Here is a 121,896-nt window from a genome sequence, read left to right as displayed (position 1 = left end):
AGTGTACAGATCTTTCACCTCCTTGGTTAAATTTATTCATAAGTATTTTATTCTTTTCGATGCTATTATAATTGGGATTGCTTTCTTAATTTCCTTTTCAGATAGGTTATTGTCAGTGTTTAGCAATGCAACTGATTTTTGTATGTTAATTTTGTATCCTGCAACTTTACTGAATTCATTCTTATTTCTAACAGTTTTTTGGTGCAGTCTTTTACTATATATAATATCATGTCATATGCAGATAGAGTATTCTTCCTTTCTGATTTTGGATGCTTTTTTTCATTTTCTTGCCTAATTGCTCTGGCTAGGACTTCCAGTACAATGTTGGATAGAAGTGGTGAGTGTGGCACCATTGTCGTACTCCTGATCGAAAAGCTTTTAGCTTTTCGCTGTTGAGTGTGATGTTGGCTGTGGGCTTGCCGTATATGGCCTTCATTACATTGAGGTACCTTCCCTCTGTTTCCACTTCGTTATTCTAATTTTGGGGATATGTTATTTTATTAAACCATAATTATCTTGACTCTCCTTTCTTTAGAAATGATATAAATAGTGCTTTAAATTTTTATTACCAGTTATTTGTTGGAACTTGTCATTTTGAATTATGTCTATTTCAACCAAAGATAATTCATTTTCTCTGAACTTACGTTCAAGTCCTTTTTGATTGCTTTTCAAATTATGACATATTTATGTTAACTTTATATTTTGAAATAGTTTGCTCTTAGAGTATCTGTTTTATTTTAGTCTTGAAATCTATATAAAGAAATCTTAAATTCTCACTTAACTATCCAGTTGATATTTTAATAAAGTTATACTTATTAGTATAATAGGAAATATTATCAAAGAATCCACTAAGATCAAAAGAGAATTTAATTTCCTTATTTTGGCAAAAGGAGTCAGGTAACTACCTAGGTCTGGAAATCTTGGATCTGTTAATTTAATGACCCCTTGGATTACAAGGTGCCAAAATAGTCTCTTCATTTTGTTAATTTAGTGGAAAACATGATCAAGTCAGCTAATAATATGTTCACAAAACTGCAACTTGATCAACTAGTATTTTAAAAATTTTCTCCATTTGTTGGATCCAGAAACATAGCTAAAATGATGTTTATAAAGGACCAAGATTATATATATTCCAGTCACTTGAAAATCACTAACAATGTATCGTCCCAGGTAAGTCAAGTTCTTAGGTTCCAGAAATAATTACAATTACAAGGTAGTGACTAATCTAATTTTAGAGTTACCTTGACTGTCTCTTGCCAGTAGGTAGGCTAACCATATACCGACTGTATAATTTTTCTCATTAAAAGTTAGAATAGAATAAAATTACATAGATTATATAGTGCATTTACATTTTCAATGTGTCTTCACACACACATAAAAACACTCTGGGTTAGACATCAATTCATATACCTACATGATCATTCTGTTGCTTTATGATTCAATAGAATTGGTGATAGACACACACACACACACACTAAAACATACCAAGGACAGTTAACACAATTCAAGGAATACAGCAAGAATACGAGTACATGGAGAGTATGGAACTTTAAAATTTAATATCTTTACATTTGAAAAACTTGGTTGAAAAACAGTATTACTGCCTAATAAGAGTCTAGTTGTAGTATTTAAGAGTGGCAGGCTGGAGGTCGTATAGTATAGGGGTCCTATCATCTGGGTCCAAATCCTGCTCAACCGCTTACTAGTTTTATGACCTTGGACAAGAGTCTTAACCTTTCTGTGCCTCAGTTTTCTCATATGTGAAATGGGGAGGGTATGTGCTGCCGGGTTGCTGTGAGAGTTAAATGAAATACTCTCTTGTGAAGTGAAGTGGTTAAAGTAGTGCTTGGCACACAGTAAATATTCAGTACATGCTAGTCATGTTTCTTAGCTAATTTATCCAGGGTTTTCTCAGAAAATTTCACTTAAGTGAATATTTCTTGATTGACTCAAGTCCATTCTTTTAAACACAAAGTTTTCTATCTTTTGTGAAAATATTTCTAAAATGTGTTAAATGTTCCATTGACATATTACACAGATACTTTGAAGATAATGTATTTTCCTGTTGATTCAGGGTCATTACAAATATTTGTCATTGCCGTGTATTTCAAGCTTCTTACAGGGGTGTGTAAGGCTGTTTGAAGGTCGTCCACAAATGGCTTAAGATTATTTCAGGGCCAGCCCGGTGGTGCAGCGGTTAAGTGCATGTGCTCTGCTGCAGGCCCAGGGTTCGCCGGTTTGGATCCTGGGCGCACACCGATGCAGCGCTTGTCACGCCATGCTGTGGTGGCATCCCATATAAAGTAGAGGAAGAAGGGCATGGATGTTAGCCCAGGGCCAATCTTCCTCAGCAAAAAGAGGAGGATTGGCAGATGTTAGCTCAGGGCCGATCTTCCTCACCAAAAAAAAAAAAAAAAATTGGCTTTTTTCACTCAACATTATTTGAGACTCATCCATAATAATAAATGTAGGTTTAGTTAGTTCACTTTGATCACTGTATAGTATTCCACTGTGGATATGCCACAGTAAATTCATTCTGTTATTGATGGACATTAGCTTGCTGCTGATTTTTCATTACGAATAATGTGGAAATAAGCATCCTAGTGTTTCTTTGTCACGTAAGCAATAGTTCTCTAGAGCTGTAGTTTTCAGACTGGGGTACGTCCCCTTGGAGTATGCAAAGAATTTCCAAGCCAGTATGCAGGTATGTTTTTAGGAAAATTCACAGAATTTCACCTTCCACGTGTATTCTTTCCCAAAGCTGTTCTGCCCAAGGATGAACTTAGTAAGAAGATATAGGTTCTCCTTTCCTACCCTCCCTTTTGCAATTTTTTTTCCCCCATGTTGCAAAAGGAACACATCCCTTTCACTCAGTTCTAATCTTACCAGGATGCATCATGCTAAGGTGTACAACTCTGGAGCTCCAAAGAGAAGTCTGAAATATTGGTGTTAGTGCTGAGGAAGTGAGTAATTCTGATTGCTTTTGACCAATTAACTTATCTAGAATAATTTTTGATGGTAGGTGAGTGTGTTTTTTTGGTCCTATAAGCTCAGGAGTTCAAAGAACGAGTGGCATTGCTATAATAAAGCTCTTTCTCTTCCTATCTACTTATTTATGTGAAAAAGATTTTTTAGCACATGTGTTTATCAAAATGAAAAATAGGAATAGAATTGATGCTGGATCTGACTCATTCCAGGAACAAGTAATATTCACCCATGGAGAGGGAACTAACCGGGGAAAAAAAGACTCAGTTTCATCCATTTCATTAAGAAATACGGTTCTGGGCCGGCCCCGTGGCTTAGTGGTTAAGTGCGTGCTCTCCGCTGCCGGCGGCCCGGGTTCGGATCCCGGGTGCGCACCGAGGCACCACTCCTCCAGCCATGCTGAGGCCGCATCCCACATACAGCAACTAGAAGGATGTGCAGCTATGACAGACAACTATGTACTGGGGCTTTGGGGGAAAAATAAATAAATAAAATCTTTAAAAAAAAAAAAAAAGAAATACGGTTCTAATAAGTTTATTCTTTATACTAATTTAAATTTATAATATTTATTTTTGATCAATCAACATGTATAAAAACTAAATCTAAGAGAAAGGATTTTAACATAGTCTTATAAGAAAAAAATTATGCTTTTTAAATTCTATATATTTTTGTTGCAGAAAATATATGAGTAATCAATGAAAGACTCTAACAAAAGTATGTTACATTTGGATAAAAAGCTGTGGGATAGTGGGAAAGAGTATATTGAGCAGCCTGGGTCAGATGAAGAGACAAACCACACAGTAGTTTCAACAGGGAAAGTTTAATAGAAAGAATTATTAACTATGATAAAGAGTAATTAGAAGAGGTGAAGAAACTCTACATGGCCCCTTGGGGCTGAGGAAGGGCACTCGGTAGGACAAGCTGGAAGGGGTTTGGCCCTCCTTGTGAAGGTGTGATTCAGCCCCCAGGAGAGCAGACCTGAGCTGGTCTGGAGATGCTGAGGCACCATCCAGAGTGCAGGTGGGGAGTGGGCGAACAGCAGTGAGTGGTGTGGGTATGCAGTGGGGGTCCGGGTGCCAGAGATGGGGGAGGCTTCAGAGCCAGGGGGTGGGCTGGACAGCGGCAGCCCCATGTGTGACCCTCGGGATCACAGGGCAGCACTCAGGCTGCTCAGGGCAGGCAGGGGGAGTCCAGGTGCCAGTGCAGGAGGCACCTGGGCCTTCAAAGGCCTTCAAAGCAAGTGGGTCGTGCCGCAGCTCTGGTTTCTGTGTCAACAGAGCTGAAGGAAGGTTAGACCGACGCTGCAAGGTCGCAGAGGGACCTAGTCTAGGCCCTTGGCTGGGGCAGGCTCCATCCCTGGTCTTCACACCAGGCTGCCTGCCATGGCCTGCCAGGAACTACAGGAAAGCCTCCTCCTTCTGCCTTGTCCCCATGGCCCTTACTGAGAAAACTGTGCATCGTCTGACTTTAAAGGTGCACTACTTAAAGGAGTTTGTTTATTGGAGAGCAGATATTGAAGGTGCATTCAGAGCGGGGGCAATACATTGATAACTGATACAATATATAAGTTTAAGGAGAAAGATGAATGATGTAAAATTTCCAAATGTTCAAGAGCTTATTGCATTTTTTAAATGGATGGATGGTAGTAGGTATTGAATTACTATGGCATTTAGATCCTGTTATATACATTTTTTAAAAAGATGTTTGCAGTTCACTTTAAATTGTTAATGTTTATATCTGGTAAGATTATGACCAATTTTATACGTTTAACTTAAAAATGTGCAAAGGAGTACATGGTTTTTCAAAATTCCTTCAGGATTTTTAGGGACTGTGAAAACAAAAAAGATCAAAGACATGATGTTAGAGAACACATCTAGAAGTGAAATCGCTGGCTCATAGGGCATGGGCAACTTCAACTTCACAAGATACTGCAAATTTGCTCTTTAAAGTGGATTCAAGTTCCAGCTGTCAGGTTTCTCTCTTCCTTGTCAACACTTGGTATTATCTTGCCCTCATTTCTTTAATGTTTTTTCATCTTTCAGAAAGGAAGGATGATTCAAGTCAAAATTTATTCACAATACACCTTCCATTTTTTCCCAGAACCACCAACCCATGTTAGCTGGTAGATTGTACTGGAGAGGTGCCCTTCCAGGCTCCTCGAGTTCTAGAGTGGCCGGAGCCCCGGCTGGTTGCCTCTGATGCTTTCAGTTTCTTCTTGGAGAGCAGCTAGGGTGGAGCTGGGTCTGAGACAGAGCTCCTGGACAGAGAGCAAACTCAGGCACTCACTACTCCCCTGCCAGATGCAGAGAGCTCCACTGTCCATCATGGACAATGGAGTCTATGACGCTATGAGAGAAGTATGTTCCAGGTATAGAAAGAGCAGGTGGGAAGCCCAGGTGTGAAGCCCCAGATGTAGCTGGTTAGGTGTGAGGGGGCTGGGCACTGGAGGTGGGGAGGAGGGCCCCCTGCAGGCCTCTAATTTACTTCATAGCAATCAGATACTTCTCTGTTGGTGGCTGATGTGTGCGCTCAGTGGTGGCTAAACTTGTGCAGCAGATTACAAATTAGAGATTTATCATTATTTTAAAATACTTGTAATGAAATAATCACTCGAATTTGAAATTAATTCACATTACAAGAAATCTCACCATCACATTTACCATTAGATTTAGAGCTATTGGATTTCTTAAGTATAATTTCAGCTGCATAAGTTTTTGAATGGTTGTGAAAAAATGGTTTAAAAATTATCACCTATTTGTGGGGTGTTTCTCATTGGTGACAATATTAAAATTTTTAAGAGGTTATCAGTTAAAATATTTGACAAGCTTTTATTTAAAAGTTCTATATGCAGTATTTTCCCCAATCCTTTGCTTTTTATTTTCTCGTTAATTATATAATAAAGAACACAATGATTTTTTTTTGCTCCAATTCCTTCCAGTCAGCTGTACAATATTTTCTATATGTGTCAGGACATGAAGAAGGTTGGGAGGCAGTGATACAGACAATGTGGTGTGCTCATTGGATATGATTCACCCCTGCTTGTGTTACTCCATAAGACCCATTTTATGTTACTGGCTTCATAAGGATCCAGTCTGATTCATCTATAAGCCCCAAGCAAGTTGGTTTCTGAATCTACGTGTTCAGCCATAAGCACACTGCCCTTCCCAAGCCCCACCCTACTGACTCCCTAACTCACTCTATATTCCTGGGGTGGCGGGGGAAATGGGAAAGTAATTTTAGATAGGTAAATTTCATAGAGTTTAGCAAGCTACGTTTTAAAAATATTTTATTTAATACGTTTGTTCAAAGATGATCTTGTATATGTGTATAGGCTGTTAGGCTAACAACAGTTGAACTCTCAGTGAAGAATCAGTGTTTTAGATGACCACACCCAACCCCACATTCACAGAGGAAACTGAAGCTCAAGGGAGCGTCAGAGCTCAGAGCAGAAAACAGATGTCGAGCCTCCTGGTGTAGTGCTTTCTGACACCAACCTCCACTTGTGTGCTTTTCACTATATATCAATACACTTTCTTTTTTTCATACATTTTGGGTGCTATTTTGGTATTTCAAACACATAAACACTTTGATTCACTCAAGTGAGTTAGATGTGTCCAGGAAATAAGGAAGCAGTAGGTGTGATGACAGTTCTTTGTGAACACCAGATTATTCCAGGATGAGGTGCTGCTGGAATGATTAAGGAAGGAAAGATGGAAGACAGAAACCATTTTCTTTCTCATAAATGACAGCCGTTTGTCTTGACAACCAAGAATGGAGATTACAAAGCCAAACTAAAGAAATACATAGGGGTTTATGAACTATTTAATACTGGCATATGGAAGTATTTTTGCATCCAGTATAGGAATTTTTAAAAATAAGCAATTCCTATAGTCTATAACAAATTTTACCATATCAATAATGTATTCTAAATGCACAATACACTTGGATTTTGTGCTAATCAGTCTATTGTTTGCTTTTACGCTTTTATTTTTGCCAAAGTGAGTTCCAAAGAAAACTTAAAACCCTCCAAACTATTCAGCCTGATTTTTTATGATATATTCCCAAATTTAAGCTTTGCTGCACCAGGTTACAATATGAGCTAACCTGATTATACACAATAAAAGGATTACTGCAGTTTATTTAACACTAAAAGTCTTCATGCTTCATATATAAAAAAATATATTACAATGATCACTTTTTAATGCTTTATTCATTGATTAAAAGAATATACATTTAACATAAACCATACAACATCAGTCATCAGGTCAAACATTCAGCTGGTTTCCTTACAGTTTCTGTCAGGAGTTATTTTATCTGATCACATTTATAAGATAAAATCTCACCACATCTGGCATTTACACACACTGTGCCAGTGGATTCACACTACTGATGTACATATAAAATCCGCATGGTATGTGCTCACTGGAGACAAAACAGTGCACACCTGTCAAAAGGTCATTTTAATATAAGATGGTAAAACCATTTGTAAAATACATATAAACTTTTTCCATAAATAGAATCATATCTGGACATCTGTTGCATAAATTGTGTTTCCAAAGCTTACGATAGAGCAGCCAGGTCTCAGCACTGCTGGGCACCCACGTTGGCTACTTACTTTATTATTGCAGACTGTCCTTTAACATTAAATGCACAACATTCGTACCACTTAAAACTGGGGTCAGGTGGAAGTCTCACAGAGACCACGTCTGTACCGCGGTTGCCCTGAAACAGTTAAATCGGCTTTTAAAGCCTCTCAGATATAACAAGGTTTAAAACATACTTCATGGAATGTTCTTCATGCATCATAGCAGCTCATACCTGTGATAGAACAAGCTTTCAGTTTCTCCTCTCTTTCCTTTACATTCACTATTCACAGTGAAACAGGTGCATGGTTTTTTTTTCTTTTTTTTGTTTTGTTTTTTCAGAGTTCTGAGGTTGCTGACTGAGCCACAGCACAGCTGTGTACCACAGGTCGAAATTCGACCTTAAATATTACAATCCAGCAGTATCTGGCTGGCCAGAGTGGGCTGGCCCCTGCCAGCATGTGGGCACTTCTTCAGTTAAGTCTATTCTTTGGCAGCTGACACGCGCGCTGACAGAGAAAAATCCAGTGACTTGTTGCTAGGGATTTCACGACTAATGTTTGCAAGCATGTGTGTTTACAACTCTGTTTTATGATTTTCTTTTATAAAGGAGGTTTTACCCTGGAATATAGTTTCTTTTTTCCTCCACTATTTGAAATCTGGGCTAAAAAGCTAACTTGAATGTGTAATGTAGTTGATGAAAAAAATTATGTCAGATATAGTTTAAAAAAATCCAACAATTTGAGTATTCATATTTATGTAAATGCATTTGAAAAAAAAGGATTAAGCAATGTTCTAACCTAGTACTATACAAAATTCAGAATGGTAATTGGTGATATCAACTATTATATGTGTAATAAAAGTTGAAGTCTTGGCTTTTCTGTTAAAGGCAATTCATTTGGGATCATATTATCTTCCCTTCTTCCATTTCAAATAAAAATTATTGAAATGCTATCAGAATGCATGAATGCAGTGCATTGCATACAAATTCACCAGGCTACGGATATATATCTATATATGTATAAAAATATTTTGGCTCCTGAGTTCTGAACTCTGACGCATAAAGAATAAAAACATCAAAAAGGCAGAGTAACTCAGTGAAAAATAAAGTTAGCCAGCAACCTCAGACAACCTTCGGTTGTATATCCTTAAGGTTTGGTAACAAGTCCATTAACCGTGAAAGCCCTATACATTGTCACTTTGAACTTCTAAACCAATACCCGACTACGTTCTTTGATCAAGAAGTAGAATATACATATATAATCCTATAAAGCTAATACTGATTAAACACAGCACAAAGGGATTAATTCACACTACTGAAAAAAAAACATAATAGGACCCTACTTGCATATGTAACCACAGGAATTGTACATTTAAAAAAAGCTAAATGTCTTCGCTGAAGCTTTGCATCTCTCTGTAAAAATGACGATTTGGTTCAGTGAAGACACTGAGTGATTCGATGTCCATGACTGCGTGCCAAGGCTGACCCAGGCCCAGGGATACCTGCTCAATAAGGTTATGCACTGGATCCACATCCTGGTCGGCCAGTTCACCTTGGTCAAAATCAATGCTTTCTTCGGTGACTTCAAGTACTTTTAGATCAGAGCCACGAAGACGAGCAATGGCAATGAGGTTGTGCGCCCACACTGTGTAACCTTAAACACAAGCACAAGACAGACACTGTCATTTCCCTGCATTTTATTTTGCCTATTTGATAAGTTAGTCTTTTCCACAAATTTGCATCTTACTTACCACTTTGGTCCTTTAACTTTAAAAATATATTCAGATTGGAAAAGGAAGTATGATTGTTTAGCCCAGGAAGAAAAAAAGATTAGAAGTTTGATATTGACTCTAAGAACATCACTGTGGGTGGTGAATTGGTAGGCACTGTAAGCCTATTCTGATATCACTGCATTTAGTAAAACTGAAGACATTTACAGTTTAAAGTATAATTTTATAGCTTTGGACAGTGATGTATCAGAGAACAAATTTTTATTTCATACACATTAAACTGGTATTTTTCATTAGTAAAAAATTATCTCCTATGATGCTTCACAGTCCAAAGTTATGAACTGACACTTTAGACTTTAAATATAAATTGTTAATTGTCAGTAGCAAATATGTAAAGTACAAAATAGTCATGGGAATGATACGTACTAACTTCAGAATATTGGTTACCTCTGGGAAGGAATAAAGGGGAATGGATGGAGAGGCTTTAGCTGTATCTAACATCTTATTACTTAAAAGAAGAAAAAAGCTTTAAAAAGACTGGCTTAAATTAACTTTTAAATAACCTGACATTTCTTTATCCTATAAAAAGTCTCCATTTTACTTATTACCTTCAGTATTGACCTATTCTTTGCTACTACCTCTGATGTCTGGTCAAATTATAAAGCAAAACTTGTAAAGCACACACACTTTCCCACACTCAAATACAGGCTAAAAAATTAATTTCAAAAATAATGAAACAGAGCTAATAAAGAGAGTTGAAGATGTTAATACAGACTTTCTATTTTGTATTCTGTAAATGTCCCATAAATTCCAGAAAAGCAAGTAAAATGTTCTTCTAACTTGTCAGACTAGCAACTGCCTCTCCAAATGAGGAGAGGTCACATTAAGATGAAAGATGCCAATAAGAAAAAAACATATACCCAATCAATGGAACCATCATTTAAAAAATGTCATACAAAATTAATATGTTGATACCTAGAATCTAGAAGATGAGGCAGCAAGAATGAAAGAAAGCATACTTTCTCTTCCTTCTGTATTATGTTTTTAAGAGATCTTGTGATCAGAGGAAGAAATATATCTATTGCAGGTAGATATGCATGTTTGTTAGACAGATAAATTGTTTTCAAATATAATTTTGTGAAATACCCTCAATCACATGATGGAAGAAAAAGGTAATACAGAACCCAGAGTAGAACACTTGGGGCAGAAATATAACTCTCCACTTGTAAGTGGTATATCTTATAAATGTTGAAAGGTATAAAAATCTGAATATCAACTTGTTAAAAGATTTGTTGATACTATAAATGTCAATGCTATCTTTTTTTGGTAGAAAATGTTTTAGGTGTAATGTCAGTATCAAATTATAGTGGGCAAAAATCACCTACCATGAATTGCCAGAAGAGAGAGCTTTGTGCACCTCCATGCTAACAAAACCAATGGATCTTCATTTCGGTTGTCACTAAGATCTGGAAAACCAGACGTGTCAATCACATCATTCATTAATATAAAATGAGTGAGGAACCTGTCATACTGCCTGGATATAAGATCAACAACAGCCCCTGAAACACAAGTGATGTAGCTGTCAAAATGAATCCTCTCTAGTGGTATACTAGGTTTCAGAATCTTTAACATATCTTCACTCTTGATATCAAAAGCCATTATATAGACCCGAAGGCTGGTGCTCTTTCGTGACAAGGCTTTCCAATGCTCATCATTCGGCATGTTGTCCAGAGACTTGTGCATCACGGAAACATTGTGGACTAGGAGAGACAGTCGCTGTAAAGGCACATGGTTGCTATCGGTTAAGACTCTTGCCATCTCAGCTGTAAAGTCACAGAAATCCAGGGCAAGTGAGCGCAAGTTCACAAATCGCTCCAGTTCGACTGCGGTGATAAGGGTGCTGTTACCAGGAATATTGTTGTCCAGTAAACTCAGGTGCTCCATGGTGTTGGCAATAGAGTTTGGGAGAGATGACAGTGATGTTGGGGTTACTATTTCCAGCATAAACCCACAGGACAGCCATTTCAGTTGCCTACTATTACTCAGTATTTCTTCAAACAGCTGCTGAATTCTGTAAGGAAAACGCATGCCACAACAATCCTGTTAACATTTTGCTCTAATCTTAATACTGACTTTTGAAAAAAGGCAAGGAAATGGAATGCAATGTTGAGATACATTTTCTCTCAGTTAATTTCTAGCCAACTCACAAGTATTATCATAAACACCACTAAAATTCACATTAAAATATAATGATGAAGATGTATTAAATATATAGATATATTAAACATATAAAAATATGTTCTTTATCCAAGGAAAGCAGCATTTTATACCAGTAGGGTAGAAAAGACTGATGATATACAATTTATGTTATAGCAAAGGAAAGCAGGGAAATAACAGTTTTAAATAGCAATAATTAACCCAGCAAATTCTTCGATTTGTCTTAAGGATTTATTAGCTAGAATGGCATATATTGATCACTGTATTTCACAGTTAAGATATTTCCTGGACATACGTTCTTTATAGAAAAAAACATCATTACTCTTCTGATTGTATCTTACAATTTCTCAGAAAAAAACACAATTATTATTAACATAAACTCCTTTTCTCTAACTATATAACTTACTGTTTAATTTTTTTGCCATCAGGGTCCACCTTGCTGAGGTATGTATTTGACAAACTTCCTTGCTGTTGTAGAACACTTATGTCTCCAAAAAGACTAAACTTCTGGAGGTTCCTATAAGAAAAGTAATTTAAAATGATTAAGTAATTAATATATAAAAATATAAATATTAAATAAAAATACGCAGACAGGATATTCTAGAAAAGTTTCTACCTTATTACTCACTTAGAATCCAATTAAGTACTTTCAGATTGCTTTTCACATACAATGAAAAGCAACGTGATACAGGAGAAACAGCATAAGCCTTAAAGCATGAGGATTGGGGTTTAATGATTAGTTCAAGAACTCAATATTTTAATGACCACAGAAAAGTCTTCTTAATGCCCCTGGGATTCAATTATTTATCAGTAATAATAATACCTACCTTAAAGGGTTTAAGGATGAATAAGTAACAAAATGACATATGAAAGACGTGTATAAGTTCTAAGTTTTATAAAGACGTTATTATAATATAAAAATTTCCCAAACCAGTTAACTTAGTCAATAAGTTAAATGCTCGAGGGGGCGGGGGCAGCACTGCCCTAAAGATAGCTTCTCAGTAAGAAATATCCTTTGACTAAAATCTAGAGAACCTTCCTCAGTTTATGATCAAATGTATAGTTTATGATCAAGAGAGGTAAAAAACTATGTAAAAATCTTTCAGTTTTAGATAATTTTAGTTACAAAATATACTTTTCTAATAGTAAAATTCTAAATAGAGAAAACTAATAACTGGATAAAGATAAAAAACCCCTAAATGCCAATAATAACCAACTAGAGATTCCATTTATAATACAAAACTTAGGGGTAACTTTAATAAGAAATGTATAATCCACAAGAGTGATAAAAGAAGATTTAAGTGAATGAAAAATAATATTTCTTGATAGTATGTCACATTTTCCCAAATTAATAACCTTAGTTTCACTAAAAAGCCTGATGATTCTAAAATTTAGCTTGAAGAATAATCATTAATTCATTTATTTATTCAACCAAATATTCCGAGAGCTTACTATGTGCAAGGCACTGTGCACGCTATCGAAGACATGCCAGTGATCACGTGCTGTGAAGTTCAAGCATATGGTGCCACATATAATGGAGATATCTGACCCTGTGTAAGTCAGAGAAGGCTTCGCTAAATAAATCAATTAAAACGTGATCTTAGGGGCCGGCCCCGTGGCTTGGCGGTTGGGTGCGTGCGCTCCGCTGCCGGCGGCCCGGGTTCGGATCCCGGGTGCGCACCGAGGCACCACTCCTCCGGCCGTGCTGAGGCCGCGTCCCACGTACAGCGACTAGAAGGATGTGCAGCTATGACAGACAGCTATGTACTGGGGCTTTGGGGGAAAAATAAATAAATAAAATCTTTAAAAAAAAAAAAACAAAAAAAAACGTGATCTTAAGGATACATGGGAGTTAACCAGGAGGAGGGTGAGCAGAGGGTTTTACAGGAAAAGGAAAAGCATGTGCAGATCCCCTGAAGTTCAAGAAAGCAAAGTGAGCTTGAGACACTGAAAGGCATCCAGAGTACAGAGACAGTGAACATAAAATGAAATGAGGCTGTAGAGGCAGACAGAGTTCTATGTTAAATACAAATTTCTTGTTTTTGCCTTCAAAACAATGAGATGCCAGAAAATGCTTTTAAGCAGGAAATAACATGATTAAATTTGTGTCTGGAAAATATCGCTGTAGCATTAGAACAGCCTGGAAGAAGGCAGAGTCCAAGTGGGGAGACCAGTTAAGAGAGTATTTTAGTAATAGAGAAGACAGATAATGGTAGCTTGAACTGGGTTTTTGGTGACAGAGGTGAAGAAAATGGACAGTCTCAAAGCTATATTTAGCAGCTGAAATGGACAGGAAGGGGTGCTGGACTCTGTAAGGGGTGGGAAAGAGTAGTCAAGAATAACTCCTAAATTATCTGGGTTGTGGAACTGAACAGATGGTAAAGCTTTTCACTGAGACACGGATTCTTAGAAATGAATCAGAAATTAATCAGGGTTTTCTCTTGTGCTGTCCTGGAGGTGAGGTGGTAGAATAGTTAGATTATGAGCTCTATTTTGCACAGGTTGAGCTTGAGGTGCCTTTAAGATAGTCAAGTTAAGATGTCAAGTAGGCTATTCCAGGTCTGGAGCTGAGCAGTTATCTGGATGATAAACGAAGTCATGGATGGCGGCAATGGGGCTTAAGGAAAGAGCATAAATGAGAAGAAAAGCAGGCAAAAAGTTAAGTTGTGAGGAACTCCAATAAGAGAGGGATGAGGCTGCAAAGGAAAGGTCAGAGGTTGGAGAAAAGCCAGGGGTGTGAAAATCACAGAAACCAAAGGATGAGTGTTTTACAAAGAATAAAATTATCAACAGCAGGATCAACTACTGCAATGAGGTCTTATAAGATGAGGACTAAACATGTCCATTTGGCTTAGCAACATGGTGATCAGAATGAAAGTCGTTTTGTGTGGTGTGATGAGAAGAGGTCAGATTGGATTTCAGGAAATAGAGATAGTGGATACAGCCAAACCTTTAAAAAAAAAATGCTCTGAAGAGGAGAGATGGAAAGGACTTGAGAATACATGAAAACCTTCAGTTAGAGGCAGAGAGATGGGAGAATGGATATGGCTCCTGACTAGGAGGACAGGGAAGGATGAAGGACCTTCCATACAGATAGCAGAGCATATTATGCAGCCACAGTATCAAAATCAGTAATGGTATGAGTATAAAAACAGGAAGACAAGGCAATGGAATAGAACAGATAGCAAGAAATAGGCCCTCTTATGTGAAAGAGTTTAATAAATGATAAAGAAGGTATTACAAATCAACAGAGAAGGGAAAGCCATATTTAATGAATGGCATTGGGACAAGTGATTAGCAGTTTCAGGGAAAAATCAAATTAGAGCCAATTCTGACTCAACAAACCAAAATAATCTTCAGAGTTATTATTACATACTAAAAAGTCAAATCGAGGTAAAACCGGTATGGAAGTACAATGAGTTTTTATCTAAATTCTGAGGGATAACACTTTCTAAGCTTGGAAATAACAGAATAAATCAGAAAGGAAGAGATAAATTTTTGACTACATAAAAATGAAAAACTTGATATTCAATAGCACATCTCACTAAAAAGGGCAAACCAACATAGTGAGAAAAACATTTGTGATCATCCTGGTGGTGTGAGAGGATTCCTTTGTTTCTTCCCTTCAATCTACAACCAGTAGAAGATCCATAACCCAACAAAGGCTACATTGCCCAACACACCAGGATGCTGTACATACGAACAGCATCTGTACATATGAAGAGGGGTGGATTGGAGCAGGGGGCACAGGTGGCAACGATGAAAGTACTGGTGACATCCCTAATAGAGGTGGTGGAGGGTGGAACATGCCCATCTTCAAATATAGCCAAAGTCAGCTCAGGTAAAAGAAACCAAAAATTAGCACTACAGCGCCAGCTATTGAGAAACAAAAGAAAGGCCTCTAGTCTCCAAATGGTTGAAGTTAGAATCAAAACAAAGCTATACTTAAATCAGAAAAGTGTCCACCAGGATAAACGCACTGGCAGAGGAATAACAGCAAGTACCACGAAAAGCCACAGTAACACAGCATCACAAAAAGAAGAAATAACAATTCTCCAGAAACCAAACATCAAGTCTGGGAGAGTATATTCTAACTGATAAAGAACTCAAAATAGCTGTCATGAAGAAACTCAATGAGCTACAAGAAAATTCAGAAAGCCAGTTAAATGAGCTCAGGAATAAAACCAATGAACAGAAGAAATACTTGACCAAAGAGGTTAAAACTCTAAAAAGAACCAAAGAGAAATTCTGGAGCTGAAGAACTCAATCAACGAGATGAAGAATGCATTAGAAAGGACTGGAAATAGAACAGACCATAAGAAGAGAGAATTAGTGAGCTGAAATCTAGAAACCTAGAAATGATGGAAGTAGAAGAGGAGAGAGAACTAAGATTTTAAAAAAATGCAAAAATTCTATGAGAATTATCCGACTCTATTAGAAAGGGCAACATAAGGGTAATGGGTATCCCAGAAGGAGAAGAGAGAAAGAAGGGAGCAGAGAGTTTATTTAACGAAATAATAGCTGAGAACTTCCCAAACTTGGGGAAGGAACTGGATATACAAATCCATGAAGCTAATAGAACAACCCATTATCTCAACACAAAAAGACCTTCTCCAAGACACATGATAAGAAAATAGTCAAAAGTCAATGACAAAGAAAGGAATATTAAAAGTAACCAGAGGAAAAAACCCAATAACCTAAAAGGGAACTCCCATTAGGCTATCAGTAGATTTCTCAGCAGAAACTCTACAGGCCAGAAGAGTGGAATGATATATTCAACATACTGAAAGATAAAAACTGTCAGCCAAGAATACTCTATCCAGCAAAGGAGAAATAAAGGCTTTCCCAGAAAAACAAAAACGAAGGGAGTTCATTGCCACTAGAACTCTCTTACAAAAAATGTTGAAAGGAGCACTCCTACATGAAACAAAAAGACAAAGGTACACAAACCTTTCAGCAAGATGATAAAAAGACAGACAGAATCAGAAAATTGCAACTCTCTATCAGATTAGGTTAGTCAACAGTTATAACATAAAGGTTAAAGAGAAAGGAAGCATTAAAAATTACCATAGCCACTTCAATTCAGTAAAGAACACACAATATAAAAAGAGATAATTTGTGACAACAATAACATAGAAGGGGAAGAGGAAAAGGATGGAACTTGCATAGGTAAATAAAGAAAAGATGCTATCAGCAGAAAAAGGACTATCTTATCTATGAAAACTTTTATACAAACCTCATGGTAACCACAAAACAAAAATTCAGAGCAGAGACACAAAACATAAAAAGAGATAAAACTGAGAAAAACATCACAGACCACCAAACTGAAATGGCAGACAGAAACACAAGGAAAAAGAAATAATGGAAATACAGAGCAAACGGAAAACAAAAGATAAAATGGCAGTATTTAGTCCTCACATATGAATGATCACCCTAAATGTAAGTAGATTGAATTCACCAATCAAAAGACAGAGTGGCTGGATGGATTAAAAATCAAGACCCAAAAATATGCTGCTTCCTGGAGACCCATCTCAGCTCTAAAGACAAACACAGACTCAAAGTGAAGGAATGGAAGATGATACTCCTAGCAAATGGCAACTAAAAGAAAGTGGGTGTAGTCATACTTAGACAAAATAGACTTCAAGCTAAAAAAGATAATAGGAGACAAAGATGGACATTCTATAATGATAAAGGAGAAGATCAATCAAAAAGATATAACATTTATTAATATATATGCACTCAGCATAGGAGCAGCAAAATATATAAAGCAATTATTAATAGACCTAAAGGGAGAAACTGACAGCAACACAATAATAGTAGGGGACTTTAATACCCCACTTACATCAATGAATAGATCATCCAGACAGAAAGTCAACAAGAAAACATCAGTCTTAAATAAAACATTAGATCAGAAGGACTTAATAGATATATATAGAACATTCTGTCCAAAACCAGCAGAATATACATTCTTCTCAAGTGCACATGAAACATTCTCAAGGACAGACCATATGCTGGGAAGCAAAACAAGTCGCAATAAATTTAAGAAAATTGAAATCATACTAAGCATCTTTTCTGAAGACAACAGTATGAAACTAGGACTGAACTATATGGAGAAAGCTGGAAAGTGACAAATATGTGAAGAGTAAACAATGTGCTACAGAACAACTACTGGATCACAAAAAAAATCAAAGGAGATATCCAAAAATACTTGGAGACAAACAAAAATGAAAACATGACATACCAAAAGCTATGGGATGCAGCAAATGCAGTACTAAGAGGGAAGTTTATAGCAATACAGGCCTAACTCAAGAAATAAGAAAAATCTCGAATAATCTAACATTATACCTAAATGAACTAGAAAAAGAAAAACAAACAAAGCTCAAAGTCAGTAGAAGGTAGAAAAGAATAAAAATCAGAGCAGAAATAAACTAAATAGAGACTAAATGGACAATAGAAAAGATCAATGAAACTAAGAGCTGGTTCTTTGAAAAGATAAACAAAATTGACAAACCTTCAGCTAAACTCACTAAGAGAAAAGGAGAGAAGGCCCAAATAAATAAAATCAGAAGTAAAAGAGGAGAAATTACAACAGATACCACAGAAATACAAAGGATTATAAGAGAATACTATGAAAAGCTATAAACCAACAAATTGGATAACCTAGAAGAAATGGATAACTTCTTAGAATCATACCACCTTCCAAAACTGAATCAAGAAGTAACAGAGAATGAGAATAGATAGATCACTAGTAAGGAGACTGAAACAGTAACCAAAAACCTCCCCAAAACCAAAAGTCCAGGACTAGACAGTTTCTCTGGTGAATTCTACCAAACATTCAAAGAAGATTTAATATCTATCCTTCTCAAACTCTTACAAAAAATTGAAGAGGAGAGAACATTTCCTAACTCATTTTATGAGGCCAACATCACCCTTATACAAAAACCAGACAAGGACAAAACAAAAAAGGAAAATTACAGGCCAATATTGCTGATAACATAGACGCAAAAATCCTCAACAAAATAATAGCAAACTGAATAGAATAATATATTAAAAAGATCATACACCACGATTAAGCGAGATTTATTCCAGGGATGCAAGGATGGTTCAAGATCTGCAACTCAATCAACGTGATACATCATATTAACAAAATGAAGAATATGACAAACCCACAGCTAACGTCATCTTTAGTGGTGAAAAAGTGAAAGCTATCCCTCTAAGAACAGGAACAAGACAGGGATGCTCACTCTCTCCACTCTCACTCAATATAGCATTGGAATTCTAAGCCAGAGCAATTAGGCAAAAAAAAAAAAAGAAAGAAAAAGTATCCAAATTGGAAAAGAAGAAGTAAAACTGTCACTATTTGCAGATAACATAATTTTATATAGAGAACCCTAAAGAATTCACCAAAAAACTATGAGAAATAATAAATCAACATACAAAAATCAGTTAAGTTTCTATACACTAACAACAAACTAGCGGAAAGAGAAATCAAGAAAGCAATCCTGTTTACAATCGCAACAAAAAGAATAAAAATACCTAGGGATAAATTAACCAGGGAGGTAGGAAACTGGTACACTGAAAACGGTAAGATATTGTTGAAAGAAATCTAAGACGACACAAAGAAATGGAAGAATATTCTGTGCTCATGGATTGGAATAATTAAAATAGTTACAATGTCCATATTACCTAAAACAATCTACAGATTTAATACAATCCCTATCAAAATTCCAATGAAATTTTTCACAGAAATAGAAGAAAGAATCCTAAAATTTTTATAGAACAATAAAAGACCCTGAACAGCGAAAGCAATTCTGAGAAAGAACAAAGCTGGAGGTATCACACTCCCTCATTTCAAAGTATACTACAAAGCTATAGTGGTAATGGCAGAAAATAGACACACAGATCAATGGAACAGAATCAAGAGCCCAGAAATAAACCTACACATATATAGACATTTAATTTTTGGCAAAGGAGCCAAGAACATACAACAGAGAAAGGAAAGTCTCTTCAATAAGTAGTATTGGGAGAACTGGACAGCCACATGCCAAAGAATGAAAGTAGACCACTATCTTTCACCATATACAAAAATTAACTCAAAATGGATTAAAGACTTGAATGTAAGACCTGAAACCATAAAACTTCTAGAGGAAAACACAGGCAGTATGCTTTTTGACATCAGTCTTAGCAGCATCTTTTTGGATATGTCTCCTCAGGCAAGAGAACTAAAAGCAAAAATAAACAAATGGGATTACATCAAACTAAAAAGCTTCTGCACAGCAAAGGAAACCATCAACAAAATGAAAAGACAACCTAGCAATTGGGAGAAGATTTTCGCAAATCACACATCTTCTAAGAGATTAATATCCAAATATATAAAGAACTCATACAACTCAACAACAAAAAGAACAACCCTATTAAAAAACGGGCAGAACATATGAACAGACATTTTTCCAAAGAAGATATACGGATGGTCAGCAGGCACATGAAAAGATGTTCAACATCACTAATTATTAGGAAAATGCAAATCAAAACCACAATGAGATATCACCTCATGCCCGTCAGAACGGCTATCATTAGAAAGAAAAGAAATAGTGTTGGAGAGGATGTGAAGAAAAGGGAACCCTCGTACACTGCTGGTGAGAATGTAAATTGGTGCACCCACTACGGAAAACAGTATGGAGATTCCCCCCCAAATTAAGAATAGAACTACCATATGATCCAGCTATTCCACTTCTCGGTATTTATACAAAAACACTCATTCAAAAAGATATATGCATCCTTATGTTCACTGCAGCATTATTTACAATAGGCAAGACATGGAAACAACCTAAGTGCCCATCAACAGATGAAGGGATATAGATGTGGTATATATACACAATAGAATACTACTCAGCCATAAAAAATGATGAAATCTTGCCATCTGTGACAACACGGATGGATCTTGAGAGTATTATGCTAAGCGAAATAAATCAGACAGAGAAAGGCAAATATTGTATGATATCACTCATGTGGAAGACAGAAACAACAACAAACACATAGATACAGAGAACAGATTGGTGGTTACCAGAGGTGAAGGGGAGTGGGGGGGGGCAAAAGGGGGACCATCTGTACAGTGATGTATGGAAACTTGACTTCTGATTGGTGAATATGATGTAGTGTATACAGAAGTCAAAATATAACAGCATACACCTGAAATTTATATAATGCTATAAACCAACATTACCTCAATAAAAAAAAGAAAAAGAAAAAACTTTTGTAACAAATACCACAGTTCTTTACATATAAAAAGAACTCCACATAAATCAAGAACAAAAACATTAAGAATCCAATGGTAAATGGGAAAAGCTTATAAAACAGTCAATGTAGAACATGTCAAGGAATATATCAGAAGGATTACTAATTGAAATAAACTAATCCCTTTTATTGACTTCCAAAAAGATTTTAGTCATTCTAGTAAATCTAAGCAACTTCCCATGTGACTGCCAGAAAAACTGATTCTTAAAAACATTTCAAAGGAAGACATCAACTAAGAAAACAAATGTTTTTCCCATTTAAAATAAAAGATATAAAACTGTTCTTGAGAGGATGGCTATCATAGCTGACTCCAAAGACCACATTATTATATTACTACGACTGCTTTTAAAGTATTTTCCCTTTTACTCTTTCTTTATTCTAAAGTTGCCACCACATCCATGAATTATAAAGAGGTTAATTTGCTTCTCATAACTTCTTCTAGAAAGAAAAATAAATTTAAAGACCACTGAAAGAATGAATATTTATTTTTAGAGAATGAGTTTTTACATAAAGTAGAAAAAAGATACCACATTCAACTGCTAATAATATTCAGAGAGGCGAGTCCTATATAAGTCATATAATCTCAATATTTTTCTCCCTTCAACACAGCTTCCATTAATTACTATTGTATATCCATAACACTGTCCTTGTGGTATCAAAACACATATGTAAAAAACTTTTACTTCTTCTACAAAGGATTCAACAACCACGAAAACTACCCTCCTACTGTAAACAACTAGAAAACTGGACAAAACATTATGCAACAACTGTCTTCAGACACTGGACACTAAACAATATAGGACTCTGATCCCCGAAAAATGGAAAAAAATGAGATGAGCACTATGATTGCCTCAGATAATGACCTGGAGAGAGTTTCCAGGCTACAACACAGAGTGGGGGAACCAAAACAGAGCCCAGTGGTCTCCCTGAGTTGAGGAGAGAGAGATTTTGGGGAGCCCAAACTGGCTAGAGTTTGCAGGGCAGAGGACCAGAGGCAAGGGAGCTGCACAGAGAGAGTGCCACCGATTTGCAGAGGGGTGTGCAAAGACATTACCCAGGTCTTTCTCTCAGCACTGATCTGCACATGTGTGGGGTGCAACTGCACAAGGATGGAGAAAGTACCACTGGAAAGCAGTAGAGCACACACAGTGGTGGGAAGGGTTTATGTTCCCATCAGCTAGAGTGAAGTGAACCTGTAAATACAGGGGCACTGGGTAGAGTTTTCAGAAAAGCCATGCCTTAGTAGGAGAGATCAATTAGCCCTAGACAAAGAGTGTGTGGGATCTGCCCTAACAAAGCTTAAAAGCAAAGTTCACAAGAATCAAACTAATTTCACATAAATTAACTATGTGTCAGATCAAAGTCCAACACTCTTTAAAGGAATAAAAAACCAAACAAAACGTGGACTCAACAAAGTAAAAATAACAATGTCTGGCATCCAATCAAAATTATCAGACACGAAGAAAAAGGAAAAATGACTCACAACTAGGAGAAAAATAAATCAACAGAAATACCTGGAAATGACAGAGGAACGAATTAGCAGACAAGGAACTTAAACCAACTATTAAAAATATACTCCAGGGGCCAGCCCGGTGGCATAGTAGTTAAGTTCGCACCCTCTGCTTAGGCGGCCCAGGGTTGGTAGGGTCGGATCCTGGGTGCGGACCTATGCAGTGCTTATCAAGCCATGCTGTGGTGGTGTCCCATATAAAGTAAAGGAAGATGGGCACGGATGTTAGCCCAAGGCCAATCGTCCTCAGCAAAAAGAGGAGAGTGGCAACAGATGTTAGCTCAGGGCTAATCTTTCTCACTAAAAATAAATAAATAAATAAAATAAAATAAAATACACTCCATAACATAATCCATCAATAAAAAGACACGGATTGGAAAGGAAAAAGTAAAACTCTTTATTTGCCAATTATATGATCATTTACACAAATAATACTAAGAAATCTTTAAAAAAGCTACTAGAACTAATAAGTGAGTTTATTAGTAAGGTCACAGGATGTAAGGTCAATATATAAAAATCAATTATATTTCTATACACTAGCAGTGACCATTCGGAAACTGAAATTAAAAAAAGTACTATTTACAATAGCACCAACAACAAGAAATACTCAGGAATAGATCTAACAGAAGTACAGACCTTATACACTGAAAACTACAAAATACTGTTGAGAGAAATCAAAGAAGACCTAAATAAACGAAGAAATATACTATGTTTGTTTATTGGAAGACTGAATATTGTTAACATGTCAGTTCTCCCCAAATTGATCAACAGATTCAACACAATCCCACTCAAAACCCAGCAGGCTGTTTCTAAAATTTATAAGAAAAAGCAAATGAATTAGAATAGCCGAAACAATTCTGGAAAGAACAAAGGTGAATTACTTACAGTATCGGACTTCAAGACTTACTATTAAGCCATAGATTATAGACAGGGTGGTATTGGCTTAAGCACAGACACAGAGATCAATGGAACAGAACACAGAATTCAGACTAGACCATGCATGTATGGTCACTGTATCCACATAATGTTTAATTTTGTATAAGATAATAATAAATGAAATGAAAATCAGAATTTTTAACAAAGTTGGACACTCAATTTCATGGAAAAAGGATAGTGTTTATAAAAACGGTGCTAGGACAAGTGGATACTTAGCTCATACCATACAGAAAAATTAACTTGAAATGGATCATACACCTTAACCTAACAGCTAAAACTGTAATACTGCTTAATAAAATACAAGAGAAAAATCTTTGTGACTTTGGGTTAGGCCAATATTTTTTAGATAGTACACAAAAAGCACGAACTGTTAAAGAAAATTGATAAACTGGTTTTCATCAAAATTAAAACCTTTTGCTTTTCAAAAGATAGTTAAAAAGATGAAAAGGCAAGCAACGGACTAGAGAAAATATTTGTAGGACAAATACTTATTTAAAAAAATTGTATTCAAAATAAATAATAGATTCCTACAACTTAATAAAACAAAGCAGCCTGTGAAAACACGGACAAAAGATCTGGACAGACAATGACTGTACTGAGGAAGAGATACGAAAGGCAAATCACACATGAAAAGATGCTCATGCTGATTATTTATTAGGGAAATGCAAATTAAAACCTCAATGAGACCTCATTCACACACACCAGAATGTCTAAAATTAAAAAGTCTGATAATACTTAGTGCTGTAAAGGATGTGGAGCAATTAGAACTCTCATACACATCGCTGGGAATGTAAAATAGTCAAGACACTTTGAAATCAGTTTGGCAATTTTTAAAAACAGTTAAAGATACATTTACAATATGATCCAGTGATCTCAATCCTAGATATTTACTAAGAGAAATGAAAGCATATATCCACATAAACACTTCTATGCAAAAGTTTTATTTATAAAAGAAAAAAACTGGAAACAATCCAAATATTCATCAACTGGTAAACAGATAAACAAATCATAGTATATCTGTACAATGAAATACTATTCAGCAATAAAAAAGAATGGACGACATATATGGTGTAATATGGATCGACAGTAAAAGCATTATGCCAATCATACATTGTAAAAGTTTTTACTATTTCTACTTACCTTTTCAATTGTGACTAAAATTTTCTTGCAATGTCATTTTCCTAAGCACTTAAATTTTACTGACAAGCAGCACTAAATTTCCTCACTCAGCAATCTAAATTCCTTGTCATTCAGCCCATGACTCCGTGCTTCTGTATGTACTCAAATAATCTAGATAGTATGACCCAAAAAGGAACTTCGCAATTCCTAGTACTACAAAATTGTAGATGAAAGATTTTGCCCATTCATTTTAATTCCCATATCAAACGTATTTATCCCTCCTCAATCCAACAGCTTGCACTAGCTGGAATCTATTTACCGAGTAATGCTCATCACTAGGCTCAAAGTATAACAGGCTAATTGTTGTTGGCAAAATCAGTAACAATGTTGAAAAATACTGAACATTACATTTACTTGGCACAAATCATTTAAGTATTTATAATTATTTTCTTTTTCATATACTGACCACACTGGCCTTAAGGAAGTACTTAGTGTCACTTATTGAGACAACCAACATAAACCACGTTATAATCAGCAATAATAATGCTACCCACACTTTTAAAAGGTTGCCCAGGAGAAATAAAGGTAGTGTTGAAAGAGCACTGAATGGGAAATCAAGTGTCCAAAAAGCAAAAATTCTCTAAATTGCAGTTTTCTTATTTGTAAAATAAAATAATTTCTAAGTTACAGGCATACCTCAGAGATATCGCGGGTTCAGTTCCAGACCACCACAATAAAGCGAATATCGTAATAAAGCGAGTCACATGAATTTTCTGGTTTCTCAGTGCATATAAAAAGTTAAGTTTATACTTTACTGTAGTTTATTAAGCGTATAATAGCATTATGTCTAAAAAAGCAATGTGTATACCTTAATTTAAAAATACTTTATTGCTAAAAAATGCTAGCCATCATCTAAGCCTTCAGTGATTCGTAATCTTTTTGCTGGTGGAGGGTCTTGGCTCGATGTTGATGGCTGCTGACTGATCAGGGTGGTGGTTGCTGAAGGCTGGGGTGGCTGTGGCAATTTCTTAAAATAAGACAACAATGAAGTTTGCCGCACTGATTGACTCTTCCTTTCATGAGTGATTTCTCTGTAGCATGCAATGCTGTTTGATAGCATTTTACCCACAGAAGAACTTTTTTCATAATTGGGAGTCAGTCCTCTCGAACCCTGCTGCGGCTTTATCAACTAAGTTTACATAATATTCTACATCTTTTGTTGTCATTCAACAATCTTCATAGCATCTTCATCAGGAGGAGTTTCCATCTCAAGAAACCACTTTCTTTGCTCATCCATAAGAAGCAACTCCTCATCTGTTAAAGTTTTATCACGAGATTGCAGCAATTCAGTCACATCTTTGGGATCTACTTCTAATTCTCTTGCTATTTCCACCACATCTACAGTTACTTCCTCCACTGAAGTCTTGAACCCCTCAAAGTCATCCATGAGGGTTAGAGTCAACTTCTTCCCAACTCCTGTTAATGTTGATATTTTGACCTCTTCTCACGAATCATGAATGTTCTTACTGACATCTAGAATGGTGAATCCTTTCCCGGTTTTCAATTTACTTTGCCCAGATCCATCAGAGGAATCACTATCTATGGCAGCTATAGCCTCATGAAATGTGTTTACTAAATAACAAGACTTGAAAGTTTAAATTACTCCTTGATCCATGGGCTGCAGAATGGATGTTGTTTTGGCAGGCATGAAAACAATATTAATCTTGTTGTACATCTCCATCAGAGCTCTTGGGTGACCAGGTACATTGTCAATGAGCAGTAATATTTTGAAAGGAATCTTTTTTTTCTGAGCAGTAGGTCTCAACAGTGGGCTTAAATATTCAGTAAACCATGTCATAAACAGATGTGCTATAATCCAAGCTTTGTTCTTCCATTTACAGAGCATAGGACAGCAGATCTGGCATAATTCTTAAGGGCCTTAGGATTTTCAAAATGGTAAAGGAGCATTGGCTTCAACATAAAGTCACCAGCTGCATTAGCCCCTAACAAGAGAGTCAGCCTGTCCTTTGAAACTGCGAAGCCAGGCACTGACTTCTCCTCTCTAGCTTTGAAAGTCCTAGATGGCATCTTCTTCCAATATAAGGCTGTTTCGTCTACACTGAAAATGTGTTGTTTAGTGTGGCCACCTTCATTAATGATCTTAGCTAGATCTTCTGGATAACTTGCTGCTTCACCCTGCACTTTTGTTATGGAGACAGCCTCCTTCTTTAAACCTCCTGAACCAAGCTTTGCTAGCTTTAAACTCTTCTTCTGCAGCTTCCTCATCTCTCTTGGCATTGACAGAATTGAAGAGAGTTAAGGACCTCGCTCTGGATTAGGGGAGTGTTGCTGGTGTATGGTTAGTTTGATCTTCTATCCAGACCACTAAAACTTTCTTCATATCAGCAATAAGGAGCATTATCCTTATTCTTCACTGGATAACAATTCACTGGAGTGTTATCATTCATGTGTTCACTGGAGTAGCACTTTTAATTTCCTTCAAGAACCTTTTCTTTGCATTCACAACTTGACTGACTGCTCGGCACAAGAGGCCTAGCTTTTGGCCTATCTTGGATTTTGACAAGCCTTCCTCACTAAGCTTAATCATTTCTAGCTTTTGATTTAAAGTGAGAGACGTATGACTCTTCCTTTCACTTGAATACTTAGAGGCCTATGTAGGGTTATTAATTGGCCTAATTTCAATACTGTTGTGTTTTAGGGAATAGCGAGGCCGAGAAGAGGGAGAGAGATGGGGGAACGGCTGGTCAGTGGAGCAGTCAGAACACAAACAACATTTATCAAGTTCGCCGTCTTACATGTGCGTGGTTCATGGCACCCCAAAACAATTAGTAATAGTAACATCAAAGATCACTGATCACAGATCACCATAACAAATATAATAATAATGAAAAAATCTGAAATGTTGCGAGAATTACCAAAATGTGACACAGAGACACAAAGTGAGCAAATGCTATTGGAAAAATAGTGCCGATAGACTTGCTCAACCCAGGGTTGTCACAAACCTTCTATCTGTAAAAAATGCAACATCCGCAAAGTGCAATAAAGCAAAGTGCAATAAAATGAGGTATGTCTGTATTTAAAAAGACAAAAAACCTACCACATTAGCAACATCTAATTTCTTCTTATAAACATGACAATACTTAGTCATCTTATTTGAAATCTTGCTCTAAGTTAAGGTCTGATGTCATTAAACTTCTTGTCTATGTCATCTTAAACTTTAAAACTCTCTGATTCCATACATTCATGGTCATTGAACTTTGATTTAAAGGCACTGAGTGTTCAGTCAGAAATAAAAACAGGGAGTAAGAGTAGTGACCATCCTCTCCCATAAATTTTAAAAATTTTTGTCATTTTGGCTCAAACTATCATCCATCTCTTTTGGGCTATTCTTGAAATTCAACATCTACAGCATATGCCTGCAGTATTAGGCTCATCCTATTCTCAGAGTTTCTAAGACTTTTAGCATTACTACTGTTAATGAGAATAACATTTTCAATTATAAGACTACTTTAATTAATTGTTCTTAGAATGATGAATATGAGTTCCTCACTGATAGATTTTAAAAACGTTATTCATTTATATAAATTTAAACTGAATTATTTTATCCATTGATTCTGATTTAAAGTTGGGGTTAGGATAGAAAAGGAATGAATGAGAAGGAGCTTAGATGCTGGGGGTAATATATACCCTGATGGTGTCTATTTTTTGACAAACATTATCTACGTACCAATTTTTAAAATTTTGGGGTGTACAAGACATTATGTATTGTTACAAATTGGTAAAATGAAAAAATAAGATCTAAGTTACAAGGAGTTTCCCAGTCTCTGGTGAAAATAAAAAAATAAAAGTGCTTTACTTTGGAAATTCTTAAAGAACTTTGTCACATATACAGCGTTTAATTATCCTCAAAAAATTCTAACGCAACCTTTTCTCCACAAAAGTGCTGGACTGTCTACTGTCTTCTCAGTTAACCCCTCAAAGGAAATAAAGCCTCTTAAGTTTGGCATTTTAGGTGTTTTTTTTTTTTTTTTTGTAGCTCCCAGAGTCACTCAGTTTAGAGCTTTTATTTATTTATTTGTTTGTTTATTTAATTTATTTTTGTGAGGAAGATCAGACCTGTGTTCATCTGCCAATCCTCCTCTTTTTTTGCTGAGGAAGATTGGCCCTGGGCTAACATCTGTGCCTATCTTCCTCCACTTTATATGGGACACTGCCACAGCATGGCTTGCCAAGCAGTGCGTCAGTGCGCACCCGGGATCTGAACCACTGAACCCCGGGCCGCCGCAGCGGAGCACGTGCATTTAACTGCTTGTGCCACTGGCCGGCCCCCAGTTTAGGGTTTTTAAAAGACAATTTACTTGTATATTTATAGGCTGTATTTTTCTGTAAAACTTACATAAATACCTAGTAAAAATCTAATCAAATGGACAAATTTCATTTACTATGTTGGGTTCTTTCATAGATAATTTGGTATGTAAATATTAATTTAATAATGGAAGTTTTAAGTATTTCCTAATTTTAATCAAGAGTCTTCTTGGCTTCTATGTTAGCAGCCTTTCGTATATGAAAATATTTGTAAATGCAAAGCACAGCTGAAGTTTAGAGTCATTTGTTTCAGATTCAAGTCAGGAAATGGGTGAAGAGCATGTGGAATTCACCGATTTTTTTTTTTTGTCCATTAAGAACACAGGCTTGGGGCTGGCCCAGTGGCGTAGTGGTTAAGTTCACGTGCTCTGCTTCAGTGGCCCAGGGTTCGCAGATTCAGATCCTGGGTGCGGACCTATGCACTGCTCATTAAGCCACACAGTGGGAGCGTCCCACATATGAAGTAGAGGAAGATGGGCACGGATGTTAGCCCAGGGCCAATCTTCCTCAGCAAAAAGAGGAGGATTGGCAACAGATGTTAGCTTAGCACTAATCTTCCTCACACATACACACAAAAGAATCCAGGCTTATTTAAATCCTGGCATTTTAAAGTCTGATTTTTTCTTTGAATAAAAGCAAGATAACTAATTCTCAGGTCATGGACTAAGGCACAAAATTGACTACAATATAAACAATTTCGGGGCTAATCATCTTTTGGGTAATGTAGTTTATTTCTGTGAAAACAAATTCTCGGAAGATGCTTTATTGATTTAACCATTTTTAGAGCAGAATTTTTTTTTTTTTTGGTGAGATCAGCCCTGTGCTAACATCTGCCAATCCTCTTCTTTTTTTTGCCGAGGAAGACTGGCCCTGGGCTAACATCCATGCCCATCTTCCTCCACCTTATATGGGACGCCACCACAGCATGGCTTTCCAAGCAATGCGTCGGTGTGCGCCTGGGATCCAAACCGGCAAACCCCGAGCCGCTGCAGCGGAGCGCGCACACTTAACCACTTGTGCCACTGGGCCAGCCCCTAGAGCAGAATTTTTAACATACATAAACTCTTTTTTAATTTTCAGAGCAATTTTAGATTCACAGCAAAATTGAAAGAAGAAAGTACAGATTTCTCATATACCCCCTACTCCCAAGATGCATAACCTCCCCCATTATTAATATCCTCCACCAGAGTGGTATGTTGATTACAACTGATGAACTTACACTGACACATCAATATCATTCAAATAGTTTATGCTAGGGTTCACTCTTTGTGCTATACATTCTATGGGTTTGGACAAATGCATGACATGTATCCACCATTACAGAATGGATCTGTAATCCTACAGAATTGTTTCACTACCCTAAAAAATCCTCTGTCATCGCCTATTCATCCCTCCCTCCCCTCTAACCCTTGGCAACCACTGATGTTTTTACTGTTTCCATAGTTTTGCCTTTTCCAGAATGTCATATAGTTGGAATCATTCTGTATATAGCTTTTTCAGACTGGCTTCTTTCACTTAGTAATATGCATTTAAGTTTTCACTATGTCTTTTCATGACTTGATAGCTCATTTGTTTTCTGGTGCTGAATAATATTCCACTGTCTGGACGTACCACAGATTATTTATCCGTTCACCTACTGAAAAACATCTTGGTTGTTTCAAAGTTTTGGCAATTACGAATAAAGCTACTATAAACATCTGTGTGCAGGGTTTTGTGCAGACAAAAAACGTTTTCAACTCCTTTGCATAAATACCAAGGAGAATGATTTTTAGATCATACAGTAGTAGTAGGTTTAGTTATGTAAAAAACTGCCAAACTGTCTTTCAACGTGGCTGGACCATTTTGCATTCCCACAAGCAATGAATGAGAGTTCTTATTCCTCCACATCCTCATCAGCATTTGGTGTGGCTAGTGTTCTGGATTTTGGCCATTCTAATAGGTGTGTAGTGGTGTCTCATTGTTGTTTTAACTTGCATTTCCCTGATGACATATGATGTACAGCATCTTTTCATATGCGTATTTCCCATCTATATATCTTCTCTGAGATATATCTGTTAAGGTCTTTGGCCTACTTTTAACATGGCTGTTTGCTTTCTTATTGTTGAATTTTAAGAGTTCTTTATATATTCTGGATAACAGTCTTTTAGCATATATATCTTTTTTTTTCTTTTTGTGAGGAAGATCAGCCCTGAGCTAACATCTGTTGCCAATCCTCCTCTCTTTTTTCCTGAGGAAGACTGGCCCTGGGCTAACACCCATGCCTATCTTCCTCTACTTTATACGGGACGCTGCCACAGCATGGCCTGACAAGTGGTGCGTTGGTGCGCGCCCGGGATCCGAACCCAGGCTGCCAGCAGTGGAGCACGCGCACTTAACCACTATGCCACGGGGACAGCCCCCCATCATATATATCTTTTGCAAATATTTTCTCCCAGTGTGTGGCTTCTCTTTTTATTGACAGTGTCTTTCATAGAGCTGAAATTTTTAATTTTAATGAAGTCCAGCTTACCAATTCTTCTTTTCATCGATTACGTCTTTCGTGTTATATCTAAAAAGTCATCAACTAACCCTAGATCATCTAAATTTTCTCCTATGGTATCTTCTAGGAGTTTTATAGTTTTGTGTTTTACATTCAGGTCTGTGATCCAATTCGGGTTAATTTTTGTGATGGGTGTTAAGGTCTGCATCTAATTCATTATTTTTTCTGAGTGGATGTCTAGTTGTTTCGACACCGTTTGTTGAAAAGACTATCATTTCTCCATTGTATTGCCTTTGCTCCTTTGTTAAAGATCAGTAGACAGTATTTACGTGGGTCTATTTCTGGGCTGTCTATTCTGTTCCACATATTTGTCTATTCTTGCACCAATATCACACTGTCTTGATTACTGTAGCTTTATAGTAAGTCTTGAAGTCAGGCAGTATCAGTCCTCTGACTTTGTTTCTCTCCTTCAATATTGTGTTGGATTTTCTGGGTCTTTTTGTTTCTCCTTATAAACTTTAGAATCAATTGTGATATATACACATATATCTGTGTATACAACACAGGTACACATAACCTTTAAAAAATTTTTCTCTGTCTGCCTTATTTCACTTAACATCATACCCTCAAGGTAAATCCATGTTGTTGCAAATGGGACGATTTTGTCTTTTTTTTATGGCTGAGTAGTATTCCATTGTATATATATATATCACATCTTCTTTATTCAATCATCAGTTGATGGGTACTTGGGTTGCTTCCACATCTTGGCTATTCTGAATAATGCTGCAATGAACATAGGGGTGCACAGATCTCTTTGGATCATTTATTTCAAGTTCTTTGGATAAATGCCCAGTAGTGGGAAGCTGGATCGTATGGTATTTCTATTTTTAATTTTTTGAGAAATCTCCATAGTGTTTTCCATAGTGACTGCATTTTGCATAGTGGAATGCATAGTTTGCATTCCCACCAGCAGTGCATGAGGGTTCCCTTTTCTCCACATCCTCTTCAACATTTGTTGTTTTTTGTCTTGGTAATTATAGCCATTCTGATTGGTTAAAGGTGATATCTCATTGTTGTTTTGATTTGCATTTCCCTAATAATTAGTGATGTTGAACATCTTTTCACGTGCCTGTTGGTCATCTGTACACCTTCTTTGGAAAAGTGTCTGTTCATATCCTCCTCCTATTTTTTGATTGGGGTGTTTGTGTTTTTTGTTGTTGAGTTGAATGAGTTCTTCATATATTTTGGAGATCAACCCCTTGCTGGATAGGTGATTTGAGGATATTTTTTCCCAGTTGGTGGGTTGTCTTTTCGTTTTGTTCATGGTTTCCTTTGCTTTGCAGAAGGTTTTTAGTCACTCATATGTGGAATATAACAAATATACAGATAAAGAGAACAGATTAGTGGTTACCAGAGGGGAAGAGGGTGAGTGAAAGGTAAGGGACACAGATATGCAGTGACAGACAATAATTAGACTACTTGGGATGACCACAATGAAGTCTACTTAGAAAACGATAAACAATAATGTACACCCGAATTTTCACAATGTTATAAACAATTATTATCTCAATAAAGTTACTGGGAAAAAAAATCTTCTTTACTGTCTTTACATGCACAACCTATTTCTATCAGTAACATTTCTCTTCACAAATGATTTTCAGCATAAGTGCTTCCCAATTGAGATTTATTGCCTTATAGGGACCATAGAAACGAAACACTAATGCCTATTATACCTCAATAAAAACACACACACACACTCGAAAACAACAAAAACAAAATAAACTAAAAAAAGATGGCCAATTGACAGATTATTTATGCAAATTCCATGTTTAGTTACCCTTGATAGCAAGGCTATTTTAAAAACTGAGTAAATTACGTATAATTTGATTGGGTTTAAAATGTTCAATATATCTGAATGTCTAAGAAAGTGTGTAAAAAAAATCAACATTTACTTTAAATATTGTATAGCCTATATATGTTATCATGACAGCATTTTTTTTTTTGGTGAGGAACATTGGCCCTGAGGAACATCTGTGCCCATCTTCCTCCATTTTGCTTATGGGATGCCACCACAGCATGGCTTGATGAGCAATGTGTAGGGCCATGCCCGGGATCCGAACCTGCGAACCCTGGGTCACCGAGGCGGAGTGCACGAACCCAACCACTATGCCACCGGGCCGGCCCCATGAAAGGATTTTTAAAAAGACATTTTTTAGAGCAGTTTTAGGTTTACAACAAAATTGAAAGGAAGGCACAGACATTTCCCATATAAGCACTACTCCCACACATGCACAACCTGCCCCATTATCAACATCACTCACCAGAACGATACATTTTTTACCAAGGATGATCCTACATTGACACATCATAATCACCTAAGTCCAGAGTTTACCTTAGGGTTCACTCTTAGAGTTGCACATTCTATGAGTTTGGACGGATGTATAATGACATATATCCATCATTATAATATCATATGTAGTTTTTCACTGCCCTAAAAATCCTCTGTGCTCTGCCTATTCATCTCTCTCCCCTCCCCACAGCTGGCAATCACTGATCTTTTTATTGTCTCCATAGCTTTTCTTTTCCAGAATGTCATATAGTTGGAATCATACAGTATGTAGCCTTTTCAGGTTGCCTTCTTTCACTTAGTAATATGCATTTAAGGGTCCTCTATGTCTTTTCATGGCTTGATACCTCATTTCTTTGTAGTGCTGAATAATAATTCCACTACCTGGTTGTACCAAAGTTTATTTATCCATTCACCCACTGAAGGACATCCTGGTTGATTCCAAGTTTTGGCAATTATGAATAAAGCTGCTATAAATGTCCGTGTGCAGGTTTTTGTGTGAATACATGTTTGCAACTCCTTTGGGTAAATACCAAGGAGCATGATTGCTGGATTGTACGGTAAAAGTATGTTTAGTTTTGTAAGAAACTGCCAAATTATCTTCCATAGTGGCTGCATCATTTTGCATTCCCTCCAGCAATGACTGAGAGTTCTTGTTGCTTCACATCTTTGTCACCACTTAGTGTTGTTAGTGTTCTGGATTTTGACCTTTCTAATAGGTGTGTGGTGCATAACAGGATTTTTGATGATGTGAAAAAATGCACAAAATATAATATTAATGGAAAAAGGTATAAAACCACACATAGATTATTATTGCAATTTTGCAAAAGGATGCACCACATTTTAACAGCAATCATCTCTGGTGAAATTTTTATTTTTTCTGTATTTTTCAAATATTCTATTTTTACAAACTCATATTACTAGGGAATTCAGAAAAGAAATTTAAATTAGCTTTACATAGCTTTCACCTTTATAAAAAACTTGATATTAAAATCATTGAAAAAAACTAACAACCTGCATATTGGTAAAATTTAACAAGTTAATATAAGGAGATTCATGGGAAGATTTTTGTTTTAGTTCTTGCTATAAAATATTTTTAAATGCTCCAGCCATGTTAGAAACATGCCACTCAGGCAATTTAACAAAAATTCTTTCTATTTGTAGCAATGAAATGGCAACCATCTTGTTACAGTAGAACCAATAATACAAGCACAAACTTTCCTTTCAGATGTAATCACTGACATTCTTTGAAGCTGGAATGATTTGTGGGCTCATCCAATTCAATCATCTCTCTTTACAGAGGAGGAAACTGAAGTGACTTATCTAAGACAGCAATACTAGTTAGGGCACAGTGAGGTAGAGAACCCAGGTTCTGACTCCTACTTGGTTCATGCTGTTTCTTACAATTAAACTGTGTCCTTGAATACAGTGGTCTTATTGAAAGTTACTGAAAAAATTATAAGTGACATATTTTAGAGTAGTATATGACGGACATTTGTGGAAAAAAGTTTTTAGGTACTTATTTTTTTCATTCAAAACGAAAATTTATTTAATAAGTGATACAGAATACAATAATTCACTTTAAAACTTAGAAAATCAGAAAAAACCACTGGCAACTCAAGGGCAGCTTTCAAATATATCATGTTGAAATTATAGATCATACGGTGAAGCCAAGGAAACTGTGTATAGCCTCCAGGTGGCTCAATATTGTTTCAGATGGTAAAAAAGGGACTGAAAAGAACGTCTGGGCAACAACATTAGAATAAAACCTACTGAACCATGGCCATAAATAGATGCCTCATTTTCAGGCCAGGAGACTACACCAGGCACAAGGGAATTGTGCCACATAATCCTTCTACTTAAAAATGAAATCTGTGACCTCAGTTTTATTTACTTAGTTTATTCATTCATTTATTTATTGTTAAATCAGCAAGTGAACTATGGAAGCAAACAGGGTTCTTTCCCACACAATGTTTACAACATGCAAGTGCTTAGAAGGCATGTAACAAAAACATATTGGGAAAACACTACAGTTGGTTAGAAGGTTTTCCTTTCATCTTAATCAAATTAACTTAGCTGTGTTCCCATGGTAATATTAATAGGATACACCCTACTTACTAGTCCCTTTGCAAATCCTAAGATGCATTGTGAAAGAGCACAAAATCATCAACAGTGTGATAATCAATCTTTCTAAAACATGCAAAAAGGCAATAATGTTGCCAAAAGAGAATGAATTTCTTCAACTTAATTGCATTCTTCTTTAATCCTATTTTAAAAGTCATCAGTTCCAGATCCAAAGCTAAATCAGATCGTTAGGTACTTACAACTTAGAAACTTAGCCTACAGACTGCTCTCATACTTTTGCTCATTCAATTATTAAAATATATACTGCCTGCCAAGGATGTGAAAAGTTATGGCAGTTATGTTCCAAGTGTCCATGAGTTTATTTAGATTCTTAAATGAAAATAAAGGTTTTAAAAAGACTAATTAAAAAAAAATCAAATGAGACTAAGGAATTACTGATAACTTTGTCAAGTGTATTAATGGCACTGTGGTTCTATATAAAAATGTCCATAATTTTCAGAGCTTTACAGCGAAGTGTGTAGTGTAAAATGACATTGATATCTTGGATTTGCTTTAAAATACTTCAATAAAGATAAAAGAAAACAAATGTGGCAAAATCCTTAACTTACTGATTCTGAGTGATAGGTTCATTGTATCTAGTTTTTGTGTGTGTTTGAAAATTTCACTAAAACAATTAGAAAACAAGGCAGTTATTTCTCTTATTGTGTAACTGGAAGTTCACTTAACTACTCTGTGCCTCCGTTTCAGCAACTGTGAAACAGGGATAATAATGGTGCCTACCTCATATGGTTGTTGAATACTGCTGTTTCTCTCGGAAAACTAGTTCAGGATTTTAAGGGCTGTTAAGAACACACCTATACTCAGCTCTCTGCAGTACTGGCACTACGACTGGGCCTTACCCAGCCCCGCTACCCGGGTGGTGACTCTAACGGAACTTTTATATCGAGAGGATGTGCGGCTTGAGAAGCTAGGTCTAAGCTACACAAGATCAAAGTCTCTTGCCTCAGGTGACTACTTTTCTTCTTTGCCTTGAATCAAAATTGTCCTTTTGAGGTTTCTAAGAGTGAGATTCTTTTTTGAAGTTACTAGCAACCTCTGAATAACAACCCAGGTTAAAAGTCAGCTCAACTCTGGCCCCTGTTTCCTCCCTTTTCCCTGTCCACTTAAGAGATGTAATAGAAGAAGAGCACACACGATGAGTGTGTCTGGGGAGAAAAACAGATTTGGGTGAAAGGGATAATTCGGTACACGTGTGTGGTGATGGGTTGTAATTAGTATTTTGGTGGTGAACATGATGTAATCTATGCAGAAATAGAAGTACAATGATGTACACCTGAAATTTTTACAATGTCATAAACCAATGTTACTGCAATAAACAAAAAATTAAAAAAAAAAAACAAAAAACAGATTTACCTGGGCCTAGTGATTACTAGGGGATGAGACCAGTGATTTGGGGGGCAAAGGGAAGGAAGAATACTTATGCAGAGTACCACCCCCTTCTTCCTTTCCACTTAGTCCTACCATCTTGAACCTATAGCTCATGAGGGCCAGGCTTAGGTAAATTCCAAGGAGTAATGGGTTTACACAAAGCAGAGGGGTGAGGGAGGAGAAAAGAGGGAAAGGAAAATTCCAAGGGACTGCAGTAAGGAAGACTAGGAAGTTCCTGGGGCAATTCAACACACTGACTGAAATTTACATAAGGCCTATATGAACAGGGCACTGCTTGAAAGTACCTGGTGGTAAAGGAGCTAAATATCAAAGATAAGCGATATTATAAGAAAATAAACTGTGTCCAAACCCTAGCTATTTTTTTTAAAGAGAGCGCAAATCATTAACACAAAAGGAAAACAAAATGAATAAAAACAAAGGAAAAATATTTTTAGATATATTTAGGGAGTAGCAATTAAAAGGGCATTGTAAGGTTAGCTGAACAATTCTATCTAATTTTTTATACTTACATTGCACTTCTAGAAGGCCTCTAGATAAAAATAAATAGACTCAGACTACTCATCACTTCCACTGCTCCCACCTTGGTCCACCACCACCATCTACTAGTAGCCTGGATTACTGTAACAGCGTCCTAACCCAGCTTGTTGCTTCTACCTTTGCCCCGCTACAAACTATTCCCAACACAGCAGCTAGAATGTTCCTTTTGAAATATTAGATCATGTCACTCCTCAGCTCAAAATCCTTTCATGGCTCCTCATCTCACTCACAGTAAAAGTCAAGGTCCTTATAAGAGCCTAATAAGGGCTTACTGATTTCCACATCACCTTCCCCCTTACCTGGCTGACCTCTTCCACATCTCATTGCTTTCCAGTGCTGTCTTACTTAAGCAGGCCAGTCATAGGCCCACTGCAGAGCCACTCCTCCACTGACGGCTACTTCCCCCAGGAATCACTTCCTGGAGGGAAACGCAGGGCTTGCTCCCTCCCTTCCTTCAAATATTACTTCAGCAGTTGAGACCTTCCTTAAATTCCCTGTTTTACACAGCAATACTCCTTCCCACCTCCACCATTCCCATCTCTCTTCACTGCTTCATTTTGCTTCATGCATCTATTACTATATATTTTACTTATTGTTTTTGCTTTCTTTTCCCACTAGAATAAGTCTAAAATGGCAGGGCTTTTTTTTGTTTTTTAATTATTTTATTAAGGTTATATCGGCTTATACCATTGCGTAAATTTCAGGCATACATTATTATATCTCAGTTTCTGTGTAGACTGCACCATGTTGACCACCAATAGTCTAAGTTTTTATCTGTCAACATACATATGCGCCCCGTTACCCCTTCTGCCCTCCCCCCACCCCCTTCCTGTCTGGTAACCACCAATCTGTTCTCCTTATCCATGTGTTTGTTTATTTATCTTCCTCATATGAGTGAAATCAGACTGACTTCTTTCGCTTAACATAATACCCTCAAAATCCTGCCATTTGCGACAACACAGCAGGGCTTTTTGATTACTGCTATATCCCCAGTCGCCAGAACAGTGCCTGGCATTCAATAAATATTTGTTAACAGTCTATTTACCTTAGTTCATGACAAAACCTGTAGGGTCTATTTAGCTACACTTCACACATCACAAATTTAAGATGTAGACCAGTTTTCTGGTACATTATATACTGGGAATCCCTCTAAAATAACATTTTTGCCCAGAAAAGTGAAAACTCTTTTCTCAAAACCTATGACTTGTACTTATCTTTTCAACCATAGTTTTAATATACGTATTTACACTGTATAAAAAACATATATCTTAAATATGTATATTAAAAGTGCACCGGAAAAGGATATCTTGTTTTCTTTTTAGCATAAAAATTTCCCTATGAATTAAACATCAGCATTTTTGATAGTCTTTTTTAAATACCTACACACACTGATTCAGTGCGTTACTTTGGGGAATTCTTTGAAAACAATATTAACCACCTATGAGCCTAAGGAATATTCCTCAAGGTCTAACTGTAGAAGGCTGAAAACCCTTCACCTTTTTCTGGGATTTCTGTTGGACTGTGCAGTACAACTGAGACCCAAAGGCTTCTGATACCTTGGTCATGATGACCTTGTTTTCTCTTCTGTGGTTCAGAATCGGGGAACTTTGTGGCACTAACTTTAGTATGTTTCTCTTCATTTCAGAGGATCCAAATTTCTTTCTTTAATATAATAAGTAGTATCAGTGGAAAAATGCAAAACGCAGCCACCTTAGAGTTAACACAGTTAAGTTTAACTATGGAAAAAGGGAATACATAAGAACCTGGTACTTTAAAAAGATGCTCTTAAAAAGGTTAAAACCTTTCCTAATGCTGTAAAGGAGCTCACAAAATGCAATTTTTTCCTTTTCTAAACTGATAAAAGCTAAAATAATCTACGTCATTGCATGAAATTCTTTCAGGTCAATTCTATTCTTCTTAGTCCATATTCAGTATCAAGTGTGTTTACATCCACATAACACTTTTTGATAACATATTTCCTACTCTCACAAATGTTAATGAACGACCACAGCAAATCAAACAGACAAAAAGAAACACTTTAGAGAAATGTTGTGCAACAGAACTTTCTGCCATGATGGAAATGCTCTATTCTATGCTGTCCAATCCGGTAGCCCCAGCCATACATGGCTATGGAACACTTGAAATGTGGCTAGCGTGACTAACTGGATCTTTAATTTTATTTTGTTAATTAAAATTTATAGGGCCAGCCCCGGTGGCCTGGTGGTTAAGTTCAGCACGCTCCACTTCGGCGGCCCAGGTTCTGTTCCGTTCCCAGGTGCAGACCTATGCCACTCATCAGTGGTCATGCTGTGGTGTTGGCTCACACACAAAAAGAGGGCGACTGGCAACCGATGTTAGCTCAGGGTGAATCTTTCTCAGCAAAAAAAAAAAAAAAAAAAAAAGAGAGAACAGAAAAAAATTTCACACAGCTGTATGTGGCTAGTGGCTACCATACTGAACTGCACAGCTTTAGAGACCAGAAATATGTCACAGGCCTATAATAGTATTCCTTATTAGCTTGATTAGGATCCTTTAACTAAAAGCAATTTCCTAGAATTTGCTTTACAAATGCACTTAATTACCATCTAAGAATTACTATCATCCCCAGATTCCAGAGGTTACACAAAAAAGGTTTATTTAAATAAGATTGATACTGAAAATTGCTATTTAACATGCTATTAAAAGATAATTTTAACAGTACAAGGACAAGAAAACTGAGTGAGTCTTACAGAGAAATGATGAAAAATATTTGATCATTCCTTTTCCCTCTCTACATTCAAGCAGCAAGTCCTCTTGGCTCTATTTCCAAAATATATTCCAAATCCATCCATTTTTCTTCATCTTTGCTGTCTCCATCATGCTCCAAGATACCATCATCTCTTGCCTAGATTATTGCAACAGCTTTCCAACTAGTCTCCCTGCTTCCTCTCTTCCTCCCTCTTATAATTCATTCATTACAGAGAAACCAGAACAACTGTCTTAAAATTTTCCAATGACTTCCTCTATTCCTAGAATATAGTCCAAACTTCATGCCACACGCCCACATAACCAACCTCTTCCTTCCTCCCTCTATATCTCCGAGTTCATCATGATGCCACTCTCACTCTCTATCGCATGATCCTGCCATACTTTCTTTCTTACTGCTCCAACAGGCTCAAAATCTGTCTGCCTAAGGCCCTGGTGCTTACTGTTTTTTCTGCTTCGAATACTATTTGCTCAGATCTTCAGATGGGCCACTCTTGTCATTCATGTTGCATCCATGTCCTTTTCAGAAGAGGTTTTCCCTCACCATTCTACCTAATGTGGTCACGTAGTCACTATTACACAGTCCCCTTTTATTTTCACAACCGAAATAATCTTTCTTTCATTTGTCTACTTGTTTCTGTCGGCTTTTCCCCTCTAGAATGTTGACTCCATGGGAATGGGGAGCTCATCTTCATTGCTTAGCACACAGTAGGCTCTCAATATTTGGAGGGAAAAAACCAGATTTTTATAACTATCATCTTAGGTCCTATACAAATTGATCAAGTTGGGTGAACTCTTCCAAGGCTGCCTCAGAACTAACACATTAAAATGGAAATAATTTAGGGGCCGGCCCCGCGGCATAGTGGCTAAGTTCACAGGCTCTGCTTTCATGGCCAGGGTCCGCAGGTTCAGATCCCGGGCACAGACTGATGCACCACTCATCAAGCCATGCTGTGGTGGCATCCCATATACAAAATAGAGGAAGATGGGCGCTGATGTTAGCTCAGAGCTAATCTTCCTCAGCAAAAAGAGGAGGATTGGCAATGGATGTTAGCTCAGAGCCAGACTTCCTCACACACAAAAAATAAATAAAGTAGAAATAATTTAATTACTTCACTCAAAAGCTGCTCGACAGCTTCATTTAACACAGGAAAAATAATATTTTACTTGGACAATCTTTTGTTGAGTTTTCCTCCTATCCTCCACCTATCAGTTCTCAATCATTGTAAGAACGTGCCTATGGACTAGAGAGAGCCCTAATTCCTCAGCAGCCCTCCCAGGAGGTTAGTTTCTCCAGCAGGTTAGAGTCTCCTCCTTTCTCACTGACCCTGAGGCTATCCCTATGAAACCACTTTAATTTGTCAGTTTTAAGGTAAGGAGTCTGTTGAGTATGCATCATTTTACCTCTCTTCTCTATAGGCAACCACCTCTTGGGTGGTGTAGACTGGTCAGAGTCCCAAGATATTTTAATATATTGATTCCATAAGTGAGCTTCTTTAAGCAAATAATAGAAGTAAGCTCTCAAAAGTGAAATGCTATTATTACATGTATTTATTACGCTATAATGGGGAAAAATATTTCAAGAAAAATAAGGCTGAGGGTTGCTGGAAATAAACCTTAAGGCATTTCCTACCATCTTAGTAAGATGAAATGTCCAGAGAATTTTTAATCTATTTTAAGATGTATTTTTAAATGGCCTATCAATTATTGGGTCTTGGTAGACTGATGTTAAGAAAACAATACAAAGGTAAGACTTTCCTTCACTGTGCATGGCAAATCAACAAGACCAATTCTCAGGATTATTAACAGACTTTCTACTACTAAGAGGATACATAAGCAGGCATAGTCATGAAATGGTTAATCTACATACATGTAGTAAGAGTTGTAACCCAGAATTTTAACAAGAAAATCAACCTCATACAAAATCTCCCTGGCCTGTTGCAGTATTCATCTTTAAAAAATACACTGCCCTCAATTTAGCATTTCATCCAAAAAAAGCTTATGTGAAATATTTACATAGTCCAGAAAAGCATAAAACCAGATGATAACAATGTACCTATGCCTACTGTTTAAAAATAAATATTTTTAGTGTTTGAGTCTATTAACTGTTATAAATCTTATTGTCCACGAACTCTCGTTTTTCCTAAGGAGTCTAAAATACAGCATTTCAATAGGCAGTATTAGACGACAACCAGATTACATCTTAAAAATGCATACCTAAATTTTTTGTTTTGCACTTCTAGTACAATTTCTTGTAGAACAATTGCAGAAGAAATTCAGCCTATTTAACCTATAATACAGCTGAATGAGTACTGACTGTATTTCTGTTCTTACTGTTCATCAAGAAGGGAGGTATGCTAGCCCCCTGTAGGGAAGGGAGCTCTGAAACTGAGAGGACTGTTTTACCCTCTGAGAGGCATTGTTGCACCTCCTTGATTCTCATCAGTTGTTCCTAACACCTAAGATATCAGTAAGGCGGCTACAGTCACTCTGAGAGCACATGTGCATGTGAAACCCAGAAATCAGGCAAAACAAGATGCCAATTATCCTCTCAGAAGAGTACCCTTGAAAAGGTCCCACAATTCAAGGTTATAGTTTTAGTTCTTTCCCTGAGGAACATGAAAATAACTGGAACATAACAAAACTGAATTGTATGAATTATATAAAGGATTTCAGCATAAAGCCTGGAAGGATAAAGCTTATGACCTGGTAGGTTTCTTAGCCTACCTTTTCTACTTATAAAATGGCAGAAATCATAGAGCAAAACCACTGTAAATTTAACTTGGAAATGTAAAGAACAGCATCAAATGTTCATTCTTCTCATTGGTTTTAGAAAACCAAAAAAAACTACCACTACATGAAGTTGTTTTCAGTCTTCACTAAACCTGAGTCTGTAGTTTAAGTGATTACAGGAGGAAATAAGAAGAGGCATTACTAGAGTTACCAAATAAACAACTTGGTTTAAAACATTTTCAAATTTGTTATAATTTAAAGAAAACTAGTCCCATTTACTTTTTAACATTCATATTAATACTTTTAATATTAGCAGTGTATCTCAAGACATGTTTAAAAATAAAGGTGAGTAATTTATTTCCAAACACTTTATTTTAAAAAACCCTTTGAAATATCATTAGTACAAATAATACATGTAATGACACTACACTTTAATTTCAGACATACAAAATGACTATGCCACCAAAGCAGCACAACACGAAGTACCACCCCTACAGGAAATGATAAGGAAATCTTAAAATCAGGGACAACTGTGTTGTATTTGTATAGAAGTGATAGCTGACCCAGAAGGGCAGGCATAAGGTGGCCTTATAAACAGCTAGACTGGGATGCTAATAAAAGTAGTGGGTACACTTTTGTCATTTTTACTTCGATAAAGCTAAAGAAAAAAGTGGTAGGGGTGAAGAAGGGAGGGAGAAAAGAATTCAACAACAACAAAGACGTGATATATCACTATTTTGCCTGTATAACATCATCCATCCAACCAACCAATTATTAAAACACTTAAAAGGAACTAGGCAATGTGCAAGGCTTGTTCTTACTTGGACCAAAGGCACATATTTTTTGGATGGTTGCTCAGAAGTGCTATCTGATCTCAGAATAGAAAAATCTAATTGGTACTCACTGAATTCACCATCACTCACTGAATTCACTCACTGAATTCACTCAATTCACCACCCTTGGTCTCATCAGTAGTACGTGCTCACTGACTCTGAATCTTTTCAACTTCTCGGTCAGTTGGTCCTCTAGCCATATATTCAACTCTGAGAGTCTCCAACCTCATCAAGACAAATTTATTGCCTCAAACAGCCTCCGTTACCACATAAAATCAAAGTACAGAAATGGAATGGCTTGGTCTGAAAAGCTGTGGAAATATACAGGCCACTGGAATGATGGAGCCATGCTCCAGACACAACTTGGAGCTATATGCTTATCTTCTGCCCTTTTGACTCAGACACAGAATTAAGAATATATATATATGACCTGGAATTAAACCAGGACTTTCTTTCAACATTGTTCAACATAACGCCTGATGTTCAACATAATGTATTTACTGCAAAAGGAGAACACTGTTCTTGGAGAAAAACGATGCTGTATGACAATGTGTGCATCATTTGACCCTGTTAAGCATCTGTTTCCTTTCTATAAATTGGGATAATAATAGCTGTCCTGTCTAACTCAGAGAATCATTGAAAGGATCCAATAAGGTAGCAAATGTAAAAGTACTTGTAAACTGCTAAACGATTATTACTAGGCAAGCTACTCCTTTTTTGAACTTTCTTCCAACTCATACTTTAATTTTAAGGTTAGAATATCCGGATACAGAAAATCTAAATTAATACGATTTTGGAGAAGGCGATAGAGAAATAAAGGAAAATACAGATTAGGATAATGGGTCAGAACATAGGAAGTTAGTCCCAGAATTCAAGTAAAGTCCTGATGCAAAACCAGGACAGTTACACGCTTACCCTTTGCAGACACTGGCCAGTTCCCCCACAAACACCAAGCTGCACTGTGCTACTTTTAGGTGAATCACTGGGGACAAGTTGAGCCTGGAGGTGCAAGGAGAGGGACTTCCAACCCTGACGGTCAGGCTCTTCCCCAGTCCCTTTAACAAACCCTCTTCCGACTCCTGGTGCCCGACCCAGTTAATCAAAACTCTTCCCGGTAAGAAGATGGCTGGCTGTCAAAGACTTCTTGTAGGGGGAGTCTTGTAACTACGAGACACCAGAAGCAAAACTACTCCTTCCCCCACCACCAACTATCTATCTTGAATGGACAGGTTCAGAGTCAGAAAAACCTGGTTATGTTTTGTTTCCCCCAAGACGCACTCGCAGGGCGCACCCTCCAAGCTTCAGCTCCCCCATCTGTAAAATGCAGAACGACTGCGCCTGTCAGCCCCATCCCACGGCCACCGAGAGGATGACCGAGACAGTGCCCGGACGGCGCCCGGAGCGGCGTCTGACAGACACCAAGTACATCACTGTTCCTCAAGTATGAGGACGAGTCCCGCTATGCCCTCCCGCCTCCAGGAAACCGCCTGGTTAGAACCGACACCTCCCGTCACCGAAGACCGCAACTCCGAAGCGGCCGGGCGTATCCGCCCTGAATCTATTTCTGGGGGAGAGGCGGAGGGGGAGGGGGAGGAGGGATGCAGGGTCCCCGGCGAGCCTACCTGTTGTTCCGGATGCTGACCAGCACGCACAGCACCAGCTCCAAGTAGGTGCGCAGCACTTCCAGCCACCGGGTCGAGAGCTGCAGGGCCTCGACGTCCTCCCCGCCGGGGCCGGGGTCCGCGTCGCCTCCGTCGCCCGGGCCGCCGCCGCTCAGGTAGTTCTCGGCGGCGAACTCAACGCGCAGCTCCCGCACGAACCAGCCGCACTTGCGCATGAGGAATTCGAGCCGGGGCTGCTCGGCGGGCGAGACGCGCAGGCAGATGCGGAGCTGCGGCCACAGCGCCGGGTAGAAGAGGCACTCGCGCCAGTGCGAGCAGGACGCCGAGGCCCGCAGCCGGTCGGGCGCGGGCAGGAAGGAGAAGATGTGCACGATCAGCTCGCTGGGCAGCGACGCGGCGCCCGCCGCCTGCCCGCACAGAGCCATCCGGCCCCGCCGCCGGCCGCCGGCCCCCGGCCGCCCCCGCAGCAGCCCCCGCAGCCGTCGCAGCTGCCGCAGCCGGAGCCGCTGCCGCCGCCACCGCGCCACCCGGGCGGCCCCGGCTCGGGTTCGAGCTCCCGGCGGTCGGGGCTGCGGCGCTGACAAGAACAACAACATCAATGACAAGGAAGCCGGGGGCGGAACCGTCGTGGGTCTCGGCGGAACCAAGTGCCGCCCGAGGTGCGGAGAGGGGGAAAGGCCTCTGCGGTGGTGGCCTCCCGGGAGCCGGCCTCCGGCCTCCCCAGCTCTCCTCACGCGCGGCCGAGGCCCGCACACTCAGGAACTCGAAAACCCTCGCTTGTGCCGTCGACGGGCCTGGAAGCGACCGGACTTGCCCTCCGGACCCGGCAGCCCTCCCCGCGCCTGGAGGTGGAGGCAGGGCAGTGGTAGGAGCTGAGTTTGACGTCGCCGGCGGTGGGAGGAGCCCGGCGCCGACGGGCGCGACTTCCGGAAGAGGGGGCGCCCGGTTGCCGGTAGGGCAGGGAGACGCGGCACGTGATCCGTGACGCAGGCCGGCCGCCGGCTGCTCTGGGCGCCGCGTCCCGTCTCACGGTGGCCCCAGAGCTCGGTCAAGTTTCAAGTCCGTTAAGTTGGGCACTCAGGTGGGAGTGGTGGAAGTCGGCTTAGTGCGAGGGTCGTGACGCTGCTCTCTGTATGTCTCTCAGTTGCAGGGCTGAGGCCTCGGAGCCGAGTGCCAGCACGCGGGGGCCCTCTCAGCCGGCCCAGCGGCCCCGAGTGTTGCTAAGCGCTCCTGAGAGGGGCCCCGCGGGCGGCCGCACGGCCAGTCGGGAGACGAGGAGCGCGGGGCGGGGCGGCCGAGAGCCCTCCGCCGTCGGGACCTCCGCGCACCCCTGGTGTGTGGGCACCGAGGGAGGACAGCGCCACCCTCTGGGTTAGAGGGACGGGAAGAGAGGCAGCCGAGGCAGCGGCGCCGGCTGGTCGTCAGCCTCGCTCCGGGCTCTGCGGGGCTCTGCTCTGAGACGTCAGGGCCCTGGCTGACGAGAAGCTGGCGGCTCCGGTAGCAGTGTTCTGTAGCGGGGCGCCCCGACTTGAGAGAGGGGTTTTCGAGCCAGCGTCCCTTAGCTTGATCACAGCTTGGGAAGTAGTTACTGGACGTGAGGGCGGTGAAGTCAGAAGGCAGTAGGAGGTTTTATGTAATAATTGAGGAGTGCTTTCGGGAGGCCGCCGCCCCAGCCCTCGCTGCGATCCTGGGGCAGCCTTGTTCCCGCGGCCGACACCGAGAACCTGCCCTGGCTGTTTTTAGCTCTTTGAGGGCAGAGCTCTCGGTTCGTGCCGCTTTGCTGCCTTGTGGAGCCTTGCGCCGCCCACGTGGCCAGCAGTGTCGTGTCGTTACCTCTGACTTCTGTTCGGCTCGGTGCCTGTAAGAAAAAAACTTTCATGGTAGGTCGCCTCTCTGAACCTCTGTCTGCAAGCGTTCTTTTGTATGCGTATTTAATTACTGTTTTATCTTATGAATAAGTTAGTGAGCATTTATGGAAACAGCAGGGAATTGGGAAGTTGAGACTTGGATTCTAATTTTTTATTTCTTAAACTCGTTGAAGTATTTTGAAGTGAACCACAGACATCTAGGTTGATCTTGCACTTGGAAGTTCTTCACTGTGCATCTGTATAGGAGCATATTACTATATAAAAAAATAATATCACGCTTAATAACTTCTTAGTGTTATCTAATATTCCATCTTCAAATTTATCCGGTTACATGTGTCTCAAATGTCCTTTACAGCTGTTCTGTCCAAGCCAGGATCCAGTTAAGGATCACGCTTGTTTTTGTTTATGTATTTCAAGTCTCTTTTGGTCTAGAATAGTCACTCCCCTAAAATAGTCGCATTTTTTCCCTCTCCGATTAGCTAAAGAGAGGAGGCTTATTGTCCTGTAGAATATCTCCACTTATGTAATTGTTTAACTGCTGTCTCGTGGTGTTTAGCTTACTCCTCTAGTTCCTGAATTTCTAATAAACCTGGACATTAACCCTAAAGGCTTGATTAGGTTGGTGACATCTTTATTCCCCCTTCCTGTAAAGTTCTGGGTTTTGTTTTGTTATTCTCCTTAAAAACAAAGTAACCTATGAGGTGTTATTTTGGTTTCTTACAAATGTCCAGCTCCCTCATCAACCATTCAGTTAATGGCCTTAACAATAATTGATAATTCTTGCTTGAATCATAATTTTATTAGCGGTTGCAAAATAATAACTTCTAATTCTTTCATTCCATCTACATTTATTAATTTGCATTCTTCTGTAGAGAAGAAGCTTTCTGTTATAAACTGATGACATTTAGTTAACCCGAAATACAGCTCCTGTTGGAAAGGCAGAAAAAAAATGCTTAGTTCTTTTTCTTTTATTACCAATTTTGAAAGTAAGTTGTATGGCCTCAAAGAGTGACAAATGAGTTTTTCTAGCTTTTATTTTTTCTGAATATCATTATATACTCATGGATTTTTGGTATGTTTTAATCAGTCATTTTTGATTTTCAAATTTTTTTTTTTGATTCTCAAATTTTGATGCTGCTAGAACATCTCTCAAAGAATTCTATGTAATTGTTATTATAATTTAAAAAAATTCCTTGAGCAGTTTTAGTAGATGTAACACTGAGGCTGGATTTTGAACTTTTTTTGTTTTTCCCGTGAGCCAGCTAGGTGGCCTTTAAACAGGTTTCTTAACCTTTTTGGGCCTCACTTTCTTCATCTGTAAAAGTACAGAGTTTTGGCAAGGTTCCCTGCAGCTCTGTTGTTCTCTGACTTGGGGGAAAAAAACACTTTTATTGAGATATATTTTGAATATCATAAAATTCACCCGTTTCAACTATACAAGTCAATAATTTTTAGTAAATTTACCAATTGATGCAGCCATCACTATGAATAAACATTTTCATCCGTTTAATAGGATTCCACATACACTTTTATAGCTAATCCCCACTCCTACCCTTAGGCTGTTACTAATGCACTCTCAGTCTCTATAAAATTTGCCTCTTCTGAACATTTTGTATAAATGGAATCATACAATATATAATCTCTTTAGTCTGGCTTCTGTCACTTAGCATAATGTTTTTGAGCTTCATCCATGATGTAGCATGTGTCATTAATCCATTCTTTTTAATTTCTAAATAGTGCTCCATTTTATGGATTTTTTTTTTTTTTCTGTCTGTCCCTTTCCCAGTTGATGGACATCTAGGTTTCCAGTTTTTGGCTACTATGAATAACATTTCTATGAACATTCATGTCTAAGTCTTTTGTGGATATATGTTTTCATTTCTCTTGAGTAGATACCCAGGAGTGAAAGTGATTGATTGTATGGTAGTTCTATGTATAACTTTTTGAGAAACTACCAAAATGTTTTCCAAAGTGGCTGTATCGTTTTCCATTCCTACCTGCAATATATGAAGGTTCCTAGTCTCTGACTTCTTGATGATCTGGAGATACTCTCTGATTGATTTGAGATTAATATTTTTTCTTATTTTTAGCATTTTACTAGCAACAAACTATTTTCTCCTTGGATAAAATTAATAATTAGTCTTTAATTATTATTAGTTTAGTTCCTAAGGGAGATAAAAATATATCAATCTGCTATAAAATAAAATTCAGCTTTTCAGTGTTGTTTTTGAACTTTTCACTATCATATTAAATGAAGGATGGTAGGAATAGTGTTATTAATGACAGCTAAGACATGAGTTAATAAGATATGCTCTTTCCTGGTTACAACAATAAAACAATAAAGTCCAATGATGGCATACAATTTGTTTATTTTATTAAGCCAACATCTTTAATATTAATCAATTAAATATTGAGTATATATATTCTTAACAATGAGTTAGATTATTTCTCTTGATGTTTGTGTATGCTATACTTGATAAGGATAAACTAGTTTTGATAAAGTAACAAAATTGACTTTTAAAGGACAGAATGAAATCACATTTTGTGAAGTTATACTGTCTGAGCTGTGATTCAAAGTGTGGGAGGAAGTACTGATGTTATGAAGCTCATAAGTACTCAGTAGTACTAAGCTCCTGGTTCTAAAAGTGGCATATTGTCACTATAGCAACTACCCATGCTTAGTTGGATTTGAAATCCAGGCAACGAATGGTGAATAAGTCTATACCATCAGATGTGCTCTTGTGGGTTGATGTGCGTGCCTGTTGATGCTCAAGGGTTTGTTTCATTTTCTTGTTATGTTTATTATGACTGATTAGACATATCTAGATATATCTTAATTCTTGTTAATGTATTTTTCTGGAGAGAAATTAAACATTCAGTATTATTATAGTCTTCCTTTTCTAACATTCTAAGCTTAGTGCTTTTTCCAGTTAGGTTATTAGGATATAAGTTGCCAAACAATAGTTATAAAGATAAAATTCTTATTTTGCTGAATCACTTGCAATTTTATAACAGGAAAAACTCCATGATATACATTTTATTTTAGCTACATCATGAAAAGATTTTCAAGGCTACCAATAAACATGCAAATTGCCTAAATTCAGACATTTCTTGAGGAAATGTTTTTTTCTGGGTAAGATCTGGGTTTCAGATGCTGTTGGCAGGTAGAGATGACATAACTTCCTTCCAATTATCTATTAGCATACATCCAGAAATTTATGTGGAGGCACAGGAGCCTCCTGGGAGAATAGAACTGGGAACCTGATTCCCTTCTCTCCATCCTTGTCTGATGGATTGGAATGGTTCCTAGTGAAGTCATCTTACAGAAAAAGAAATGAAGGATTGAAGGGAATTTGTTTTTAGGATAGGGAAAGTCTGCACTGGTGAGCTGGATGTGGGACAAAGGACCAAGTCATTGGTTTTTTTTCTACGTGCCCCATGTTGCTGATGTCAGAACTGATCCTAACCAAGCCGCTCACAAGTTGGTTTGTGCATTGGTTTGTGCACATCAGTAAAGCAGGGATTGATAGCTCATATCCTAAAGGAGACAGGAGCAATGACAGAAGAATTGGGTCCTGAGCGGTGTGGTAGGGAGTGGGGAGGACTGTGGCTTATCAGGGGATGCATCCCCTAATGGGAAAGTGGGCTCTGTTTGCGGATTTTGTAGTTTTTCAAGAGAAACTAAAATACTAGTTTTTTTAAAGATGAAATGTTCTGATTGCCAGCTCATTCACGTTAAAAATATTCTCTGGGCTAGACAAAACCACATTTTGTGTACAGGAAATCAGGTTACAACTTTACCAAACAGCTCTCATACATGTGGGCTGGGGCCACTTTGTGTTCCAATAGCTAGGCCTGCTAGGTAATTCCCGCATTTTAAGTCCACTCCCAGAGCTATTTTTTTAATCCATCTCTTTTAAGAGTTGAAAGAAAAAAGAAAGAAAGAAAGGTTTAACTTGAATGTCTATTTGATAGTATTACTGATTTCTTGCCTTTTATTCAAGAGGATGGGTGTTTTTAGAGGTACCTTTTGTTGCTAAAAATGTATTGAAAACTAAGTATTGCTATGTTTAATGCAGTTGATTCAACCAATAGGATTCCTTGATTTCTAGTTAAAATCAGTAATTGGCTGATTTTAATTATCTTAATTGAGTTGTACAGCTTACATTATATGCAGTATCCCGCAATGGGGTTGACAGGATTATTACTCAAGGGGCACTGTCTCAAAGTAGTCATTTTAATTGGGTTCCTTTGGTTGCTTAACTAGCTTAAGTAATGAGGAGATTTTCTTTCTTTTTCTTTTTTTTTATAGGTAGTATAAGGAGTTTTGAGGACATCACATGAGAGCATACCTGAGCCTCACAGGGACTGGAATGGGAAACTAAAGACAGGGACTAAGATTCCTCTCTTCATCCCTCAGAGTTCTGTAGTCTGTCTTTCCTTTTTCTCAGCAGGCTTCCTTTCCTTTTTCATTTTGCATCGGGCCCCAAACTGCTGACCCTTACTTGTCTACATGATCTTCTAGCTCAAGTATCCGCTTTCATTTGCCAATTTGTTGTCTCCTGTTGAAATTCTTTTTTTGTTTCTTGCTTTTTTAGTTTATTGAGGTTATATTGGTTTGTAACATTATATAAATTTCAGGTGTACGTCATTATATTTTGACTTCTGTATAGATTGCATCACGTTCACCACCAAAGTCTAGTTGCCATCCATCTCCATACATATGTGCCCCTTTACTCCTTTCACCTTCCCCCCATCCTCTTCCCTTCTGGTAACCACCAGTCTGTTCTGTGTATCTATTTGTGTATTTGTTTATCTTCTACATATACGTGAAGTCATATGATAATTGGTAATTGTCTTTCTCTGGTATTTGTCTTTCTCCATCTGACTTATTTTGCTTAACATAATACCTTCAGGGTCCATCCATGCTCTTGCAAATGGCAAGATTTCATCTTTTTTTTATCGTTGAGTAGTATTCCATTATATATATACACCACCTCTTTATCCATTCATCTGTTGGTGGGCACTTACGCTTTCAAGTCTTGACTATTGAGAGTATTGCTGCAGTGAACATAGTAGTGCATATATCTTTATGAATTAGTGTTTTTGTGTTCTTTGGATAAATACCCAGAAGTGAATAGCTGGATCATACAGTATTTCTATGTTTAATTTTTTGAGAAATCTTCGTACTGTTTTCCATAGTGGCTGCACCAGTTTGCATTCCCACCAGCAGTGTATGAGGTTTCGCTTTTCTCCACATCCTCTCCAACACTTGTTATTTCTTGTTTTTTTAATAATAGCCATTCTGATGGGTATGAGGTGATATCTCATTGTAGTTTTGATTGCATTTCTCTAATAATTAGTGATGCTGGACATCTTTTCATGTGCCTCTTGGCCATCTATGTATCTTCTTTCGAGAAATGTCTTTTCATATCCTCTGCCCATTTTTTGATTGGGGTGTTCATTTTTTGTTGTTGAGTTGTATGAGTTCTTCATATATTTTGGAAGTTAACCCCTTATTGGATATATGATTTGCAAGTATTTTCTCCCAATTGGTGGATTGTCTTTTTGTTTTGTTGGTTGTCTCCTTTGCCGTACAGAAGCTTTTTAGTTTAATGTAGTCCCATTTGTTTATTTTTTCTTTTGTTTCCCTTGCCTGAGGAGACATGGTATTCGGAAAGATACTGCTAAGACTGGTCAGAGAGTGTACTGCCTATATTTTCTTCTAAGAGTTTTATAGTTTCGGGTCTTACATTCAAGTCTTTAATCCATTTTGAGTTAGTTTTTGTGTATGGTGTAAGATAATGGTCTACTTTCATTCTTTTGCATGTGGCTGTCCAGTTTTTCCAGCACTTAAGGAAGATGCATTTACTATCCACTGTGGGCTGAGCTCTTCTCTAGATTCTGGAGGATATGTAAAAAGGTATAATATATAATCCTTGGAAGTGAAGAATCCGCACCCATTCTACTCCAGCTTTGATACCACTACTGGCTTACCTTTTTAGAACACTGGTTCTATCATGGCACTTCTTTAGAAACTTTTGATGCTTTTTCTTTTCTCATCTTTCCCTGTGTAAACTCTGCCTGGCTTTCAATTCCCTGCCTATCAGTACTTGCCCCTTTAGTAAGAGCTATTCAGTTGATTGTGTCATCAACATGCCATGTTCATTCTCACTTCTGTGCCTTTGCACATGTAGTCTCTACTCTCTGGAGTTACCATCCCTTTCAAGTCTGAGTCCTACTTAAATACAAATGCTGAATTCAGATTTCACTTTTTTTTTCAAGTGGCCTGTCCTCACTACTCCAGGCTTCAGTGATCCTTTTCCTCTGATCAGCAATAAAGTTTATTTATCCATGTTATTTACTGTTGATTCACACTTTTTAGTGTTCTTTCCTACAAAATATAAACTCCTTAAAGGAAAAGCATCTCCTGTGTACCTCTTTGATTACCCTACAGTGGCTAGCATAGTGAAGAGTTCATGCTGACTACATAATAAATATTCATTCACTGAAGCCCTGAATTGTTTAGATCAGTGCCACTTGAAGAGCAGTCGGCAGACTGATGCCAGTGCACGAACTGTTACCACTGTGCTGGAATGTAAGTACAGAAATTGAGAATAAGCTTGAGAAATTTTTATAGAAATTCGACAGAGTAATTTTGTGTCTGTTGAATTTATAATAAAAAAGTTTGGGTTTTATTTTGCATGTTTAAAAATATTTCCACTGATTCATTTTAATTTAATTTTATAAAAGTATTGGTCCACAGTGGATTAGAAAATTTACAAAATGGCAGCTCACCACAGATAGTTCAAGAAGCACTAATTTAGGCTACAAAGGATATGAGAATTTAGCAATGAGGAGATCAGGGTATTTTGGACTGGTAGAAGATTTCATGACGGAGATGAGATCTCTTCTTGAAGGGTGAGTAGGATTTGGATAGTTGTAAGGCACTGGGTTGTTTCCAGAAGGGATAACAAGGTTTTGGACTACAAATAGAAGAGAGGTGTGCTGGTATGTTCTGTGGTGACCATGGAGAAGAGTCGTGGTAGAGTTAAAAATCAAGTCCAGAGAGAGCTGACCAGATATCAGATAACAGGAGCATTTCCTGTTTATTTGGTTACTGCTTGAGCTATTGAATGATGAAGACCTTTCATTCCCATATGTCTTTGCTGGTTTCCATGGGACTAGTAGTAGTGAGTACATTTTAAATTTTGTCTGTTTTAAACATTTCTTTTTAATTTAGTCTTTAAAAAATTAGGTGGTTGGCTTGTTGATATGTTGTTGCTAAATTTATTCTAGCTTTAATATGGAGCTAAATAAGTAAAATATAATAAACTAAGGAAGATTAATTTATAAAAATTATTTCAAATTAAAAAAACGTGTTTTCATCTTGTTCTCTATTTTCCTTTATCAGTTTCATCTTGAATCAAAGTTTTTCCTCCACATTACTGAATTACAGTCATATAAATCCAGAGACCTGGGATTAAAAATAATGTTGATATAACCATTGCACCTGGAGAATTAACATTTAGCTTATAGCACAAAATATGAGCTGAACTAGTTTTTTTTTTTTTATTGTGGTAAAAATACATAACATAAAACTTACCATTTTAAGCTTGCAGGTCAGTATCATTTGATATGTTCGCATTGTTGTGCAACCGTCACCACCATCTATCTCTAGAACTTTTTCATCTTTCCAAGCTGAAACGTTATACCCATTGAACAATAACTACCCATATCCCTTCTCTCCCCTAAACTAATTATTTTAAATTTACCTGTTTTGTGCTTTCTTACTTGTCCTGTTTGCTGTTGTGATAAAAGAATATATATTGAATAGTCCTTATATATTTGGAACTGGGCCAAATGCTGAGCAGGGTTGAATTACATTTATAAAGAAGGCTGAGCAATTTGCCATGATATTAGGTGGTTTCCTGGGTGACAGAGTCTTGTATCATATTCTTTATCTTACATCCACACTTCAATCCATTAAATGTGCAAAAGTACACAAGCTATATTTTTGTTTCAGCGGTTACCAGGAAAATATCTAATTACACCAGTCTGACAATTTTAATTCAAGATTGAAGTGAAATATTGCTTTGATTTCATCTGAGATTTTGAGTACCTAAATGAACATGTTTGCAAAATTATAAATATGAAAATGGATGGTAGCTTGGTTACTTTCTGAAAGCCTGGATAATTTTTTTATAGCTATATATGTATTTTGAGGTGTCCTGGTTTTATTTCTTCCTCTCTAACTTCTTTTTCTCTGTCATGTTAGCTTGCACTCCTTCCTTCCTCTGCCCTGTGAATTTACCTATTTCCCATGGCTTTTGCCGTTAGTCTTTTGCTTAGAAATCTCACTTTTTTCACTTCAGTTATCTCTGTGGGAAAATAACTCCTAAGTCTATATTTCTTAACCTTGAGTCACAGTTCTGAATCTAGAACTGTGTCCGGAAATTTCTCTCATGTGATCTGCTAGTACCTCAAACAAAACCTGTCTAACGTTGGATTTCTCATTTTTCCATCCTCTTTAAACCTCCTCTTTTCTGTTCTTTTTTTTTTTTTTTCAAATGGCACAACCGTTCTTTTCATTACCTAAGCTTGACACTTAGTGGTCTTTAGTCTTCCTCTCCCTATTCAGCTAGTCACCAAATCCCACCAACTATTTCTGTCCATTGTTATGATCATCATCACATCTGACCCTTTCCATTTTTATTGCAGTCTATCCAATACAGGGCCCAATCACCTGATGCCTAGGTCACTACAGTAGTCCCCTAACAATAGGATTTTCTCTCCAGTCCTTAGACCACTTTCTTTGTAACTCTCCCTTGAAAGTTGTGATTATCTATTTTGGATTATAGTTAATTGTGTCTCTCTCTCACCATTGTCTTTTTCATCTCTGTACCCCCCAGAAGCCTTGCATCATAGTTGCTAATCAACAAGTGTTTTTGAGAATATAGTATTCTAACTATAATTTCTTCTTCTAATGTATTTTTTACAGCATTGCCATGTTCTTTCATTCATTTAACAAATATTTATTGAGTGCTTATTATGTGCCAAGGACTCTTTTAGGTGCTAAGGCTATAGTAATCAACAAACAAAAACTTATGTCTCTGGTAGCTTATATTGTAGTGATGTAGAGGACTGCCAGATTAGCAAATATACACAGTGTGTTAGATGGTGATAACTGAAAGTAGAAAAAATAAGTGAAGGAGGGAGATAGGGAGTATCAAGGGTGAAAGGCTGACATTTTGGATAGAGTGGCCAGGAGGGCCTTTCTGTAAAGGTGGCATCTGTGTAAAGACTTGAAGGAAGTGAATAGGGAAGACAGTGAATATCTGGAGGAAGAGGCTTGCAGGCAAAGAGAACAGCAGGTGCAAAGAACCTCAGTTGCCAGTGTGCCTGGCATGTTTGAATATTGGGGAGGAGCAGAGTGAGCTGGAAGACGAGTAGTAGTAGTAGCAAGGGTGTGTGTTAGGGGGACAAGTATGGAGTGGGAAAATACAGATTGCGTACGGCCTCCAGGTCACAATTAGGAGTGTGGTTTTTACTCTGAATGAAAATCCTAGTCTTTGGAGGATTTTGAACATACAAGTGATGTGATCTGACTTACACATTAACAGAATCATTCTGGCAGCTGTATTAAGAAGAGAGAGGAAGCAGGAAGATCAGTTAGAAGGTTTGACACAAATCTGGGTCAGAGATAGTGGTGGCTCAGACCTCAGCAATAGCAGTGGAGTAGTGAGAGGTATTCTGGTTTGGGTTATATTTAAAGTAGAGCCAACAGAATTTTGAGATGGATTGAATGTGAAGTGTGAGGGGGAGGAGAAGAGTCAAGGATTTATTTGAAGGTCTTTGGCCTGAGCAGCTGAAGGATGGAGTTGCCATTAACTGAGATGGAGGTGATTCTGAGAGGAGCAGGTTTGGCAGAGGGTTTTCAGGAGTTAAGTTTTGGGCGTGCTAAGTTTGTGATGCCTGCTTGACATCCAAGCAGAGCGAGACTGTCTAGCTTCACGTGGGTATACTAGACTGAAGTTCAGGAAGGAGATCTGGGAGTCATCAGCATAGAGATAATATTTAAAACTATGAGACCAATTGAATCATCTAGAGAATGAGTGTAGAAAGAAAAGAGATTAAACTTTTTGAGATACCTTATTCATTCCTATCTCTGCTTAGTACATAGCCGTAGAGACTCCAGGTTCTCCATGACCTTTCACAGTGTATTTTCATACTTATCCCTTACTTAATCAAACTGGAGAACTTATGTTGCCTAAGCTCTCCTTTTGCATTGCTGCTTTCCTATTTTTGCTCATTGTATTCCTTTTACTTAGAATGCTGTTTTTCTTCTTTCTACCCAAGTTAAATCCAGTTTTCTCCAAGTATCTTTGTCTTATTGCCACAGAATGATCTCTTTCTTTTTCAAACACCAATTGTTCTATTTCATTTTGCAAAATTCTTCATCTTTGTTCTAACCTCCGCCCCATCTTGTCTGTATTGTGAAGTTCATCATATTTTTGTGTGTTTCCTTTTTTCGTAATGAGCTAATGAGATCTGTGGCAGGGACCATGATTTTTAATGTCTTCCACAGTGATTAGCACCCCGATTCTACTCCCTAGAGGCAATCTCTGGAGAAACAGTCTTTCCAAACACTAGAAACCTGGAGGAAGCAAGGCTGTTCAGGAACATCTGGACTTGGATTCTGCTTTCTCCCTTTAGATGAAGTTGTGGCCTTATTGGTACTGGGTTTGTCTCAAGAACCAGCAGGAACCCAGATGTTTTTAATTTCTTCCCATTAAATGGCATAGCTTGTTAGGGCTTGTTCTTCCCAAAATGATGACGTAAGCCCTGAGCATAACAGAGAAGTGGAACCATGACAATTGAGCTTGTCAAATGTTGCAAGACCCTACCTTGCCCTCTTACTGATAGTGCGTGATTCTAGAGGCGAATGGAAGCTGTGCTGAGATATGCTGCATCTGTTCCTGCTCTGAGTGGCAGCCTCAGTACTGAGAAGGTTTTGAATCCTTGGCTAAGTCAGTCAGCAACTAAATGTAAACTTTGTGTGTTATGTGTTTCCTTCCTTCTAATTCATAGCTGATAGCTAGCATTTATTTAGGGTTTACTTACTATGGACCAGTTCTAATGCTCTACTCTAATGTGTTAACTCTTTTAATCCTCATAACACCCATATGAATTAGCCCTTTTCAGCATATAGCCATTTTCAGATAAGGAAATTGAGGAAAAGAAGATCAAGTAACTTTCTTTAATAGCACTATTAATACCAAATTGAGGAGTGAGGTTTGATCCCAGGAAGTTTTGATTCAGAGCTTATATTTTTAATTGCTGTTCTATACTAGCCTATCTGAAATGCTGCAAGCCAATTTTAATTATTTCTTTTTGTCTTCTAATGGGTGCATTTATAATTTTAAATAATACACCACTATTTCTTGATTCATCAACTAAGGCAATAGCTATTGATGATCTGCCATTGAAGATGAGGATTTGGTTCATTTACACTACTCTTGTGCTACTCTACCCTCCTTCAAATTTTATGTAGTTATATATAATTGATGTTATTTCTTCTATCTTTGCAACTCCAATATACTTAAACCTCTGTTTCGTGTTCCATTAACTTTTAGCAGTATCTTATTTCCCTTTTTATGAAGTAAGGCTATTATCACTCATACTCTTTACTTCAACTCTTTTACTTCCTTTCTGCTTTTTAACTTCTGTCAAATACCTATTTACTTTAAAATTATCAAAGTTGATAATGTTTATGTTCTATTTAAAGAAAGCGTTATAACGTTGTGGTTAAGAACGTAGACATTGGAGCCAGGCTGCCTGGGGTCAAATCTACGCTCTACCACATCCTAGCTGTATGAAGTTGGCAAGTTATTTACTCTCTCTGTGCCTCACTTTCCTCACCTGTAAAATGAGGATAATAATGGTGCTTACTCCACAGAATTATGATGATGATTAACTTAATATATATAAAGCATTTAAAACAGGGCCTGGTATATAATAAGTACTATATGAATGATTGCTATTAGCATTATCATGATTATTCTGTAATCATAATTAACTCTTCCATGCTTTCGATTTATTATGAAAGTTAAAACCAATAAACAACATTTAACTATTTAACTTATGATTACACAATGCAGAACCAAATAGTACACTATGATTACATTTCTTTGTCTCTGGGTCCAAAGTCGTGACCTTAGCTATAAGGTTTTTAGGATCAAGATCAAATGGGTTATCTTTTCTTCTATTCTATATTTTTTCAAAGTTATATAATAGTTTAATTTGATTTATAATTGGACAATTACTTTCTGTATAGCCCCCCCCCCAAGTTTGGAATTACTTTTTTTCTTCTTATTGACAAAAATAAGATACTTTCATCATATTCTCAAAATTATCTGTTACACTTCGCTATAAGAACTGACTTTCTTCTTGGAGACAGTCCTTTTACAATCTGTGAAAGAAAAATTGCTAAATTGGACTTTATCAAAATTAAAAACTTTTACTCTACAAAAGATACTGTTAAGACAATGAAAAGACAGGTTATACCTGGGAGAAATGTTTGCAATCACATCTCTGATAAAGAATGTATATTCAGAATATATCACGAATTTTTAAAGCTCCACAATACAACAACCAACCAATTTTAAAAAATGGACAAAAGATCTGAATAGGCACTTCAAAGAAAATTTACAAATGGCAAGTAGCCATATGAAAAGATACTCAACATTATTTGTTATCAGGGAAATGAAAATTAAAACAGTGAGGAGCTACTACACACCTGTTGGAATGGTTAAGATAAAAAAAAAACTGGCAATTTCAAATGCTGGTGATCTCATACTTGCTGGTGGGAATGCAAAATGGTGTAGCCACTTGGGGAGACAGTTTAGCAGTTTCTTAAAAAGTTAAACACAGACTTATCATATGACCCAGCAGTTGCTCTCCTACGTATTTACCAAATTGATTTGAAATGTTCACACAAGAACTTACATATGCTGTATTCACAATAGCCAGCTTTATTCATAATCATCAAAAACTGGAAGCAAGCAAGAAGTCCTTCAATAGACGTATGGATAAACAAACTATGGTACAGCCATACAATGGGTTATTATTCAGCGAAAAGCAGGAATGAGCTGTTAATTAATGCTACGACATGGGTGCATCTTAAATGCATTTTGCTAACTTAAGCTAGCCTGAAAAGGCTTCATTCTGAATGATCCCATTCATATGGAATTCTATAAAGAGCAAAACTATAGGAATGGAAAGCAGATCTGTGGTTGCCAGGGGTTTGACTAAGGGGGAGTGTTTGACTAGGAGAAGCACATGGGAGTTTTTAGGATGATGAATTAAACTGTTGTGGTGGTTATATAATGCTGTGTATTTGTCAAAATCCATAGAACTTTACAGCATAAAAAGATTAATAAACACAAATTAAAAAAATCAACCAGGAGTTTTGAGGGTTCACAGAATGGAATGCAGACTGTGACCAAAGAACTTAACAAATGTATTAGAAATGTATGACATAACCTTGCTGAAGGAAGGGGGAAAAAGGTGCTTGACCTAAATAACTTTGGAAAAGAGTGTTTTGACTGGAACTTGTAAGACTAAAGACGATAGTGTACATAAACACTGTACTTTGGTCGATGAGGTTGTTTCTCACGGGTGTACAGGTTAACAATTCTGAAACTGCTATACATGTATACTGGGATTGAACAAATATGTAAATGTATGGTGGCTGCTAGGAGCCAGGTTTCTCACTATTGGAAAGGGAGATTAGAGATAAGCTATATCAATTATAATTTTCGTTATAATTGAACTGTGACTTTCTTATATAGCTTTTTTCCCTCTAGAGTTTTGAATTACTGTTTTTTCTTCTGATTGATAAAAGAAGAGGATACCTTCATTATATTCTCAAAATACCTGGCTTCTCTGTCACACTCGGTTATAAGAATCCACATTCTTCTTGAAGACAGTCCTTTTGGAGCCTTTTGTCTTTCTGATCCACTTGGGGTTTGTTACCAGGTCTGCTGCATAGTTATCCTGGATCTTCCCTTCACTGTGTTTCTGGCTTAGAGCTTCTGTTTCTTAGATCCAATGTTTTCTTTGTTTCTCACTTCATTTTGCTGAATAACATCCTCAGTGTCTTCAGAACATTGCTTAATAACAAATTTTAGGGTTCTTATGTGTCTGAAAATGTTTTTGTTTGACTCTTATAGTTGATGGACCTATAGATATAGAATTTTAAATTCAAAACCTTTTTCCTTTAGAACTTTGAAGACATGGCACATTGGCTTCTAGTATTTTGTGTTGTTACCGAGAAGCCTGATGACTGCTTATTTCTTGCCTTTCTGGAAACTTTTAAAATATTTTCCATATACAACTCATGCTCAAAAATCTCAAGAATGTGTCTAGATATGGATCTTATATTAATTCATCTGATTGGTGCTCGGTATAGCCTTTCAATATGAAGACTTGTATTTTTCTTCAGTTTTTGAAGTTTTCTTATTTATTTGATTATTTGCTCCCCTGTAATTTCTCCTTCTGGAACTTCTATTAGTCTGAATATTGAATCTCTTAGATTTGTTCTCCATTTCTTATATCTTTTGTTCTCCTATATTTTTTTCTCTTTATTTTTTCTGTATGTTCTGGGAAATGTCCTTGTCTTTGTTTTCCAGTCCTTTTTTTGAAAAATGTTTTCAGCAGTCATATTTATTTTCAAAGATCTCTGATTGTTCCTTTAATGCTCTCTGTTCCCATGGCATCCTGCTCATGTTTTATGGATAATTATCTTCAAATTCTGTAAAGATACAAGTTAGAATTTTTTTTTACATTGTCTTCTTCTCCCTGAATATTATTTGGGACTGATAATCTCTAGCATAATCTCTAGAATTAGTTTTGTTTATTTTTCTTATTGTTGTTTTTTTCTTCACTCCTCCCAGTTTTCCTCATATGTTTGGAAATTCTTCAAGCGAATTTCAAGTGAGTATGTTTTTGTTTCAGATATGTGATAAGTGGTCAGTGAGGCCTAGCTAAAAGAACATTTTGATTTCTCAAATATTGCCAACAGTTTTTCCTCCCTTAGTAAGGTTGAATAGTAATTAGATACCTTCTCTATTTGTCTGGCTGGGTTTTGGGAAGGAGCTGGCAAATAAGAGATAATCCTCTACTTTTGATGCAACGACTTTGGGAAGGACAGTCGGTGAGAAGCAGGCTACACTCTGAAGTCTCGGACCTATGGGATGGGGAGCACTATTATAAAAAGTCCAAGCCCTCATCTAGGGATTTTGGATTCTTTTATATCCATCATGGGTAGATGATGGTTTGAGATACAGCCCTACTCCTTCAGCTCACGCCAGGGGAAGAAATTCAGGGATCCCCATATCTAACCCATAGTTTATGAGGAGACACTGACACTACATCTTCATCAGCTGTATCTGTCTCAAGTAGAGTACCTGGATATGAGAGGACCCTACGTGTGACAAAAAGTGGGAGTTTGAGGGTGGTTATAATAATAATGATAATATCTGCTCCTTTAATATGTGCCGAACACTCCTTTGAGCTCCATCTCAAACTCAGTATGCCTCAAATCAGACTCATGTTTATTCTCCTAAAACCTGGTTCTGTTCTGGCGTCCCTTTTTTTTTTTTTCGGTGAGGAAGATCAGCCCTGAGCTAACATCCGATGCCAATCCTCCTCTTTTTTTGCTGAGGAAGATTGGCCCTGAGCTAACATCTGTGCCCATCTTCCTCTACTTTATATGGTACGCCGCCACAGCATGGCATGACAAGCAGTGTGTCGGTGCGCGCCCAGGATCCGAACCTGCGAACCCTGGGCCGACGAAGCGGAGCGTGTGTACTTAACCACTGTGCCACCGGGCCGGCCCCTAGTGTCCCTTTTTTTAATGAATAGAATCACCATCCATTTTATTTCTCTAACCAGAAACCAACTACGTGTCTTTGAGAGCTCCCTCACCCTCACTCCCCACGTGCTATGCAAAGCCAAGTCCTGTCCGTTTTACTTTCTAAATACCTCTGCAATTCATCCTTTCTCTTTTTGCCTCTTCCACAGTGGTCCGTAATCTGGGCATAGATTATTATCCAAGATTCTGTTCATGTGTACCACTGCAATAATATTTTATCCAGTCTTTTACAATAGCATCATCCATCCACCCCCTCAAACCCCGCTCTCCCCTCCCACATCAGAAATTTGTTCTCCATACTACAGCTGGAGTCCTCCTTCTATAATGCAAATCTGGTCACATCCTTTTCTGCTTAAAAATTATCAGTAACTTTCTGTGGCTCTTAAGATGAAGATCACAGTTCTTACTACAGCCTACAAGGAAATGCTATGAGGTATTGTTGAGACTTGAGAAATGTATAAATTTGTGGGCTAGTCAGGCACTTTTTAACATGGCATGTTTTTGAATTTATACATTTAAGGACCTACAGTCAAGACGATATTCTCCAAAATTGATGTTTAGTCAATGAAGGGAAACAGGTTTAACACAGACTATAAATTTGTAAAATTAGTAGACATTAATTGCTCATTAATTGCTATTTGTGCATTATAGACACCTGTTTTTTTTCTCTTTTTTCCCAGCTTTATTGAGATACAGTTGACGTATAACGTTGTATAAGGTTAAAGTGTACAACATGATGATTAGATACACATATATCTTGTGAAATGACTATCACAATAGGGTTAGTTAACACTTGCATCACCTCACATAATTATTTATTATTTTTTTGTGGTGAGGACATTTAAGCTCTATTCTTCTAGCAACTTTCAAATATATAATACAGTATTGTTAACTATAGTCACCATGCTGTGCATTAGTTCCCCAGAGTTTATTCATCTTATAACTGGAAGTTTGTTCCTTTTGACCAACATCTTCCCATTTCCCCCACCTTGCAGCCCCTGACAACCGCCGTTCTATTCTGTTTCTATTAGTTCGGCTTTTTTTTAGATTCCACATATAAATGAGATCGTACAGTATTTGTCTTTCTCTGTCTGACTTATGTCACTTAGTATAATGCCCTCAGGGTCCATCCATGTTGTTGCAAATGGCAGGATTTCGTATTTTCATTATCCGTTTATCTGTCAGTGCACACTTTGGTTGTCTCCATCTCTTGGCTATTATGAATAATGCTGCAATGAACATGAGAGTGCAGATATCTCTTTGAGTTCTTGATTCTATTTCTTTTGGATGTATACCCAGAAATGGGATTGCTGGATCATATGGTAGTCTATTTTTGATTTTTTGAGGAACCTCCATACTGTTTTCCAAGGTGGCTGTACCAGTTTACATTTCCACCAATAGTGCGCAAGAGTTCTCTTTTCCACATCTTTGCCAGCACTTGCTATTTCTTTTTGATAATAGCCATTTTAACAGGTGTGATGTGATGTCTCATTGTGGCTTTGATTTTCATTTCCCTGATGATTAGTGATGTTGAGCATCTTTTCATGTACCTGTTGCCCATCTGTATGTCTTCCTTGGAAAAATGTCTATTCAAGTCCTCTGCCCATTTTTTAATCAGGTTGTTTTCTTTTTTGGTATTGAGTTGTATGAGTTCCTTGTATGTGTTGAATATTAACCTCTTACCTGTAAGTGGTTTGCTAATATTTTCTCACATTCTGTAGGTTGCCTTTTCATTTTCTTGATTGTTTCTTTCACTGTGCAGAAGCTTTATAGTTTCATGTAGCCCTATTTATTTATTTACAGTCAGGATTCAATACAGAGTACATGCTATTGGCCTCTGGTGGCTTTGAAATGAGAGATTGATGTGTGGTTATAGAGAAATCTAATAGGTTAAACTAAAGAGGGGGGAGAGAGACAGAGACAGAGAAATAAATAAATAAACACAGTCCTCTTTTCCAGGTTTATGCTTTCCACCATGAACTTGAGAGAATAATCTGGCCTGTATGAATAACTGCAGGCCTCACTGAGTTTCTGTAGATTTTTTGACGAGAAATTGTATTGAAATTCTCATGGTCACTACCACCTCTGCCTGTTAAGTAGACAGTGGGAACAGTCTTCTCTCTCTCCAAGGTAAAGGTTAGGGTGTGTGAGTTAGAAATACAGACCGTGCAGGGAACCACGGCCTGACCTTCTGGCTGCTCCAGTGGAGAGCTTTTCTGTCTGGTAGCTTTTCTCTCTAAAGTGGTGCCTCTTGACAACCTCTCTCCATGACAGCACCTCTCAGCATTCCTTCTTATAACTCTCATCTTCGGGGCCTTTCTTTAGCAGCTGCAGTTCTTCATGGTCCCCAACAGTTCAGTAGCAGCTACTCCCTGTGGCTTAGCCTCTGGTAGTGTTGCAACTGATTGGACCCCAGTTCTCTTGCTTCTTCCTGTAGAAACGTCTGTTCTCAGCCTTCCTTTTTAGCCTCAACTCTCACCAGTTACTTCCTTTCTGCTCTCCCACCTCAATGGGTGTATTCATACCAATGCACTCATGGTTTCTGAAATATGACCCACTCTTTGATATTCCTGCTCCTTTTCATGTCAGCCCCCAATTTTGGCTCAAGGGTTACTTTTTTTTATGGTTTCCCAGATAGAATTGACTACTACCTCTTTTGTGCCCCTCATTTACACTCTAAACATCTGTCGTAGTAATTCTTTTTGTTGTCTGTATCACTCTTGAATGGAGTAGAAATGAGTTATCCCCACCAAGCCCTGCCCAAATTGCAGATTCTTGAGCAAAATAAATATTGTTGTTCTTTTAAGCCACTAAATTTTGGGGTAATTTATTGTGCAGTCATAGAAACTGAAATTGATTTTGGTATTTTCAAGTGGTGGGGTGCCATGTAACAGAAACCTAAAAATGTGGCAGTGGCTGAAGCTAAATTAGACAGGACTAGACAGTGGGCAGAAGATGGGAGGACCTTGAAAAGATTGTTAGTGAAAATCTGATGGCCCTCAAGGGGAATGTCAGTGAAGGTTTAAAGGAAAGTAAAAAAATACCATTGGGAGCTGGAGAGAAGATCCTTGTTATGTAATAGTAGAAAGTTGAGCAATATTGTCACCTATGGTAATGTGGAAAATGGAAAATGGTTATAATGAATTGTATGATAAAGATATTTCTGGGAATATTTGAAGGTGTCATCTGACTATTTCTTGCGGCTTACAGTAAAATATGATAGGAGAGAGTGCTATGGTATGAATGTTTGAGGCTTCTAAAATTCATAGGTTAAATCCTAATGTCCAGTGTGATGGTATTAGGAGATGGGCCATTTGGGAGGTGCTTAGGTCATGAGGGTGGAGCCCTCATGAATGAGATTAGTGCTTTTATAAAGAGACCCCACAGAGCTTCCTACCCGTTCTACCATGAGAGAACACAGCAAGAAGTTGGCAGTCTGCAACCCAGAAGAGAGCCTTCAGCAGAACCCAACCTTGCTGGCATCTTGATCTTGGATTTCCAGCCTCCAGAACTGTGAGAAATAAATTTGTTGTTTATAAGCCACCCAGTCTCTGGCATTTTGTTATAGCAGTCTGATTGGACTGAGAGAGAGAAGCTAAGGAAAGAATTGTTCAATATAAAGGAGCCAGAACTTAATGAGTTCAAAAATAAACACTCTTTTCCAGTTTCTCCAGATGGCAGACAATTCTCAAATTGAGAAAAGTCTTATGGAAAGAGATCAAATCTAGGGTATTGTCAGAAAACATAGGTTAACTATGAAGCCAAGAGAGTGATTATAAAACTCTTTGTTAAAGCCTCAGGAAATTTAATATTATGCTTCACAAAGACTATAGTCCCTGTAAGGGTCTTGAGGGCGTGCCATGCCTCAAGATCTTTATTAAACAAAAGGTCCTCTAAGAATTTTAAGAGCACTGTCCCTCAAGACCCTTATAGGAAGCTCAAGGACGTAGCTTGAAATTTGTGAGTGTGACTTTTGTCTAATGGAGTGGATTATAAATTGATTCACAAGAAATCCATACAGTTTAAAAAAATAGACTTTATTTTTTAGAGCAGTTTTAGGTTCACAACAATATTGAGCTGAAAGCACAGTGAGTTCCCATATACTCTGTGTCCCTCTAGTACACCAGAATGGAACATTTGTTAAAATTGATGAACCTGCATCGATACATGGTTATCACTCCTAGTCCATAGTTTACATTAGAGTTCACTCTTGGTGTATATTCTGCGGGTGTGGACAAATGTGTAATGACATGTATCCACCATTATAGTATCATACAGAATAGTCTCACTGCCCTAAAAATCTTCTATAATCTGCCTCTTCATCCATCCTTTCCCCCAACCCCTGGCCACCAGTAATCTTTTTACACTCTCTATAGTTTCGCCTTTTTCAGAATGTAATGCAGTTGGAGTCATACAATATGTAGCCTTTTTAGATTGGCTTCTTTGACTTAGTAATATGCATTTAATCTTCCTCCAGGTGTTTTCATGGGTTGATAGCTCAGTTCTTTCTAGTGCTGAAGCATATTCCGTTGTCTGGATGGTTTATTTATCCATTCACCTACCCAGGGACATCTTGGTCGTTCCCACGGTTTGCCAATTATGAATAAAGCTGCCATAAATATATGTGTGCAGGTTTTTTTGCAGACATAAGTTTTCAACTCCTTTGGCTTAATACCAGGGAGCGTGATGGTTGGGTTGTGTTGTATGAGTATGTTTGGTTTTGTAAGCCACTGCCAAATTGCCTTCCAAAGTAGCTGCACCATTTTGCATCCCACCAGCAACGGATGAGAGCTCCTGTTACTCCACATCTTCACCAGCATTTGGTGTGGTGAGTTTTCTGAATTTTGGCCTTTTTAGTAGGTGTGTAGTGCTATCTTATTGTAATTTGCGTTTCCCTAAATAACATATGATCTTGAGCATCTTCATATACTTATTTTCCATCTGTGTATCTTTATCTTTGGTAGGTGTCTGTTCAGATCTTTTGCCCATTTTTTGATCGGGTTGTTCACTTTCTTACTGTTGAATTTTAAGAATTCTTTGTATATTTTAGATGACAATCTTTTATCAGATATATTTTTTGCAAAAGTTTTCTCCCAGTTTGGCTTGTCTTCTCATTTTCTTGATCCACATAGTTTTTAAAAGGATTATATCATCTTGGACTGAAAGGCACAGAAAGTACAAAATGAAAAGAGGCCTTTGGATCCCAAACTTCTGTAGACAGGAAGCATGCTAAGAACATGACTGCTTAACATGGAACCAACAGCCCAGAGTGGGGAGCTGTGAGCCACACTGAGTCATTCCCAAGCAGTACAACTGAGCCCCAACTGAAGAACTAGCAGCATATGCCCAGCTGGGTTTCAAAATTTTAATGGACCAATGACTGCTGTCTCCTTTCTGCCTCCATGAGTGGGAGTGTCTACAGCAATTGTCCTATGCCTATTCCACCATTGTGTATTTGTGTTTCTGGAGGCAGATAACTTGTCTTTTTTGTTTACAGCTCTTCAGATCAAGAGGAACTGTACTCAAGGGGCTGTATTTAAGGAACTTACCCAAGAAGTTCATCCATACCTGGACCTCAAGCCTCAACCTGATATTGTGGGTATTGAGGGAGGGAATGAGTGTATTTTGCATGTGGGAGAGATGTGAACTGCTATGGTCAGAAGGTGGACTGTGGTATGTTGCATTGTTGAAAACTGGTCTCAACAATATTTCTGGTCTCACATACTCCTCTAGAACCTTGCCACTTCCCATCAAGAGACTAAGTTTATTCCCCCCCACCTCTTAAACCTGGGCTGGACTTGGCACTGATTAATAGAATGTGGAAGTAGTGATACTGTATGACTTCCAAGGCTAGGTAGTAAAATGTGGTACTGCTTCTGCTTGGTTCTCTCAGGATGCTTACCTTTAGAACCTAGCCACCCTGGTGGGAAGAAGCCTGGGCCACACGCAGAAGCCATGTGTAGGTATTCTGGCACCAGCCAAGGTCTCATCTGGCAGCATCAACCACCAGACATGTTACTGAATGAGCCTTTATATAATTTTAGTCCCCAGCCCTTTAGTCACCCCAGCCGATGCTGAGTGGAGCAGAGATGAGCTGTCCCCTCTGAGGCCTGTCCAAATTGCAGATTCATGAGAAAAATACATATTTTTGTTTTAGGTTACTAAATATTAGGGTGGTTTTTTATGTAGCCATAGTAACTGAAATAATTAGAAAGGTTTATAGTTTTTGGGTTTGTTTTTTAAGTTAAGTCTTGGTATGCTGGCTTCATGAAATGGATTGTGAAACATTTCATCTTTTTATTTGGTATGGAATAATTTAAATAACATTGTAATTACTTGTGTTTTAAAAGGTAGAACTCATATTTAAAAGTTTTTTGGATGTATTATTATTTAAAATAGCTTTCCAATCTCTTTTTTGATAATTAGTCAATTTGGGATTTATATTTGGTTTAATTTGGATTATTTATATTTTCTGGGAAATCATACGTTTCTTCTCTTCCTAGTCTTGCTAATATTTGTTTTGTCTTACATTCTTAAGCAGGACCATAAAGGGTGTGTGTGTGTGTGAGTGTGTATCTCGTTAGTTCTTAAAAAACATCTTTTGGAATTCTTTTCCAGTTCTCCTACTTTTTTCCTATATCACCAATTATATCTGTTATCTTCATTCACTCTTCAAATTTTCTTTTGGATAATTTTGTGCTTTTTCAAAAAAACTCTTAAGATAAACATAATATTCCTGAAATTTTAGTCATTTCTCTTCATAATGAAAGGATTTAGGCACATAAATTTTTATTTTTTTGAAAGTATGGCTTTTGCGGTGTTCTGTAAATTTTTATGTATTTATCTTTCATTAATTTCTAGAGTCTGATTTTTCTCGTTGATCAAGAATTAATTTTCAAGTCATTAAGATGTTTCAAATATTAAAAATTATTTCTAATATTATTGAATTATGATCAGTGACTGTGGCCTGTAAGATATTTACTTTGAAATATTTGTTGTAATTTGCTTTGTGGAAATTTCTATAAAACTATGAGCAAATTAAAATGTCAGATTTCTCATTGAGTGAAGTAAGAGTCCGTACTGTCTTAATCAGTTCAGGCTGCTGTAACAAAAATATCATAGACTGGGTGGGTAGCTTAAACAACAGAAATTTGTTTCTAAGTTTTGGAAGCTGAGAAGTCCAAGATGAAGGCACCTGCAGATTTGGTGTCTGGTGGGAGCCTGCTTTCTGGTTCATAGAAGGCTGTCTTTTCACTGGATCCTCACATGGTGGAAGAGACAAGAGAGCTTTCTGGGATTTCTTTTATAAGGGCACGAATCCCATTCTTTAGGGCTCCACCCTCATGACCTAATCACCTCCCAAAGGCCCCACCTCTTAATGACATCACATTGGGGTTTAGGATTTCAACATATGAATTTTGGAGGGACACAAACATTCAGTCCAAAACATTCTGCCCTTGACCCCCCAAAATTCATATTCTTCTTGCATGCAAAATGCATTCATTCATTCTAACAGCTCTGAAAGTCTGCACTTGTTTCAGCAGCAACTCTAAAGTCTCAAGTCCAAAGCCTCTGTAAATATCATCTAAATTAGATATGAATGAGACTTGAGGTATGATTTATCCAGAGGCAAAATTAATCTCCAGTTACGAACTTGTGAAACCAAACAAGTTATGTGCTTCCAAAATACAATGATGGGACAGGCAAAGTATAGACATTCCCATTCCAAAAGGGAGAAGTAGGAAAGAAGAAAGGAGTGACAGTTTCCAAGTAAGTGTAAAACCTAACAGGGCAAATTCCATTAGACCATAAGGCTTGAGAATAATCGTCTTTGGTCTGATGCTTTGCCTTCCAGACCCACTGGGGTGGCACCGTCACCCCCATGGCTCCGTGGTGTGCTGCCCACACCTTGGCTCTATGTAGTGGCCCTGCCCATGCTGTAGCTTTCTGTCCAGGCCCTGCCGCTGAGGCACTGGGCAAGGGCATCCTAGCGCACCTGAACCAGTGAGGCGGCCTCAGCGTTGGAAACCGTTCTGCCTGCCCCAGGCCCTTGCACTCTGGGCCTGTGGTGGCAGTGGCAGCCTTGATGATCTCTGAATTACCTTGGCAGTGGGGTAGTGGTGGTGGTTGTGTTATTCTTCCCTTGTCTTGGAGAATAACACCTGGCTTCTTGAGATGGCTATTTAGGTCTATGGTTCATATCCATGTTAATCTCCTTATCAGATGGTCACTGTGCTACACCTTCAGTGTTCTCTTTCAAAAATGCTTTTTCTTTTTTTGCAATATGGATAGGCTGAGAATTTTCCAAATCTTTAAGTTCTAGTTCCTTTTTGCTTAACAGTTCCATCTTCAAATCATTTTTCTCTTCTTGGGTTTTGCCATAAGCAGGCAGGAGGAACCAGGCTACTCCTTTGACACTCCTTAGGGATCTCCTCAGCTAAATATCCAGTTTCATTTCTTGTAAGTTCTCCCTTCCACAAAACACTAGAACATGAACACAATTCAGTCACATTTTTTGCCACTTTATGATAAATACCACATTTTCTCCAATTTTCTCCAGTTTCCAATAACATGTTTCATATTTTCATCTGAGACCTTATCATAATGGCCTTTGTGGTCCATATTTCAACCAACATTCTGTTCGGGATTACTTAAATATTCTCTGAGAAGACTGAGGTTTTCTCTCCAGCTCTCCTCTTTTCTCTCTGAGCCCTCATCAGAATTACCCTCAGTGCTCATACTTCTAGCATGCACCTCTAAACTCTTCCAGCCGCTACCCATTACCCCTTACAAAGCCACTTCCACTTTTCTAGGTATTTGTTACACAGCACCTGCCTCTCGGTACCAAAATCTGTAATAGTCAAGGTTCTCCAAAGAAACAGAACCTGTGGAGGCTGAGAAGTTCCGTGATCTGCTGTCTGCAAGATGGAGACTCCAGAAAGCTGGTAGTGTGATCCAGTCCATGTCTGAAGGCCTGAGAACCAGAGGAGCCAGTGCTGTATATCCCAGTTCAAGGGCAGGAGGGGATGAGATGAGATGTCTCAATTCAAAGAGTGAAGCAGGAGACAAGGGGCAAATTCCTCCTTCCTCCACCTTTTGTTCTGTTTAGGCCTTTAGCAGATTGGATGATGCCTGTCCACACTGGGGAAGGCAGTCCACTGAGTCCAGCAATCCAAATGCTAATCTCATCCAGAAATACCCTCATAGACACACCCAGAAATAATGTTTAATGTGGGCACCCCATGGCCAGTCAAGTTCACACATAAAATTAACGTTTACACATATATACATGGAAAAAAATCTTTGAAATAAAATTTCAGTAGATGAATTTAAGGAGAGTCACTTTGGAGATCTGCCTGAATTGGTTGGAAAAATCAAGAGGAAGAAATACCTGAAAACTAAGAACAAATATGTACATAGAAATAAATTATGACAAAGACATTCACTTAAAGATTCACTTTCCACATAACATTTCTATAGAAATTACTGGAGCTTGTACATCATCAAAATAATGGCATAAACCAAGGAAGAAGAAAACAAAATTGAGGAAACAGTATCCAACACAAAAGAGAGGCAGAGGAATTTTCTGAGTGTTGTTGAAGAGAGACCCCAAAAGACAGCTGTGCAGCAGGCCTGAAAATGAGCCAATCCAGATTGGAACAGGGCAGAGGCTCAAGGAGAGACTTCTTCAAGAAGATGAAATTAATAAAATACTAATGGGTTTGAGTATATTGAGAAGAGATTTATTCAAGTTCTGAAGAATATGGGGGATAAATTAATGTTAAGTAGAAAAGTAAAAAATGGAAACAAGATAATTCTTAACTAGGGAAAATGATCGTAGTAAACTACATGATTCAGCTATCAATAGTATTTACATAGCCAATATAAATAATGGATATTAATCTAAACAATGAATATGAATCCTGTGATATTGATACCACAAGCTTCTAGAAGGGCTGGCTAGTGGTTAGGGAGCAGCATGGAGCAGAACAACTAGGAAAAAAGTGGATGTTGATCTGTCATAACATTATGATAAAAAGATTTTGGAAGAACAAGGGAACCCAAGTGTGTGTGTGTGGTGAGAATGGTGGTTATATTTGAAAGAGAGCTAAACTCTCATCTTTGTAATAAATATTATTGGTGGATAATAATGCCTATAACTGAAAGTAGATAAGAATGTAAGACCACAAGAATGTTATTTAGAGATTGGAGGTAAATACCAAAAACCAGCAGAAAGAGTGGAAGGCAGTTGCCTTCAGGGGTGAGAAATTTGAAATGTGTGGGGCCTAATGTTTTTCATAACAAGTCTTGTCTAGTTTTAAATGGTGCACATGTGTAACTGCTAAAAATAAAACCCCCAAAAGCCTAAATTAAAAATAAAAGGGAGTAATGAGAGAAGATAGAGCTTTAGTAGACCCAAGAGATAAAATATTAGAAGGAATTCTACAAGGTTAAAAAAAAGGAGAGAGAAAATAGTAAAAACTCATATTAGAACAAAGACCTAAGTCTTCATCTCGAAGGGTACCCCATTCCTCACCCCAACCCAAGTTTCAAATAGGATTGATGAGAAAAACTGATAATGGGCATAACCGTATACAAGTCTCAAACTCCAAGCATAATGCTAAGATATTACTGGGTTCCAGATAGAAAAAACAAGTAACTTGCAAAGGAGAAAGAAAACTCAGACTGAGGTTGAATTTCCTGTATGCAGCTTTGGAGACTAGAAGATAGTAGGATAATGTCAATGGACTAGTGAGAGATTTACACCCCATGAATCCTATACTAGGCAAAGCTATCAGTCACCTGAGGGGGAGAAAGGTATTTGCAGTGTGTGAGGATTCAGAGACTAGAGAAGTCTTGAGAAAATACACTTATGAACAAAAGGGATTGAACAGTGACTGTAGGATATGGGAAAGTAAAAAAGAGGACATAGTGGTAAGCAGTGAAGTTCGCAGTATGCACGTGGTTCAGTCTCATTGGATAATGACCGACTGTTGGAAAATGCTTACTGTAAGTTGTAAAGAAGTATTCTTTTTTTCTCCAGCTTTCAACTTGAAAATCTTCAAAATAGAAATTTGAAAAGCTTTTACCTAGATTCACCAATTTCTCTTACAGTATTTCTCTTCTAATTCAGGAATACTACTACTTTAGAAATGGCTGATTCCAGGACAGCAAAATTAGAAGCTGAGCCTACATTGTTTTAATATGCCAGAAAGCAAGGAATTGCTCAAAGATGAATGCGGTCATGTCAAAAGGGCAGAGACTGCGTGCAGAAGATTTATTGGGGAGTTCTTTTTGGAAAAACACCTGCAAGGGAGTGAACAAAGCAGGATTGGAAGAGGGGGATGTTGAACTGTGGTGGAGTTCATTTTCTGCATGGGGAGCTCTGGCCCTGAGATGGCTCTTCAGAGTTGTCCTGAATTGACGCAAGGGGGCTGGCCCTTGTACCCCTCATGGTCCAGTCATTTGATGTGGGCTTCCCCTGGAAAGGAGGCATACCCTTGGGTGAAGAAGCTCCCTTCAGTTGAGGGCGATTCCTGGGGAGATGCCAGTTGAGAGCTGCTGCATGCAACATTCTGGCACGTGGGGAAGAGCGCCCTGGTCCTGAAGAAAGTCCTGGACAGTGCATTCTAACAATCTGTACTATCATCCATTTGCTTCTTATAATAAGTTCATCCCATCTGGGGATAGCTCCTCTAGGATTATGGTTGGTTTCTTTTTCTGAAAATACAAGAGGAAAGTAAGTAGGACTTACTCCAGTCTTTCTCACTACAGCTGGTCTTGGGGCCACAACTGATATTCATTATATCCTGCTGCCGCCATTTCTAGATTTCCCCTTCCTCTTGGCTAACACCTCTGCTGGTCTAGGCGGCTTCCTTGAGGTCACTGAGTCCCTCGTACATGAGAGGTTCTGAGGCCCAGTCACCATGTTCACCATAGTCTCCAGGCTATGGCTCTTGTATTTGTCCATTTGTTGTCAAAATTGGGCAAAGGAGTATGAAGAGATACCTTTCATGTATACCCTTCATATGACAAACATATCATCTGGGTGATAAAAATTTTCTTCCCTACACTTGCGTGACGGAACTCCTACCTCTTCCTGATGACCAAGGTCAATTACTCCTGCCAGAATGATGACTCCTTTCTTTGCTTTCTGGTCTCTTGGTACAAGGTGCTTGAAGTGACCAGGCAGCAGTTGTAACTTAAAGTTTAATGGGCTATGTTGCTTGGTGAGAACAGGACTTCTCATTGCAGGGATAGGAAAGTATAAACCGCTAAGTGGGTCACTGGGAATGATGCCAAGAGAGGCCATTCCTGCTTCCCCCCTTTGTTTCCTGGCTGCATGTATTTTACATATTAACAGATGTAGCACCACATAAGGGCTATTGATTTAGGGTATAGAGGCATCCTGGAGGAGGGTGCCCTATCCTCATGTGGTGTCGTCTCCAAGGGGGTGCCTCAGCCATGCCTTCAGAATGCTCTTCCATTGCTTTCTTAGGCTGGCAGCTTCTGAAAGTTGCGGTATATGATAGGACCAGTGGATCCCATGGTCTGTGCTCACGTCTCCTTTGCTATAAAGAGGATTCCTTGGTCTGAAGCAGTGTTATATAGGATATAGTTAAAGTGGACCAGAAATGTTGTTAGCTTTTAGATAGTGGTGTTGGCTGAGGCCTTGTGGTCAGGAAAGGCAAATCCTTACCTGTAATATGTGTTGATTTTTGTCAAGGTGAATCACTGCCCCTTCCAGAATGGAAAGGGTCCAATGTAATCAATTTGCACTAAGTGTCTTGTTGATCTCTTTGAGGGAATATGCCATTTTGGGGGTTCAACTTTGGTTTCTGTAATTGGCAGGTTGGATAATCTGTAGTAGTAGTTAGCTAGATCAGCCTTGGTGAGAGGGAGCCCATAAGGTTGGGCCCATGCATAACCTCCATCCCTGTCACCATGGCTACTTTGTCCATTATGCCAGCACTAAGGTGGCCAATGACAGAAGCTGGATTATATGAACTGGTAAGTATTCTGTATATAGATGGTCTCTGACTTACGATGGTTTAACTTAGGATTTTTCGACTTTATGATGGTGTGAAAGCAATATGCACTCAGTGGAAACCATCTTGGAATTTTGAACTTGGGTCTTTCCCCAGGCTAGCGATACGTGGTGCCATCTTCTCTTGTGATGCTGGGCAGGGGCCACGATCTGCAGCTCCCAGTCAGGCAGGTTGATCATGACGGTGAACAACCGACACACTTACAACCATTCTGTACCAATTCTGTACCCATAATAACATCTGTTTTTCACTTTATTACAGTATTCAATAAATTACATGAGATATCCAACACTTTATTATAAAATAGGCTCTGCGTTAGATGATTTTGTCCAACCGTAGGCTAATGAAAGTGTTCTGAGCACGTTTAAGGTAGGCTAGGCCAAGCTATGATGTTTGGTAGGTTAGGTGTATTAAATGCATTTTTGACTTAATATTTTTAACTTATGATGGGTTTATCAGGAGGTAACCCCACTGTAAGTCAAGGAAGATCTGTACTTGGTTGTTTAGTGCCTCTTCCATGGTGGTGGTTCTCTAGTGGGTATTAATATGTGATACAAAGATCCTCACAGCTTGTATCTGCATCCACAGGCCCAGCATCATGCCCTATTCCCAAGAAAACCAGTTAAGAGACTTTTTAATCTTTTAGATGAGAGTTAAAGAGGCCTTGAGCTAGCAGAGTGGCAGTGAGAATATAAATGAACATTTTATTTGCACAGTATTTCAGGTTAGTCTTGTGACATTTTGGAGACTCCAAAATTTCCCATCTGATTGATTAGGAGATCAGAAATTCACTTTAATGGAGAGAAGGGGTTTAGGAAAAAGTTGATCTGTAGGTGGGAGAGAGACATTTTGTTTTTGATGAGCAGACTTTTAGAAATCCTGGTCTGGAACTCAAGAAAGAGGTCAGAATTAGAGACAAACACATAGCCATGTCATAAGGCTACCCATTTCACACTCAGAACTGCAGGGAAAAGTTTATGTGCTATCACTGCTCCAATACAGCCTTTACAGTTCTCAACCTGCTGGTTCTTGGAGGATTGGGAGTGTGAGGGGACAAAGAAAGAAACAACAGCAGCAAAAATACAAGCAAGTTGATTTAATCAGGTTTAAAACTTAGGCTCATGTAAGAATTTAACATTTCCTTTCAATAGGGCTTAATGTCTTAGTATAACTGCTCATGATCTCAGCTTCTCTCTCTAAGATGGCATCTTGCTATGTGGTGGAGGGGTGGCTTTTGTGGTCTCATAGCTTGAAGAAGGCAGGATTCTCAGGTTTGCATATTGTCTCAAGGCTCTTCTTGTTGCTGTGGTGATGTCCCTTGTTGGTTGCTGCTCTCCCTGCCAGCATTTGAACTTCCCCTGCAGTTTGGTTAGAGCCTAATGATGTTTCCTGGCTGACAAGGCCTCTGGTGTTAGAGACGCCTCTGAAATCTGTCATGAGTTGGAGTCAGCTCAGCTTGGGGGTTCACTTTGAGCCATGATCCTCACCTACACACAGAAACCAACCAGCAGGCTCCCTAGCTAGATGCTCAGGGGATGACCTATGCCAACCTTGGGGAAGCTAAACTCAGAGACTTTTTCTGACCAGGCTCAGTTGCAAAGTTTATTTTGATACTTCTTGTTTATTCCTCTTTTAATTTGTTTAGTATCTGTCACTGCCCACCTTTCCCTTCCAACACACATGCAAACTAGAGTATCAACTCATGATAACGGGGACCTTGTCAGTCTTGTTCATTGAGGAATCACAAGCTCCAAGGAAAGTAGCTGTCACGTGGTTGGCCCTTAATAGATGTTTGTTAAGTCCATGAAGGAGAGAAGGACAGAAATAATACATGAAATCCCTAAGGAGGAGTATGTCAAGTGAGAACAGGATGAGGACTGAACTGTTTAGTACATCTTCTACCTTCTATTTTAGAGGTAGAAGACAGAAGAGGTTCCAGGGAAGGAAACTGAGAAGAATTGATGAAGAGATGTGTGAAGAGGATGGAGTGCAGAAGAGTGGGAGAAGCGTGTGTCAGTCAAGAGCGATAATCACTGTTGTCTAAGGCTTCAGAAGTTGAGTAGGAGTAACTGAATTTGTCAACTTGGAGGTTACTGGTAATTTTTGGGAAAGTGGTACCAAGAGCTGAGTCTGGGAAAACTCAGATCTTAAGGAATTGTGCCGTAAAAGGGGGAAGAGAGGGGCCGGACCAGTGGCGCAGGCGATTAAGTGCGCGTGCTCCGCTGCAGCGGCCAGGGGTTCACCGGTTCGGATCCCCAGGTGCGCACTGACCCACCGTTTGTTAAGCCATGCTGTGGCGGTGTCCCATATAGAGTAGAGGAAGATGGGCACGAATGTTAGCCCAGGGCCAGTCTTCCTCAGCGAAAAAGAGGCGGATTGGCATTGGATGTTAGCTCAGGGCTGGTCTTCCTCACAAAAAAAAAAAAAAAAGGCGGGGAAGAGAATTGTGGCAGCAAGTGAAGTCTTTTATGAAGGTTGACAGTGAAGGGAAGAAGAAACTAGGATATGTCACTGGGCTCTTCAGAGACAGGACTCACAGAGGGCTCTTTTTCCCCCAAGACAAAAGAGATGGTGTTTTGATATGTGGGGAGGAACTGCTGGAGGGAAAGAGGAGGAAGACTGAAGAAAGTTTTTGAATTAACGTCTCAGAACTGAACTGGGAAGGGATGAGATCAACTTTAGAAAGGAAGACAGGAAAGAGGAATGGATGGAAAATAGAAAATTTGAGGCAAATGGAAAGAACATAAAGGAATTCACATCTGATTTTGCTTAGTAAAATAAGTGTCCATGTTATCTGCTCAGAATGCATGTGTACAGAGCCCTGTGAGAATTGCATTGTGAAATGGCTGTGCCGTGCTGTAAGGCTTGGCCTCCTAACCCTCCCCCACACCACCCTGGCCCACTTCTTTTGCACATTCTTTCACCTTTTCTTGATGGAAGGTGAGTGGCCATGCTCCTTGGAATTGCCTTCCCGAGAGAGTTCTGAAGGAGAGAGCTCTCGAGTCTTCTTGTTCAAACTCAGGAGACTGGGTCGAGGGCCAGGTGTCTTTTCCCCGTAGGGAAATTAGGTTCCAAAGAGAGGCCTGGGTGCCCTGGAGTTCTCCAGAATTGGTACGAGGATCTCAACAGATCTCAGACTTAACTGTGTGATCTTGGGTTATGTAACGAATAATGGATAATTCAGATAATGCAAGTTTCAGATTCCTTTGTACCTCAGCAGTGCTGACTCGTTATCAAATAAATAAAATCTGTTTACTCTAAATGTTTCCTCTTAGTTGGTCCTCTTAAGAGCTGATGACAGAGTCCATCAATATCTTGTTTTGGATTATCCTATGATGTTTAAGAATTTATGGATTATATGCTGATGGGAAAACTCCCTGCTAAGGTAACTTCATATTTGTTCTTTATTTTACTGAGTTCATGTATATGAAGTTTGTAAAATGAAGTTTTTTTGGACAAGGTAAAAGATACCACATATGGGGGCTGGCCCGATGGCGCAAGCGGTTAAGGGCGCACGCTCTGCTGCGGCGGCCCAGGGTTCGCCAGTTCGATCCTGGGCGCATACTGACGCACCGCTTGTCAGGCCATGCTATGGCGGTGTCCCATAGAAAGTAGAGGAAGATGGGCATGAATGTTAGCCCAGGGCCAGTCTTCCTCAGCAAAAAAGAGGAGGATTGGCAGATGTTAGCTCAGGGCCGATCTTCCTCAAGAAAAAAAAACATGCCACATACGTAAGAAACTACCTATTGTGCATATCTAGAGTTAAAATGTTTATTTAAAATTGTTTTGAATTAATAAAAATTTGTACAGAGTGATGTTTACCTTGCCTGTGCTTTTTGATTGTCATTCATTCATTTATTTGTCACATACTTATCATCTACAATGTGCAGGTCCTGTTCCAGGTGCTAGGAATATAAATGCAGAAAAGATACAGTCCCTGAATTTTAAGGAGCTTATGGTCTGGATATGGGAGACAGACATTGTAATAAAATAAGTACAGTAGTAAACTGTTTATGCTAAGAAAGAAATATGTACAGGATGCCGTAGAGCCCAAGAGGGAGTGGTCAGTTTCTGCGTCAGAAGAATTGGAACCTGCTATCAAGAAAGGTTGTACTGGTGAAATGGCGACTGAATCCTGAAAGGTAAGAAGGTGTTTTTGTGAAGTTTGCCATTAGATAATATAAAATTTTTGAGGCCAAACAACCTCATTTTATACAACTTTGTCTTCTAGCACAAAGGAAGAATTTGTCAGTAAATGAAAGACACTCTAAGGTTTCCAAAACAATTCCAAGTTTAACACTATTATAAAAGGTATTTTTTACAAGTACCAGTAGGTGGCAATGTTACCCCATGGAAAAAGACTGATCACCAAAAGCTGAAAATGACTTTCCTGAATTTCCATACCTGATAATGAGCATGTTTTGGGTTAAAAATGGATGAGAAAAAGTGAGTTTGAAATTTTTTTCTCTGCAGATCAGCTTGTCTTTGAATAAGCCAATGTCTGATCCCCTTCCCCCATTCCCATTCTTCTTGAGACCCAGAGATCTCCCTAAAATTGACTTGGACAGCTCTCATTCCAAGGCCTATGGGAGTCGGAAGCCCTTTTCAAGATGTCTGCACTACATTGACCCAGAAACAAAATTGAGCTCCCTGCCTGATGTCCGCTAAAAGCCCATTCACATAAAACATTCATGAGTTTAAGAGCCTTTAGTGAAGATTTGGGGAAAGGGTAGCAGCAGAGTTTACACAGCAGCAATGCAAACAACCTCAAATGAATAAGGCAGCCTCCCAGGTCTCAAAATGTCCTTCGGCCACCCACCACCGGGGAGTTCTACTGATTTCTTTTGTTTCAGCCTTTCTCTGTCTGGTTGGCTCCTCTTTCCCGTCTTGGTCCTAGAACTTCAAATTCTCCCTCTCTCCGCATTTCCCTCCCCTTCTCATTCCAATTTCCCTGTCTCTCGCTCCCTCTCCCTCTCCCTCCCTCTCCCTCTTTCTCTCTCCCTTTCTCCCCCCCCTCCACCCCCCAACTCACCAAGGTCTCTAGAGCTGAGAGCCCTTCATTCACTGTGATCCCCCTCTCCTGAAGGCAGTAGGGGCAGTTTATTACTCTGAAACAGAAAGTAAAACAATCTTTCTGTTTTCTGTATAATAAAAATACTTTCAAAAACACCCTGCAGATAATTTTTTAAGAACTGTGATCATGGTTTTCAGCTGGTGGTTGCAGGTTTTTCCTTAGCTGCTGCTTTTTTTTTTTTGTGAGGAAGATCAGCACTGAGCTAACATCCATGCTAATCCTCCTCCTCTTGCTGAGGAAGACCAGCTCTGAGCTAACATCCACTGCCAGTCCTCCTCCTTTTTATCCCCAAAGCCCCAGTAGATAGTTGTATGTCATAGTTGCACATCCTTCTAGCTGCTGTATGTGGGACGTGGCCTCAGCATGGCCGGAGAAGCAGTGCATTGGTGTGCACCCGGGATCCAAACGCCGGCCGCCAGCAGTGGAGCGCATGCACTTAACCGCTAAGCCACAGGGCTGACCCTCCTTAGCTTCTTAATGTTCCATGTGCCTAGAAAATAATAAATCCCAATTCCTTCCATGATCCATATTTGCATTATTTGCTACTGATGTTGTTTTGTTTTTTTCGTTGGGTTCTTTATCTGTGCAACATAATGTCCCAGGATTAGTGCCAATTCACAAATTGTGATTGGTCTGCTATAGGGGCCCATTTTTTCCCCCTGAACTTTTCTTATGAAAATTTTCAATATAAAGAAAATTTGAAAGAATCTAGCACCTGGATTCTATAATTGTTAACATTGTGTTATATTTGCCTTCCATCCATCCATCTTATTTTCTGATGCATTTCAAAGTAAGTTGCAGGCATGAGCATACTTCACTCTTAGACTTTTTAGCGTGCTTGTAATTAACTGAGTTTAATATTTGTTTTCAGTTCTTTTTTTTTTGAGGTAAAATTTATGTAACAGTGATATCCAAATCTTAGGTGTACCATTAGATAAGTTTTGACTAATGCAAAAGCCTAAGTTACCCAAACCCCTATTAAGATATAGGAAATTTCCATAGAGGATTTATTTGGTTGTTAGTTTTTCCACACACAGGGAGGGTAAAATGGTTAAATTCTAGACTTCTCCAGGTCCAAGAAAACGATTGCGAGGAAATTACTTATTGTACGATAAGGGATTTTAAGTGAGCTTTGTTTTGTAGGTGCAGAAACACATCTCAGATTAAGGTCTGCTTCTGTGCTTTTGTCGTTTCAATTTGACCTCAGTGACATTCCAAGTAAGCAGAGACACTCAGAAGTGAAATAGTCTGTGCCTGTGAGTTAAGAGCAGGAAACAGGTCTATTTTTTGATATGTATCTCAACTACCTGGGATGCTTTATACCTTTGGCACTTGATAAATATTTGTTGTTGCCAGACTATCTGCTGTAAAAATTTACTGGGTCTATTTTAGGGATATTGCTTGTTCACCTAGAAAATAATCATGGGGTCGTAGAAGTCAAAGCCATGGAGAGCATCACACATCTTTCTCAGCTGTTCATCAGTTGCTGCTTGAAGGAGGGTTAAAAGTAGAGGATATGATACTGAAAGCCTCTTAAGAGCACAGGGGTGAAGAAAGAAAGAAGGGCAGCTAAATTCAGACAGAACAGTGTTGAGGTCCCAGCAGTAACAAGTCCTGCATTCTGAGTTCTCTTATGCTTCCTATTGAATGAGTTCAGACCCAGTGCTTGACCTATCCAGGGCCCGCAGGTGCATGCAGATGAGTAGTTACTGCTCCTTGAAGGTGTTTATATGGAAAAGTCCTGATACATGCTTATAGGAAGGAATATATAGCAAAACAGTGGCATGGTATTTTATTAAACTAAGTTATAGTCAAGAAATTCAGATATATTTTTAAATGCTATACCAAATTTCAACACCCCAAATGCGCTGAAGCCATTACAAACCATTGCTTGCCATTCTTTATTCTTGAGTGTCGTTCCCACTTCATTGACTTAAAAGTCAAATATGCAGAGTGAAATCTGTCTCTAAATTGCCATCTTGGTCACAAATTTTTTTCTTCCCAGATGGAAATTTTCTCCAGAAGAAATAATAACAGTAATATTTTGGTCAGTGTTCAGTTGTGGAGAATAAAACTTACTCAAACTAGTTTAAGCAGAGATTCATCACAGAGTATTAAATGGTTTACAGATTCTAGGTTGAGCTTCCAGGAATGGTTCCCAAACCCACACTGCCTGTCAAGGGATTGTTGCCTTTGCCACAGTCAGGATGCTGTAGTAACAGAAAGACACCACCACCACTAGCAGCTCCAGAGCCTCTGCTATGAGCAGAAAATAGCCTGCCAAATTAGGAAGCTGCTGTTCCAGCTGCTGTTCCAGACTGTACTGCTGTTGTTCCAAGCCACAGCAGCAAGAGTGGATGCCAATGCCAAATTTAACATCTGATTGTAGGAACTTAAATAAAATCTAGAACCCTAGGTGCAAGGGATTGGGAAATAGTTTTTAGCTTTTTAGCCTCAGCATATTAGAAGAAGGGGTTAGAACGTGTACTGACTGAGCCGTTTCATGATGTGTACTAGAAATCTAACATTTGGAGAGTTGACAAAGATGGCGACATAGGAGACTCCTGAACATCCCTCCTCCCATGGATGTACCAAACGTACAGCTACACTCAGAGAAATTCCCTCTGAGAGACATCCAGAAACTAGCTAAGCAACTCCTACAGATCAGGTAGATGAGAAAATACAAAATGGGTGGGAAAGGCTGGGACACACTCTCACCATAAATCCTACCCCCAGCAGAGTGTCATATAATTGAGAGGCAACCCCAAACTCCCAGCTTCTCTCTGAGGAGCACAGAATTTGGACTTCACATCTAGCACCTCAACTTTTGACTCCCATGTGAGGGAAGGGTCCCCAAGACACCTAGCTCTGAAAAGCCAACAGGGCTTGCATCCGCAAGACCCAGAGGACTATAGCATACAAAGAAGCCATTCTTAGTGGGTGTGCAAGCAGTTGATGTGACTAGCTCCCCAGGGCTCAGAGCAGAGGGAGCAGTCAAAAATGCCCATTACTCAGCTTCTTCCTGGAAGGGGCTTAACGACATACTTTTCCACTTGCTGCCTGAGGGTTCAGGTTGTAATCAGCCTGCATCTACGTGCTGACTGCAATCCTCCCCTTTGAGACACAGATGGGTCTTGGCATACCCTCACCTACTGGGAACCACTAAGAACAAAGATGGTGACTTGAACAATCACAAAGGTTTGAGAGAAGCAGGAGCTTGGGCTGAGCTGATAAGGTTCCTCTCCTACATAAGACCACTCTGTCAAACTGGGAGAAGTCGCTCTTTTATCGAATGCATAGAACCAACACAGAGAGTCAATGAAAATGATGAAAGACAGGAATATGTTCCAAAGAAAAGAACAAGAAAAATCTCCAGAAACAGATCTTAATGAAACAAAAGTAAGTGATTTATATGATAGAGAGTTCAAAATAATGGTCATAGAGATGCTCACTGAGGTCAGGAGAGAATGCATAAACAAAGTGAGAATTTAAACAGATATAGAAGATACAAAGAATTACCAAATGGAAATCACAGAGCTGAAGAATAAAATAACTGAACTGAAAAATTCAATAGATGAGGCCAACAACAGACTAGATCAAGCAGAAGAAGGGATCAGTGAACTCAAAGACAGGGCAGTTGAAATCATCCAATCAGAGGAGCAAAAAAAAAAAAAAAAGAAAAAAAGTAAAGATAGCTTAAGGGACTTACGGGACACCATCAAGTGGACCAATATATGCATTATAGGGGCCCCAAAAGGAGACGAGAGAAAGAAAAGAGCACAAAGCTCATTCAAAGAAATATTGGATAAAGACTTCCCTCATCTGGAGAAAGAAACAGACACCCAGATCCAGGAGTGCTAAATAAGATAAACCTAAGATACACACACCCACACATATTATAATTAAATTGTCAAAAGTTAAAAACAAGGAGAGAATCCAAAAAGCAGCAAGAGAAAAGCAACTTTCTACATACAAGGGAACCCCCATAAGACTATGAGCAGATTTTTCAGCAGAAACTTTACAGGCCAGAAGGGAATGAGATGATATATTTGAAGTGCTGAAAGAAAAAACTGCCAGCTAGGAATACTCTACCTGGCAAAGTTGTCCTTCAGAATTGAAGAGATGAAGAGTTTTCCAGACAAACAAAAGCTGAAGAAGTTCATCACCAATAGATCAGCCTTATAAGAAACACTAAAGGGACTTTTTCAATCTTAAATAAAAGGATGCTGATTAGTAACATGAAAACATATGAAAATATAAAACTCAGTGGTAAAGGTAAATATATAGTTCAATTCAGAAAACATGCAACCTACCAAGATTGAATCATGAAGAAATAGAAAATCTGTACAGACCTTACTAGTAAGGAAATTGAGGCAGTGATGAAAAACCTCTCAACAACCAAAAGTCCAGGACCGGATGGCTTCACTGATGAATTCTACCAAACATTTAAAGAAGAATTATTACTTATCCTTCTCAAATTCTTCCAAAAAATAGAAGAGGAAGGAACAGTTCCAAACTCATTTTAATAGGCCAGTGTTACTCTGATACCAAAGCCAGACAAGGACATTATAAGAAGAGAAAATTACAAGCCATTATGCCTGATGAATATAGTTGAAAAAATCCTCAAGAAAACATTAGCAAACCAAATTCAATAATACATTAAAGGATCACACTATGATGAAGTGGGTTTTTTTTCATAGTTGCAGTGATGGTTCTACATCCACAAATCAATCAATGTCATATACCACATTACAAAATGAAGGGTAAAAATCATATGATTATCTTAATAGATGCAGAAAAAACACTTGGCAAAATTCAACATCCTTATATTATAAAAACTCTCAACAAAGTGAGTACAGAGGGAATGTACCTCAACATAATAAAAGCCGTATATGACAAGCCCACAGCAAACATCAGACTCAATGGTGAAAAGCTGAAAACTTTTCCTCTAAGATTAGGGACAAGACAAGGATGCTCACTCTTGCTGCTTTTATTCAACACAGTACTGGAAGTTGTAACCAGAGCATTTAGAAAAGAAAAAGAAATAAAAATCTAAATTGAAAAGGAATAAATAAAATAATAGTTTCTTTTTGCAGATGACATGATGTTATGTACAGGAAACCATAAAGACTCCACTATAAAATTGTTAGAACTAATAAACGAATTCAGTAAAGTTGCAAGATACAACATCAATATGCAGAAAATAGTTGCTTTTCTAAACACTAACAACAAACTACCAGAAAGAGAAATTAAGAAAACAATTCCATTTACAATTGAGTCAAAATAATAAAATACTTAGAAATAAATTTACCTAAGGAGGTGAAAGATCTGAAATCTATAAGACATTGATGATAGAAATGAAGACATAAATAAATGGAAAGATATTCCATGTTCATGGATTGGAACAATTAATATTGTTAAAATGTCCAGTGAAATCTCTATCAAAATTCCAATGGCATTTTTCACAGAAATAGAACAAACAATTCTAAAATTTCTATGGAACCACAAAAGACCCCAAAATGTGAAAGCAATCTTGAGTAAGAAGAACAAAGCTGGAGGCATCACACTTCCTGACTTCAAACTGTATTACAAATATATAGTAATTAAAACAGTACCATATTGGTATAAAAACAGACACATAGAGCAATGGAACAGAACAGAGAGCCCAGAAATAAACCCAAGCATATATGGTCAGTTAACTTTTGACAAAGGAGCCAAGAATATACAGTGGAGAAAGGATAGTCTCTTTAATAAATGTTGGGAGTACAGGATATCCACATGCAGAAGAATGAAACTGGATCCTTGTATTACACATACACAAAAATAAACTCAAAATGGATTAAAGACTTGAATGTAAGACCTGAAACCATGAAACTTCTAGAAAACATAGGAGATAAACTCCTTGACATTGCCTTGGCAATGATTTTTTTGAATTAGACACCAAGGGGAAAGGCAACAAAATAAAAAATAAAGTGGGAGTACATCAAACTAAAAGCTTCTACATAGCAAAGGAAACCATCAACAAAATGAGAAGGTAACCTATGGAAAGGGAGAAAATGTTTACAAACCACATATCCGATAAGGGGTTAATATCCCAAATAATAAAATACTCATACAACTCAATAGAAAAAGAAACAATTAAAAATGGGCAAAGGACCTGAACAGACATTTTTCCAAAGATGACATACAAATGGCCTGCAGGTACATCAAACGGTACACAACAGCACTCATCATCAGGGAAAGGCAAATCAAAACCACGATGAGATATCACCTCAAACCTGTTAGGATGTCTATTATCTAAAAGACCAGATGGCAAATGCTGGTGAGGATGTGGAGAAAAGTGAACCCTTGTGCACTGTTGGTGAGAGTATAAACTGGTACAGCTACTATGGAAAACAGTATGGAAGTTCCTCAAAAAATTAGAAATAGAACTCCCGTGTGATCCATCAATCCCTCTTCTGGGTTTATATCCAAAGGAAATGAAATCCAGAGCTTGAAGAGCCATCTACACTCCCATGTTCATTGCAGCATTATTCACAATTGCCAAGATTGGGAGACAACCTAAGTGTTTGTCAACAGATGAATAGAAAAAGAAAATAGATATGTTTTATATATATATATATATAACATATACACATATATAAAATGTGGTATACATAATATTATATATATACTAGATATAATAATATTATATATTATATATATGTATGATTCAGCCACGAGAAAGAAGGAATCCTGCCATTTGCCACAACATGGATGGACCTTGAGGGCATATACTAAGTGACGTAAGTCTGACAGAGGAGGACAAATACTGCATGAAATCACTTATATGTGGAATCTAAAAAAGCCGAACTCATAGAAATATAGAGTAGAATGATTGTTGCCAGGGGCTGGTGGATGGGGCAAATGGGAAGATGTTGGTCAAAGTGTACAAACTTCTAGTTAGAAGATGAATAAGTTCTGAGGATCCAATGTAAAGCATAGTGTTAACAATATGGTATTTTATACCTGAAAGTTGCTAGGAGAGTAGATCTTAGTTGTTCTCTTCAAAAAAGAAAATGACAATTATGTGAGGTGATGAAGGTGTTAATTAACTTGATGGGGGAAGTCCTTTCACAATGTATATGTATATCAAACCATCATGTTGTACACTTTAAATGTCTTACAATTTTGTCAATTATACTTCATTAAAGCTAAAAAAATGGGAGAAATATCTAACATTTCTTAAGAACTTATATGTGAGTCATGGTGCTTATCTTTTTACATGAATCATCTCATTTAAGTCTTATAACTACCCCATTAATTAAGTAGTTAGGTATTATTAGTTACATACTCTAATCATAACCACTTTTACAGATTAGGAATCTGATGCTAGGAAAAGTTATTTGCTCAAAGTCAGTTCACACAAAAAGAACGTGGTGAAGTTGGGATTTAAACCTAAGTGTCTTTAACTCTGAAGTCTAAAGTATGATTTCTTACTAATTATGCTATGCTGCTTCTCCTAGTTTCCTCACTAATTAATTAAATTTTTTTTTTTTTGCTTTGAAATTTTATTTTTATTTTTATTTTATTTTATTTTATTTTATTTTTTGTTTATTGCAGTAACATTGGTTTATAACATTGTAAAAATTTCAGGTGTACATCATTGTACTTCTATTTCTGCATGGACTACATCATGTTCACCACCAAAATACTAATTACAACCCATCACCACACACATGTACCGAATTATCCCTTTCACCCTCCTCCCTCCCCCCTTCCCCTCTGGTAACCACCAATCCAATCTCTGTCCCTATGTGTTTGTTTATTGTTGTTATTATCTACTACTTAATGAAGGAAATCATACGGTATTTGACCTTCTCCCTCTGACTTATTTCACTTTGCATTATACCCTCAATGTCCATCCATGTTGTCACAAATGGCTGGATTTCGTCGTTTCTTATGGCTGAGTAGTATTCCATTGTGTATATATACCACAGCTTCTTTATCCATTCGTCCCTTGATGGGCACTTAGGTTGCTTCCAAGTCTTGGCTATCGTGAATAAGGCTGCAATGAACACAGGGGTGCATGTACCTTTGCAAATTGGTGTTTTCAAGTTCTTTGGCTTAGCAACATCTTTTCAAACACCACATCTGACCAGGCAAGAGAAACAATAGAAAAAATAAACAAATGGGACTACATCAAACTAAAAAGCTTCTGCACAGCAAAGGAAACCATCAACAAAACGAAAAGACAACCTAACAATTGGGAGAAGATATTTGCAAACCATACATCTGATAAGGGCTTAATCTCCAAAATATATAAAGAACTCATGCATCTCAACAACAAAAAAACTACCAACCCAATTAAAAAATGGGCAAAAGACCTGAACAGACATTTCTCCAAAGAAGATATACAGATGGCCAACAGACACATGAAAAGATGTTCAAAATCACTAACTATCAGGGAAATGCAAATCAAAACTACAATGAGATATCACCTCACGCCCGTCAGAATGGCTATTATTAACAAGACAGGAAACAACATGTGTTGGAGAGGTTGTGGAGAGAAGGGAACTCTCATACACTGCTGGTGGGAGTGCAAACTGGTGCAGCCACTATGGAAAACAGTATGGAGATTCCTCAAAAAATCAACGATAGAACTACCATATGATCCAGCTATTTCACTAATTAATTTAAAAGAAACATTTGAGTATCAGCAAGACATTATGCCAGGATCATACATAAACCTTATATTCAAAGATAGCGTTACTCTATTAGAGATAAAGTGTATACACAATTATACAAGGTAGCAAATGTATCTTAAGAGAGTATAGATAAAATGCTTTTGGAATTAGTTGGAGGAGAGATTTGTTTTATCAGAGGATTTTAGGAAGAAGTCTAACTTAAATAGGGCTTTGAAGGGTAAATGAGTTTTGAACATCAGAAAAGGGAGGAAGGGTGTTCCAAAGCCCTGGAAGTAGAAAATTCCAAGGCATGTGTTGATCAATGGTAAGTATTCCAGTTTGGTTAGAATGAACAGCAAATAAAATGGAGCAGAAGAAAATATGTCTAGAAAGGCTTTGAATGCCAAACTAAGTCTTTTGGATTTCATTCTGTGGATAGTAAGGAGCCCTGAAGGTCTTTGAGCAGAGGGGTCACAAGAGAGCTCTGTTGTATGAAGATGAAACTTTTGGATAATGGAGTTGGGAGGACTAGAGGTCAAATTATATTGGGGGCTGACTGCTGAGAAGTGGCAAAGGATCAGTCTAACTTGGTGACAGTAGGAGTGAAAGGAACTGGATATGAGGGGTAAATAGGGATAGCTGAGCTCAGTAGTTCTTAGCAACTAACTGGATATTGATAGCAAGGAAGAGAGAAGGGTCAGATTATTTTGAGGTGTCCATCCTGAATGATGAAAAAGATGGTTCCATTAATAAAAGTTCAGAGGGGAAGAAGAATGTATTTACATGGGAAAGTAATGAGTTCAGATTTGGAGTTTTCAAGCTGAAATGGTGAGATCCAGGAGAAATGTCCAAAAAATTTGGAAAATGGATCGAGGGATTAGAAGAGAAGTCATAACTGGAAGGATAGATTTCAAATTCATCTACATAGAGCAGCAGTTCTCAGTGTAGTTGCATATTATAATCACCTGGAGGGCTTTGAAATATACATGACCATCTTCAGAGATTCTGATTTAATTGATATATTCAATGATTCTGATTCAATTAGCAAAGGCCAAACATTTTGATTTAATCAGTTCTGGCAGAGATGCTGATTGAATTAGTGTAGGGTGGGGCCCTGGCATTTGTTTGTTTTGTAAAGCTCCCTGGATTGTTCTAATGTACAACCAGGATTAATAACTGCTGACATAGAGGTAATTCATGGATCATGGAGTTGGATGAGATTTGATAAGAGCAGTATATATAGAGAAAAGAAAGCTAATGATAGTCTTTTGTAACATCTCACATTGGGGGAATAGGAAGAGGAGTCAGACAACAAGCAGTCAAAGAGGTGGAAGGAAAACCAGGAAACAAAGCCAGAGGGTGGAGAAGTCAAGAATGAGGAATCAACAATGACATGTACTGCCGAGAGCAGAGGAGACATCTAAGAGATAAGGTTTAATAGAGGCAAAGGGGTAGGATTGGAGGAAGCATTATAATTTCCTTTGTACATGACTGCTTGCTGTCCTCTCCCAGCAGTCAGCCCCCCAACTCCTTCCTGCTAAACAGGGAAAGCTCCTAGGTATCCTTCAAAATCCCACTCAGGTGCCACTTTCGCTGTGAGGCTTTTCTCTACTCTCTCCCTTCCAAGATAGTTATAACATCTTCCTTTAAACTGTTTCATTACAGTATATATGTTTCTATTGTGTGCACTGAGCAATTTGTGGTTGTTTAGATTACTAGATTATGAATTTTTGAGTTCAGGGGTGTATATATTTCTCTCTATCCTCAACACTTAGCATTGCCTGATACACAGTGAGCACTTAGTAAGTAAAGGACATGTGTCAAAAAGGGGTAACTGCGGGGGCGACCCGGTGGCATAGTGGTTAAGTTCGTGTGCTCTGCTTCGGCAGCCTGGAGTTTGCAGGTTCGGGTCCTGGGCAGGGACCTACGCACTGCTCATCAAGCCATGCTGTAGCAGGCATCCCACATAAAATGGAGGCAGATGGGCACAGATGTTAGCTCAGTGCCAATCTTCCTCACCGAAAAAAAAAGGGGGGTGTGTGATTGGCTAAAAGAATAGTAAAGGATAAAAGAACTAGAGGTTATACTTAGAGTACAGAGTAAGAGCAAGTAGGAGTTAGGAAGTGTAAGAGGTAAAGGGGGGAACTTGTAGTCAGCAAGGCAAAATAAAAAAAAAAAGAAAAACTCCAGGATGGTAAGATCAAAGATGTGGTGGTGCCGGTGGGTGACTAAAGAGGAGGAGAACAAGTTATCAGACTTGCAGTGGCTGAGGAACTGTGTTGGGAGAGTTTACCATCACAGGAGCTATAGAACCTGAAGACGGAGTAGAAGACACTGAATCACCATGGTAAAATAATAGAAAAAAGAGAATACTGTTTTGCCAAGTGGTGCAAATAGGATGGTATAAGTGACTGGTGTAGAACCCCCAAGAGGCTTAGTTGCTGAGAGTTAGTACTGGGTCAGTACCCGGTTAGAGGCAGTGGGGCATAACGAGCATGCAAACACTTTCTCTTTGCCCCATGAGCTGCGTGGGGGAATGGGAGAAGGAATGGTCTCCACTGGGAAGGTTTTTTTTAAATGGTGAAATAGAGTAGGCATCAGTACAGGTGAAAAACTAAGAAATACCAAGAAGCAAAAAGGAAAAAAAAATCTAAAATTGCCTAAAACCTGCTCTACCAACAGAGACCACCAATATTTATTTTTTCCTGGATTTTTTCCAGTATAAATGTATACCTTTAAAGAGAGAAACACTGAACAAAAGTGATAGCTTACTATACACACTCTTTCTAATCTTTTTTACTCATAACACACATGAATAGAATTTGAATTCAGATGCAGGTAGATATATGTTTAGATCTGATAGGGATCATGAGAATACTTAATACTGCCCGTGTTTATAATAGTTTTCCAGTTCCTTGTTCCTAGCCTCCTGTGATTCCTGGCTGCATTGCTGCCTCTTATTTCTATATGACACCCCACATCCTTTTAATAAATTTCACCATTTTTGCTTAAGCTATCCCAAGTTATTTTTTGTACTTTCTGTCTCTCTCTCTCTCTGAGACCTCGTTAATATATAATGACTATCAACCAATAGTGTATAGTGTGTAATATTTTACCTCCATTCTTTCCAACACTAGATCATTACTCTTTAATTTTGACCAAACTGACAGGTGAAAAATCCTTATTTAAAATTGTATTTCTTTAATTATAAGTGTTTTTTGAACAAATATATTTTCCATTTGTCTTGCTCATATCACATATTTAATTCATTTTGTAATAGTTTTGCACAGGCCTTGTATTCAAGTTTTCCTATTTATTATTCATCTATAGAGGCCTAAGTTTGCCTAAGAGAATTATGGGTGTACTCTCCTCGACTTGACTTCCTCCTCTATTTTAACCTGACACTTTCTCAATTGTCCCCTTAGAATTTGAGCTGGATTTGAGCTGGAGGCCTGGAAACATATAGTTTATAACCTTTGTTCAGACTTCAGCTACTTGGTAGTAAAGGGCAAGTGAGCTGAGGTTGCTGTCAACTGGTATCTACCATTTGCGTGTGTTGAATCACATCCCCCAAGCACACATCATTTCTGGAGGTGCTTCCTCTGAATGTTGGTCTACCTCCACATCCAGAGAAGCAGGTAGCTCAAGGAAGATGAGGGACCAATGTGAAGCTCTTTGGCTCACGGGCATTTTATTTGGTGGCATCACAGTGCTTCTTTCTTTCTGCTCAGTGGTTATTTGCCATATATTTCATTCTTAAGATATTGTTTCCCCACCCCCAAAGAATACCCTTTTCAGTAATTTAATGATGAAGAGAAGAGAGGAGGTAGAAACAGACACATTTTAAGGGAGGTAGATGGTGAGTAGGTGAGGCAAATTTGATCATTTAAAGAAAATCTAAGACATAGGAACCCATAGAGAAGCTAAAATGTAAGTTACTCAAGGGCAAGGATTTTGTTTTGTCCACTTATATATCCCATTTTCCTAGAACAGTGCCTTGCACATAGTAGATTCTCAACAACTATTTGTTGACGGAAGGATTGAAGACAGAAGAGAGACTGATGAAATGAGATCCTGAAGCAGGAAATAAGGGATAGAAGCAAGGTGATCTCCTTCCTTTGAGACTGGAGACAAGAAATAAGAAATAGCATATGTAGATAGATTTGGAGGTGAAGAAGAGGGAAATTACGCCTAATGATATCTATATTCTCAGTGAAGTAGAAGGTCAGGCCACAGTTGAGAGTGAGGGTGATTAGAATGTAATAGAATAGGTTAGGATAGAATAGAATAGAATAGGGTAGGGTAGGGTGGAATAGAAAATTCAGCTTGAACAGAGGGTTATAGCTTTGGAACTCTTCTCTAAAAGTGGGGAAGGAATCTAACTTAGGGTGCATACAGGGGCTACTGAATAGTGTTGGAGTCCTAGTTTAGGAATGTGAGTCAATCCACTTAATTTTGCAGTTTTTTTTTTTCTGTAGTTATTTGATTTCTTTTTTGGTAGTCTGAAAACTGAAGAGGATAAAATATGCCCACAACTGGCGAGGCAAATGTTGTGGAATGGCAAAGGAAATTGAAGGCATGGCTATAAAATGGCAGAAATAACTGACTATGAGACTGTAGCAGTATCTCGTTTGTAGGCGTGGTATGAGAATTAAATGAGGTAATACCCATACAGCACTTAGAAGAGTGCTGGCAGAGTAGCACTCAATAAATGCTAAGTATAACTCCTAAGTTAAATTAGAAAGACATAATTAAAAGGAAGGGGCTGATAGATTGGGAAAGTGGTTAGAGAGGTAGGCTCACTGGTAGGTAAGCCTTGAGATGAGTGAAATGATTAGAGAAATTAGGTGGGGTTTGGTTTCAGAGTACAGGATCCCAGAAATGTAGTGATTTGGAGTAATGACAAAGTTTTGGATATTTCCTGAGAGAGGATTGCTAAAGTGGAGAAGAGGCCAAGTTTGCAGGGATCTAGGTCAGACAACTGTGCTGTTACTATTGAATGGATTCTTCACATGTATGATTAAATCAGGTGGAAGGCGACAGGACTTGGGGTATGAAGGAGTGTCCTGAGCCAGGTGCTTGAGGTCTTAATGAACATGGGGGAGTGGGAGTGGTTTGGAGCTTGGTCATGAGTGACAAGAATGGGAAGAGAATAGTGGTCATATATGACTGTGAGAGATTCCAAGGAGAGGGCATTGTTGAAGGATATTAAAAGAAAAAAAAGTTCTGAAGGGGTAGCGTGGAGCCTGGAGAGCAACCCAGCCTTGAGAATACCCCAGCATTCCCCTCTCTGACTGCATGGATACAAAGGTACAGGATGGCATGTTTGCTTTCTCCCAGGGTCTCTGTCACTTCACTTCTCTAATCAGTCCCTCTTTGTTAGAATTAGGTTCAGAACAGCAATTTTGTTATTGATTACTCTGTTTTCTGAGAAGTGGAATTATCAACAAAGAAATCTAGGGATATTTCATATCATCGGCTTTGTGAGAATCAAATAAGACTGTGTATTTGAGAGTGTTTTGAAAAGGTCAAGTGCGCCAAATATCTTTATCCTTATAAATCACATTAACAATAGGATGAGAACTGGAATCCTCATAAAGTATCTACAAGTGATGTCACTGAGTGGTATTTTATGGACAAGTAAAATTTTAAACAAATTAAAGACCAACATTGTTGTGCCAATTATTAGTAAGTTCTTAAGCCCTTCTATATTCTGCGTTGTGAAGCTGGGGCTTGGTCTCCCTGAACTCCATTTCTGCTCTGTCACCTGGCTGCCCATTAGGCTCTGCCAGTGAGGGTGTTAGAGGGAAACTGGGAGACTGAAGGAGAAAGAAGGGACTTGCTCCATCCCGTCTGCTTCCAGTTTTCTTCCTGCCTTCTTTCTGTTCCTGTGAGCATCAGCCCAGCAAGACTTCACCGGGCAGCTGTATTTCCCTTCTACAGTGTTATCTGAGACTGGTTTGCAGATTTTCTAACACTTGCAGAAAGAGATTCCTCATGCTCAATCCCTCCAGCCCCCAACATAAGCACCAGGCAAGCAGCTTCCCCTCCTCAGAAGTTTGAGTCCCCACAGGGTCCCTCCTCTGTGTTTCTAAGTTTTAACAACCTCTTTCTTTGTTCTTCCAACCCCAGGGATGGTGTGAGCTGCTTCCTGCAGTTGCCATCTCTGTGACATCTGAGAGTTCTTTTTTTGCTCTTCTGGTTACCAATTTGTTATTTTAAATTCTCTCTGTCAAATAACTGTTGTGGTTTCTGCCTCCTGACTATATGTACCCAGACTGATACAATTGTCTTATTGATTTTCTAAATTGTGGACAATTTAGGGTTATATCTTAACTGTCTGTAATATGCACTTATTATATAGTGTTATTATTTAGAGTATAAAACATATTTTTCCAAAAAAGTAATTATACCAAATATTATAGATAGAAATAAAAATTGAATATTTAGTTTTATGAAAAACTTACTACGTTGCCTTTATTTTTCTCATTTTACTGCAGACTAATGAAAACTTCATCAGAGCCTCACTGGCCTGTGTACAGCCATTTGGGAACTACCTAGTTAGTACAAAGGATTAGATTTTAAAATAAAATGTTTCACTTTGGCCCAGGATCACACCTTTAGATAATGTCATGGACATTTCTGAGCTCCAAATCAAACCAGATTAAGTTGTAAATTTACTTTTGAAAGATAGGATGTAAATGCCCATCATAAAAATTCGGTTTGAGGTGGTTAATTTGAAAATCTCTGAGATCAGCATTGCTCCTTTGGTATCTTTCATCCCTACAGAACTCTTAAATTTAACATAAAAATCTTCAGCTTGGTCTCAATAATGTACTTTCTTCCTTTATCATTTACAAACCCATAAAGTTAAAGATGAGTAAGTTATTACATGTAAAAGACTTGTGGGGAGGAGGCTCTGGATTGTTACTCCTTCCTGGAAGTGAACCTGTGCTGGGGTTCTGGTTTTAGCCGTGAAATCAGAGTGGATCAGTTCTTTGTGGCCAAGGCAGTCACTTAGTCTGTCCGTCTGTCTATCTATCTATGTATCTATGTACCTATGTATGTATCTATGTATCTATCTATCGAAAGAATGTTAAGAATGGGTAAACTAAGGAATTAAAAAACACTTCTGTCCCAGTCTTTCCATTCTGCTTGCTTAACTCACCTCAGACAGAGCACAACCCAGATGATTTCCTTTAGTCGTGTGTACATGTTCTTTTCCTCTTTTGTCTCACCACACATCTTAGTGATCCAGAGCACTGTATCTTCTGTATTCTATATCTGTAATTTTGGGTTTGTCCTTGAACTTCCAAAATAACAACCTTAACTCTTAAAGTCTAAATTATATGGTCTCAAGAGGTGATCTAGTCTAGGTGTGGTCTCATAATAACCTAATTTACTGGATAGGGATTATTGTTTTTGATTTATACCAATATTTAAATTTATATGGATGTGGTAATGGTGAGAGAGCCAGTAATGACTTTATTTTGTTCTTTCTATAGGGTACCCCTTTTCCTGCTAGATAAGAATACTTCAAAAACTAATGCAATGATCATAAAATTGTTTTGGTGAACACAGATTTAGGTATAGGGGAATAATAAGATCCTAAAGCATATATAAGCTAAACTATTTCAAATTATCCAATTTATCCTTCCATATCGTTTTGGGATATGTTATTTTATTAAACCATGATTATATTAATTCTCCTTTATTTAGAAAGGATATAAAAGGTGTTTTAAATTTTTGATTATTATTTCTTTGTTGATACTTGTCATTTTGAATTATGTTTATTTTAACCAAAGATAATTCATTTTCTCTGAACTTTGATCTCACCTTTAGCTTAAATTTAGAAACATGCTGTATTTTCGTTGTCTCAAATGGATGTGATTGTTTTTTAGTTATTGATTTTAGCTATGTCCTTTTACTCATTTATAAAACTTTTTGAATGTTTGCCAGAAAAACCCATGAATGATTCTTTTTTTTTTTTTTGTGAGGAAGATCAGCTCTGAGCTAACATCCATGCCAATCCTCCTCTTTTTTGCTGAGGAAGACTGGCCCTGGGCTAACATCTGTGTCCATCTTCCTCCACTTTATATGGGACACCGCCACAGCATCGCCTGACAAGCAGTGCATCGGTGCAGGCCCGGGCTCTGAACCTGGGCCGCCAGCAGCAGAGCGCACACTTAGCCGCTATGCCACAGGGCCGACCCCCATGAATAATTCTTAATGATGAAAAGATCAACAAAAGTTAAGAAAGTTGCATCAGTTTACAACAAATAAATGAGCAGAGGTGGTTAAGTCTAGGACAACACCTGTAGTAGACACCTCATGTGATTACTGTCCGACATCCAGCTCAGGAGAGTTGCCCATTACCTGAAATAATCTCCACCACGTGTGTGGGTACCCAGTGACCAGGACTTCCTGTCTGTAACTGACTTATCCAGGAGGGTTTACCTGATGCAGCTTTGGTCAATCAGATTCTTTCTCTCAAGAATTTAAAATTTGGAATTGAGACATAAAGAGACTAGAAGTTTTGGGAGCTGACTCAGAGCCGTGGCAATGCTCTTAGACATCTGTGAGCGACTGTGCTTGAGATTTCCAGCTGCCCTTGCTCTTGCCCTTTCTGAGTATATGTTCTCCAAGTTTTCTTGAATTCTGTGAGTTATCCTAGTATCCTATTAATAAGTTTATCTTTTGGCTTAGACTAATCAGAGTTGACTCTAGTATCTTGCAACAAAAATGCTCCAGTGGAAGAAAAAGGGGGAGAACACTGAATGAAGAAGGGATGTTTTTAAATCACCAGAAATTGGAAAGTAGAAATAAACTGATTAAAACTAGGTCGAGAATAAAATCTTAGGTTGTTCAGGCTTTAGGGAATTTGTTCTTTAAATATTGCCTTTAACAAACTCTTTTGTAAATAGTAAATGCTATTCTGCTTTGATTTAAACAGCTCATTTCTTTAATGACAGCATATCATTAACCTAAAATGTCTTTTAGGCCACTTCATGATTATTAGAACTGTTGAAAAATAGGAGAAACATATTTTATTTGACAACTATATTATAAATAAACAATTTTACATTCCTCCTCTGGGAGGAATAATTTTAGTAACTTTCTGTGCTTCAGAGTAATATCAATCTAGGTTTAGGGCGATGGCTCTTATTTATAGAAAATAGTTTGCTTTATTTGACCCCCATAACACCTAGCTTTCCAAACTGTTAAACCTGAACCTGTTGTCTCAATCAGAAAATGTGGAAAAATAACTCACATTAGTCAATTTTGATTGTAAGTGTTGCTAGATAATTACTTACCTTTATTCATCCATCCATTCATTCTACAACCATTTAGTGCATGCCTGCTATGGGTTAGGCTTTGTACTAGTGTCTAGGATTCATTGAAAATAGATTGATCAGGGCCGGCCTGGTGGCGTAGTGGTTAAGTGCGCATGCTCCACTTCAGAGGCCCAGGGTTTGCAGGTTCGGATCCCGGGCGCGCACAGATGCACTGCTTGTCAAGCCATGCTGTGGCGGCTTCCCATATAAAGCAGAGGAAGATGGACACAAATGTTAGCTCAGGGCTAGTCTTCCTCAGCAAAAAGAGGAGGATTGGCAACGGATGTTAGCTCAGGACTGATCTTCCTCACACACACAAAAAAATATTCATCAAAAATAGACAAAGATTCTGGGATTCATCAAGAATAGACAGAGATCTCTGCTCTTTTTTTTTTTTAAAGATTTATTTATTTATTTTCGCCCCAAAGCCCCAGCAGATAGTTGCATGTCATAGCTGCACAGCCCTCCAGTTGCCGTATGTGGGACACGGCCTCAGCGTGGCCGGAGAAGCAGTGCGTCGGTGCGCGCCCGGGATCCGAACCCGGGCCGCCAGCATCAGAGAGCACACACTTAACCGCTAAGCCACAGGGCCGGCCCCAGAGATCTCTGCTCTTGAGTTGCTTACATTCTAGTTTTAGAATGGGTTTAGTTTTTGTAGTGTTAATTCAGCTATATTTGTTGGATTTTCGTCAATTTGGAGCCCACTCAGATTGTATCAATCAGATCATTTAGGGTACTGTTAATGTGTGGGGGAGAGAATGATGATGAACAAATAAAGTTTCCACTATACAGACATCAAAAAATTATTTAAAATCTTTATAATTTTGTGTTGGAATTTGAGTTGGGGAACAATGTTCATAATTTAATTTTGGTTAAAAAAGGGAAATTAATATGGCAGATTAAGGAGACTAGGAAATTTGTGAATATATATGCATATTTATATATGTCAAATAAATATACATTTGCCACACACGTATATACACACACATGCACTATATTGTGTAAATGTTCTTCATTAGCTATTTTTCCAGATCCAGCTCAAGGGCTTATTTAACTCTCCTTGGGAATTTTAGCACATAGAAGATATTTTAAACAACACAAGATGAACAGAGCACAGTTTATCACTTTTATAAGTTAATTTCACTATTGATATGTAATTAACTCTAATGAATTCAATAGTCATAAAGAAATCATTAAGTTGTTTTTTAAAACTAAGAGCATTGTTACAGTTAACTAACTGCTGATGGCCCTTTGCATTTCACAAGCCTGCTTCTGTTTATGAGTGTATCCATGCTGTGCTATTGCTGGTTCAGTCTGTGAACTTCAACTGTGTGTCAGGTTGGAAGCTACAGCCCTTGCTTTAGTCATTGGGCCTGGGCTATTTGTGAAAACTCTAAGAATTGACTTGGCTACTGTTCATTCTCCCTTCTGAAAACTGCATTTTCTTGTTTACCTAGTAGACAAATTCAACTTTTCCTACCGTTAAGCAAAACATTTAGAGCAACAGTTTCAAAGCAGTTCTCTTCTTCAGGGATTCTACAAGGTCTCAACTGTGTCCATAATAACACCAGACTTTTCTTTCCCCCTTTTACCTCCAGAGGCTACATGATTTGATGGCATAGTTGTTCTGATGTTAACATGTGAAGAGTTTATTATGATTTTTAAATAAATAAGTAAATTAATGCAATAAATAAATATTTAAATAAATAATATTTATTAATAAATAATATATAAATATAATATAAATAAATATTTAAATATTTCCTCAGTGTTAATGTCTAACAAGGTAATAATCGATTGATAAAACCCATGTGAACAAAAACTCCTTGGGGTCCTCCATAATCTTTAAGAGAGTAAAGGGATCCTGAGCAAAAAGTTTGAGTCCTGCTGGTTTAGAGTAACATGAACAATTGTCTGAAGTTAGTGTTCATAGAGTTATATTCTAAATGCACTTGTTTGAGTATTTAGACGTTATTTTCTGGGTCCTACATGGCTGCCACACACTCGTGCTGCATTAGCATGGTGGCACACTGCTGTTCAAGGTTTCTCTCTGAGCGTCTCTGCTAAAATGGTGCGTGATCCTTGTGATGTTTGGTATCACTTGCCATTCGTTATGGGATAACTGAATTGCTAACTTGAGGCTTTAAGTAACTGTGGCTTCTTCATTGCAGATTGAAGTGCTCCTTGTAACAAATAACTATGAATCATTCTAAACAATTGATAATAAAGAAGCTTTTGCGTTTTAAAATTATCACAAATCTTTTCTGAAGTTTAGACATTTATCTTGGTTTATTTGGGTTATAATACTTTGTATCTATATATCGCCTATTTTTCCAAATTAATAGTTAATATTTACCTCACTTAGGAAATCTTTGCAAAAATAAGTAACAGCCTTCAAAACATGCTGGTGAAAGTAATTTCAGTTAAGTTTAGGTAACAAAGATAGCAACATGTAAAACCTCTTTTAACGAGTATAATCTCAAGGTTTTTGTTTTTTTTGAGGGGGCTGGCCCCGTGGCCTACTGGTTAAGTTTGATGTGCTCCACTACAGTGGTGTGGGTTCGGTTCCCGGGCACGGATTTACATCACTTGTCAGCGGCCATGCTGTGGCAGGTGACCCACATACAAATAGAGGAAGATTGGCACAGATGTTAGCTTAGGGAGAATCTTCCTCAGCAAAAAAAAAAAAAATTTTTTTTGATTTGCAATATTTTTATCAACATGAAGATTTTGAATAATGGTACTGATTATCTCAAGCGACAATTTGAAATATTGTATAAGTGTGGAAATTCATGGATAACTTTATTTTGATTATAAGATATTAATAACATACTAGTAAAATTCACTGAACTAGATTATATTCTTGAAAACTTGGAAATATTATATTATGTGAATCCTCCTTTTAGGTAGGCAGTATAGATGAGAGAAAAGAGTATACTTTGGGGAAGAAGAGTCTTATAAATTGTAAAAGTTTCAATTATTCGTATACATTTTTAATTATTATTAAAATAACTATAGTGAAACTTTTATCAGAGAATTATTTCCAAGTATAACACCATTTTTGTATATTGGAGGACATGACAAAAGCCGTTTAGTACTCTAAAAATTCATCTGACTATATAAAGTAAAGCCTCAGTTAACTGCCACGATAGGGTATGATTTTGGTTCGTAGAATTTTTCACACGTCTATGAAAGCTTATGCTTTAAGCATCACAACTTTTTTTGCTTTGAAGATCTGAAGCTGAAGAAATGGAAAACCAGTGTAATAGAGTACATGTGGAATTTATACAACTTTTAACTCTTTTTGGATAGGTACAATATTCACATGGTTCACGTTAAAAAAAATCCAGAGTGAGGGGCCTGCCCGACGGTGTAGTGGTCAAGTTCTGCTTCTGCTACCAGGGGTTCACAGGTTTGGATCCCAGGCACAGACCTGCACACTGCTTGTCAAGCCATGCTGTGGTGGGCATCCCACATATAAAGTAGAGGAAGATGGGCATGGATGTTAGCCCAGGGCCAATCTTCCTCAGCAAAAAGAGGAGGATTGGCAACAGATGTTAGCTCAGGGCTGATCTTCCTCACCAAAAGAAAAAAAAAGAAAGAAAAAAAAAATCCAGAGGGAAAAATCCTTCCTTCAGTCCTTTGCTCCAACCACCAGTTCCCTTACCTGGAGTCAACCTAGAGTCTTATGTCCAGGTCACCATCACCTTCTGCCTAGATTACTGCAAAAGCATCCTAATAGATACCCTGCTTCCTCCTTTGCCCATCCTGTTATCTATTCTTCACACAGCAGCCAGAGTGATGCTTTTAAACATGATCACATCATGTCTCTCTTCTCTGAAAACCCTTAGTGATTTTCCCTCTTATTCAATAAAAGACAAATCCTTACTAATGCTGATGAAACCCTATGGGATCTGCTTCCTCTCCCTGTTTGATGTTGTCTCCTCCTTCCTCCTAGCATTCCACCATACTGACTTCCTTCTTCTTTCTTGGTCTTTTGCACTTGTTTCTTCTACCTGAAATGTGCTTGCCCCAATTTCTGAGCAAATATCTCCTTATCAGAAAGGCCTTCCCTGACTATCCTGACTACCTGTCATTCCCTAACCCCCTTCCCTGATTATTTTTCTCCATAAAACTTCCCTGACTGTTGAAAAATGTACCCAGGATTTTTTTATTCAGGTGTGGTGAGACCAATAGACCTGGAGATGATTGCCATTGAAAAGACAGTTTGTTACTCACAGTTGGCAAGAGGAGGAGGCATGCTGTGCCATGCGGGGCCACATGGGGAAGCACGGGGGTTGGTCAGGATGCAGAAGGAGGGAGGGGAAACCATGGGCCAGAGCCTTAATGTGGTTTTTGTGGGAAGGAATAGGAAAGGTAGGGTAAGCATCTGAGCAAGTTTAGGATTGGCTAGTTTGAATAATTTCGGCAGGATCTGAGATATAGGGGTGGTCCCTAGTTGCTCAGCACCTGGCCCTGGGGTGATTTAGGCCCCAGGGGATAGCGTAAGGGGATAGCGTACTAGACTGCAGGAGCCTCATAAAAGGAGGTGGATTGGGGGTATGGACTTTGGATTGGTTGGTTTGAGTATCAAGGGCACACTTGCAGGCAAATTGTTTACTATCTTTAGGGATTAGCTAACCCTGGGAGGAGGAGTCCCTCCCTGGGTTCACAAGACCCCAAGATGTCAAAATATCTTAAAATACAGAAAATAAAAAAAATGATTAGTATCCTGACGTACCATATGTTTATTTATTTATCTTTTAAATGTTTGTGTCCCTCCACAGAATACGAGCTCCATGAGGCAGCTCTTCGTCTGCCTTATCCTCTGCAGCACTGCCAGAACTGAGAACGGTGCCTGCACATGGTGATGTTATTAATGTTCTCAGGGAAAGAGCCAGTGAACCATAAACCTACTCTTCTTTTTATGTCCCCATTCTTGTTGTCATCTAAGTTTAAGATCTCTCAGTCCTTGTTCCCTGCATCTCCATCCCCATGACATCAGTTGCTGAATCTGTCAGGTCTGCTGCTGAAATAACTCTGGTATCTGTCCTTTGATTCAGACTCCCACCTGATACTTTAGGCCCTCATTAACTCGTGTCTGGATTAGGAATATAAGCACATACTTGTATTTTATGCCTTTTATTTATCCTGTTTTAAAGTTTATATAGTATTGTCACATTCCTTATTTATTTTGACCCTTACCGCAATCCTATGAGGTCTTTATTTCAGTTATCTTCATTTACAGAAGTAAAGACTGAGCGCCAGGAGGACAAGTAATTTGCCCGAGGTTAGTGTAAGTGGCAGAGGTAGAATCTGATTTGATTTCCCCCAGCTGCTCTCCCTAGCCCCTTCTCCCATCATACCTTGCTCGATTAATTTCCCAATCTTAGCACTCTTTTTCTTTAGAACTTCTTTGGTTTTTCATGACTTACAGACGAAGTCCAGCCTCCTTAGCCTGGCATTTAAACCTTTTACTACTTGTTTCCAATCTTTTTATTCCTGCAAAATTATGTCCCACATTGTAAGCCTCAGCCAAGCTGATCTCTGTATAGTAACTTGGACACGTGACACTGTCACCTCTGTGCTTGTGTTTATGCTGTTCTCGCCACTGTGACTGTTCATCTTGGCTCGTCGGATCATTCAAGGCCCACCTTCTCTGTGAACCATTTTTATTGCCTTCTCCCTTTTCCCACTCTAGCTGTACAGAAATTTCTCCTTTTTCTGAACTCTCACCTTTTATGTATACTGCTCTTATAGCACTTGGAGAAACAATCTTGTAATATAGTTGTCTACATTCATTTTATCTTTCTGTAGGTCCGTATCTTATTACTTGGAGATTCTATACAGAGGAAATTAGCACTGAAAAGTTTTTGTTTGCTGTGGCCCTCTCCTCCACCTCCCAACATCAGCAACTAGTACACTGCTTTGCACATGTTAGTACCTGATAAGTATGCATTGAATAAAAGATTAATCTTTTGGGTGAATTGGGACATATTCACTGAGAATACAATATGCTAAAATTAGCTCAAGCATTCATATGAGGATAAGGGGATTAGTGAATTACTATAAGGCACTTAAGTTTTATTTGAGAACCCTCTGAAATCTCAGTATGTCCCTATGTATTTCCATTTTAAGCAATCCTTAATGAATTAAATAAATGCTTTTTATACTCTTTATTTGAGTTAGAAGGCTTATATTCTGTCTTGAACACCACTTGAAGTTTTAAGTACTGAGTATTAAAGCCCAGCCCTTAGCAGACAAAAGACAACTTGAGAGTAGAAACATCACAACAAACTTGTATTTTCTAAGGTCCCTGTGATGTGCTATAGAACATTATGTTCCAATATTTGTCCTATCTTTCCACTTACTGTGAATACCTCTGTGTTATATAAGATGCCACAATCTATAACACCAAGTGGGAAAATGTGCTTACTAGACGGGTTTGAAAAAAAGGTATTATTTTTAGAGATAGTAAACAATTTTCAATGTTTAACAAGTCCTGTTATTAAATGAACATGGGGTTGATATTTAGTACCTGAACTATTTTCCTGTGGCTGCAGTAAAAAATTACTACAATTTTGATGGCTTGAAACAACAGAAATTTATTCTCTCACAATTCTGGTGGCCAGAAGTCCTAAATCTTTAGCACTAGGCTGAAATCAAGGCGTTGGCAGGAAGTGACACTCCTTCTGGAGCTCTGGGGAGGATACACGCCTTGTCTCTTCCATGTTCTAGTGACTGCCAACATTCCTTGGTTTGTGGCCATACCACTCCAGTCTTCAAAGCCAGCGTCTTCAAATCTCTCTCTGCTCTGTCTTGATATCACCTTCTCTTCTGTGTATAGTCAAGTCTCCCTCTTATAAGGATACATGTAATTGCATTTACGGCCCATCTGTATAATCCAGGATGATCTCTCCATCTCAAGGTCCTTAACTTTATCACATCTGCGAAGATCTTTTTTCCTTATAAGGTAACATTTACAGGTTCCTGGGATTAGAACCTGATATCTTTGGAGGCCACTATCAGCCTACCACAGTAACCTAACATAGCTTTCTAGAGGAAGATAAGGAGTAACCTGATTTTTGACAGTAACAATCAAGATTTTCATTTGAAATCTGCCTAGTGGAACATCTTAGTAATGGGCAGAATGATTTAGTTTAACCCTTTGAAGCTGTGCTTGAATGTTATTAGCGAATTAGGTGTATACACATCACAAAATCAAGCTCTTCAAACTTTTGTCCTTTGAAAAATTAACAGGTTAAAGGGACATTCATGTATAAAAGGCTCTCATAATGCTTTCAAATGATTTTATATGCTGCGGTAATGATCTCAGGTCAGAAATTGATTCTAGGAGTTGGTAACATAGTAACATGCTGTTCAGCTTCTTATTGACTGTAGAAATTGCAATCCAACCAGCAGATGATTAATACTGCAGAAGGTAAGAGCAGCGTAAATTAATTTTTTAAGTAAACTTTTCATTGAAGTATAACACACATGTGTAAAACTGTAAAAATCATAAACATGCATCTTGATGAATTTTCACAAAATGAATAAACTCATGTAAACAGCACCCAGAGAGGAATACATTACTAGCACCCCAAGAAGTCTACCTTGTGCCCCTCCCAACCATTACACCCACCTCTAACCTCTGTTGCCACAGAGGAGTTTTGCCTGTTTCTTGAACTTTATGTAAATAGGATCATGTAGTATATATTGTTTTTTGTCTGACTTCTTTTGCTCAACATTTTGTTTGTGGATTTATCAATGTTTTTGCATGTAGCAGTAGTTCTTTCATTTTTTTTAGTGTATAATCTATTTTATGAATATACCACAATTTATTTTATTGGTGAATGACATGTATGTTCTTTCCATTTTTGGGCTATTATAAATAGTGCTTCTGTGAACATTCTTGTTGACGCTCTTTGGTACATGTAAGTAAAGAATATCTGTGGGTATATACCTAGAAGTGGAAATACTGGGTCAAAGGATACAGTGTGTATGATTTTAGTAGAGACTGTCAAATAGCTACATAGAGGTTGTACCATTTTAAACTGTCACCAGTAGTACAGGAGCATTCCTGTTGTTCCACAATCTCACCAACATTTGATATTGTTAGTCTTTTTAGTTTTAGCCAACCTTGTGAGTAGGTATTGATGTCTCATTTGTCAGCTTTTTTTCGCATTTCTCTAATAACTAAAGAAATTGAATACTTTTTAATATCCATATAAATTATTTGGATATATTCTGTGAGTCATTTGCTCATGGTTTTTTTTTCCTATTGGTTTGTCTATTTTCTTTCTTTCTGTCTTTCTTTCTCTCTCTCTCTGTCCCCCATCCCTTCCTTCTTTCTTTCTTGAGGAAGATCAGCTCTGAGCTAACATCCATGCTGATCTTCCTCTTTTTGTTCAGGAAGACTGGCCCTGGGCTAACATCTGTGCCCACGCTGCCACAGCACGGTCTGACAAGTGGTGCATCGGTGCACGCCCAGGGTCTGAACGTGGACCGCCAGCAGCGGCCTGGGGGCACTTAACTGCTAAGCCATGGGGCCAGCCCCTATTTTCTTATTTTTTAATAAATTCATTTGTAGTTGGTTGAAATTCTTTGTTGGATGGATTTATTGCCAGTATCTTTTCCACTCTGTGATTTGCCTTTTCATTTTCTTAGTTGTGTCTTTTATGACCAGAAGTTCTTAAATTTTTTTTTTTTTTTTTGTGAGGGAGATCAGCCCTGTGCTAACATCTGCCAATCTTCCTCTTTTATTTTTTGCTGAGGAAGACTGGCCCTGGGCTAACCTCTGTGCCCATCTTCCTCCACTTTATATGGGATGCTACCACAGCACTGCTTGCTAACCGGTGCGTCGGTGCGCGCCCGGGATCTGAACCCGGGCCGCCGCAGCGGAGCATGCACACTTAACTGCTTGCGCCACCGGGCCGGCCCCAAAGTTCTTAATTTTAATTAGTTCAATTTATCAATCTTTTCTTTTATGATTAGCACATTTTGTGTGCTGTTTAAGAAATCTTTGCCTGCTCCAAGGTCATGAGAATGTTTTCCAAATTTATCTTCTAGAAGCTTTATTTTTAAATCACATTTAGCTTTATAATCCATCTGGAATCAATTTTTGCATATGGTGTGGGGTAAGGACAAGATTCACTTTTCCATATGGAATGCACTATAGTGTCACCTTTTTCATAAATCAAGTGGCCATATATGTGCAAGTTAATTTTGCTTTATAAAAAGTTTATTGAGTACCTAGTATGTTCCAGGAATTGTGTTTGGTACTAATGATATAGATACAAATAATAGAGTTTCTCTGTCATGAAGATGGTTTTGGTTGAGTGGGGAAGATCATAAGTGAGATGATAATGAAAAATATAGTTATCATATTAAGAACGATGTATTGTGAGGTAAGGGAATAAACTCTTTGTGAGGAGATGAGGAAATCTCTGTTGGAGGAGGCAGCATTTGAACTGGGGTTTGAAAATTGTGTAGGAGTTTGATAAATGCATTCCGCACAGAGAGAAAAATATATGAAAAGACATGGCATTGTCCAAAGGCAGATGTGTTCATCAAATCGTGAGAGGTTTGCTAGGAAGGAGCAGTGTGCAAGAAGGGGAGTGGGAGAGGAACAAGGGAGGAGACAAGAGTGGATGGATATGAGGCTGGAACATTTTAGGAAGAGAGAATTGCATGTGTAAAATTAAGTAATTATAAAGGAATATGGCATATTTATCAAATGGTAAGACATTTAGTATGTCTAGAAGATAAATCATGTCTGCATGGGAGAGAGGTGAGAAGGAGGATCAGGGAGGAATGAGGAGTGAATGGAGATGAGGATGAGAGTTGGGTTGAACTGTATCCTGCAGCAAATTGGAAAGAAGGAGAATTTTCAACTAGGGAGTGGTATAATCAAATTTGGTTTTTAGGAAGATGGCTTTTAGGAGCCTGGAAGATAGATTCGCAGGTGGGAGATTGGTAGATGGAAATAAGAGAAATGAGGCTTGGCTAAGGTGTGGCAGTGGTGATGGTGAGGTAGTGTCAGATGTGGAACTAGTCTGATGTATAGTCAAGAGGACTTGGTGACCGTGAGTGGCAAGGAATAGGCAGGTGTGACAGATGACTCCAAAATTTACAGTTTGAGAGAGTGAGTGAATGGTCATACTATCAGCTGACTTAGGAAATATGATAAGGAGAAGGTTCGGTGGCAGCAAACAGTAAATTTGTGGCAGCAAATAATAAATTAAGTTTTGGACTTAATATGTTAGAGATGCTAGTGCATTAAGTAGTTGAAGATGTCCAGGAAAATTTAAAAATATGTGTGTGGAACTCAAGAGAGGTCAAGGTTATAATATATATTTGAGAATCATCAGCATGTAGAAGAGAGTTGAAGTCACAGGAATGGATGGAATCATCCAGGGAGAGTAGATAGAGGAAGAAGAGAATAAGTCCAAAGAGTCAGTCCAAAGTAACTTGAACACATAGGAGGAGAATAGGAAAATGAACCCATGAAGGTGGGATTTTTCCACCACCCCTTTCTGGGGTTTCTAATTTTCTACGATAGTATTATTTCTTGTGTAATATAGAATAACGACACCAAAAAGAAACAAGTAGTGTGAAAGGTAGGAGGAATGATAGGAGAGGGTTGTGTCAGGAAGTTAGGGATGTCACAGCTTTAGATGATGCACAAAGTGAAAATAAACCACACGATTTGTTAATTGCCATGGACAGGGTCAGTAGAATGACCTTTTTTCCTTTTCTTTTTTTGTCTTGCTTTTATTGGAATAATGTATGTATAGGGTAAAAACAATCAAATAGTACCTAAAAGCATATGATGAAAAGCAGCAGTCTCCCTCCCTGCACAGGTCCATTCCTCAAAAGCAACCTGTTTAACTGTATCTTTTTTAGCTGTAAAAAGTCTAAATATAAATTTGAATAGTGTGCTTGTTCCTCTATTTTTTGATTTACCTACTTCAGATTGTGACTGTTGTGCTAGGCAGAATTCTAAGATGGTCCCTGACTCCCTCCCTGTGGTGTGCATGCCCTGGGTAATCCTCTCCCCTTGAGGGGTGGTGGGGCCTGGAGTATTATGGGCTATCACTCTAATGATTAGTTATTAATCAGTTGATTTTTAGTTAATGCAAAGGAGATTATCCTGGGTGGACCTGACCTATTCAGATGAGCCCTTAAAAGAGGGACGGACCTTTCCAAAAAAATATTCTCCTGCCAACCTTGAAGAAGAAAGCTGACATATTTTGAGGGAAGAGAGCCATATGACTAGGACCTGAGGGTGGCCTCTAGGAGTGGAGAGCAATCCTTGGCTGGCAGTAGCAAGAAATCAGAGACTTCAGTCATACAGCTGCAAGGTGATGAATTCTGCCAACAATTAGAGAGTTTGGAAGAGGACTCCAAGCTCAGATGTGATTGTAGCCCTGGCTGACACCTTGATTTCAGCCTGATGAGATCCTGAGCAGAGGATCCAGCTAATTTGTACCCAGACTCCTGACCCACAGAAACTGTTAGGTAATAAATTTGTGTTGTTTTAAGCTGATAAACTTGTAATAATTTGTCATGCAGAAATAGAAAACTAATGCAAATTTTAACTCCAAACAACAACAAAAAAATAAAGATATATTTACTTTATCTCTACATCATCTCGCTTCTCATTACTTAAATGTTGTATTAATTTTAGTTCTTCAAATGGTTAATTTTGTTTGTTTAATTCTTTTTGCTCCTATTTCTTGTTCTTTTAAACTTTAGTTAGTATCTTGATTCCTATTAATGTGAAAGAAGGATAGTAACAATTCTACTCTTTTCTCCCAATTTCTCCTTTTCACCTGGAGTGAGACATAGTGAGGCCTGCTGGTGGGAGAAACCTGGCTCCAGTCTGGGGCATCTGAGGAGACGCAGCTGAGCAACATGAAAATATTGTGTAATAAAAACACAGTGCACCTACTCAGAGTGAATTATTAGATAAAGTCCATAATCCATGTGAGTTAATTGAAATAGGGCGTATGCTCTTGCTAGATGATAACACTCAGCTGGGCCTTTCAGGGATGCTCTGCCCCACCTATGGAACCATCCCCTAAGACACTCAGGAAAGACAAAAAGCTGCCAGGAAAAGGCTAATTGAAATTAAGTTAAGTGTAGGAACTTTGCCTTGGAGCAAAGGGATAATTTAAGTTCATCTGATGTCGAGAGTCTTAGTGAAGTATAATTTAATGCTGGAAAGGCAAGCAACAGCTCCATCTAATTGGGAACCCCCAGCATCCTTGGATTTCCTGATGCTCTTCAATCTCCTTGATTCCTTTGCTGTTAAAGAAGCCACATTTTACAGAGTTCTTTGGAAGTGTGATAATAATGTCACGCAACGCCACCTTCTATGTATTCCAAGTTATTACCATTAAAATTCTCTTCTATAACCATAGTTGTGTTCTAGGTTTGGTTTAGGTTGATTCTAAGAGTTGAAAAACCATAAACAGTATTTCCAATGTTATGAAAGTGTCGCTCTTTTTGAGCTGGAGGTAGAAGAAACAAACTTTAGTCACCTTAAGCAAAAGAGACTTTTTGAGTGGGAGGACCTGGAATTGATGGAAAGTGTAGAGAACCAGGCTCAGAAACATGGTGCTGTCACTGAAGTAAATATATGGTAGATCTAAGACCTAGAATAGGGAATCTGTTAGGTCCCACCCCCAGGCCGTGGGAGGGTAGGTAGAGGCAGAATCTGAACTCTCAGTGGGACTCTTTAGGGACCTCGCTCACTTTCATCAGGATTGAAGGCACGGTGCCTTGATTACAGTTCCACCAAGACAACCCTGTGAAAGAGCACGAGTTCCCCAAACGAAGTGGAGGAATTGTTGGTAAGGATGCCTGGATGCCCGGCAGTGGAAGAAAAATGCTGACGACCACATGGTGTCTAGCATTTACAGGCCTGAGGGGAGTCGCAGTCCTTTTCAGGATGGCAAGAGGCTAAACTGAAAAGGGATATGGGGGAAAGCAGGGATGTCATCAAACATTAAGCTAGACTAAGAAAAGAAATGTTCCGATTTACTAAGGTAGATCAAAAAAACAAAACAAAACAAAACACCTCTACATCTGGGAATTTAGACTCTTTCTGCTTTGAAAGGGTGGTATTCCAAGTAGTGGAGATGGGAGAGGATTTCAGTTTTCACTTGCCTGCAAAGTTTTTTCCATCTTGTCTGATTAATTTTAGATTCAGTGTCCAGAATATTATTAAAATATTATTTCTCTTAACTTGTGCCTACATAATAAATGTTGCCTATCTTCTTTCCAAAACCCAATTAAAGAATGGGACATATTCTGTTTTATTCCTAATTTCTCTCTGACCAGAAACCATGCAGAGGGCAGATTACCGTCATTGTTTGCCATTGTACTGTCCCTCCTAACTTTCTTGTACTGCTGTGTTTTAGAGGTTGCACAAAGTGCTACTTGGATTGCAAAGTCCTCCTCTTCAAGTTACAAAATGTAATGGGAAACTGTTTTCTGAATTTCTAAGAGCTTGTTTCTTTCAGACCAGTTCTTCACTTGGACAATTAAAGCTGAGAGTTGGTAATTATCTTCATTCTTCAATAGGGAAATCCTCTTGCCCCAATTACATAAAAGTGGATTACTTGGCTGTAATTTGGATAACTGTATTTGCTCTTCTCTTTACTTAGCCAGTCAGGTCTTTGGCATAAGGTTCTTTAGAAGGAAGGCAGATGCAGAAGAGGGCAGCCTTCTCTCAGAGATTGTGAACATCCAGTAGGGATGTGGTTGTGCTGTCAGCCTGAGCTTGACTTTTCTATCATCACTTCAAAAAATAATTATGTAGTCAATTGTTATTTGAGGAAAGAAAACATTCTCAAATTAGATTTTTCTTCCTATTTAAAAATGGACACATTTCCTAATTGCTCAAGAAAAGTGAAGCCTGTATGATTCCTTTAGGCGTGTGTAAGCCGAGAGGTGGAAGACTATGTAGTTTTGTCTAACTGTACTCATTTAAAAATAAGTAAAAGCTTAGTAAAGTTATAGCTGACTAGATTTTAACATTCTAGGTTTTTCAGCATTATAATTCAATTTAAAGTGCCTATGTAGAAATTTGTTTCAATGATTTTAGGGAAAAGGAAAAGTTCTTTTCGGGGTGGGACAAGAGAATCTGTTCCTTCTTTAGTGGGTCTCTCTCACTTTTTTGCCTTTCTCCCTCTGAGCCAATTTTTCTTTTCCCTTCATAGAGACCTGAAGTTCACCCTTCATTTTGCTTTCTGCCTCATCTTCCACAGCAATCAATTCCTGCCTCATAAATTTCTCTGGAATCCATCCCATTCTCTCTTTTCTCATTGCCCCAGTTCAGACTTGCGTCATCTCTTTTAGAGACAACCAGGAGTTTCCAGTCTCAACTTCTTCTCTCTCAATTCACCTTTCCCATTGCTTCCAGAGTTCTTGTTGGAAAAGACAAAACTCACTTGCTTAAAACCCTTCAGCAATTCGGTCTCAATTGTGGAATAAAACCGACACTTAGTTAGGAACACAAGGTCCTCCAGGACATATCTCCTGCACAGTTCTCTTTCTTTCTCACCAACCACTTCTACCCACACGTGCTCCATTGATACTAAACTGCTTGTGGTTTCCTGAATGCTTCTACTGTTCAAAACCTCTGTTCCTTTTCCTGTTCCTTCTGCTATAATTTCCCCTGTTGTTCCCTAACATACTCCTGTTGAGACAGTCCTTCTCTGACACTCCCAGCAGAGTGAGTCACCCTCTAGTTTAAACTGATAACAACTTAACTTTAATTACACACAACAATACTGCTCCTGTACTGCTTCACCCCTCCACTTTTATGTTATTGTCAGAAATTAAATATTTGTATATTGTATACCCATTAACATAGATTTATGGTTTTAAAAAATGTCTTTGTCCTTTGAATTTTTTGCTCTAAAATTACAATAATACAGGCTACTGTATTGTCCATGTATTTACCTTTACCAGAGAACCTTATATTTTTATATGGCTTTGTGTTACTGTTTACTGTCCTTACATTTCAACTTGAAAGACTCCCTTTAGCATTTCTTGTGGAGCAGGTTTATTGGTAATGAATTCTCCCAGCTTTTATTTATCTGAGAACATCTTAATTTCTCCTTCATTTTTTTATCGAGATGCAATTGACATATAATATGATACTAGTTTCAGGTATACATCAAAATGATTCAATATTTGTTTATATTGCTAAATGACCACAATAAATCTAGTTAACGTCTCTCCATTTCTGAAGGACAGTTTTGCTAGGTACAGTATTTTGGTGGACAGTTTTTTTCTTTTAGTACTTTGAATATATCATCCTACTGCCTTCTTTCCTGCTAATATTCTGCTGAGAAATCTGCTGATAATCTTATGGGAGCTCCCTTGTGTGTGATGAATTGCTTTTCCCTTGCTGCTTCCGAGATTCTCTCTTTGTCTTTTACTTTAGATGGTTTGATTATAATGTGTCTTTGTGTGGTTCTCTTTCGATTTATCCTAGTTAGAGTTCTTTTGAGTTTTAAAAATCTGTGTATGTATTTCTTTCCTTAGATTTGGGAAGTTTTGGGCTATTATTTTTTCAAAAAAGTTTGTTGCCCCTTTCTCTCTTTCTTCCCCTTCAGAAATTCCCATAATGCATATATTTGTGTGTTTGTTGGTGTCCTATCAGTCTATTAGGCTCTCTACACTTTTTTCATTCTTTTTTCTTTTTGTTCTTCTAAATTGATGATTTCAAATAACTTGTTTAAGTTCTCTGATTCTTTCTTTTACCTGATCAAGTATGCTGCTGAAGCTCTCTAAGAAATTTTTCAGTTTAATTATTGTATTTTTCAGCTCTAGAATTGTGTTTGGTTCTTTTTTTAAGTTTCTATCTCTTTGTTTATATTCTTATTTTGTTCATGCATCATTTTCCTAATTTCATTTAGTTGTATCCTCTTTTAGCTGGTTGAACATCTTTTTGATAGTTTTTTTAAATTCACTGTCAGGCAGCTCATAGATCTGCATTTCTTTAGGGTTGGTTTCTGGTGTATTATTTTGTACCTTTGATTGGGCCATGATTCTTTTTCTTTGTATGTCTTGTAATTTCTCATTGGATTTGGGCATTTGGAAAAACAACCACCTCTCCCAGTCTTTGTGTACTGGCTTTGTGCAGGGGAAGACTGTTGCCAATCAGCCTGGCTAGAGGTTCTAGGACCAATCAAACTTCTTTTGATCTCTTGCTCCCCCTCGTGTGTGCCTGTGGAACTGCAGCTCTAAGGTGCTGCTGTGCTCTCTCTTTCAGTGGCTTCCAAACTCTTGCCCTGGTCCTGTCAGCACTCAGAGTCAGGCAAGACAGAAATCAGTCCCTTGGGCAGCCTCTATACAAGCCAGAACATTGGATATCTAGTCCACTTTTTATTTCCATGCTGAGAGAGGAGCCCTGGTGTGGAGTTTCCTCCTGGAAACTCTGTGCTATGCTGCACAGGATGAGGGCCATGGACAGGTGTGCCAAACACTACGAATTTTCCTACCCCTTTCACTGGAATCTCTTCTTGGGTTTACAATGACCTGGGTGCTGTAGCTTCTCAACTGGTCTCTGGCATTCTCACCAAAGTATTCTGGTCCATATATTGTTGTTAACTCAGTGTCTCTGTGAAAGAAAGAGCCTGTAGCTTTATAGTTCACCATCTTTCTAGAAATAACATTGCATTTTATTTTTATATTTTTTGTTTATTGCAGTAACATTGGTTTATAACATTGTATAAATTTCAGGTGTACATCATTATACTTCTATTTCTGCATAGATTACATAATGTTCACCACCCAAATACTAATTACAACCCATCACCACACACATGTGCAGAATTATCCCTTTCTCCCTCCTCCCTACCCCCTTCCCTCTAGTAACCACCAATCCAATCTCTGTCTCTATGTGTTTGTTTGTTGTTGTTATTATCTACTACTTAATGAAGGAGATCATACGGTATTTGACCTTCTCCCTTTGACTAATTTCACTTTGCATAATACCCTCAGTGTCCATCCATGTTGTCACAAATGGCTGGATTTCATCATTTCTTATGGCTAAGTAGTATTCCACTGTGTACATATACCACATCTTCTGTATCCATTCATCCCTTGATGGTCACTTAGGTTGCTTCCAAGTCTTGGCTATTGTGAATAGTGCTGCAATGAACACAGGGGTGCATGTATCTTTACGCATTGATGTTTTCAAGTTCTTTGGATAAATACCCAGCAGTGGATAGCTGGATCATATGGTAGTTCTATCCTTAATTTTTTGAAGAATCTCCGTACTGTTTTCCATAGTGGCTGCACCAGTTTACACTCCCACCAGCAGTGCATGAGAGTTCCCTTCTCTCCACATCCTCTCCAACACTTGTTGTTTCCTGTCTTGTTAATTATAGCCATTCTGAGGGGCTTGAGGTGATATCTCATTGTAGTTTTGATTTGCATTTCCCTGATAGTTAATGATGTTGAACATCTTTTCATGTGTCTGTTGGCCATCTGTATATCTTCTTTGGAGAAATGTCTGTTCATATCTTTAGCCCATTTTTTAATTGGGTTGTTAGTTTTTTTGTTGTTGAGATGCATGAGTTCTTTATATATTTTGGAGATTAAGCCCTTATCAGATGTATGGTTTGCAAATATCTTCTCCCAATTGTTAGGTTGTCTTTTCATTTTGTTGGTTACCTTTGCTGTGCAGAAGCTTTTTAGTTTGGTAGTCCCATTTGTTTATTTTTTCTGTTGTTTCTCTTGCCCGGTCAGACACGGTGCTTGAAAATATGTTGCTAAGACCGAAGTCGAAGAGCATACTGCCTATGTTTTCTTCCAGAAGTTTCATAGTTTCAGGTCATACATTCAAGTCTTTAATCCATTTTGAGTTAATTTCTGTGTATGGTGTAAGGTAAGGGTCTACTTTAATTTTTTTGCTTGTGGCTGTCCAGTTTTCCCAACACCATTTGTTGAAGAGACTTTCTTTTCTCCCTTGTATGTTCTTGGCTCCTTTGTGGAAGATTAGCTGTCCATAGATGTGTGGGTTTATTTCTGGGCTTTTGATTCTATTCCGTTGATCTGTGTGTCTGTTTTTGTGCCAGTACCGTGCTGTTTTGGTTACTATAGCTTTGTAGTATATTTTGAAATCAGGGAGTGTGATACCTCCAGCTTTGTTCTTTTTTCTCAGGATTCCTTTAGCTATTTGGGGTCTTTTGTTGTTCCATATAAATTTTAGGATTTTTTGTTCTCTTTCTGTGAAAAGTGTTGTTGGAACTTTGATAGGGATTGCATTGAATCTATAGATTGCTTTAGGAAGTATGGACATCTTAACTATGTTAATTCTTCCAGTCCAAGAGCACGGAATGTCTTTCCGTTTCTTTGTGTCTTCTTCAATTTCTTTCAGCAATGTTTTATAATTTTCGGTGTACAGATCTTTCACTTCTTTGGTTAAATTTTTTCCTAGGTATTTTATTCTTTTTGTTGCAATTGTAAATGGGATTGTATTCTTAATTTCTCTTTCTGCTACTTCGTTTTTAGTGTATAGAAATGCAACTGATTTTTGTATGTTGATTTTGTATCCTGCAACTTTACCGTATTCGTTTATTACTTCTAAAAGTTTTTTGGTGGATTCTTTAAGGTGTTCTATATATAAAATCATGTCATCTGCAAATAGTGACAGTTTCACTTCTTCCTTTCCAATTTGGATCCCTTTTATTTCTTTTTCTTGCCTGATTGCTGTGGCTAGGACTTCCAATACTATGTTAAATAGGAGTGGTGAGAGTGGGCATCCTTGTCTGGTTCCCGTTCTTAGAGGGATAGCTTTCAGTTTTTCACCACTGAGGATGATATTAGCCGTGGGTTTGTCATATATGGCCTTTATTATGTTGAGGTACTTTCTGTCTATCCCCATTTTATTCAGAGTTTTTATCATAAATGGATGCTGTATCTTGTCAAATGCTTTCTCTGCATCTATTGAGATTTTCATGTGATTTTTATTCTTCATTTTATTAATGTGGTGTATTACATTGATTGATTTGAGAATGTTGAACCATCCCTGCATACCTGGAATGAATCCCACTTGATCATGGTGTATAATCTTTTTAATGTATTGCTGTATGTGATTTGCTAGTATTTTGTTGAGGATTTTTGCATCGATGTTCATCAGTGATATTGACCTGTAATTTTCTTTTTTTGTGTTGTCCTTGTCTGGTTTTGGTATCAGGGTAGCGTCGGCTTCATAGAATGAGTTAGGGAGCTTCCCCCTTCCTCATTTTTTTGGAAGAGTTTGAGAAGGATAGGTATTTAGTCTTCTTTGAATGTTTGGTAGAATTCACCAGGGAAGCCGTCTGGTCCTGGACTTTTATTTTTGGGGAAGCTTTTGATTACTGTTTCAATCTCCTTGCAGGTGATTGGTCTATTCGAATTCTCTGTTTCTTCTTGATCCAGTTTTGGACGGTTGTATGATTCTAAGAATTTATCCATTTCTTCCAGATTGTCAAATTTGTTGGCATATAGCTTTTCATAGTATTCTCTTATAATCTTTTGTATTTCTGAGGTGTCTGTTGTAATTTCTCCTCTTTCATTTCTGATTTTACTTATTTGAGCCTTCTCTCTTTTTTTCTTGGTGAGTCTAGCTAAAGGTTTGTCAATTTTGTTTATCTTTTCAAAGAACCAGCTCTTGGTTTTATTAATTTTTTTATTGTTTTTTTGGTCTCTATTTCATTTATTTCTGCTCGATTTTTATTATTTCTCTTCTTCTACTGATTTGGGGCTTTGTTTGTTCTTCTTTTTCCAGTTCCTTTAGGTGCATTGTTAGATTGTTTATTTGAGATTTTTCTTGTTTGTTGAGATAGGCCTGTTTGCTATAAACTTCCCTCTTAGAACCACTTTTGCTGTATCCCATAAATTCTGGCATGTCGTATTTTCATTTTCATTTGTCTCCAGAAATTTTTTGATTTCTCCTTTGATTTCTTCATTGACCCAATCATTGTTCAGTAGCATAGAAATAACATTTCAAAGCAAAATAATTATTTAGGATGTAGAATCTCTTGTCTGTAAATAATGATCTCTTATTGTATTGTACTATGAAATGACAGATTTTGAAATTCATTTATTTTCATGTTTAGTTTTTCCCGACCTGCACTGTTGTATGAGTTTATTCTAGAGGAAGACAGGCTCCTCCTTGGGTTTCTCAAATTCAAGTTAACTATTTCCTTATATAGTACTCACCTCATATTTTTTGTATATTTTAAAATTTTTAAAAGAGATTATTTTTGTTCAGACAGGCTACCAACTAGGCAGTTGTGCACGTGTATGTGTGTTTGTGTGTGTGTGTGAGTGCATGTGTATATGTACTGAGGAGGCCATGGGGAGAGCTGGGGTCTTTCCTCTAGACTTATCAAAAGTAGGACACCTGCATTTGAGACTAGTGGGAAATAGAATGTCTGCTTTAGTTGGAATTAATTTATGGATGCATTGAAAGCAGGCAAGAGGTCATATTATAGGGAATAGTCCATTGGAATTAGTAAACTACAAATAGTTTCCCACTGTCAAAGGTCATTGTGTGATTATGCTAATAAAGATGTATTTACTACTTACCTTAAGGTAGCTGTTATGGATTGAATTATGTCCCCTCCAAAAAAGATATGGTGGAGTACTAACCCCCAGTACCCCTGCCTGTGACCTTATTTGAAGATAGGTCTTTACAGAAATAATCAAGTTAAAATGAGTTGTTAGGGTAGGCCCTAATCTAATATGACTGGTGTCCTTATAAAAAGGGGAATTTTGGACACAGAGTTAGACATGCACACAGAGAGAATGCCATGTGAACATGAAGGCAGAGATTGGGGTGATATGTTACAAGCGAAGGAACACCAAAGATTGCCAGCACACCATCAGAAGCTAGGAGACAGGCAAGGAACAGATTCTCCCTCACAGTCTTCAGAAGGAGCCAACTCTACTGACACCTTGATCTTGGACTTCTAGCCTCCAGAACTGTGAGACAACAAGTTTCTGTTTTTTAAGCCACCCAATTTGTGGTATTTTGTTACAGCAGCCCCAGGAAACTAATACAGTAACCTCTTATGTTGTGTAATTTTTTCTAAAGTCTTTATAAATGATTATCAAATATGTGTTATATCCATTATTGTAAACACATCCTGAGGTATAGGATTTATTTTATTGCTTGTCAATGCTTGAGAGTCTTCCTTTTAATCCAAAACTTCTCTACTCTTGCCTCACTCAAATGTTTTAGCATTCATAGTGTGGTCATGCAGATACGAGATCTTGGGGACAACATTTGGGAGAATAAATTGATAACTTTGTGTGGAATCTTCTAGAGTCACCATCATCTCTACTTTTCTCTTAAGAGATGTTTGAGGAGGACTCAAACACCCTCATAATTGTGTAAAGGACAATATTGGAAGGTAAATTATTGTGGCCGTATAAGAAAGACTAGCAATTTCAACATGTCTAGTTCCCTTTTCAATTTTTTTTTCTCTGTTAAAGGGATTTTACTGGTCAGATCAGACTTTTTCCTTTAGAAATTATTTTGCAACGTGTTTCACTATCACTTTAACTCACTCAACTTTGGGCTAAATCAAATTTGCTGAGCAAAATAATACAGTTATTTGTGTGTGCAATAGTAAGGGAAAAAAGAATGACTGGCTTGTAACAGATGTGCTTACAAACGTCAAAGTTTTCAGTGAGCCCAGGACTTCAAAAGGTAATTCCATTTTATAGTTACACCTTTTAAACTCAGTAATAGATATAGGATACGTGCTATACTTCCTTCTCTAAATGCATTGGTTTCCCAATTTTCCGTGTCAAAGAACGGCTTTACCATCTGCCACTGTTTTATAGCATTCCTTCAAACTCAAGCCTTTCCTCTTTCCCAATGCGCTTGTTAACTTTCCGGAGGTGCTATCATCTTCACACTGCGGAGGTGTTTTATAATATTTGTCCAATAGTGATATGAGTGATTGATTTCAAACAGCTCTCAATGCCAGAAATACATTTGGAGAAGAATTATATGAACTCTAAGGTCATTGTTAAAATTCCAATCAGCATGACTTAGTAAGCAGATTATGCTATATTCCTTTTCTGCTTGTCAATTAGATCCAATGTTAGTTGTTTTATTCAAAATTTCTATAACCCTACTTATATTTGTGTACTTGATTTGTCATGAATTGAGAGAAGAATGTTATAGTATCCTTCTGTGATTGTAGACTTATTTTTGCATTTCTATAGGATTTTGTATATTTTAAGACTATGCCTAGAATTTCATGATGTATCTTGACTGTATATTTTATCATATGAAACATCCTAATTATGTATACATATACCCGCTTTATATTTTGACTTTTAATTATAATTTG

General features: G+C 38.2%; 1 protein-coding gene and 1 long non-coding RNA gene across 5 annotated transcripts; one reads left to right on the top strand and one right to left on the bottom strand.

Moving 5' to 3' along the window:
• Positions 1-7,176: 7,176 nt before the first annotated feature.
• Positions 7,177-46,332, bottom strand: FBXO33 (F-box protein 33). The gene is made up of 4 exons (XM_087422280.1): positions 45,592-46,332; positions 11,923-12,033; positions 10,685-11,370; positions 7,177-9,223 (listed from the first exon to the last, which is right to left on the bottom strand). Exons 1-4 carry the CDS (start codon positions 46,185-46,187, stop codon positions 8,952-8,954), a joined length of 1,665 nt encoding a protein of 554 aa, XP_087278406.1. The 5' UTR covers positions 46,188-46,332; the 3' UTR covers positions 7,177-8,951.
• Positions 46,333-46,553: 221 nt separating this feature from the next.
• On the top strand, positions 46,554-81,420 carry LOC147917417 (uncharacterized). 4 transcript variants are annotated; one of them, XR_015549621.1, is made up of 6 exons: positions 46,554-47,471; positions 62,417-62,456; positions 68,148-68,224; positions 68,894-68,991; positions 78,360-79,830; positions 80,336-81,420. It is a non-coding gene; the product is annotated as an uncharacterized LOC147917417 (long non-coding RNA). The 4 variants fall into 4 exon arrangements; XR_015549622.1 differs by lacking the exon at positions 68,148-68,224; XR_015549623.1 differs by lacking the exons at positions 62,417-62,456; positions 68,148-68,224 and having other exon boundaries at positions 80,483-81,420.
• The last annotated feature ends 40,476 nt before the right edge of the window (positions 81,421-121,896 follow it).

The sequence above is a fragment of the Ceratotherium simum genome, chromosome 3 (assembly GCF_057802395.1).
Source record: "Ceratotherium simum simum isolate JZ-2026a chromosome 3, ASM5780239v1, whole genome shotgun sequence".
In the NCBI taxonomy this organism is placed as follows: domain Eukaryota; kingdom Metazoa; phylum Chordata; class Mammalia; order Perissodactyla; family Rhinocerotidae; genus Ceratotherium; species Ceratotherium simum.
This window is presented reverse-complemented; position numbering and strand designations above follow the sequence as displayed.

Bases quoted from the DNA above. Each gene is read 5' to 3' on its own strand.
- FBXO33 (XM_087422280.1), bottom strand. From the start codon at position 46,187: ATGTTGTTGTTCTTGTCAGCGCCGCAGCCCCGACCGCCGGGAGCTCGA. The intron at 12,034-45,591 runs GTAGGCTCGCCG...CTTTTCTTATAG, and splicing joins GTCAGCATCCGGAACAACAG to GAACCTCCAGAAGTTTAGTC. The intron at 11,371-11,922 runs GTAAGTTATATA...TTTTCCTTACAG, and splicing joins GATGGCAAAAAAATTAAACA to AATTCAGCAGCTGTTTGAAG.